The sequence below is a fragment of the Scyliorhinus canicula genome, chromosome 3 (genome assembly GCF_902713615.1).
Source record: "Scyliorhinus canicula chromosome 3, sScyCan1.1, whole genome shotgun sequence".
Taxonomy (NCBI): Eukaryota; Metazoa; Chordata; class Chondrichthyes; order Carcharhiniformes; family Scyliorhinidae; genus Scyliorhinus; species Scyliorhinus canicula.
Window position 1 is genome coordinate 44797370 of NC_052148.1, and position 144179 is coordinate 44941548.

Below are 144179 nucleotides of genomic sequence, written 5' to 3' on the forward strand. Positions count from 1 at the left end.
CAAATGAGTTATTTCTACATCTGAAGGGAAATGGTGCAGTTTAACTGAAAGGACTCGAGATGCAAACAACACCAGATCCAGAAAGAAGGCCCCGGTGAAAATGACCGAGGGTGCTCAGTGTGGTATTATCATAACTATCAGGCTTACGAGGGTTAATGTAGTGTTGAGAGTAGCCACTAGAGGGAGCTACAGATACAACAGTGATGCTAGACTTTTGCAGAGGTGTGTGTGCAGGAGGCAGTTCGTGAAGGTCATAAGAGCAGATGGTGAGAGTAAGGTTAGATTATAGTTTATACCAATCGTGAGATTAGCAGTAAATGAGTGTCATTCGATGTTATTGATCAGTTCTGTATTCTTAAGGACTAAGTGTCGAATCCCAGTTTTAGTATTGTAAATAAAATCATAGCTTTGTTTAAGTAAAAGCTATTCTGTGGTCTTGGTAAGCACTACGCCAACCATCCTGAAATAAGCAACACAAAAAACACCACACCCAACCGTACCAGCCTCCCCGAACAGGTGCCGGAATGTGGCGACTAGGGGCTTTTCACAGTAACTACATTGAAGCCTACTCGTGACAATAAGCGATTATTATTATGTATCTAATACTTAACTGACAACAAAAGACCTGCCAGATAAATTGGAGAAAGAGGAAGGTGGTGCCTTTATTTTAAGAAGGATTAAAATGACAGCCAGGTAATTCTGACCAGCTGAGTTTAGCCTTAGTCGCGGGGAAATTAAGAGTTTATCACCATGGTTGCTATTAATTAGAAAGCTGGGACTTTGAGAGTGGACATCCCAAACAAATCTGTTGGAGCTTTTTGAAGAAGGAACATCAGACCAGTGATCTCCAGTTGATATCATCATCTTGGATTTTGAAACAGCTTCCGATAAAGAGTCACATGACCGGCTGTGTTCTAAAATTAAGTACTGTAACGTCGAGGGGATATACGAGCTGAATTGCAAATTGGCTAAAGGACTGTAGGCAAAGGGTTATTTGTGTGATTGATACAATTTTACATCTGCTTGGCACTTTGAGAATGAGTATTATATTGTGATGTTTATTTATTAAAGATATTGATGCAGGAGAATCCAGTTAAGACTGAAAGCTTGCAACTCCCTTGATGACTCAGCAGATTTAACCATTAAGTAGCAGGGAATGTCCCATGTTAGATCTCCAATCTGTATGGAGTAGGCTGGTTTCCATAGTGATGGTGCTAGAACAGTAGGGTTGTTCTCTTGCACTCAGGGTTTGGGGGTGGGGTGGGATGGAATAAACCTTCCACTGCTCTCCTTCCTCACTGCTACCCAGCTCCCCCCACTGTCATGATATGCAAACATGCAGCTAATGAACATATAGAATAGGACACGACCAATGAGCAGTCAGGACACTCAGGAGCGTAGCTCATTATAAAAGGGATGAGGCACTCACACCCCACCTCTTCCCACAGACCAACATCTACAGAGTCAGACAGGGTGTACCCTCAGCATCAGACCCCAGCACGTGGCTTAGAGCAAGGCTGGTTCAGTTAGACTGAGATACTACATTTAGATTAGCAGAGAGTCGAACTCATTGAGAACTGTGTTAATAGTTCAATAAAACACATTGAACTCACTTCAAAGTCTGGAGCATCTTTTACTCAAAGCTGCATCAAGTGGCAGCTTGTGTTATTCCAAATTACATAACACAACACCCACTGAAATGGACACTGGGCATGAAGAGATGTTTGATCAATACTGTGATACCTTACTGACTGAATAACCTCACTTCCACGGAATGTGAAGGGTTAAAGAAAGTAATAGAAAGACTTGCATTTATATAGAAATGTTCACGTTCTCGGACTGCACAAGGTATTTTACGATCAATGAAACACCTTCATGTTAAGTGTTCCAATAAAGGAAACGGAACGAATGCCTGAAATGGGTGGGTTATCTTATGAGAAAAGACTGGACAGACTCCTTCCGATTCACCTCCAAATAATCAGACATCACAATGTTGTTGAAGAAGTCACATGCGCTGATGACTTGGTACAGAGTCGGGCCGGATCCAATGTCCAGGAGGGTATGGCCACGAATTTCACCTACAGTGAAGCAGAGGCAGAGCTTCAGTGTTCACACACAGTCCGGTTTAAACACTGCAAACCCCGACAAGCAAGCGAGGCAGAACTAAAACCAAGTTACAACTGTTCCCTACACTACACACCAACACGGTCCTCGTCTAATTTAGGACAATTTGTCTTCACTCCAAACGCAGACCCCACCATATTCTGAGGCAATGATCAATTAATATTTGGTCAACTATGAAGAAAAGGCAGTAAATGAAATTGAGGTACAGATCAACCCTGACCAAGTTGAATAGTACAGGCTTGTATTTGCTGGAGTTTAGAAAAATAAGAGGCAATCTGATTGAAACATATACTGAAGGATATTGACAAGGTGAATGTGGAGAGGATGTTTCCTCTTGTGGAAGAATCTAGAACGAGGGGTCACCTATTTAGGGCAGAAATGAGAGGAAACCTTTTTCTCTCAGAGGTTTGTGAATCTCTGGAACTCTCTGCCTCAAAGGTGTTTGAAGCAGAATTTGAATATTTTTAAGGTAGAGCAAGATAGATTCTTGATTAACAAGGGGGGTGAAAGGATATCGGGGATTGGCAGGAATGTAGGATTGAAGTTACAATCAAGTCAGCCATGATCTAACTGAATGGTGGAGCAGGTTTGAAGGGCCAAGTGGCCTAATCCTGCTACTATTTCATATGTTCGTATGTATGTTTGTACACACCAACCAATTTGCACTCCAGCAGAAATATTAGCAGTGGCAGGAATAGTAACCTAGTGTAATAATAATCTTTATTGTCACAAGTAGGCTTACATTAACACTGCAATGAAGTTACTGTGAAAGCCCCTAGTTGCCATATTCAGCACGGTAGCATTGTGGATAGCACAATCGCTTCACAGCTCCAGGGTCCCAGGTTCGATTCCAGCTTGGGTCACTGTCTGTGCGGAGTCTGCACATCCTCCCCATGTGTGCGTGGGTTTCCTCCGGGTACTCCGGTTTCCTCCCACAGTCCAAAGATGTGCAGGTTAGGTGGATTGGCCATGATAAATTGCCCTTAGTGTCCAAAATTGCCCTTAGTGTTGGGAGGGGTTACAGGGTTATGGGGATAGGGTGGAGGTGTTGACCTTGGGTAGGGTGCTCTTTCCAAGAGCCGGTGCAGACTCGATGGGCCAAATGGCCTCCTTCTGCACTGTAAATTCTATATAATCTATATATCTATATGTAAATTCTATATATTCCAGCTCCTGTTCGGGTACACAGAGGGAGAATTCGGAATGTCCAAATTACCTAACAAATGTTGTTCGGGACTGGTGGGAGGAAACCGAAGCACACAAAGGAAACCCACCCAGACACGGGGAGAACATGCAGACTCCGTACAGACAGCGACCCAAGCCGGGAATCAAGCCTGGGACCCTGGAGCTGTGAAGCAGCAGTGCTACCCACTGTGCTACTGTGCTGCCCAAAGTGGTAATGTTACTGGACTAGTGTGTCAACATGAGTTCACCATGGCAGCTTTGGGGGGTGGCGGTGTGGTTCTTATTAAATTTAATTAAATAAATAAGGAATAAAATGCTGATCTGTACCACCATGAAACTACAGGTAGCCACATGTCATAAAAACCCCATCCAGTTCACTAATTTTCTTCAGGGAAGAAAATCTGACAGACAAGGTTGATCCAGATATGTGGTTGACTCTAAATTGTTTTCCGAAATGGCCTAGCGGATCTATCAATCCACTAGGAAAGGTCAACAGGACAGGTCACCTGACATCAACCTTGGGATTGATAACAAGGCGCAATCTGCCCAATTGACTTTGCAAAGCCACCCTCCCTAACACCTGAGAGAAAAATGGAGGAGTTTGACAGACCCTCCTGTTGGCAAAGATCTTCTAGTCCCAACAAAGTTAATGGACTGTTGAATGGCTTGCTACATTTTCCAGCCCCACCCCCAACATGACAGGGCTGGAAAAGTCTGCCCATGGACTAGTCGAGCAATAGCCTTCCTGCCAATAGCCCAGGCTCTATCACCATTCCTTGGTATGTCCTGTCCCACTTTCCAAACAGACCAACTATGGCAACGCAGTTCTTTATTCTTTCATGCGATGTGGGCATCGCTGACCAGGTTAGCATTTATTGCCCATCCCTAATTGGCTTGCTGGGCCATTTCAAACGGGTAGTTAAGAGTTAATGCGCATGGGAGTACAGGCAGTGGCTTGAGATGGATAGAAAGCTGGTTAGCAGACAGGAAGCAAAAAGTTGGAATAAATTTTCCAATTGACAGGTATTGACTAGTGGGGTACCGCAGGAATCTGTGCCAGGACCCCAACTGTTCACATTATATATTATGGTTTGGATGAGGGAACTAAATGCATTATTTCTGTTATAACCCCAATGGAGATCCCGTGATGAGGACTATACAATTTCTGGTCACCTCTCCAGAATATGGACTTCCCTTTTAAGGCAGGCAGGCCTTCCCCTTTAAGGGGGCGGGGTTTCCTCTTTACAAGGCGAGCCCCAGTTGTATAAAAACCCCACCCTTGCTGCAGGCCGGGGAAGGATGCCCTTAGGGGAGTGGAGGAGTATTGTAACTGTATTGAAATAAACCTTGTTCTGTAATTTCAACTTTCGTCTTTGTGTTCTGCTTCCCGCGGATTTAACAACTTCCAAATGATACAAATTTGGATGGGAAGGTGAACTGTGAGGAGGATGAAGAGATGGTTCAGCGTGATTGGTACAGACTGGGTGAATTGGCACATTCTTGCCAGATGCAGCATAACATGGATAAATGTGAGGTTATCCACTTTGGTAGCAAAAATAGGAAGTCAGATTATTATTTGAATGGATGTAAATTGAGAGAGGTGGATAATCAGCGTGACCTTGGTGTCCTCCTGCATCAGTGCTAAAAGTAAGCGCGCAGGCACACTAGGCAGTAAAGAAGGCTAATGGTATGTTGGCCTTCATAATGAGAGGATTTGAGTATAGGAATAGGAATGTTTCACTACAATTGTATAGGGCTTTGGTGAGGCCACATGTGGAGTATTGTGTGCAGTTTTGGTGTCCTTCTCTGAGGAAGGATGTTTTTGCTATGGAGGGAGTGCAGGGATGGTTTATCTGGATTGGACAGGGTAGATAAGGAAAGGTTATTCCTGATGGTGGTGGAGTCCAGTACTAGGGGTCATAGTTTGAGGATGAGGTAAACATTTTGGGGATTGATGTGAGGAGAAGTTTCTTCACCAGAGAGTGGTGAATCTGTGGAATTCGCTACCACAGAAAGTAGTTGAAGAAGGAATTAGATATAGCTCTTGGGACCAAAGGGATCAAAGGGGAAGGCGGTATAGAACATAGAACATAGAACAGTACAGCACTGAACAGGCCCTTCGGCCCTCGATGTTGTGCCGAGCAATGATCACCCTACTTAAACCCATGTAACCCGTATACCCGTAACCCAACAATCCCCCCATTAACCTTACACTACGGGCAATTTAGCATGGCCAATCCACCTAACCCGCACATCTTTGGACTGTGGGAGGAAACCGGAGCACCCGGAGGAAACCCACGCACACACGGGGAGGACGTGCAGACTCCACACAGACAGTGACCCAGCCGGGAATCGAACCTGGGACCCTGGAGCTGTGAAGCATTGATGCTAACCACCATGCTACCGTGAGGTATCGGGGTATTAAACTCGATGATCAGCCATGATCTTAATCAATGGTCAAACAGGTGCGAAGGACTGAATGGTCTCCTCCTTCTAGTTTCTCTATATGTTTCAATGTATTATCCACATTGCTGGAGCAGATTTCCGTCTGAAAGATGGGTTGATGGTTTCATGGTCAGACTAATTTTCAATTCCAGATTTTTATTCATCAAATTTAAATTCCACCAGCTGCTGTGGTGGGATTTGAACCCATGTCTACAGAACATTTAGCCTGGGTCTCTACCAGCCCAGTGACATTACCATTATCCTACTATCTAGCCTTGGAGTCCTTGACCTTCACTCCAGACACCAAGAGGTGTCATGACATGAAGTCAAACATGGGAAGCAGCCCTTCTGCTGACCTCCTTCCCTCAGTTGATGAATGACTGCTCTGCCATATTGAACATCATGTGGAGATGCCGGCGTTGGACTGGGGTGGGCACAGTAAGAAGTCTTACAACGCTAGGTTAATGTCCAACAGTGTAATTTGGAATCATGAGCTTTCGGACCATGACTCCTTCGTCAGGTGAGTGAAGTTGAACATCACTTGAGGGTAGCAAGGGCAGAGAATGCCCATCGCTAATAGTGCTGTGATAACAGTGCTGCTGACTTACCTGCCAAATTGAGATTGTGGCAGATGATGAGAGAACTAACGCAAAGGAAAACCTGTCCATGACTGTATTGGCAGGAGTAATCATTACAAAGCACTTGCGAAAACAAAATCCCATCGTCACACTGAGGCCACTCTCCATCACGTTGCGTGGCTGTATCACTACTAAAATAGATAGATTAAAATCCAATATAAAGCACCTCAAAACTGGACATTATAAAATTCTGCAGCAGAATTGTAGTCCACCACAATCAGTAATATCATGGCCTGGCATATCTCGACTGTTACCATCAAGACAACGGACCAAGCCCCGTTCAGTGAGGAGCATGGGGCAGCATGCGAGGATCAGAACCATTTTGACCTCCCTTCTGAAGGGCAGCCGCCTTCACAGATGCCAATGTTCAGCTAATTTGATTCACTCACGGTGTGTATGGTGTACGTACTCCCACAGTGCTAGTAGACAGGGAGTTCTCCTATTCTGAAGTAACGACTATGAATGAATGGTGGTTTATGTTCAGGTGAGGAAGGTGTGTGACGAGGAGGGAATTTGGAGCTGATGGTGTTCTCATGCAGCTACTGGCCTTGCCTAGCTGTTGGAACTTAGAGGCTTGCGAGGTACTATCAATGATACCCTGCTGACTTGCTGCAAGGCAATCTGTAGATGGTCCACACTACAGCCGCAATGTGCTGGTGCTGCAGTGGGTGGATATTTCACCCAGGAATGAGGACGCCAACCAGTGAACTGCTTTGTCCTCGATGGTATAAAAACAGAAAAAGTCTGAAATATTCAGTAGTTCAGGCGATAAAGTGGCAGATGGAATGTAACACAGCGAAGTGCGTGATCATGCATTTAGGGAGGTCAAACAGTTGTATTGAGTACACAATAAATGGGAATATATTAAGAGGGTGAAGTGAGAGATCTTGGTGTACAGGTACATAGGTCCCTGAAGGCAGCAGTTCAAGTAGTCAAGGTTGTTAAGAAAGCATATGGAATGGTCTCCTTCATTGGCAGAGGTATAGAATATAAAAATAAAGATATAATGTTAGGATTGTATAAAATACTGTGGTGAGGCCACAACTGGAATAGTGTGCGCAGTTCTGGTCACCACATTACAGGAAGGACGTTATTGCTCTGGAGAGACTGCAGAGGAGGCTTACCAGAATGTTTGCAACAAAGAGAGATTGGATACGTTGGTGTTATTTTCCTTGGAACAAAGTGTGACTTAATTGAGATATACAAAATTATGAGGGGAAGAAATAGGGTGGACAGGATAATATTGTTTCCCTTCATGGAGAATTCTAGAACCAGGGAATATAGGTTCAAGATAAGTGGCTGAAGGTGTAGAGGGGACATGAGGCAAAACTTTTTTACGCAGAGGGTAGTGGGAGTCTGGAATTCGCTGCCTAAATTGGTGGTGGAGGCAGAGACCCTAAACACTTTTAAAGGTACCAGGATCTGCACCTTAAGTGCTCTAAGCTACAGGGCTATAAATTGGGTGTGGGAAGGCGGGATTAGAAAGGGCACCTAGCTGTCCTCGGGCTGGCATGGAGAAGATGGGCCGAATTGCCTCCTTCTGTGCTGTAACTTTTCTATGATTCTATGATTAGTGCGGACAGGAATCATTGAATATGTTGCTCAGTGATTGGGCAGCAGCAATTGTTCCTGTAATAAAACAGGATTATTCAGTGAGAATTTGTGGAGATTTTTAAAACTACTATTAACCCAGTTTCTGAGCAGATCATTATCCAATGCTGTTTGATGGACTTTCTGGAGGACAGAAGTTCAGTAAAATTGATCTTTCATAGGCACATCTGCAAGTGAATGTGGCTGGAGAATTACAGGAACTACTCACCATCATAATGCACAACAGTTAGTTTCATAGTAGAAGACTTCCTTTTGGACTAATATCTGTGCCAGCTTTTTTTCAAAGATCAAATTCTAAGTGGATTGAATGGAGTGTAATGTTATTTAGATGACATACTCATCACCGTTTCAGTGAACAGGAGCACTAGGTGAATTTAGAAGCTACCCTGAAGAGCCTCAACCTGAGAGTTAAGAAGGAAAAATGTGAGTTTTTCAAGTCATCCATAAATTAACTTGGTCAGATCATCGACAAAGATGATTGACACAAACAAATGTCAGCAATCTGAAAAGCTCCCGCATCCTCAAAATGTGACACAATTAAGGCCATTTTTAGGATTGATCAATTATTATGGAAAATTCTTGCTGAATTTAGCAACACGATTGAAGCCTTTACACATGTTGTTATGTGTCAAACAGGCAAGGCACTGGTCAGAGGAATGTAAAAATGAAGACCATGAAGTAAAAGAAGCTTTACTGAAGTCAGAGCTGTTGGTTCATTATAATCCAAAAATGAAGTTGCAATTAGCTTGGGACACGTCACCCTATGGAGCTCATGCAGTCATCTCGCACATTAGGCCTTCAGGATAGGAGTGACCAATAGTATTTGCTTCATGCACTCTTACTACGCTCAGCTAGAAAAAGAAGTTTTGAGCATCGTTACCTTTATGGGCGTCATTTTACCCTTTTGATGGATCATCGACCCTTGACTATAATCTTTGGGCCGTATAAAGGTGGACCTTCTTTGGCAGAAAGTAGATTGCAAAGATAGTCATTGATATTGTTGGCACGCACTTACGATATCCAGTATCACAAGTCAGAGCAGCATACAAACGCTGATGGTTTATCACGATTTGCCGTTACAAGTCAACCATGATCTTGAAGAAAATGTCATCAATATTTTGTATTTCTCACTCGTAGATAGTGTACCTGTGACTTCATCTCCAGTTCAAGATACACAAGAACAATCCAGCAATGGGGAAGGTGATGGACTTAATCCAAAAAGGAAAGCTGTCAGACATTCATAGGAAAAATCTAGACCTCCAAGCCCTAAATTACATGAAGATTTGAGTTGACAGTACAAAATGGAGTTCTGCTATAGAGAAGTGTGATTGTTCCTCTGTGCTTGCATGCCAATTGCATGGCGGACATCCTGGTGTGGTAAGGATGATGGAATTGACATGCAGGTATTTTTGGTGGCCAGGATTCGATGCTCAAATTGAAGAGAAAGTTGGATTATGCCATTCTCTTGCAAAACGAAAGAAAACTATTTCAACCGTTACATCCACGGGAATGGCCAACACAGCCACGAGAATAGAGCTCAATTATGCTGGTTCACTGGAGGGACACAAGCTCTTTGTGATTGTGGACATGCACTCGAAATGGCCGGAAGTCGTGATAATGAAGTCAACATTGACTGAGCAGACCATTAAGAAACTCGATGAAATATTTGCAAGATTCGGAACACCGGAGCGGGTTGTCAGTGATAATGATATGCAGTTTACTTTGAAGGAGTTAGGGGACTGCTTGATTGGATTGGCTGGATTCTACATTTGGGAGACATGGGGCAGGATTCTCCGATCGGCAAAATCGTGTTCGGCAATTGGCCGGAGAATCCCCATTTACGCCGGAATCAGTGGTAGTGCCATATTTGCGATGCTCCGCCCCTCAATAACGATGTACTCTTGGAGCACGCTGCCCGCCGTATGGATGGCCCTAAGAAGTCATCTGAGGCCCGAATGCTCCTCCTCCGATGGGCTGAGTTACCTGTAGAGCAGGTAATCTGTGCTGCTCAACTCAGTTACAGTAGAGGCTTTGGAAGAAGGCTCAAAGTCTTCCAGAAGTTTTACAGAAGGTTTATTGAGCAACACAACTTAAATAACTGTGTGAGCTCTTACTTAAAGAACTATACGAGTAGAAATGTTACAACTTTTCTGTGGTGAATGTGTATCCACTATAATTCACACTGTACATTACTGTGTCCCTGTGGGCTCCACCTGTGAGCCGTTGCGCAGCTCTGCCCACAGGGGGAGATGAGGAGCATGTACAGGGCTCCGCCCTTGGCTCCGCCCCCTACAGGAAGTATAAGTGCTGCGGTCCTGCGAGTCCGCCTCCAGTTCAGCACAGTCGCAGGCAGGCTCAGTTGTAAGCCGATTAAAGCCACAGTTTACTCCGACTCGTGTCCCTGGTTGAATTGATTGTCGCATCATTTTCTATGCTCAATAACTAGGCCTGACCACACTAGGAGCCCTGAGCTAAATTTCTGCCCCTGTTCTCCTCACAGTCAAATCAGCCAGAGAGGCAGAGGGCTGCTTGCGTCCCGCTTTTATACACGGCAGTGCTGCCCCCTAGTGGTCTTTCCATTACCCATCAGCCCGTTCTGTATATGCCCATGTAAAGATCACTACAGTGTGCTCACACTGTTTGGGAATCTCGCGTGGCAGCTACGGACTGTGCACAGCGCAGCCCACAGTTGGGGGGGGAGCCATTCCGCTGGCTGGAGGGGCTTCGGCGGGGGCACTGGTGGGGGTGGTCTGAGGTTGGCGAGGCTGGCTACAGGGGGCCAGGTTTTGGCAGGCAGGGTCTGTGTGCGGCTGACGGCATGTTGCACGCAATTCAGGACATGCAAATGGGCCAGCACTCTGCCCGCATGAATTGGAAGTAATTCCCAGCCCAGCAGGCGGTGTAACCGCGGGGGCCGGCTTCAATGCTAAAGAGCTTGACAGCTGGAGCTCCTTTTAAATGCTTCACTCCCCACACCCACTTTGCCTCCATAAAGGTGGCTCAGAATAGACATCCCCTCTGCTTTCGGGAGTCTGAATTGGACCCACTGCTCGATGTCATTGAAGAGAGGAGGGACAGCTTCTTCCTCAGGATGGGCCGCAGACCGAAGCCCGTCCTCCTGGACAGGGCCTGGGAGGTGGTGGAAGAGGCAGTCAGTGCTACCAGCCTCACCAGGAGGAGCAAACCTGTGATCCTGAGGGGTGGAGGGGTCACAGGTGAGGCCTCTATCCTCCGAGGGACAGAGAACAAGGGAGGGTTCTTGTCATGATATGCAGACATGCACATAATGAGATACAGGCAGGCAGCTAATGAGCACAGAGAACAGGACATAACCAATTAGCAGGCAGAACACTTGGGGGTGGTTTCCCACTATAAAAGGCACGAAGCACTCACACTCCGCCTCTTTCCAGTAGGGACATCTACAGAGTGAGTCCGGCGTGCTTAACATGACATGGTACCAGTAGTCTGCTATCCTTGGGTGGTTTACCTCAATCTGTTCCATGACGACCAGCAAATGCATTCCGGCACCATGGAGAAGATCCAGGCTCCTCAACAGCTGCAGACCTCCGGTAATCTCAGTGCCAACTAGCGGACTTTCAAGCAAAGGTTTCTGCTGTACAGCGAAGTCGCAAACCTCGAGGGTGCGTCTGATACAAGAAAGACCGTGCTTCTCCTCTCAACTGCGGGGGATCAAGCCATCCAAATCTTCAACTCGTTTAACTTCACCGAAGGCCAGGATAAGACAAAGTTTCAGACCATCCTGGAGAAGTTTGATAGTCATTGTGAAGTGGACACCAATGAAATCTTCGAGCGCTAAATATTTAAACAACCCCTCCAAGGTAAAGACGAATCTTTCAACTCCTTCTGAACTAGCCTCCACCTGTTAGCGCTGTCCTGCAACTTTGGTGATATGGCTGACTCCATGATCAGAGACCAAATCGTTTATGGAGTTCACTCTGATCCTCTGAAGGAGCAGCTTTAGAAAATCAAGCATATATGACCCTGTTAGTCGCGATTGAAACATGTACAGTGCATGAGCACGCCAAAAATCGATATTCAGAATACAAATCGGCTGAAAATGAGAAACGTTCCTCCCACAAGGCAGAGAGTGTGCAGGCCATCGCCTGGATGCAGCGCCTCAGCATTGATGAAAGGGGCCATTTTGCGCGCTCTTCCCGGAGCCCCGCGTATGCGTGATGTGAATGGGATAACGAAGCGGCCGATCACCACACTGCTCAGGTGCGAACGTCTGCCAACCGCACTGTGCATGTGCGACAACGCACGGAGCGTAACGGCGTTGTGACGCGCCCAAACTGTGGCACCGTCCCTGAAAGAAACACTGCCCTGCAAGAGGCAGGCGCTGTTTGAATTGCAGGAAGCCTGGACATTATGCAGCCGTGTGCAGGTCTGCACCACCAGTCAAGGGCCAGCGTTCCCAACTCCAACGCAGGTGCGTTCGGAGTGTCCAGCAAGGTTTACAGGATTCTGATCCTGGCAGCATCACTGATCCAGAGGACGATTGCCTGGAGTCCCCCTACCATGTGGACATCATCACCACACTTGAACACGCCTCGCCGACATCATTACGGAGCCTGCCCATCCTCACTGTGGATTCTGCGGATGAATGGCGTGGGTGATGCAAGTAAATCAGCTCTAACCAGTTCAATCTGGACACAGGTGCTTCTGCCAATCTCCTTTCACAGGCAGATTTCAACCGCATCAAGAAGCCACCCAAGCTTCTTCCAGCAGCCTGCCAGCTCCTGGATTATAATGGCATCATAGCACTGGGACCCTGCCATCTACTTGTCTCCAATAGGAGCATTCACGCAAGGCTAAGGTTTGAAATCATCAAGCCAGACAGGGCCTCCCTGCTCGGCGCACATGCATGCAAGCAGCTGAACCTTGTGCAGTGGGTCTACACAATGACCTTCTCCAACGTGGATCTTCAAGCCGGCATTGACGACATCTCGCTCAGTATCCGGATGTATTTGACAGGATGGGCACTCTGCCATATACGCCTGTGGTTCACGCACCACGCCGGGTCCCAGCTCCACTGAAGGAGCGCCTGAAGGCGCAGCTAAAGGATCTTCAGGCCCAGGGCATCATCTCCAAAATTACAGAATCGACTGACTGGGTCAGCTCGATGGTCTGTGTAAAAAAGCCTTCGGGGGAGCTGCGCATCTGTATTGATCCCAAGGATCTCAACCAGAATATAATGTGGGAACACTATCCCATCCTGAAGCGGGAGGAACTCACAAATGGCACACGCCCGGTTTTTCACAAAGTTAGATGTGTCACATGGATTCTGGCCAATCCAGCTGGATGAGTCCAGCAGAAGGCTCTGCACCTTCAACACACTGTTTGGTAGGTACTGCTATAATCGTATGCCATTCGGCATTGTCTCAGCCGTGGAGATCTTCCATAGAATCATAGAGCAGATGATGGAGGGCATTGAAGGGGTGCGTATGTACGTGGACGACGTTATCATTTGGTCCACGACCCCCAAAGAGCACATCTCTTGCCTCCAGCAGGTATTCCACCGTGTCCATGCCAATGGCCTCAAGCTGAACAGGTCAAAGTGTTGCTCTGGCATGCCGACACTTAAGTTCTTAAGTGATCAGCAGGGAAGTGCGCCCGGACACAGACAAGGTCAAGGCCATTGAAGACATAAAGACCCCTGAAGACAAGAAGGCGGTGCTGTACTTCCTAGGCATGGTAAACGTCTTGGGCAAGTTTATCCCAAACTTGGCCTCACACACCACGGCCCTCAGACACCTGGTGAAAAAGTCCACTGCCTTTGAGTGCCAGGCAGCTCATCAAGCAGAGTGGTTGGAGCTGAAAGCCAAGCTCACCACTGCACTTGTACTGGCATTTTTTGACCCTGACAGGGAAACGAAAATCTCGACGGATGTGAGCCAGGGCGGCATTGGCGCGGTGTTGCTCCAGCGCGATGACACCTCATCCTGACACCCACCGAGCAGCGGTACGCCCAAATTGAAAAGGAATGCCTGGGCCTTCTTACTGGAATTCTCAAGTTCCATGATTATGTCTACGGCCTGCCGACGTTCACCGTTGAGACCGACCACAGGCCTCTGGTCCACATTATCCACAAGGACCTGAACGACATGACGCCCCGGCTGCATCGCATCCTCCTCAAACTCAGACGATATGACTTTGAGCTTGTGTACACGCCTGGCAAGGAGCTCATTATTACGGATGCCTTGTCCCGCTCCATAATCTTGCCTGCCGACCCGCTGGCATTAATCCAACAGATCGAATCACAGGTACAGCTGTGGGCCAGCAACCTCCCGGCATCGGATGAAAAGGTGATCCACATTCGCGACGAGATGGCCAAAGACCCTCTTCTGCAGCGTGTCATGCCCACCTCACCAATGGCTGGCAAAAAGGGCCGTGCCCTCAATTCTTCAATGTGAAGGACAACCTGACGGTGGTTGATGGTATCCTCCTCAAGCTGGATCGCATTGTCATTCCACGCAGTCTCCAGAGCTTGGTGCTCCGGCAAATCCACGAGGGACATCTAGGTGTCGAGAAGTGCAGGCGCAGAGCCAGGCAGGCTGTCTACTGGCCTGATATTAGCCAGGACATCTCAAACATGGTCCTCAACTGTCTGACCTGTTAACGCTTCCAGCCAGCACAGAGCAAGGAGACGCTTCAGCAGCACAAAATCGTGACCACCCTGTGGTCCAAGGTGGGCATCGTCCTCTTTCATGCCAATGGTCATGACTTTGTGATAATCATTGATTATTTTTCCAACTATCGAGAAGTTGTGAAGCTTTTGGACGTCACATCCAAGACCGTCATCAAGGCCTGTAAGGAAACGTTCTCCAGGCATGGTATTCCACTCACTGTCATGAGTGACAACGGTCTTTGCTTCAGCAGCCAAGAGTGGTCAAGATTTTCCCAGCTATATCAGTTTCATCACATCACTTCCAGCCCACATTACCGCAGTCCAACGGGAAGGTTGAGAAAGGGGTGTACAAGCAGCTCATCTGCAAGGCTGCGGATTCTGCTTCTGACAACCTTGCGCTGCTTGTGTACAGGGCAACCCCTCTGTCTACCGGCATGTCACCGGCTCAACTCCTGATGAACAGGGACCTGCGGACAACTCTTCCAGCCGTACACTTGCCTGATCTGGATCACCTTCCGGTGCTGCAGAATGTGCAGAAACTCAGGGACCGGCAGAAGAAGGGCTATGATGCTCATGCCACCGATTTGCCTGTGCTATCCCCGGCGGGTGCTGTTCGGATCAAGCTACCTGATGGAGGCTGGTCAGCTCCAGCTGTTGTTGTGCAACAGGCTTCTCCTCGATCATACGTTGTGCATATGGCTGATGGCTCTGTTGTGCAGCGAAACAAACGGGCACGGCGCCTAGTTGCCGCCCGCAACCCCATTCTTCTCCGTTTCCTTCTGTTATTGTGCCACCTCCGGACACCTTGAACCACGAGGCCACCAGTCTGGCTGCAATCCCGCCCAACAAGGCGCCGTCGTCCCCACCACCACCTCTCCGGCGGTCGACTAGGATCAGACGCAAGCCCCAGAAACTGGACTTATAAACATTTGTTTTGTTTGCTATGTTCTGTTTTCGCTCATTAGACGCCTGTTTTCACATGTACATATGTTCCCATCTGCCATAGTATGTAAATAAGTTAGTTTTTCGGCCTACACATGTAAATACCTTCAAATATGCTACAGAAAAACATTTCAAAAGGGGAGATGTCATGATATGCAGACATGCACATGATGAGATACAGACAGGCAGCTAATGAAAACAGAGAACAGGACATAACCAATCAGCAGGCAGAACACTTGGGGGTGGTTTCCCACTGTAAAATACACAAGGCACTCGCACTCTGCCTCTTTCCACTGGGGACATCTACAGAGTGAGTCAGGGTGTATATATCACATAACACCTCCAGCACGTGGCTAAGAGCTAGTCTGGTTCAGTCAGACAGAATAATCACACTTTGGTTAGCAGAGAGTTGAACTCACAGAGAACTGTGCTAACTGTGTGACAGGTTCAATAAATCAGATAGAACTAACTTCAAGGTCTGGAGTATCTTTCAGTTAAAGCTGCATCCAGTTGCAGCCCGTGTTATCTGAATGTGCTCAACACGATAATTCCAAAGGCCACGGTGCAGGTCCCCTTTGGTTGGAGTGAGGTCTGCCCCTCCTTCCTGTGCTGTGGGACTGTGCTTCTCAGCAGTGCCAGCACTTGGTGGGCCAGGGATTGAGCATGCCACGCACAGCCCAAGTGATGATACTACTGGGGTATGAGGGGTTTCCAGTGGGACGACCTGGGTGGGCTCCTGCATCATCAGAGGCTCTTTGAGCATTTACAGGACAGTGAGCAGCCAGCAGTGTGAACAGCCAGGAGCCTATAAGTAGCATCAGAGGGGTGACTTACTGTAGCAATGGCTGTCTGAGCCAGGCCACCCTGATCCTGAGGGGGACACTCCGAACCCATGGACTTGCCACCAAGTTGTTCTCCACTAGCCCCCCTATCCGGCCGGGGCACCCACACCACAGCAAACCCGACAATCTTTGAGTGTTTTTCAGAGTTTTTTTAGCCTCTAGATCTGCACAACAGGCGTGGCACTCAGGTGCCACTTGTAAATACTTGTACCAATTCACTCCTGTGCGACCTCTACCTAAGAGGGACGGAGCATTGTGGAGTGGTGCAGCATGAAGTGCCCAACCCGCTAATGAGATATAAATCCATGCAAATGACAGTCTTACGTCTTTGTGAGTTATATATTTGTCTAATACATCTATTGAATAAATACAAGAATGGTGTGGAGTGTGGCACCTCCATACCATTTCTCTAGTGGCAACAAAGAAACATAACCCTTTACTTGACTAATATTTATTACTTGTTATAGATTTGCAGAGGGATTTTCCGTTGCTGAGACTACGTGTTGACGCCGACGGAGGACTCGTGGGCTTCCACGACAGCAAAACTGGCGCAGCTCCTGGACCGATTCAGCGATTGTTGAGGAGTTGGCACCGGCGCCATGTGGAACACGATCGATTCCAATGGGAAATGGCGCTGGATTCGCCAGTTTCACAACTGACACCCAAAGGCTGCAGGTTCATTTACACACTTCATTCCCCAACACCATCGCAGCCAACAAGGTGGCAGTGAGGAGACTGGCCCCGAGATTCACAGACGCCAAGCTGATAACCCTCCTGGATGCAGTGGACGAGAGGCAGGCCACCCTGTACCCTGGCCTGGGAAGGAGGCTGCCAGGCGCCACTGTTCACCGTGACTGGGCAGAGTGGCAGAGGCAGAGAGCGACATCAGCAACGCCGTCCGAATTTGCATGCACGACCTCCTCAGGGCGGGCAGGATGGGGAGGCAGTGCCCCTAGAACCAACCCCGTCTCACACACACCTATGAATCCCACCCCCTCCCCCCCCCTCCAGCCCCCAACCCAGAGTTCTAAAAGCGATAGCTCAGGAGATTGTGGAGGTATTGGTGATGATCTTTCAGGAATCACTGGAGGCAGGAAGGGTCCCAGAGGACTGGAAAGTGGCTAACGTAACAGTAATCGCTGTTTAAGAAGGGAGGGAGGCAGAAGACGGGAAATTATAGGTCGGTTAGCCTGGCTTTGGTCATTGGTAAGATTTTAGAGTCTGTTATTAAAGATGAGATTGCGGAATACTTGGAAGTGCATGGTAAAATAGGACTGAGTCAGCACGGCTGTGAGAGTTCTTTCAGGAAGTTAGACAAAGGAGAACCGGAGGACGTGATTTATTTAGATTTCCAGAAGGCCTTTGACAAGGTGCCGCATAGGAGACTGTTAATAGAATTTACAATGCAGAAGGAGGCCATTCGGCCCATCAGGTCTGCAGCGGCTCTTGGAAAGAGCACCCTATCCAAAACCACACTTCCACCCTATCCCCATAACCCAGTAACTGGGTCTGTGCTCGTTGGAGTTTAGAAGGATGAGGGGGGATCTTATTGAAACTTACAGAATACTGCAAGGTGTGGATAGAGTGGATGTGGAGAGGATGTTTCCACTTATAGGAAGCATTAGAACCAGAGGACACCATCTCAAACTAAAGGGACAATCCTTTAAAACAGAGATGAGGAGGAATTTCTTCAGCCAGAGGGGTGAATCTGTGGAACTGTTTGCCGCAGAAGGCTGTGGAGGCCAAATCATTAAGTGTCTTTAAGACATAGATAGATAGGTTCTTGATTAATAAGGGGATCAGGGGTTATGGGAAAAGGCATGAGAATGGGGATGAGAAAATCATCCATGATTGAATGGCGGAGCAGACTCGATATGCCAAGCGGCCTAATTCTGCTCCTGTGCTTTTGGTCTTATGGTCTTATAACCCAGAGGGCGTCCGAACCCCAACCCTGCATCACATGCCGGCACCCAACATGGCTACGTGAGTCGGGCTGCCTCGCACTGTCTTTTTCTGTTTCCCTCGCCCAGGAGAGGCTGCCCATAACTGCCGGGAACTTGAGAAAACTGGAGGGGGACCGTCAGACCTGAGGCCCCTCACCGTAGCTGAGCAGAGGGCACTGGACGTGGTTGGCGGCCCAGAGGAAAGTGAAGTCGCTGGGGTGTAAGTCAGCCGTGGGCGAAGTGAGACCCCGTTAAGTAAAGATTCCCCATGCCATGTGTGTCAACACCCCCCATACCACCCTCAACCCCACCACGCCCACTCTCTCCCGGTCTGCGGTCTAATCATGTGTCTGCTGGACCTGCTGGTGATGGGACTGGTCTATTTGGTATCCCCTGCCCCTGCCAGTTCCACAGCCGGAACCCCCCCTGTGAGCCAAGCAGTGATGAGGAGATCGGCACAGACGGCTGCCCTCAACGCGAGACCCAAGACATCCCGAGCTTTCCTGTCACAGCTCTCGCTGACACCCTCCGCCATCTCGGGACACTCGCCTCAGTTGAACACTTTAGTAAAGAGGCTCCTGGAACACCCTCTGATGCGCACCACACAGCTGCTCCAGGACATCAAGTGAATGTCGGAACTCCTGAGGTGGGGGAGGGGTTGGAGAAGTCCAACCACGTGCACAGCAGGTGGTGCCGACAATGCGTGCCACCCACTGCATGAATGGCGTCCGAGGGGGAGGCATTGGGGGAGAGGGTTTTGGGGAGCCAAGCCCTGGGGTATTATGTGCAGGTTCTGCCTGAAGCAACCATGTCACAGAGCTGCCTGGACTTCGCAGCGGCGCTTCTGAGCATCACAGCGGCGCTTCTGAACGTGGCCCACTCACAGCATGCCATGGCTGGTAGTGTCAGTGGCAGTGCCCAGGCGTCGCCCAGCAGAGGGAGGTGGCCCAGACCCAGAACGAGGTGGAACAGTCACTGGCTGATGTGATGCAGACCCAGAAGGTGTTGACATAGTCACAGTGTGATGTGGCGCAGTCCCAGATGGCGATGGTCCACTCCCTGTGCTCCATGGCTGTGAGCATGCGGTCCCTGGTCGAGACCAGAGGAAGCCTTAGGGGATGGCTCCGCTTGCAACTCCGTCCCATGGAGTAGCCTGGGGGCCATCGGGCACCCCGAGGGAGGAGGAGGTGATGGGACATCTGCCGGGGACTCCCGCAGGAGTGGTGCTGGAACACCGCAGCACCTCGGACTCCCGCCATCCTGTCCTGATGCATCTGGTGACAGCGGGCAAAACAGTTTGGCACCACGCCACCTGGGACATCCGAGCAGCAGCCTGGCCCGGTCACCCCAGAAGACCCCTGCTAACTGGTCCCACGTCACGGGGCGGCAATCACAGCTGGCCGCCTCCACTCCTGACATACCGACTGGGGGTCCACCTCAACATAGCATTAGGGCCCGTAAGGCCAGAAAGTTAAACACTAGTTACCTTGGCAAGGGTGTAGGGCACAGGTTAGATGTAGGGGCTTGGGCACTTTTTGATGGGTAGCATGGTAGCACAGTGGTTAGCACTGTTGCTTCACAGCGCCATGGTCCAAGGTTTGATTCCCTTGGGTCACTGTCTGTGCGGAGTCTGCACGTTCTCCCTGGTTCTGCGTGGGCTTCTTTCGGGTGCTCCGGTTTCCTCCCAGAAGTCCCAAAAGGCATGCTTGTTAGCTGAATTCAACATTCTGAATTCTTCCTCAGTGTAACCGAACAGACGCCAGAGTGTGGCAGTGAGGGGATTTTCACTGTCCCTTAGTACAGTGTTAATGTAAACCTACTTGTGACACTAATAAAGATTATTATTGTTACCTGTATATATTTGGGCACATTAAATACCTGTTAACTTAGGAGAGGTTACTGATTGAGTGTTAAGATTCAAAATAGAGGTATAAAAGTCAACATAAGTGTACTTTACCTGAGTGCTCGTAGTATTCGGAATAAGGTAAATGAGTTGATGGCACAAATGAATGACTATGATTTAGTGGCCATTACTGAACATGGCTAAAGGATGGTCAAGACTGGGAGTTAAATATCCGAGGGTAACAAACTATTTGGAAGGACAGAGTGGATGGTAAGGGAGTGTAGCTCTGTTATTTAAGGATGACATCTGGGCAAAAGTAAGGGATGACATTGGTGCTATGGAGGATAAGGTTGAATTCATTTGGGTGGAAATCAGGAATAGTAAGGTGAAAAAGTCACTGATAGGAGTAGTCTATAGGCCACCAAATAGTAACATTATGGCGGGGCAGGCAATAAACAAAGAAATAACTGATGCATGTAGAAATGGTACACTAGCTATCATGGGAGATTTTAATTTACATGTCGATTGGTTTAACCAGGTCAGTCAAGGCAGCCTTGAGGAGGTGCTTAGATAATGTATCCGCGATAGTTTCCTAGAACATTATGTAATGGAACTTACGAGGGAAAAAGTGGTCCTAGATCTGGTCCTGTGTAATTAGACTGGATTGATTAATGATCTCATAGTTAGGGATCCTCTCAGAAGAAGCGATCACAATATGGAATTTAAAATACAGATGGAGGGTGAGAAGGTAAAATCAAATACTAGTGTTTTGTGCTTAAACAAAGGAGATTACAATGGGATGAGAGAAGAGCTAGCTGAGGTAGACTGGGAGCAAAGACTTTATGGTGAAATAGTTGAGAAACAGTGGAGAACCTTCCAAGCGATTTTCACAGTGCTCAGCAAAGGTTTATACCAACAAAAAGAAGGACGTAAGAAAGAAGGAAAATTGACCGTGGATATCTAAGGAAATAAGGGAGAGTATCAAATTGAAGGAAAAAGCATACAAAGTGTCAAAGATTAGTGGGAGACTGTAGGACTGGGAAATCTTTAGGGGGCAAAGGAAGTAGTGATGGGCACGCTAATGGGGCTAAAGGTAGACAAGTCACCATGAGGATTTGACAGTGGGCTCTCGTTCTTCACATCGTCTGATAACGTTAACACTTCCCACCATTCACCTGGGTGATCCCTGCACATGAGCTGGCCATGCCATCACATGGTCGCATCAGATCCCTGGGTGGCTCTGGTGAGGTTGGCCGTGGGGCAGCGAAGGCGGGAGGGGGGGGAGTGTGGAGGGTGCCCAGTTCAGCCCAACTATCCCTCCCTCCCCCCATGTGCCCTCTTTCTGACCACCCTGACCACCCCACCCCTCACATCCATCTGACAGAGCATTGAGGCAGTTGTAACAGTGTTATAAGAACATAAGAACGAGGAGCAGGAGTAGGCCATCTGGCCCCTCGAGCCTGCTCCGCCATTCAATGAGATCATGGCTGATCTTTTGTGGACTCAGCTCCACTTTCCGGCCCGAACACCATAACCCTTAATCCCTTTATTCATCAAAAAATCTACCTTTATCTTAAAAATTCAATGAAGGAGCCTCAACTGCTTCACTGGGAAAGGAACTCCATAGATTCACAACCCTTTGGGTGAAGAAGTTTCTCTTAAATTCAGTCCTTAATCTACTTCCCCTTATTTTGAAGCTATGCCCCCTAGTTCTGCTTTCACCTGCCAGTGGAAACAACCTGCTCGCATCTATCCTATCTATTCCCTTCATAATTTTATATGTTTCTGTAAGATCCCCCCTCATCCTTCTAAATTCCAACGAGTACAGTCCCAGTCTACTCATCCTCTCCTCACAATCCAACTCCTTCAGCTCTGCGATTACCCGTACCAGCCTCCCCGAACAGGCGCCGGAATGTAGTAACTAGGGGCTTTTCACAGTAACTTCATTGGAGCCTACTTGTGACAATAAGCGATTATTATTATTATTATAATATTATTATTAACCTAGTGACTCTCCTCCAGCGCCAGTACGTCCTTTCTCAGGTAAGGAGACCAAAACCAAATACAATACTCCAGGTGTTGCCTCACTAACACCTTATACAATTGCAGCCCTTGTCTTAAAGTCCATCCCTCTAGCAATGAAGGACAAAATTCCATTCGCCGCCTTAATGATCTGTTGCATCTGTAAACCAACTTTTTGCGACTCATGCACTAGCACACCCAAGTCTGCACAGCAGCATGTTTTAATATTTTATCAATTAAATAATAATCCCTTTTGTTATTATTCCTACCGAAATGGATAACCTTACATTTGTCAACATTGTATTCCATCTGCCAGACCCTAGCCCATTCACTCAGTGTTTCTATTTGTTCCATTGCAAGATCCTCCCATTATTTCTCTTTGTTCTACTGTCAGGTCCTCACAGTGTTCCTCTTTATTCCACTGTCAGATCCTCACATTATATCTCTTTGTTCCACTTTTAGACCGTCACAGAGTTTCTCTTTGTTCCACTGTCAGATCCTCACAGTGTTTCTGTTTGTTCCAGGGTCTGATCCTCGCAGTGTTTCTCTTTGCTGCACTGTCAGATCCTCAGAATGTTTCTCTTTGCTCTACTGTCAGATCCACCCAGGATCTCCTTTTGCGCCACTGTCAGATCTTCAGAGTGTTTCTCTTTGCTCCACTGTCAGATCCTCAGAGTGTTTCTCTCTGTTCCAGTGTCTGATCCTCAGAGTGTTTCTCTTTGCTCCACTGTCAGATCCTCAGAGTGTTTCTCTCTGTTCCAGTGTCTGATCCTCACAGTGTTTCTCTTTGCACCACTGTCAGATCCTCACAGTGTTTCTGTTTGTCCCACTGTCAGATCCTCACAGTGTTTCTCTTTGGCCCACTGTCAGATCCTCACAGTGTTTCTCCTCTCTGTTCCAGTGTCTGATCCTCACAGTGTTTCTCTTTGCACCACAGTCACATCCTCACAGTGTTTCTGTTTGCTGCACTGTCAGATCCTCACAGTGTTTCTGTTTGTTCCAGTGTCTGATCATCACAGTGTTTCTCTTTGTTCGACTGTCAGATCCTCACAGTGTTTCTGTTTGTTCCAGTGTCTGATCATCACAGCGTTCCTCTTTGTTCTACTGTCAGACCCTCACAGTGTTTCTGTTTGTTCCACTGTCAGATCCTCACAGTGTTCTCTGTGTTCCACTGTCAGATCCTCACAGTGTTTCTCTGTGTCCCACTGTCAGATCCTCACAGTGTTTCTGTTTGTCCCACTGTCAGATCCTCACAGTGTTTCTCTTTGGCCCACTGTCAGATCCTCACAGTGTTTCTCTATGTCCCACTGTCAGATCCTCACAGTGTTTCTCTTTGTCCCACTGTCAGATCCTCACAGTGTTTCTCTTTGTCCCACTGTCAGATCCTCACAGTGTTTCTGTTTGTTCCACTGTCAGATCCTCACAGTGTTCCTCTCTATTCCGCTGTCAGACCCTCACTCTGTTCCTCTCTATTCCGCTGTCTGATCATATCACTGTTCCTCTCTATTCCGCTGTCTGATCCTCACACTGTTCCTCTCTATTCCGCTGTCTGATCCTCACACTGTTCCTCTCTATTCCGCTGTCTGATCCTCACACTGTTCCTCTCTATTCCGCTGTCTGATCCTCACACTGTTCCTCTCTATTCCGCTGTCAGACCCTCACACTGTTCCTCTCTATTCCGCTGTCAGACCCTCACACTGTTCCTCTCTATTCCGCTGCCTGTTCCTCACACTGTTCCTCTCTATTCCGCTGTCTGTTCCTCACACTGTTCCTCTCTACTATCCTGTCAGATCCTCACACTGTTCCTCTCTATTCCGCTGTCTGATCCTCACACTGTTCCTCTCTATTCCGCTGTCTGACCCTCACACTGTTCCTCTCTATTCCGCTGCCTGTTCCTCACACTGTTCCTCTCTATTCCGCTGCCTGTTCCTCACACTGTTCCTCTCTATTCCGCTGTCTCTTCCTCACACAGTTCCTCTCTATTCCGCTGTCTGATCCTCACACTGTTCCTCTCTATTCCCCTGTCAGATCCTCACACTGTTCCTCTCTATTCCCCTGTCTGTTCCTCACAGTGTTCCTCTCTATTCCGCTGTCTGATCCTCACACTGTTCCTCTCTATTCTGCTGTCTGATCCTCACAGTGTTCCTCTCTATTCCGCTATCTGATCCTCACACTGTTCCTCTCTATTCTGCTGTCTGATCCTCACACTGTTCCTCTCTATTCCGCTGTCTGATCCTCACACTGTTCCTCTCAATTCCGCTGTCTGATCCTCACACTGTTCCTCTCTATTCCGCTGTCTGATCCTCACACTGTTCCTCTCTATTCCGCTGCAGACCCTCACACTGTTCCTCTCTATTCCGCTGTCTGATCCTCACACTGTTCCTCTCTATTCCGCTGCCTGTTCCTCACACTGTTCCTCTCTATTCCGCTGTCTGATCCTCACACTGTTCCTCTCTATTCCGCTGTCTGATCCTCACACTGTTCCTCTCTATTCCGCTGTCTGATCATATCACTGTTCCTCTCTATTCCGCTGTCTGATCCTCACACTGTTCCTCTCTATTCCGCTGTCTGATCCTCACACTGTTCCTCTCTATTCCGCTGTCTGATCCTCACACTGTTCCTCTCTATTCCGCTGTCTGATCCTCACACTGTTCCTCTCTATTCCGCTGTCTGACCCTCACACTGTTCCTCTCTATTCCGCTGTCAGACCCTCACACTGTTCCTCTCTATTCCGCTGCCTGTTCCTCACACTGTTCCTCTCTATTCCGCTGTCTGTTCCTCACACTGTTCCTCTCTACTATCCTGTCAGATCCTCACACTGTTCCTCTCTATTCTGCTGTCTGATCCTCACACTGTTCCTCTCTATTCCGCTGTCAGACCCTCACACTGTTCCTCTCTATTCCGCTGCCTGTTCCTCACACTGTTCCTCTCTATTCCGCTGCCTGTTCCTCACACTGTTCCTCTCTATTCCGCTGTCTCCTCACACTGTTCCTCTCTATTCCGCTGTCTGATCCTCACACTGTTCCTCTCTATTCCGCTGTCAGATCCTCACACTGTTCCTCTCTATTCCCCTGTCTGATCCTCACACTGCTCCTCTCTATTCCGCTGTCTGATCCTCACACTGTTCCTCTATTCTGCTGTCTGATCCTCACACTGTTCCTCTCTATTCCGCTGTCTGATCCTCACACTGTTCCTCTCTATTCCGCTGTCTGATCCTCACACTGTTCCTCTCTATTCCGCTGTCTGATCCTCACACTGTTCCTCTCAATTCCGCTGTCTGATCCTCACACTGTTCCTCTCTATTCCGCTGTCTGATCCTCACACTGTTCCTCTCTATTCCGCTGCAGACCCTCACACTGTTCCTCTCTATTCCGCTATCTGATCCTCACACTGTTCCTCTCTATTCCGCTGTCTGTTCCTCACACTGTTCCTCCTATTCCGCTGCCTGTTCCTCCACTGTTCCTCTCTATTCCGCTGTCTGATCCTCACACTGTTCCTCTATTCCGCTGTCTGATCCTCACAGTGTTCCTCTCTATTCCGCTGTCTGTTCCTCACACTGTTTCTCTCTATTCCGCTGTCTGTTCCTCACAGTGTTCCTCTCTATTCAGCTGTCTGATCCTCACAGTGTTCCTCTCTATTCCGCTGTCTGTTCCTCACACTGTTCCTCTCTATTCCCCTGTCTGTTCCTAACACTGTTCCTCTCTATTCCGCTATCTGATCCTCACAGTGTTCCTCTCTATTCCCCTGTCAGATCCTCACACTGTTCCTCCTATTCCCCTGTCTGATCTCACACTGTTCCTCTCTATTCGCTGCCTGTTCCTCACACTGTTCCTCTCTATTCCCCAGTCTGTTCCTCACACTGTTCCTCTCTATTCTGCTGCAGACCCTCACACTGTCCTCTCTATTCCGCTGTCTGATCCTCACACTGTTCCTCTCTAATCCGCTGTCAGATCCTCACACTGTTCCTCTCTATTCTGCTGTCTGATCCTCACACTGTTCCTCTCTATCCGCTGCCTGTTCCTCACACTGTTCCTCTCTATTCCGCTGTCTGATCCTCACACTGTTCCTCTCTATTCCACTGTCTGATCCTCACACTGTTCCTCTCTATTCCGCTGTCTGATCCTCACACTGTTCCTCTCTATTCCGCTGCAGACCCTCACACTGTTCCTCTCTATTCCGCTGTCTGATCCTCACACTGTTCCTCTCTATTCCGCTGCCTGTTCCTCACACTGTTCCTCTCTATTCCGCTTTCTGATCCTCACACTGTTCCTCTCTATTCCGCTGTCTGATCCTCACACTGTTCCTCTCTATTCCGCTGCCTTTCCTCACACTGTTCCTCTCTATTCCGCTGTCTGATCCTCACACTGTCCTCTCTATCCACTGTCAGATCCTCACACTGTTCCTCTCTATTCCGCTGTCTGACCCTCACACTGTTCCTCTCTATTCCGCTGTCAGACCCTCACACTGTTCCTCTCTATTCCCCTGTCTGTTCCTCACACTGTTCCTCTCTATTCCGCTGTCTGATCCTCACAGTGTTCCTCTCTATTCCGCTGTCTGTTCCTCACACTGTTCCTCTCTATTCCGCTGTCTGATCCTCACACTGTTCCTCTCTATTCCGCTATCTGATCCTCTCACTGTTTCTCTCTATTCCATGTCTGATCCTCACAGTGTTCCTCTCTATTCCCCTGTCTGTTCCTCACACTGTTCCTCTCTATTCCGCTGCCTGTTCCTCACACTGTTCCTCTCTATTCCGCTGTCTGATCCTCACACTGTTCCTCTCTATTCCGCTGTCTGATCCTCACACTGTTCCTCTCTATTCCGCTGCCTGTTCCTCACACTGTTCCTCTCTATTCCGCTGTCTGATCCTCACACTGTTCCTCTCTATTCCGCTGTCATCCTCACACTGTTCCTCTCTATTCCCTGTCTGATCCTCACACTGTTCCTCTCTATTCCCCTGTCTGATCCTCACACTGTTCCTCTCTATTCCGCTGTCTGATCCTCACACTGTTCCTCTCTATTCCGCTGTCTGATCCTCACACTGTTCCTCTCTATTCCCCTGTCTGATCCTCACACTGTTCCTCTCTATTCCCCAGTCTGTTCCTCACACTGTTCCTCTCTATTCTGCTGCAGACCCTCACACTGTTCCTCTCTATTCCGCTGTCTGATCCTCACACTGTTCCTCTCTAATCCGCTGTCAGATCCTCACACTGTTCCTCTCTATTCTGCTGTCTGATCCTCACACTGTTCCTCTCTATTCCGCTGCCTGTTCCTCACACTGTTCCTCTCTATTCCGCTGTCTGATCCTCACACTGTTCTCTCTATTCCACTGTCTGATCCTCACACTGTTCCTCTCTATTCCGCTGTCTGATCCTCACACTGTTCCTCTCTATTCCGCTGCAGACCCTCACACTGTTCCTCTCTATTCCGCTGTCTGATCCTCACACTGTTCCTCTCTATTCCGCTGCCTGTTCCTCACACTGTTCCTCTCTATTCCGCTTTCGATCCTCACACTGTTCCTCTCTATTCCGCTGTCTGATCCTCACACTGTTCCTCTCTATTCCGCTGCCTGTTCCTCACACTGTTCCTCTCTATTCCGCTGTCTGATCCTCACACTGTTCCTCTCTATTCCACTGTCAGATCCTCACACTGTTCCTCTCTATTCCGCAGTCTGACCCTCACACTGTTCCTTACTCCCTGTCAGATCCTCACACTGTTCCTCTCTATTCCGCTATCTGATCCTCACAGTGTTCCTCTCTATTCCGCTGTCTGTTCCTCACACTGTTCCTCTCTATTCCGCTGTCTGATCCTCACACTGTTCCTCTCTATTCCGCTGTCTGATCCTCACACTGTTCCTCTCTATTCTGCTGTCTGATCCTCACAGTGTTCCTCCTATTCCGCTGCCTGTTCCTCACACTGTTCCTCTCTATTCCGCTGTCAGACCCTCACACTGTTCCTCTCTATTCCGCTGCCTGTTCCTCACTGTTCCTCTCTATTCCGCTCAGACCCTCACACTGTTCCTCTCTATTCCGCTGTCTGATCCTCACACTGTTCCTCTCTATTCCACTGTCTGATCCTCACACTGTTCCTCTCTATTCAGCTGTCTGATCCTCACAGTGTTCCTCTCTATTCCGCTGTCTGTTCCTCACACTGTTCCTCTCTATTCCCCTGTCTGTTCCTCACACTGTTCCTCTCTATTCCGCTATCTGATCCTCACAGTGTTCCTCTCTATTCCGCTGTCTGATCCTCACACTGTTCCTCTCTATTCCGCTGCCTGTTCCTCACACTGTTCCTCTCTATTCCGCTGTCTGATCCTCACACTGTTCCTCTCTATTCCACTGTCAGATCCTCACACTGTTCCTCTCTATTCCGCTGTCTGACCTCACACTGTTCCTCTCTACTCCCCTGTCAGATCCTCACACTGTTCCTCTCTATTCCGCTGTCTGATCCTCACACTGTTCCTCTCTATTCCGCTGTCTGATCCTCACACTGTTCCTCTCTATTCCGCTGTCTGATCCTCACACTGTTCCTCTCTATTCCGCTATCTGATCCTCACACTGTTCCTCTCTATTCCGCTGTCTGATCCTCACACTGTTCCTCTCTATTCCGCTATCTGATCCTCACACTGTTCCTCTCTATTCCGCTGCCTGTTCCTCACACTGTTCCTCTCTATTCCGCTGTCTGATCCTCACACTGTTCCTCTCTATTCCGCTGTCAGACCCTCACACTGTTCCTCTCTATTCCGCTGTCTGATCCTCACACTGTTCCTCTCTATTCCGCTGTCTGATCCTCACACTGTTCCTCTATTCCGCTGTCTGATCCTCACACTGTTCCTCTCTATTCCGCTGTCTGATCCTCACACTGTTCCTCTCTATTCCGCTGCCTGTTCCTCACACTGTTCCTCTCTATTCCGCTGTCAGACCCTCACACTGTTCCTCTCTATTCCGCCTGTTTCCTCACATGTTCCTCTCTATTCCGCTGTCAGACCCTCACACTGTTCCTCTCTATTCCGCTGTCTGATCCTCACACTGTTCCTCTCTATTCCACTGTCTGATCCTCACACTGTTCCTCTCTATTCCGCTGTCTGATCCTCCCACTGTTCCTCTCTATTCCACTATCTGACCCTCACACTGTTCCTCTCTATTCCCCTGTCTGATCCTCACACTGTTCCTCTCTATTCCGCTGCCTGTTCCTCACACTGTTCCTCTCTATTCCGCTGTCTGATCCTCACACTGTTCCTCTCTATTCCACTGTCAGATCCTCACACTGTTCCTCTCTATTCCGCTGTCAGACCCTCACACTGTTCCTCTCTATTCCGCTGTCTGATCCTCACACTGTTCCTCTCTATTCCACTGTCTGATCCTCACACTGTTCCTCTCTATCCGCTGTCTGATCCTCACACTGTTCCTCTCTATTCAGCTGTCTGATCCTCACACTGTTCCTCTCTATTCCGCTGCCTGTTCCTCACACTGTTTCTCTCTATTCCGCTGCCTGTTCCTCACATTGTTCCTCTCTATTCCGCTGTCAGACACTCACACTGTTCCTCTCTATTCCGCTGTCTGATCCTCACACTGTTCCTCTCTATTCCGCTGTCAGATCCTCACACTGTTCCTCTCTATTCCGCTGCCTGTTCCTCACACTGTTCCTCTCTATTCCCCTGTCAGATCCTCACACTGTTCCTCTCTATTCCGCTATCTGATCCTCACACTGTTCCTCTCTATTCCGCTATCTGATCCTCACACTGTTCCTCTCTATTCCGCTGCCAACCCTCACACTGTTCCTCTCTATTCCGCTGTCTGATCCTCACACTGTTCCTCTCTATTCCGCTGTCTGATCCTCTCACTGGTCCTCTCTATTCCGCTGTCTGATCCTCACACTGTTCCTCTCTATTCCCCGTCAGACCCTCACACTGTTCCTCTCTATTCCGCTATCTGATCCTCACACTGTTCCTCTCTATTCCGCTGCCTGTTCCTCACACTGTTCCTCTCTATTCCGCTATCTGATCCTCACACTGTTCCTCTCTATTCCGCTGTCAGACCCTCACACTGTTCCTCTCTATTCCGCTGCATGTTCCTAACACTGTTCTCTGTATTCCGCTATCTGATCCTCACAGGTTCCTCTCTATTCCGCTATCTGATCCTCTCACTGTTCCTCTCTATTCCGCTATCTGATCCTCACAGTGTTCCTCTCTATTCCGCTATCTGATCCTCTCACTGTTTCTCTCTATTCCATGTCTGATCCTCACAGTGTTCCTCTCTATTCAGCTGTCTGATCCTCACAGTGTTCCTCTCTATTCCGCTGTCTGTTCCTCACACTGTTCCTCTCTATTCCGCTGTCTGATCCTCACACTGTTCCTCTCTATTCCGCTGTCTGATCCTCACAGTGTTCCTCTCTATTCCGCTGTCTGTTCCTCACACTGTTCCTCTCTATTCCGCTGTCTGATCCTCACACTGTTCCTCTCTAATCCACTGTCTGATCCTCACACTGTTCCTCTCTATTCTGCTGTCTGATCCTCACACTGTTCCTCTCTATTCCGCTGTCTGTTCTTCACAGTGTTTCTCTTTGTCCCACTATCAGGTCATCACAGACTTGCTATTTTTTCCAGTCAGATACTCATACTGATTTTCATTGTTTCACAGTCAGATCCTCACAGTGCCTCATTTTTCACTGTCAGGTCCTCACAGTGTCTCATCGATTCACTGTCAGATGTTCACCGTGTTTCTCTTGTTCCACTGTCACATCTTCACAGTGTCTCTTCATTCGGCTGTCAGATGCTCGCTGTGTTACTTTTTGTTCCACTGTCAGATCCTCACAGTGTTCCCCTTTGTCCCACTGTCAGATCCTCACAGTGTTCCCCTTTGTCCCACTGTCAGATCCTCACAGTGTTCCCCTTTGTCCCACTGTCAGATCCTCACAGTGTTCCCCTTTGTCCCACTGTCAGATCCTCACACATGTTTCCCTTCGTTCCACAGTCAAATCCTCAGTATTTCTCTGGGTTCCACTCTCAGCTCCTCACAGCCTTTCTCTTTTTCACTGTCAGTTCCACAAAGTGTTTCTGTTGGTTCCACTTTCAGATCCTCCAGTGTTTCTCTGTTTGTCACGGTCAGAAACTCACAGTATTCCTCTGTATTCACAGTCAGATCCTTACAGTGTTTCTCTTTGGTCCACTGTCAGATCCTCACAGTGTTCCTCTTTGTTCCACTGTCAAGTCCTCCCAATACTTCTCTTTTCTTCACTGTCAGATCCTCACACTGTTCCTCGCTATTCCGCTGTCTGTTTGTTCCAGGATCAGATCCTCACAATGTTCTGTTTGTTCCACTGTCAGATCCTCACAGTGTTTCTCTTGTTCCACTGTCAGATCCTCACAGTGTTTCTCTCTGTTCCACTGTCTGATCCTCACAGTGTTTCTCTCTGTTCCACTGTCAGATCCTCACAGTGTTTCTCTCTGTTCCACTGTCAGATCCTCACAGTGTTTCTCTCTGTTCCCTGTCAGGTCCTCACAGTGTTTCTCTTTGGCCCACTGTCTGATCCTCACAGTGTTTCTCTTTGTTCACTGTCAGATCCTCACAGTGTTTCACTTTGTTCCACTGTCAGATCCTCACAGTGTTTCTCTTTGTTCCACTGTCAGATCCTCACAGTGTTTCTCTGTATTTCATGGTCAGATCCTTGCTGTGTTTCTCTTTGGTCCACTGTCTGATCCTCACAGTGTTACTCTTTGTTCACTGTCAGATTCTCACTGTGTTTCTCTCTGTTCCACTGTCCTCACCAGTGTTTCTCTTTGTTCCACTGTCAGATCCTCACAGTGTTTCTGTTTGTCCCACTGTCAATCCTCACAGTGTTTCTCTTTGGCCCACTGTCTGATCCTCACAGTGTTTCTGTTTGTTCCACTGTCAGATCCTCACAGTGTTTCTCTTTATTCCACTGTCAGATCCTCACAGTGTTTCTCTTTGTTCGACTGTCAGATCCTCACAGTGTTGGTCTTTGTTCCACTGTCAGACCCTCACAGTGTTGCTCTTTATTCCACAGTCACACCCTCACAGTGTTGCTCTTTATTCCACTGTCACACCCTCACAGTGTTGCTCTTTATTCCACTGTCAGATCCTCACAGTGTTTCTCTTTGGCCCACTGTCAGATCCTCACAGTGTTCCTCATTGTTCCACTGTCAGATCCTCACAGTGTACCTCTTAGCTCCACTGTCAGATCCTCACACATGTTTCCCTTCGTTCCACAGTCAAATCCTCAGTATTTCTCTGGGTTCCACTCTCAGCTCCTCACAGCCTTTCTCTTTTTCACTGTCAGTTCCACAAAGTGTTTCTGTTGGTTCCACTTTCAGATCCTCCAGTGTTTCTCTGTTTGTCACGGTCAGAAACTCACAGTATTTCTCTGTATTTCACAGTCAGATCGTCACAGTGTTTCTCTTTGGTCCACTGTCAGATCCTCACAGTGTTTCCCTTTGTTCCACTGTCAAGTCCTCCCAATACTTCTCTTTTCTTCACTGTCAGATCCTCTCACTGTTCCTCTCTATTCCGCTGTCTGTTTGTTCCAGGATCAGATCCTCACAGTGTTTCTATTTGTTCCACTGTCAGATCCTCACAGTGTTTCTCTTTGTTCCACTGTCAGATCCTCACAGTGTTCTCTCTGTTCCACTGTCTGATCCTCACAGTGTTTTCTCTCTGTTCCACTGTCAGATCCTCACAGTGTTTCTCTCTGTCCCACTGTCAGATCCTCACAGTGTTTCTCTCTGTCCCACTGTCAGATCCTCACAGTGTTTCTCTCTGTTCCACTGTCAGATCCTCACAGTGTTTCTCTTTGGCCCACTGTCTGATCCTCACAGAGTTTCTCTTTGTTCCACTGTCAGATCCTCACAGTGTTTCTCTCTGTTCCACTGTCTGATCCTCACAGTGTTTCTCTCTGTCCCACTGTCAGATCCTCACAGTGTTTCTCTCTGTTCCACTGTCAGATCCTCACAGTGTTTCTCTTTGTCCCACTGTCTGATCCTCACAGTGTTTCTCTCTGTTCCACTGTCAGATCCTCACAGTGTTTCTCTCTGTTCCACTGTCAGATCCTCACAGTGTTTCTCTTTGTCCCACTGTCTGATCCTCACAGTGTTTCTCTTTGTCCCACTGTCTGATCCTCACAGTGTTTCTCTTTGTCCCACTGTCAAGTCCTCCCAATACTTCTCTTTTCTTCACTGTCAGATCCTCTCACTGTTCCTCTCTGTTCCGCTGTCTGATCCTCTCACTGTTCCTCTCTGTTCCGCTGTCTGATCCTCTCACTGTACCTCTTTGTTCCACTGTCAGATCATCACAGACTTGCTATTTTTTCCACTCATGTCATCACACAGATTTTCTTTGTTCCATTGTCAGATCCTCACAGTGTTTCTCTCTTGTTCCACTGTCTGATCCTCACAGTGTTCTCTCTGTTCCACTGTCGATCCTCACAGTGTTTCTCTCTGTTCCACTGTCAGATCCTCACAGTGTTTCTCTCTGTTCCACTGTCTGATCCTCACAGTGTTTCTCTCTGTTCCACTGTCAGATCCTCACAGTGTTTCTCTCTGTTCCACTGTCAGATCCTCACAGTGTTTCTTTTTGGCCCACTGTCTGATTCTCACAGAGTTTCTGTTTGTTCCACTGTCAGATCCTCACAGTGTTTCTCTTGTCCCACTGTCTGATCCTCACAGTGTTCTCTCTGTTCCACTGTCAGATCCTCACAGTGTTTCTCTCTGTTCCACTGTCAGATCCTGACAGTGTTTCTCTTTGTCCCCTGTCTGATCCTCACAGTGTTTCTCTTTGTCCCACTGTCTGATCCTCACAGTGTTTCTCTTTGTCCCACTGTCAAGTCCTCCCAATACTTCTCTTTTCTCACTGTCAGATCCTCTCACTGTTCCTCTCTGTTCCGCTGTCTGATCCTCTCACTGTTCCTCTGTTCCGCTGTCTGATCCTCTCACTGTTCCTCTCTGTTCCGCTGTCTGTTCCTCACAGTGTTTCTCTTTGTCCCACTATCAGGTCATCACAGACTTGCTATTTTTTCCAGTCAGATACTCATACTGATTTTCTTTGTTCCACTGTCACATCTTCACAGTGTCTCTTCATTCCACTGTGGGATCCTCACAGTGTTTCTCTCTGTCCCACTGTCAGATCCTCACAGTGTTTCTCTCTGTTCCACTGTCAGATCCTCACAGTGTTTCTCTTTGTCCCACTGTCTGATCCTCACAGTGTTTCTCTTTGTTCCACTGTCAGATCCTCACAATGATTCTCTGTGTTTCAATGTCAGATCCTCAGCGTTTCTCTTTGATCCCCTGTCAGAGCCTCACAGTGTTTCTCTCTGTTCCGCTGTCAGATCTTCACAGTGTTTCTCTCTCTGTCCCACTGTCTGATTCTCACAGAGTTTCTGTTTGTCCCACTGTCAGATCCTCACAGTGTTTCTCTTTGGCCCACTGTCTGATTCTCACAGTGTTTCTGTTTGTTCCACTGTCAGATCCTCACAGTGTTTCTCTTTGTTCGACTGTCAGATCCTCACAGTGTTTCTCTTGTTCGACTGTCAGATCCTCTCACTGTTCCTCTCTGTTCCGCTGTCTGATCCTCTCACTGTTCCTCTCTGTTCCGCTGTCTGATCCTCTCACTGTACCTCTTTGTTCCACTGTCAGATCATCACAGACTTGCTATTTTTTCCACTCATGTCATCACACAGATTTTCTTTGTTCCATTGTCAGATCCTCACAGTGTTTCTCTTTGTCCCACTGTCAAGTCCTCCCAATACTTCTCTTTTCTTCACTGTCAGATCCTCTCACTGTTCCTCTGTTCCGCTGTCTGATCCTCTCACTGTTCCTCTCTGTTCCGCTGTCTGATCCTCTCACTGTACCTCTTTGTTCCACTGTCAGATCATCACAGACTTGCTATTTTTTCCACTCATGTCCTCACACAGATTTTCTTTGTTCCATTGTCAGATGCTCACAGTATTTCTCTTTATTCCACTATCAGATCCCAAAACTCTTTTTCTTTACTTCACTCTCAGTTACTCAGTGCATTTCTTTGTTCCACTGTCAAATCATCCACAATACTTCTCTTTTCTTCACTGCCAGATCCTCTCACTGTTCCTCTCTGTTCCACTGTCAGATCCTCACAGTGTTTCTCTGTGTTTCACGATCAGATCCTCACAGTGTTTCTCTGTGTTTCACGATCGACCCTCACAGTGTTTCTCTGTGTTTCACGATCAGATCCTCACAGTGTTTCTCTTTGTTCGACTGTCACATCCCCACAGTGTTTCTCTTGTTCCACTGTCAGACCCTCACAGTGTTTCTCTTGTTCCACTGTCAGATCCTCACCGTGTTTCACTTGTTTCACTGTCAGTTCCTCACAATGTTTCTCTTGTTCGACTGTCACATCCCCACAGTGTTTCTCTTTGTTCCAATATCAGTTCCACAAGGTGTTTCTGTTGATTCCACTGTCAGATCTTCCAGTGTTTCTCTGTGTTTCACGGTCAGATCCTTAAACGGTATTTTGGCTCTATTTCATTGTCAGACCCTCCGTGTTTCTCTATGTTTCACGATCACCCTCACAGTGTTTCTCTGTGTTTCACTGATCCAGATCCCTCAACAGTGTTTCTCTTTGTTCGACTGTCACATCCCCACAGTGTTTCTCTTGTTCCACTGTCAGACCCTCACAGTGTTTCTCTTGTTCCACTGTCAGATCCTCACAGTGTTTCTCTTTGTTCGACTGTCACATCCCCACAGTGTTTCTCTTGTTCCACTGTCAGATCCTCACCGTGTTTCTCTTGTTCCACTGTCAGACCCTCACAGTGTTTCTCTTGTTCCACTGTCAGACCCTCACAGTGTTTCTCTTGTTCCACTGTCAGATCCTCACAGTGTTTCTCTTGTTCCACTGTCAGACCCTCACAGTGTTTCTCTTGTTCCACTGTCAGACCCTCACAGTGTTTCTCTTGTTCCACTGTCAGACCCTCACAGTGTTTCTCTTGTTCCACTGTCAGATCCTCACAGTGTTTCTCTCTGTTCCAGTGTCAGATCCTCACCGTGTTTCTCTTGTTCCACTGTCAGACCCTCACCGTGTGTCACTTTTTTCACTGTCAAATCCTCACCGGGTTGCTTCACTGTCAGTTCCTCACAATGTTTCTCTTGTTTCGAAACTGTCACATCCCCACGTGTTCTCTTTGTTCCAATATCAGATTCCACAAGGTGTTTCTGTTGATTCCACTGTCAGAGCTTCCAGTGTTTCTCTGTGTTTCATGGGGGGTCCAGATCCTTAAACGGTATTCTGCTCTATTTCATTGTCAGACCCTCCGTGTTTCTCTGTTTCACAGTCGAGCCCGAGAGTGGTGTCTCTTTGGTTCCACTCTCAATCTCACATGTTCCTCTCTGTTCCACTCTCAGAATCCTACACATAGTGTTTTCTCTTTGTGCCACTGTCAGATCCTCACAACGTTTTCCCCTCTTTGTTCCATTGTCTGAGTCCCAACACTGTTGTTTTCTTCTCTTCTCTGGTCAGAGCCGTCCAGTGTTCCTCTCTTTTCACACTGTCACAATCCTCAGTGTTCCTCTGTGTTTCACGGTCAGATCCTCAGTGTTTCTCTTGTTCTTCCAAGACCACGTCTTTACATATTTGAATCCCGATGTTCCGACATTTGAAAGCCTGCTTTGCCACGGTCAAGAGTTTGAAGCTTTATTTCTTGGATTGCCCATTTGTTTCACGCGCATTTCTTGTGAGTGCTGTTGACTTTCCCTTACTGCTGTGATGCCCCTCTTCTTACTGTGGATTCTGAGCAGTCCAGCAGGAATTTCAGACTGATTGTATTGTTTCAGAAGTCACTCTATTGAAGTATTCCGTACAGCAGGTTTTACACAAACATAGGCAACAGTTGGGGAAGAATTACCTTCCAGCTTGTACCGCAACTTCTCAAATGCACTGTCTCTTATTTCCTCATGATTCATGTTGGTGTTTTTCGGAGGGCAGCTATCAGATGTCATATACCTGAGGCTCCTTCTTCACTGTCTTCTATAAATGTGCCATCGTATGTTTAGTACAAGTACAATGAGTTATGGCTGGCAGTGAGCTACGACAACTATCTCAAGGCAAATTCTGATCGTAACTCACTTGTGACCTTGTCGCCCATGATGTGCATAGTCAACTTCACCTGTGAAGATAGCCATTTCAGGCATGTCTCAGTGAGTGACAGCTCTTCTGCATTTTCCACGCATAATGCCATAATCTACTATTTCTAATGACTTGTTTGTGAATAGTCTCACTTTAAAAGCCACATTAATCTACTGTTTGGGGGGGGGGGGGGGGAGGGGTTGGGGGGGAGAGCCTTGTGGTGAGTTCTTCTCCTGGGGATGCTGTTGCTGTTTTAAGTGCACATTGTAACTACCAGCGCTAGGCTACAAACAGGTTTTAATGGGGCTATTAGTGTAAAGGAACAGGAAACATTCACAAACATCCCTTAAAATATTCATGAAAATGTTTAATCTGTTGCTTAATCACCATTCCTTGCACATACAAAGCAAGAGTGTACCTGACAGCATTTCTTTTCTATTACTGACTGATAAGACATTAATAAACTCTTTTTAGGTCCATGATTAATGACAGACTAGCTCTCTTAAAGTAAGTCTCTGTTTAAAGATTACATTACAGTTCCAAATATACCAATATATTTCTTTCAGGGCATTTTATCTTCATTCTTGCATCAAATCATCCAAGAAATTAGGATGTTAAAGATTCTACTCCATATATACAGGATTGTAGTGGATTTGTCGCAAACGGTGGGGTAAAAATTACTCTGCGCATTAATTTTAGACATCACTAAATAACCTTTTGGGAGTACAGAATTTTGATATTGCTAAAAAATGTAACACTTCTTGCACGCGTCAGGGCACTTCGTAAGAATACCAGTATAAGGGAGAAACAACATGTTATACCGCATGAGAAGAGAATTGGTTGACAAGTGGATTTTGATTGGTAGAAGCATTACCATGAAGAATGCACCAGTTGATGGTGACTGGCAGTTAACTGCCAAGCATTGATTGAAACTTAAGTCAGGCACCATGACCCTGATTGGTCAATATATTATTGATTGATTTCATGAATGGCAATTACTTATTTTGTTCAGCTGATACAGGTGCAATATATGTACATGTTCTTTCTGTTTGCAAAGAACAGAGCCCTGTGTATCATTACATGTAGCTTTGAGTACATGCAAATGTACCACACTGCAAGACTGACTGACAATTGTAAATTGGTTGTCAGTGTACTTTTTAACACACTCTGGATTATTTTGCAAATGTTGTCTAATTGTGGAATCACATTTAATGTTGGACAATGTGGTTTGAATTTTGTAAGCACAGGCTGGTGGGGCATGGTCTGTACCTTGCCCGTTGCGAACAGCAGAAGAGACATTTTGTTTGATACAATACAGTAGTCTTTGGTTGTACGGCCTACCTCACCTTAATATTCAAATGTATAGATTTTTAAATTCATTCATGAGATGTGGGCGTCGCTGGCTCAGCAAGTATTTATCATTCCTAATTCCCCTTGAGAAGGTGGTGGTGAGCTGCCTTTCTGAATCACTGCAGTCCCTGAGGTGTAGGTACACCCACTGTGCTGTTAGGGAGGGAGTTCCAGGATTTTGCCCCAGCGACAGTGAATGAACGGCGATACATTTCCAAGTCAGGGTGGTGAGTGAGTTGGAGGGGAACCTCCAGGTGCTGGTGTCCCCAGGTATCTGCTGCTCTTGTCGTCTAGATGAGAATGGTCATGGGTTTGGAAGGTTCTGTCCACGCACACTCATCCCAGCCAACAAGATGGCACTTGTTGCGCTGGAGCCCATACAACTAATGGGTCGGCTGGGGCCAGAGGGCACCCAGGTGTGGGGAACACCTGTATGACCGTGGCACTACGTTCAAAGTGGGCTGTTAGCAGCGTGCACAGCTGCATCGCTGCCTTGCCAGCTGAGGCAATTGTGTTCCGTACCCGTCCACCCCGACCCCACAGCCCACCTCCTGGCCAGCCCCCCCCCCCCCCCACTCCCCCCGGCGCTGGCAGAAGCCCCCTGGCCAGAGGCACAACTGTCAGCAAACGATGGCGATGTTGGACACTTTCCGTACCCCCTCTCTCTCCCTCAGCAGCCATGACACCGGTTTCAAGATTTTTAAAAGCACAAGTGAACCACGCGGTCGTGAAGTCATCGGAGGCAGAAAATCGTGGAGGCCCCGAAGAATACAGGGTCAGGTCCGTTAATGATATGCAAACTGTGTTTACTGTATGTGCCTCCCAGAACGCATTGATGCCGCTGTTGAGGTGCTGGAGAATTGCGATTTGGTGCCAAATCGGCGGCGGCCTTGATTTTGCCATTGGAACCGATTCTCCGCTCAATCACCTATCTCACGTCAGTTAACGGAGTATTCCTCCCAGGATACATGGATATCTACGTCAGCAAAACTGGTGCCGCACCTGGACCAACTCAACAACTGTTAAGGGACTGGCACCAGCGTCATGTGAAACACAATCGATTGCAATGAGAAACGGTGCTGGATTCGTCGGTTCTGAGATTGACACTCAGGAGGCTGACAAGCTGCAGCCACATAGACACACCGCACTCCGCACACACACCATCCCAGCCAATAAGATGGCAGCGAGGAGAGCAGCGCTGAGATTTGCCGACCTGGAACTGGAGACCCTGCTGGACGCCCCGGAGGAGAGGTGGGCCACCCTGTACCCTGGGGTGGGCAGGAGGCTACCAGCTGCCGGTGTTTGTCGTGCCCAGGAGGGTGGCAGAGGCGGACAGCGCCGTGAGCAACACTGTCCAGACCGGACAACAGTGCTGGAAGGATCTGCTCTACCGCCTCGGGGCGACCAGGGGCGACCCAGGGTGAGTAGGCAGCACTGTGCCCCTGGCACTAACCCCCACCCCCTTACCCGGAGGGCTGCCAAACCCCCACCCTGCACCACATTCCGGCACCCATACTGGCCGCCATGGCCGGGTGCCCTGCCCAGCTACCCACCGCCTGGGCTGTGTGCGTTGGACTGTCTAACACTGTGCGTTTTCTGTTTTCCCACCCCCACATCCCCAGGTGAAGGCCACACGCAACCGACGGGAGGAAGGAGACAGGAGGGAGGCCGCCAGACCCACGGCCCCTCACCGCAGCAGAGCCGAGGGCACTGAATGTGGTCAGAGGGCCCGAGGAAAGGGCTGCCACCGGGCTAGAGGTTGGCATCGGGCGAGGAAGTGAGGCCCCGCTTACTGGCCCTTCCCCTTGGCATGTCTGACAACCCCCCCTCGACTGTTAGCCCCGCTCCACCATGACCCCCACACCCACCATCACCACCCCCACACTATACACCACCCCCACACTACACACCGCCCCCACACACCCGCTCCAACCCCCCACACCCACCACTACCACCCCGACACTACACACCGCCCCCACACACCCGCTCCACCCCCCCACACCCACCACTACCACCCCCACACTACACACCGCCCCCACACTGCACACCACCCCCACACTGCACACCACCCCCACACTACACACCACCCCCACACTGCACACCACCCCCACACTGCACACCACCCCCACACTACACACCACCCCCACACTACACACCACCCCCACTCTACACACCACCCCCACACTGCACACCACCCCCACACTGCACACCGCCCCCACACTGCACACCACCCCCACACTACACACCACCCCCACACTACACACCACCCCCACACTGCACACCACCCCCACACTGCACACCACCCCCACACTGCACACCGCCCCCACACACCCGCTCCCACCCCCCCACACCCACCACTACCACCCCCACATTACACACCGCCCCCCCACACTGCACACCACCCCCACACTACACACCACCCCCACACTACACACCGCCCCCACACTACACACCACCCCCACACTGCACACCACCCCCACACTACACACCACCCCCACACTACACACACCACCCCCTACTCTACACACCACCCCCACTCTACACACCACCCCCACACTACACACCACCCCCACACTGCACACCATCCCCACACTACACACCACCTCCACTCTACACACCACCCCCACACACCCGCTCCACCCCCCACACCCACCACTACCACCCCCACACTACACACCACCCCCCACACTGCACACCACCCCCACACTACACACCACCCCCACACTGCACACCACCCCCCACACTACACACCACCCCCACACTACACACCACCCCCACTCTACACACCACCCCACACTACACACCACCCCCACACTACACACCGCCCCCACACACCCGCTCCACCCCCTCACACCCACCACTACCACCCCCACACTACACACCACCCCACTCTACACACCACCCCCACACTACACACCACCTCCACTCTACACACCACCCCACACACCCGCTCCACCCCCCACACCCACCACTACCACCCCCACACTACACACCACCCCCACACTACACACCACCCCCACTCTACACACCACCCCCACTCTACACACCACCCCCACTCTACACACCACCCCCCACACTACACACCACCCCCCACTCTACACACCACCCCCACACTACACACCGCCCCCACACTACACACCACCCCCAATCTACACATCACCCCCACACAACAGCCCACCCCCACACTGCACACCACCCCCACACTACACACCCACCACTACCACCCCCACACTGCACACCACCCTCACACTGCACACCACCCCCACTCTACACACCACCCCCACACTGCACACCACCACCACACTACACACCCCCCCCACACTGCACACCACCCCCACTCTACACACCACCCTCACACTGCACACCGCCCCCACACTACACACCACCCCCCACACACCCCGCTCCACCCCCCACACCCACCACTACCACCCCCACACTACACACCACCCCCACACTACACACCACCCCCACTCTACACACCGCCCCCACACACCCGCTCCACCCCCCACACCCACCACTACCACCCCCACACTACACACCACCCCACACTACACACCACCCTCACACTACACACCACCCTCACACTGCACACCACCCCCACACTGCACACCACCCCCACTCTACACACCCACCCCCACTCTACACACCACCCCCACACTACACACCACCCCCACACTGCACACCACCCTCACACTGCACACCACCCCCACACTACACACCACCCCCACACTACACACCACCCCCACACTACACACCGCCCCCACACTACACACCACCACCACACTACACACCACCACCACACACCCGCTCCACCCCCCCACTCCCACACTACACACCGCTCCCACACTACACACCACCCCCACACTACACACCGCCCCCACTCTACACACCACCCCCACTCTACACACCACCCCCACACTGCACACCGCCCCCACACTACACACCACCCCCACTCTACACACCACCCCCACACTACACACCACCCCCCACACTACACACCACCCCCACTCTACACACCACCCCCACACTACACACCACCCCCCACACTACACACCACCCCCACACTACACACCACCCCCACTCTACACACCACCCCCACACTGCACACCACCCCCACTCTACACACCACCCCCACACACCCGCTCCACCCCCCACACCCACCACTACCACCCCCACACTACACACCACCCCCACACTGCACACCACACCCACTCTACACACCACCCCCACACACCCCGCTCCACCCCCCACACCCACCACTACCACCCCCACACTACACACCACCCTCACACTGCACACCACCCCCACTCTACACACCACCCCCACACACCCGCTCCACCCCCCACACCCACCACTACTACCACCCCCACACTACACACCGCCCCCACACTACACACCACCCCCACACTACACACCACCCCCCACACTGCACACCACCCCCACACTACACACCACCTCCACTCTACACACCACCCCCACACACCCGCTCCACCCCCCACACCCACCACTACCACCCCCACACTACACACCACCCCCACACTGCACACCACCCCCACACTACACACCACCCCCACACTGCACACACACCCCCCACACTACACACCGCCCCCCACACACCCGCTCCACCCCCTCACACCCACCACTACCACCCCCACACTACACACCACCCCCACACTACACACCACCCCCACACTACACACCACCCCCACACTACACACCACCTCCACTCTACACACCACCCCCACACTACACACCACCCCCACACTACACACCACCCCCCACTCTACACACCACCCCCACTCTACACACCACCCCCACTCTACACACCACCCCCACACTACACACCACCCCCACTCTACACACCACCCCCACACTACACACCACCCCCACACTACACACCACCCCCACTCTACACACCACCCCCACACTACCACCACCCCCACTCTACACACCACCCCCACACTAACACACCGCCCCCCACCTACACACCACCCCCAATCACACCTCACCCCACACAACAGCCCACCCCCACACTGCACACCGCCCCCACACTAACACCCACCACTACCACCCCCACACTGCCACACACCCTCACACTGCACACCACCCCCACTCTACCACACCACCCCACACTGCACAACCACCACCACACTACACCACCGCCCCCACACTACCACACCACCCCCCACACTACACACCACCCCCACACCCCGCTCCACCCCCCACACCCCACCACTCCCACCCCACCTACACACCACCCCCACACTACACACCACCCCCACTCTACACACCGCCCCCACACACCCGCTCCACCCCCCACACCCACCACTACCACCCCCACACTACACACCACCCCACACACTACACACCACCCCCACTCTACACACCGCCCCCACACACCCGCTCCACCCCCCCACTCCCACACTACACACCACCCCACACTACACACCACCCCCACTCTACACACCACCCCACTCTACACACCACCCCACATACACACCACCCCCACACTGCACACCACCCCCACACTACACACCACCCCCCACACTACACACCGCCCCCACACTACACACCACCCCCACTCTACACACCACCCCCCACTCTACACACCACCCCCACTCTACACCACCACCCCACACTACACACCGCCCCCACACTACACACCACCCCCACACACCCGCTCCCACCCCCCCACACCCACCACTACCACCCCCACACTACACACCACCCCCACACTGCACACCACCCCCACACTACACACCGCCCCCACACCCCCGCTCCACCCCCCACACCCACCACTACCACCCCCACTCTACACACCACCCCCACACTGCACACCACCCCCACACTGCACACCGCCCCCACACTGCACACCGCCCCCACACTGCACACCACCCCCACACTGCACACCGCCCCCACACTGCACACCGCCCCCACACTACACACCACCCCACTCTACACACCACCCCACTCTACACACCACCCCCACTCTACACACCACCCCCACACTACACACCACACCCACACTACACACCACCCCCACACTACACACCACCCCCACACTACACACCACCCCCACACTGCACACCACCCCCACTCTACACACCACCCCACTCTACACACCACCCCACTCTACACACCACCCCCACACTGCACACCACCCCCACACTGCACACCTGCCCCCACACTGCACACCCCCCCCACTCTACACACCACCCCCACTCTACACACCACCCCCACTCTACACACCACCCCCACCTAACACCACCCCCACACTACACACCGCCCCCACTCTACACACCACCCCCACACTACACACCGCCCCCACTCTACACACCACCCCCACACTACACACCGCCCCCACTCTACACACCACCCCCACACTACACACCACCCCCACACTACACACCGCCCCCCACTACAACACCGCCCCCACTCTACACACACCCCCACACTACACACCGCCGTACCACTCTACCACCACCCCCACACTACACACCACCCCCACACTACACACCGCCCCCACACTACACACCCCCTCACACCACACACCCACACCTACCACACCACCCCCACAATACACAACGACCCCCACACTACACACACCCCACTCTAACACCACCCCACCTCTACACACCACCCCCACTCTACACACCACCCCCACACCCACCACTACCACCCCCACACGCCGTCCACCCCACACCCACCACTACCACCCCCACACTACACACCACCCCCACACTGCACACCACCCCCACACTACACACCACCCCCACACTACACACCGCCCCCACACACCCGCTCCACCCCCTCACACCCACCACTACCACCCCCACACTACACAACCCCCCCACACTGCACACCACCCCCACACTACACACTGCCCCCACACTGCACACCACCCCCACACTACACACCACCCCCACACCCACCATCACCACCCCACACTACACACCACCCCCACACCCACCATCACCACCCCCCACACTACACACCACCCCCACACTACACACCACCCCCACACTGCACACCGCCCCCACACACCCGCTCCACCCCCCCACACTGCACACCACCCCCACACTACACACCACCCCACACACCCGCTCCACACCCCCCACACCCACCACTACCACCCCCACACTACACACCACCCCCACACTACACACCACCCCCACACTGCACACCACCCTCACACTGCACACCACCCCCACACTACACACCACCCCCACACTACACACCACCCCCACACTACACACCGCCCCACACTACACACCCACCACCACACTACACACCACCACCACACACCCGCTCCACCCCCCCACTCCCACACTACACACCGCCCCCACACTGCACACCACCCCCACACTACACACCACCCCCACACTACACACCGCCCCCACACTGCACACCACCCCCACACTGCACACCACCCCCACACTACACACCACCCCACACTACACACCGCCCCCCACTCTACACACCACCCCCACACTACACACCACCCCCACACTACACACCGCCACCACACTGCACACCACCCCCACACTACACACCACCCCCACACTACACACCACCCCACACTACACACCCCGCCCCCACTCTACACACCACCCCCACTCTACACACCACCCCCACACTGCACACCGCCCCCCACACCCACCACTACCACCCCCACTCTACACACCACCCCCACACTACACAACCACCCCCCCCACACTACACACCACCCCCACACTACACACCACCCCCCACTCTACACACCACCCCCACACTGCACACCACCCCCACTCTACACACCACCCCCACACACCCGCTCCACCCCCCACACCCACCACTACCACCCCCACACTACACACCGCCCCCCACACTACACACCACCCCCACACTACACACCACCCCCACACTACACACCGCCCCCACTCTACACACCGCCCCCACACTACACACCACCCCCACACTGCACACCATCCCCACACTACACACCACCCCCCACACTGCACACCACCCCCACACTACACACCACCCCCCACACTGCACACCACCCCCACACTACACACCGCCCCCACACACCCCGCTCCACCCCCTCACACCCACCACTACCACCCCCACACTACACACCACCCCCCACACTACACACCACCTCCACTCTACACACCACCCCCACACACCCGCTCCACCCCCCACACCCACCACTACCACCCCACACTACACACCACCCCACACTACACACCACCCCCACACTACACACCGCCCCCACTCTACACACCGCCCCCACACTACACACCACCCCCACACTACACACCACCCCCCACTCTACACACCACCCCCACACTACACACCACCCCCACACTACACACCACCCCCACTCTACACACCACCCCCACACTACACACCACCCCCACTCTACACACCACCCCCACTCTACACACCGCCCCCCCACACTACACACCACCCCCAATCTACACATCACCCCACACAACAGCCCACCCCCACACTGCACACCACCCCCACACTACACACCCACCACTACCACCCCCACACTGCACACCACCCTCACACTGCACACCACCCCCACTCTACACACCACCCCCACACTGCACACCACCACCACACTACACACCGCCCCCACACTACACACCACCCCCACACTACACACCACCCCCACACACCCGCTCCACCCCCCACACCCACCACTACCACCCCCACACTACACACCACCCCACACTACACACCACCCCCACTCTACACACCGCCCCCACACACCCGCTCCACCCCCCACACCCACCACTTCCACCCCCACACTACACACCACCCCCACACTACACACCACCCCCACTCTACACACCACCCCCACTCTACACACCACCCCCACACTACACACCACCCCCACACTGCACACCACCCCCCCACTACACACCACCCCCACACTACACACCGCCCCCACACTACACACCACCCCCACTCTACACACCACCCCCACTCTACACACCACCCCCACTCTACACACCACCCCCACACTACACACCGCCCCCACACTACACACCACCCCCCACACTACACACCACCCCCACACTGCACACCACCCCCACACTGCACACCACCCCCACACTGCACACCACCCCCACACTGCACACCACCCCCACACTGCACACCACCCCCACACTACACACCACCCCCACACACCCGCTCCACCCCCCCCACACCCACCACTACCACCCCACACTACACACCACCCCCACACTGCACACCACCCCCACTCTACACACCACCCTCACACTGCACACCGCCCCCACACTACACACCACCCCCACACACCCGCTCCACCCCCCACACCCACCACTACCACCCCCACTCTACACACCACCCCCACACTGCACACCACCCCCACACTGCACACCGCCCCCACACTGCACACCGCCCCCACACTGCACACCACCCCCACACTGCACACCACCCCCACACTGCACACCGCCCCCCACACTACACACCACCCCCACACTGCACACCACCCCCACTCTACACACACCCCCACTCTACACACCACCCCCACTCTACACACCACCCCCACTCTACACACCACCCCCACACTACACACCACCCCCACTCTACACACCACCCCCACACTACACACCGCCCCCACACTACACACCACCCCCCACACACCCGCTCCACCCCCCACACCCACCACTACCACCCCCCACACTACACACCACCCCCACACTACACACCACCCCCACACTACACACCACCCCCACACTGCACACCACCCCCACACTGCACACCACCCCCACACTACACACCGCCCCCACACTACACACCGCCCCCCACTCTACACACCCACCCCCACTCTACACACCACCCCCACTCTACACACCACCCCCACACTACACACCGCCCCCACACTACACACCACCCCCACACACCCGCTCCACCCCCCACACCCACCACTACCACCCCCACACTACACACCACCCCCACACTGCACACCACCCCCACACTACAAACCGCCCCCACACACCCGCTCCACCCCCCACACCCACCACTACCACCCCCACACTACACACCCCCCCCCACACTACACACCCCCCCCCACACTACACACCACCCCCACACTACACACCACCCCCACACCCACCATCACCACCCCCACACTACACACCACCCCCACACACCCGCTCCACCCCCCCACACCCACCACTACCACCCCCACACTACACACCCACCCCCACACTGCACACCACCCCCACACTACACACTGCCCCCACACTGCACACCACCCCCACACTACACACCACCCCCACACCCACCATCACCACCCCCACACTACACACCACCCCCACACCCACCATCACCACCCCCAGACTGCTCACCACCCCCACACTACGCACCACCCCCACACTACACACCACCCCCACACTGCACACCACCCCCACACACCCGCTCCATCCCCACACACCCGCTCCACCCCCCCAACCACCACTACCACCCCCACACTGCACACCACCCCCACACTACACACCACCCCACACTACACACCACCCGCACACACCCGCTCCACCCCCCCACACCCACCACTACCACCCCCACACTACACACCACCCCCACACTACACACCACCCCCACACTGTACACCACCCCCACACACCCGCTCCACCCCCCCACATCCACCACTACCACCCCCACACTGCACACCACCCCACACACCCGCTCCACCACCCCCACACCCACCACCACCACCCCCACACTGCACACCACCCCACACAACAGCCCACCCCACACACCCGCTCCACCCCCCCCACACCCACCACTACCACCCCCACACTGCACACCGCCCCCACATTACACACCACCCCACACTACCCACACTACACACCACCCCCACACACACGCTCCACCACCCCCACACCCACCACCACCACCCCCGCACTACACACCACCCCCACACTACACACCACCCCCACACTAGACACCGCCCCCACACTACACACCACCGCCACACTGCACACCACCCCCACACTACACACCACCCCCACACTACACACCACCCCCACACTACACACCACCCCCACACCCACCATCACCACCCCCACACTACACACCACCCCCCACACTACACACCACCCCCACACCCACCATCACCACCCCCACACTACACACCACCCCCACACGCCCACTCCACCCCCCCACACCCACCACTACCACCCCCACACTACACACCGCCCTCACACTGCACACCACCCCCCCACACCCGCTCCACCCCCCCACACCCACCACTACCACCCCCACACTACACACCACCCCCACACACCCGCTCCACCCCCCCACACCCACCACTACCACCCCCACACTGCACACCACCCCCACTCTACACACCACCCCCACTCTACACACCACCCCCACACTGCACACCACCCCCACTCTACACACCACCCCCACTCTACACACCCCCCCCACACTACACACCCCCCCCACACTACACACCACCCTCACACTGCACACCATCCCCACACTACACACCACCCCCACACTGCACACCACCCCCACTCTACACACCACCCCCCACTCTACACACCACCCCCACACTACACACCGCCCCCCACACTACACACCACCCCGCACTGCACACCACCCCCCACACTGCACACCACCCCCACACTGCACACCATCCCCACACTACACACCACCCCCACACTGCACACCACCCCCACTCTACACACCACCCCCAAATTACACACCACCCCCACACTACACACCACCCCCACACTGCACACCACCCCCACACTACACACCACCCCACACGACACACCACCCCCACACTACACACCACCCCCACATTACACACCGCCCCCACACTACACACCGCCCCCACACTACACACCACCCCCACATACCCGCTCCTCCCCCCCACACCCACCACCACCACCCCCACACTACACACCACCCCCACATACCCGCTCCTCCCCCCCACACCCACCACCACCCCCACACTACACACCACCCCCACACTACACACCACCCCCACACTATACACCACCCCCACTCTACACACACCCCCACACTGCACACCACCCCCACTCTACACACCACCCCCACATTACACACCACCCCCACACTACACAACGCCCCCACACAGCTCTCCATCCCCACCACCCCCACACTACACACCAGCCACACACATCCGCTCCACCCCCCCACACCCACCACGACTTCCACATTACACACCACCCCCACACTCTTTCTCCAACCACCCCCCCCCCCCCCCCCCCCCCCCCCGCCCCCCCCACTCCCCAACCCCGGCCCACGATGCAGTCATGGGAATTGCCTTGTGTAATGCTGGAGTTGATGGTGATGGCTCGGCCCTCCTGGTGTCCGGCGCCCCCAACCCCAGCCAGACCCCGTGTGTCAACCAGCAACGAGGACGAGACCGACACTGAAGGGAAACCTCAACCCGCAGCCCGGGCCACCCCGGAGCTCGAGTCCATGACACTGAATTCCCATCACAGCTTTCTCCAACACCCTCCACCACCCCAGAGACACTCACCTCCGTAGGGCACTTCAGTGAAGAGGCTCCTGGGACACCCCTGTGCGCCCCACACACATGCTTCAGTACAGCAGGTGGAGGTAGGAACTCCCGAGGGGCGGACAGTCGGAGGGAGGGCCGAGATTAGGGAGTTTTCGGGCTTCTGGAATGGACAGTTCTATCACGTGCGGAGATAGAGTCGCAGAGCCAGGGGCTACATGACGGATTGTCGGCGAGCATCCAGTAACTGCAGGTGCGGTTGGAGGAGTCCAACTGCAAACAGGGGCAGGAGGTGGTGCCGACCACACATGCCACCCAGGCCAACACCGCATGAGTGGCGCCCGTGGTGGAGGCCTTGGAGGGGCGGGTGTGGGGTGGGGTTGAAGGTTTCGGTCATGGGTCAAGATATCCAAAGCCTGGGACACACTGTGCAGGTGGTGGCCTAGGCCCAGGACTAGCAAGGAGATCCTGGTTGAGATGACAGCAAGCCTCCAGGAGTGGTGGTGAGAGTTGGGTGGGCCTCAGGGGTTAGCTTGGCTCGCATCCCCATCCTATGGAGTAGCCCGGAGGCCATCGGGCACCTCGAGGGAAGAGGAGGTGAGTGGGCCCGTGCTGATGACTGCAGAAGGGAAGGTGCCGGAACATCGCAGTGTCTCAGACTCCCTCCCTCCCTACTGTCCCTGGTGCTTCCGGTTGGCAGCGGGTGGAACAGGGTGGCACCATGCCATCTGGGACACTTGAGCAACAGTGGGACCCATCCAGGCCCGGTGGTCCCAGACAACACCCGTCAAAGGGGACCCAGGTCACAGAGCAGATTTACAGCAGGCCACCTCTACTCCTGATGTGCTGTCTGGGGCTCTACCTAGACATAGTGTTTGGGCCCGTAAGGCCAGAGAGGTCGACACCAGTTAAGTTGGCATGGGTGGAGGCCCAGTATAGCAATAGGGACTAGGGCACAATGATTTATATATGTCAAACACCTGTGCATAGCGTTACCACCTGCCTTGGTGCTCTGTCAGAAGGGTGTGAGGTCTGGGCTGGCCAAAGAGGGGGCGGTGTGGGCTGTTGGGGGGGGGGGGTGGGGAATGGACAGACGTTGTGGGGGGGAATGGCACGGGGACCGCGGTTCTGCCAGTGCTCACTGCTCCGGTGCCCCACCGTATGGTGGTGGGATACGGTGTCCATTCCCAGGGCCAACCTCCCCAGTTGGTGAACCTGGAGGCAATTAGAGCATCCCGTGCACGTTGGCCCTGGCACACACATTGTGCGGCCTCCCGGGCCCCATGTCCTGTCCATCCTCGCCCTCCCCCACATCCTCCTCGTTGGATGAGGACTGATGTTCGTCCTGCTCATTCAGCACGTCGTTCCTCTGCTGCGCGATGTTGTGAGGACACTGCAGGCCACCATGATGTGGAAGAACCTCCTCACACTATAATGGAGGGCCCCACCAGATTGGTCCAGGCACCTGAACTGTATCTTCAGGAGGCCGAAGCACCGCTCGATCAAGCCCCTGGTCACAGTATTGCCGACATTGTAGTGGGTCACCCCGTCGGTGTATGGCCTCCGGACAGGCGTCATCAACTACAACTGCAGTGAGTAGTCCCTGTCCTCCAGGAGCCTAACCCCCCCCCCCCCCCCCCCCCCCCCCCCCCCCAGCTTGGAGTGTGCCTCAGAGAGGCCAGGAACAGTCAAATGCGGCAGGATGATGATGTCATGCGCACTGCCCGGCTATCGGGCGCAGACGTGTATGATGCCATCTACAGATGGTCCATGGTGACATGCATCCCGTCGATCACCCCTTGGATCCAGGGCATCATGGCGATGACAGTGAACCTCGCTGCCTGGGCATCTTGGTGAGCTTGGTCCACAATGAAGTGTTTGTATTGTGCCGACTGGGCATTTGGGCCTCCGTGGTGGCGTAAATGCAGCTGGGCACCGAGGTCCCAGAGTTCCCGGACACGTCCCCACTTGGCACCTGTAAGGACCAATTTGCATAGAAATTCAGGGCGACAGTCACATTGCGGCCACTAGGGGCTGGTGTCCTCCCCCATTCTGCCGCAGTTCCAGGTGCGCCATAATCTGGCAGATATGTCTCACATGTCGCCCTGCTCAGCCGGAGCCTTTGACAGCATGCCCAGTCCGGCAGGTCCTCAAATGCCAGGTGCTGCTGGTACACACGAGGCCTCATGTGGCGCTCCCTTTGCATCACCTCCTCCACTTCGGCCTGTTGGGCGGCTGGCTCTCCCTCCTCAGTGGCTGCCTCCTGTTCCTCAAGGGCACAGTCCGCTGCTGCAGGCACCTCCTCCTCGAGCAGCTCCAGGTCATACAGCCGCAGTGCCTCCTCCAGCGTTGCGGTAACGAGGAGGAAGACCACCATTGCTGGTTGCATTCCAATATCCATTGTCTGCAGGGGGTTAAAGGCTGACAAGTTAGCATACCCTGTGCCCAACCATCTCCAGCGGCTACATGGTGGACCCGGCTGGCACTGGGGTCCCCACATGTCCCCCCTCTCCCTCCTCCCCCATCCCCGCACTCCTGGCTCCATCATTGCCCAGCACTTTGGGGGCCTTTGACCCTGATACCCCCCGCTGCTGCCAGGGATACCATCAGCTGGCACTGCCCTTGCCAGGGGTACGCTCCACGGCCCCTGTCCGGCAGCCTCCTGTAGGGGAGCCCATCACGCTTTTGGCTTCAAGACCGATTCTCCGTCCAGTCACCTTCCCCGATTTTAGCGTCGGCCGATGGAAAATCCCGCCCTGTATGTTTCGAAGAAGGAGTTAGATACAGCACTTGGGCTGAAGGGATCACCGATATGGGTGTGAGCGGGAACTGGCTACTGAGTTGGATGAAGAGAATGAATGCAGCACAGGCTCGAAGGGCCGAATGGCCTACTCCTCCCATTTTCTATGTTTTTATGTTTCATGAGATGTGGGCATCACTGGCTAGGTCAGCATTTATTGCCCTTGAGAAGGTGGTGGTGAGCTGCCGCCTTAAACTGCTGCAGTCCATGTGAGGTAGGTACATCCACTGTGCTGTTAGAGAGGGAGTTCTAGGATTTGGACCCAGTGACAGTGAAGGAATGGCGATATATTTCCAAGTCAGGGTTCCCTTGTTGGGGAATTTCCAGGTGGCGAGGTTCCCAGGTACCTGCTTCCCTCGTCCTTCTAGATGTGAAAGGCCTCAGGTGTGGAAGCTGCTATCAATGGAACGTTGGCAAACTGCTACAATACATCTTGTAGAGGTACATACTGCTGCCACTGTGCTGGTGGTTGAGGGAATAAATATTGAAGGAAGTGGTTGGGTGCTGATGAAGTAGAATGGATGGTGTGTTGCTTGGGTGTTGAAGTTAATTCATCTGGCAAAGTGGAGTGTATTCTGGAGGGCTCCTCCAGTGCGGTCCAGGCACCTGAAGTGCATCTTCAGCACCTCGCGACCACACCCCTGGTTGCTGTATGGGTGTCATTGTAGCAGGATTCCATGTCGGTCTGTGGCCTCCAAATAGGCGCCATCAGCCACAGATAGGCGTCATCATCCACGGATAGGCGTCATCATTCACGGATAGGCGTCATCATCCACGACCGCAACGGGTAACCCCTGTCGCTCAGCAGCCAGCCCCGCAGCCTGAGGGGGAGGTGGGTTGTCCCTCGAGCATGTCGGGGATCACCGAGTGTGTCAAGATGAAGGAGTCATGTACACAATCCGGGTATCGGGTGCAGATGTGCATAATGCACACCTGTATCTTCATCGAATGGTACCTCTTCCTGTTGGTGAGCCGCGGCCTGTTATCCGCAGGTGGCCGTAGGGCGACATGCACCCCATCGATCACCCCCTGGACCCGGGGCATCCCGGTGACGGCTGTGAATCCCGTTGCCCGGGCATCCTGGTGGCCGTAGTCCATAGGGTAGATGATGTACCGCTCTGCCTGGGCATACAGGGTATCAGAGACGGCAGAAATGCACCTGTGCACAGGACCCCACTCGGCGACTGGAACGACCCTGTTGCGTAAATGTTCAGCACGACCGTCACCTTGACGGCCACCGGGGAGCGGGTGTCCTCCCCTATTCCCATGTGGTGCCAGGTGTGCCATCTTCTGGCAGATGTGCTGCATTGTCTCCCGGCTCATCCACAGTCTTCGTCTGCATGCCTGGTCCGGAAGGTCCTCAAATGACATGCGGCGCCGGTACACGCGTGGCACCTCCTCCTCCTCCTCGGCCTGTTGGGCGGCCGGCCCTCCAGCCTGTGTGGCTCCCACCTGCCCCTCTGCAGCCCGCTTCTCTGCTGCAGCTTCCCCCTCCTCTCTGAGTGCCCCCTGCTCACAGTGCCATAGGGCTGCATGCTGTCGCCATGGCGGCCAACATCGCTGGTTGATGTCCGAAAGCCATAACTTCCTACAGGGGGTAAAAGGCATACACCCGTGCCCAACCAGGTACCATGGGCTAAAAAGTGGCCCCGGTTGGCTGCGGGGCCCAACCACGCATGTCCCCCATCCCCGCACCCCGGCCCCGTCGGTGCCCCCGGTCCCGGCGCCCGTCCCTGCTGCCAAGGGCACTGTTGACTGGCACTGCCCTTACTGGGGGCTGCCGTCGGTGTAGCCCTGGGTGGGTGGCTGCCGGCTGGGTGGGGTGGGCAGGGGGGGAATGCCCATCCATGCGGCCATCGTCACTTCGAGCACCCAGGGGCCGGGGTGGGTGGCCAGCAAGGTGGGCACCGAAATGGCAGTCTGTGCCTGGGCACCACCCTGCCATGTTGGGGTGCTCCCCGGCTGATCGGCCTGTCACCCCTACCTTTCCCCTCCCCTCCCCGGCAGGCCCCCCCACCCCGCCGCAGCCAGCATAGCCGGTGTCCGAGCCAGAAGCCCGCAGTCACCACCCCGTGCCATTTCCTACCTCCTCTGTCAGCCGCAGCAGCCAGCACGGCAGGTTCAGGATCTTGCATAACTCATTAGAAACACGCCGTTGGGAAATCGGCCCAACCAAGACGCTGAATTGTGGAGGCTGCTCAGGATCGGTCGTCAGGCCTGATACTGAGATGCATTCTGTACTTTCAGGCTGCGCAGCAAGCGCCACGATTTCTTCATTTTTGGGGGGCCGATTTGGCATGAAACTGACGTCTGGCTCGATTTCGGCGTCGGAAGCTATTCTCCGCCCGATCGCTTTTCCCGAATTCGGCGTCGGCTGACGGAGAATCCAGCCCAGTGCCGGTCTGATCACATATCTGGCAGCCAATGTGTGTTCTGCTGTATCTGGGACCCCAAGGCGGTCACCGCCCATTCCATGGAGACAAGCTAAATGCTTGACCGTTTTCTCCAGCCTGCACACAGCCTCTGGCATCTCTACCTGATGTTGCCCTGCCTGTTTCTGCATCTCCATCAGATCTTTAATGGCTGAGTTCAGGGGCTGGAGCTGAGCAGAGAGGGCTTGTCCCTAGCAGCTCTCCGAGTGCCAAAGGCCTCACCCGTCACTGCCTCTGCCAGCTGAGGACCCGTGTCTGTGATGTGCTCGCCAGATTGAGACTGTGAGTCTATTGGAGAATGTATACCCACCGAGGTGAACGGCCCTACGTTGATGAAGGGTGCCGACGAACACCGTGACGGTGCATCCTCTGAGAATTCTGAGGCATTTTTCTCAGAGGTGGGGGTTGAAGATGTGTGGGTGATGTCTGCTGTGGACATCACCCTGTCCTTGGGGCCTCACGGTAGCATGGTGGTTAGCATCAATGCTTCACAGCTCCAGGGTCCCAGGTTCGATTCCCAGCTGGGTCACTGTCTGTGTGGAGTCTGCACATCCTCCCTGTGTGTGCGTGGGTTTCCTCCGGGTGCTCCGGTTTCCTCCCACAGTCCAAAGATGTGCGGGTTAGGTGGATTGGCCATGCTAAATTGCCCGTAGTGTAAGGTTAATGGGGGGATTGTTGGGTTACGGGTATACGGGTTACGTGGGTTTAAAGTAGGGTGGTCATTGTTCGGCACAACATCGAGGGCCGAGGGGCCTGTTCTGTGCTGTACTGTTCTATGTTCTATGTCCTTGCTGATACCTGGGATGGAGAAATTAACGATTTTGTTGGTGCCTAAGCAGGTTTCCTTTTTACAACAATGGCCCGTAACCTCCTCACCGGACAGCGACTGAAGTTGCTGGTGTGCTGATGCACGATCAATAACTCCAGAAGCGAGATTGGATGACAATTGAAGGCTTTAATGGACTAGATGTTTCCCCAGCAGCGCAGGTATAGAAGGCAGCTGCTGGGGAGGCACGGGCTCTTATACTCCGCCTTACTGGGCGGAACCATGAGGCAGGCTTCACCAATGATATTGCTGTCTCAGCTACCTCCCACACCAATGGTCTTACAGCATATTCAGAGGTACCAGAATACCTCTAATACTGACTACCACATGTGCTGCACATGCATGGAGTGACGACTCGTAAGTGCGGGGGTACTGGTTTGCACGCTAGAAGCGTGTGGCGTTCAAACTCCCGGTCGGTTTGTTTTTGACAGGTTGAAGCTCAGCGCTGCGCTAGAGCTGCTGAAGGAAAAATTCAGCAAGCAGCGCTAACCTGGGCCACATTTTAGGTGAGTCTTTACAACTTTTTTATTTACATTGAAAAAATTTGTCCTAGCAGAGGCAGGGGACATCAGGAGAAATTTATTTGGTGGGTTAATGTTTTATATTAGTAGTGTTTATAAATATATTTAAAATGCAAATAAAATGGAAGGAAGATATACATTTCTTTTTTTTAACTTTGGTTTGTCATGAGGCTGTTAGTTCCATTAAAAGAGTACTTTACTGTATCAAGTGAGTTTGGAGTCACAGAAAGCGAAATAAAAGATATTTTTTCAACTTTGGTGTGTCATGGGTATGTTAATTTCTTTAAAGGAACTATAATAGATTGAAGATGGTGATTATTCGCGAATGGGTATGATTGATTGTCCACCTAAGATACTCCATGTTACTGGCCACGGGCCCTGTGGGTCCTTGCGTTGCTGATGAACCCAATCTTCGAGCTGCATCTTCAATCACTCACCCGGCAGGAGTTTCCATGTGGTGGGATCGGTCCTTGAACTCTAGGTCGTGGGTATTCCTGTCTCAGGCTTGTTGTCCAGGCCTCCTCTTGTCATCAGGTGTTTTGTGACCCTTCAATCAGGAGGTTCCTCTAAGTAGGTGTCTTCTGAGCAAAGATCTCCCATATATTCACATCTACATTCCATTTCGTGAGGTATGTCTTCAAGGTGTCTTTGAAGAGCTTCCTCGATCCTCCTCTTTTTTGGGATCCTTCCTCAAGCTGGGTGAAAAAGCTTTGCTTTGACAGTCGAGACTGACATCCTAAGCATGTGGGCGGCCCAGCTGAGTTGGTTTCGGAGGGTCCTGGCCTTGATACTGGTGCTATTGCCTCCTTCGAGGACATTGGAACACCTGTCCTCCCAGATGATTCCGAGCTAAAGTACATTGATTTTGCAATGTCTTTTAAGCTGTGTTGTTTAAGAGTCTCTCTGGTATAATGTTCATCCTCACAAGCCTCAATGATTACTTCAAATGCTTTAACCAAGTTTAATGCCTCAGTCGATATATGCAAGCCTCGTGTAAGCTGATGCGAACTATCTCTCTGACAGGTATTGCAGAATCCAGTGCAGATTCAAAATCTGTAGTCAGGCAACATCTCCGCCTGGCGAGGAAGCAAATCAATTACCCACCCCATGTGTGCCAGGATAACTGCTCTTCAGCACCTGCTACTTTCAAAACCCTCCCCTTCCTTCCTCCCACCCTTCTTCTCTCCCTCCCCTACCCCTCTTCTCTCCCTTCCCCTTCCTCTCTCCTTTCCCCTCCCTCCCCTTTCTCGCCCCTCCTGCCCTCCCCTTTTTATAGATAGATAGAACTGTTGTGTGTTTAAGTGAGGAAATATATTTTATTGTGGTAGTTTTACATCATTGTTCAGCTGATAGTTAAATATTAAGCTAAATGTTAACTGGTTTCAAAATTTTGCATTTATAAAATTATTTTTGTTAATAAATGTTTACTTTACAAGCTTCTACAAATGTCTTAAAACATCAAAATACAACATTTAACTGAGATAATTATAAATGAATAAGATAATTGAAGTAAACAAGGCAGAAACATATTTAACATGGGTAACATGGTGGCACACTGGTTAGCACTGCTGTGTTCAACTCAGACCTTGGGAGATGTTTGAACATTCTCCCCATGTCTGCATGGGTTTCCTAGAACCATAGCATAGAAATATAGAATTCCTACAGTGCTGAAGGAGGTCATTCAGCCCATCCGGTCTGCAGGTATCCTCTGAAAGAGTATGTCTACCTGGGTCCACTCCCAACTCTATCCCCAGAACCTAACCTGTACATCCCCGGACACTAAAGGGCAACTTAATATGGCCAATCTGCCTAACCTACACATCTTTGGACAGTGGGAGGATATCAGAGTACCCGGAGGGAACCCACATGGACACATGGATAATTTATAAAGTCCACACAGACAGTCACCATAGGCCGGAATTGAACCCGGATTCCTGGCACTGTGAAGCAGCAGTGCTAACCACTGTGTCATTGTGCCGCTGCTGTTTCCTCTGAGTGCTCCAGTTTTCTCCCACTGTCCAAAGATGTGCCGGTTAAGTGGATTAGCCATGCTAAATTACACCTTAGTGTCCAAAGGTTAGGTGGGGTTATGGGGCTAGGGCGGGAGCCTGGGTAGGGTACTCTTTCGGAATGTCAGTGCAGACTTGATGGGCCAAATGGCTTCTTTCTGCACTGCAGTGACTCTATAATAACTAATTATTTAAAAATCGGATGGTACAAGGACAGTGACAGGAAAAAGCCCTGGGGCGCTTTAAAAATCTTATGACCATAACCTAAATTAAAACATACAAACATTTTTAAACACGCCACATGTAAAGTTATTTAATAATATAGTGCATATTTCAATAGTTTCACAGATTTAAAACAAATAACCAAACCTATGTCCACTTATAACTAATCACTTTTGATCATAAAAAAATTAACAATTACTTTAAAAGAATCAACAACAATAATAATATCTGTTTATTATTCCCAAACTGGCCTCGTCAGAAGGGGGCAGGGTTGCTCTCATCCTGCGCCGCGCGGGAGCCTGCGCAGACTGCGGTGCTGGAGACTCGAGACTGCCGAAGAGAAAGGAAGATTTGTCACATCATCGGAGCGCAGTTAAGTGCGCACATTTCTCTGTTAAAATCGGCGGCCCGTCACTTCCCACCATTAGTCGGAGGTTATGGGCTAATGTCTCATTCAGTCTGCGCATCTGATCACTGCAGATGGAGGCATCGTCACTGGCTTCTGGGAAAGTGCTACCTTGCCTTCAGTGCAGACACAGTCCTGCTCATCCCCGGCTAGTTCGACGTCCTCCTCAAAAGGAGGTGAGAATTCTGATGTTGGGCAGGCAATCTCCCGTCTTTTCTGCGGATTCTCTGTGGGACAACGGCAAAATGGTGAAACGCGATCAGCCGGAGAATCGGCTCTGATGCTGAAATCGGGTCTGAGGCCGGTTTCGCACCGATTAGGCATTCTCCGGACCCTCGATGATGACCGGGGCTACTGTGCAGCCCAGGGTACCTGATGGTTGGGCACGGGTGTATGCGCCATGGTAACATGTTTTCCTCTCACCCCCTGCAGATAACTATGGCATTCGGTCATCAACCAGCAATGTTGGCCGCCGTGGCTATGGCCGCTACCCTGCATGCAGCCCTGTGGCAGCGTAAGCGGGGGGGGGGAGGGCTGTTCAGAGAGCAGGCAGACGCTGCAGCAGAGGAGCAGGCTGCCGAGGGACAGGTGGCAGCCACTCAGGCTGGAGGGTCGGCCGCCCAACAGGATGGGGAGGAGGAGGAGGAGGAGGTGGTGCCAAGGAGGCGCCAGATGAGGCCACGCGTCTACCGCGACCGCATGTTCTTTAAGGACCTTCCAACCAGTCATGCAGGAGGAGACTACAGATGAGCAGGGAGACAGTGAGACACATAACAATAATAATAGCTTATTGTCACAAGTAGGCTTCAATGAGGTTACTGTGAAAAGCCCCTAGTCGCCATATTCCTGCGCCTGTTCGGGGAGGCCGGTATGGGAATTGAACCTGCGCTGCTGGCCTTGTTCTGCATTACAAGCCAGCTGTTTAGCCCACTGTGCTAAACCAACATCTGTCACGTGATGGCACACCTGGCACCGCATGGGAATGGAGGAGGACCCCCACTCCCTGGTGGCCGACAAGGTTACGGTAGCGTTGAACGTCTACGCGACAGGGTTGTTCCTGTCGTCGAGTGGGGATCTGTCCGGCATCTCACAGGCATCGGCACACAGGTACATCCGTGTCTTACTGACGCCCTGTATACTTTGGCGGACTGGTACATCCAATACCCTGTTGACCGCACCCACCAGGATGTTGGGGCAGCGGGGTTTCCTGCCGTGGCCGGGATGCCCCGTGTCCAGGGGGTAATCGATGGGATGCATTTCGCCCTACAGCCACCTGTGGATAACAGGCCACTGTTCACGAACAGGAAGGGATACCACTTCATGAACGTTCAGGTAGTCTGTGACCACCAGGGGATGTGGACCCTGCATGTCTGGCAGTGTCCATGACTCATTCATATTGGCACAATCAGTGATCCTGACATGTTTGAAGGAGGCCCCCCTCGGCTGTGGGGCTGGTTGCTGGGCGACAGGGGTTACCCGTTGCGATCGTGGCTGATGATGCCTATACGGAGGCCACAGACTGACGCGGAGCACCACTACAATGATGCCCATTGTGCGACCAGGGGTGTGGTGGAGAGGTGCTTTGGGCTGCTGAAGATGCGCTTCAGGTGCCTGGACCGCTCTGGAGGCAGGGAGGGTTGGCCGCATCATGGTCATTTGTTGCTTCCTCCACAATATAGCTCAGCAGAGGGGCAATGTGCTGGAGGAGGATGAGGTGGAAGGGCAGGCCTTGACAGATGAGGAGGATGAGGGGGAGGGGGACAATGAGCGGGACGTTGGCCCGGCACGGGAGGCCGCACGCACAGGACACACTTATCGAATCACGTTTCACAGACTAGAGGGGAGGGGGATCGCTGGCCAGGGGCACGGACACCACAACACCACACCCCCTCACCTCCCACACCACCCAACACCCTCACCCCCCACACCATCGAAGCCCCTCAGCCCCCAAACCACCAACTACCCTCACCCCCCACACCATCGAACACCCTCATTTCCCACACCACTGAACACCCTCACCCCCCCCACACAACCAACAACCCTCACCCCACACCACCAACAACCCTCAACCCCATGCCACTGACCACCCTCACCACCCCACACCCCCTCGCCCCCTCACCCCCCAGACCACCGATCACCCTCACCCCCACACCACCAAGCACCCTCACCCCCCACACTATCGACCACCCTCACCTCCCCCACCACTGAGCACCCTCACCTCCCCCACCACCGACCACCCTCACCTCCCCCACCACCGACCACCCTCACCCCCCCCACACAACCAACAACCCTCACCCCCACACCACCAACAACCCTCAACCCCATGCCACCGACCACCCTCACCCCCCCACACCCCCTTGCCCCCTCACCCCCCAGACCACCGACCACCGTCACCCCCCAGACCACCGACCACCCTCACCTCCCCCACCACCGACCACCCTCCCCTCCCCCACCACCGACCACCCTCCCCTCCCCCACCACCGACCACCCTCACCCCCCACCACCGACCACCCTCACCCCCACCACTGACCACCCTCACCCCCCACCACCGACCACCCTCACCCCCCCCCACCACCGACCACCCTCACCTCCCCCACACCACCGACCACCCTCACCTCCCCCACACCACCGACCACCCTCCCCTCCCCCACCACCGACCACCCTCACCTCCCCCACACCACCGACCACCCTCACCGCCCCCACACCACCGACCACGCTCACCTACCCCACCACCGACCACCCTCACCCCCCCACCACCGACCACCCTCACCTCCCCCACACCACCGACCAACCTCACCTCCCCCACACCACCGACCACCCTCCCCTCCCCCACACCACCGACCACGCTCACCTACCCCACCACCGACCACCCTCCCCTCCCCCACCACCGACCTCTGCACTTTCTCCAGGGCTTTAACATCCTTCCTTAAATAAAGTGCCCAGAACTGAACACAAACTCCAAATGTGGTCTGACCAATGATTTGTAGAGGTGTCAATGTCCCTCTGAAGTCGCTGAGCTTCATCCTCACAATTCATTATTCTCCCTAGCTTAGTATCATCTGTAAAATTAAAGATTTTGCCCTCACCATCCACTTCTAGATCATTTATATAAATCAGGACCCATCAATCCCAAACATTTTTAATTTGCTAACCAACCTGCCATGTGGCACCGTATCAAATGCTTTCTGAAAGTGTACAACATCCTCTGGTGTGGGAGGTGAGGATGTACAACATCCACTGCTTGTGTCATCTCATTAAAGAACTTAATTAAATTTGTCAGACATGACCTGCCCTTAACAAAGCCATGTTGATTGTCCAGTATTAATTTATTTTTCTCGAAGTGTTATATGCAAGTATTATTGACTCTATAAGCTATTTTCAAATATGCAGTAAGGGGTACAAGCTGGGAGTTATCCCCATGCTTGCCGGTACACATGGCTCTGTCCAAAACTCAATTGATCCTGGGTGTGGATCTTGTGCTCTCTTATATCTGTGTTTGGGCGGGAGTGCATTCAGTGGAGGCAGGACCAAGGCTGACCCGGCTAGAATTTCCCACAGATGTCTCCGGTGCCACTGGGAACAACATCTGATACTCTTCGCGAGGCACACACGCTGGGCCAAATACTCAATGCCAGTGTCAACCCCAGGCCACCAGACGTAGCTGCGGACTAGCATTTCCATCTCAACACCCCCGGGTGTCCATTCTGGAGATCCTGCAGAAATGGGCCACGCCTGCATTCCGGAACCACCACACGTGATCCCCACAGAATAATGCCATCCTTGACGCTTATTTCTTGGATTTTGGAAGTAGAAGCCTTCACGTCGTCAGGCAAAGCCACCCAGTGCTGGGCTACATACTGAATGACGTGGCAGATGCATGACAATTGAGGGTCCTTCTGGGTGCAGGGCGGCACGGTGGCACAGTGGTTAGTTCTGCTGCCTCACAGCTCCAGGGACCAGAGTTCGATTCCAGACTCGGGTGACTATCGACGTGGGCTGACATTTTCTCCCCGTGTGTGCGTGGGTTTCCTCCGCGTGCTCCGGCTCTTCCCAGTCCAAAGATGTGCAGGTTAGGTGGATTAGCCATGATAAATTGCCCTTAGTGTCCAAAAACGTTAGGTGGGTTTACTGGGTTACGGGGAAAGGTGGAGGCATTGACTTAAGTAAAGTGCTCTTTCTAAGAGCTGGTGCAGACTCGATGGACTGAATGGCCTCCTTCTGCACTGTAGGGATTCTATGGATTCTATGGTCCTGTGGTGTTGTGACCAGCAAGGCGTCCGTGGGTGATGTTGGCATCGGTGGCCTGGTGGGGAGGGTGGGGCGGCTCAACATATCCACGTGAGGAATCCTCGCCCCAAATGGTGTTTCAGCTTGTACCCGTATGCAGCCAGGAAAAGGGCCCAACTCTGGTTCCGAGCGGACGCTATGGGGTGAAATCGCCCGATCCTCCTTGAACTGGCCTAATTAGGACTTATGGTCCATGAATGCCTGAAATGTATACCTGTAGACATACTGGTGAAATCTGTTTACTCCGCAGACAGCGACCAACCCCTCTTTATCATAGTTCCTCTCCATGTCAGCGAGTGTCCTGGATGCGAACGCAATGAGGCTCTCCGGGAACCATCGGTCATGGGGTGGGTGAGAACGGCCTCAACCCCGCAAGGAGATGCGTCACACGTCCGAATGAGGGGTTTGGATGGGTAAAAATGGGTCAACAACTTGGAGGACAAAAGTTGCTGCTTTACTTCAGAGAAAGCCGCCCGCTGTAGCTATGACCATTCCTAAGGTTGGCCCTTTTTCAACAATCGGCGGAGTGGGGCTAACAGGGTAGCCAGATTCGGGATGAACATCCTGTAATAGTTCACGAGGCCCAGGAAGGAACTGAATTCCTTTGGTCCTTCTGGCATGGCGCCTTTCGAATGGCCTGCACCTTGTCCTGAGCTGGAGGATGAATATTGACAAGGATGCAGGGATCCTACAGCACGATCTGGACAGATTGGGTGAGTGGGCAAATCAATGGCAGATGCAGTATAGTTTGGATAAGTGTGAGATTATTCTACATCGCTGAGGATCCAGGTTCGAATCCCGGCCCTGGGTTACTGTCCGTGTGGCGTTTGCAAATTCTCCTGTGCCTGAGTGGGTTTTACCCCCCCACAACCTCAAAGATGTGCAGGTTAGGTGGATTGGCCAAGCTAAATTGCCCCTTAATTAGAACAAAAAGCAAATAATTGTGTACTCTAAATTTATTTAAAACAAAGTGAGGTTATTCACTTTGGAAGCAAAAACAGGAAGGCAGATTACTACCTGAATAGTTGTAGATTGGGAGAGGGGAGTGTGCAGCGGGTCCTGGGTGTCCTTGTGCACCCATTCGCTGAAGGTAAGCATGCAGGTGCAGCAGGCGGTAAAGAAGGCTAATGGTATGTTGGCCTTCATTGCAAGAGGTTTCGAGTATAGAAGCAGGGATGTGTTGCTGCAATTGTACAGTGCCTTGGTGAGGCCACACTTGGAGTATTGAGTGCAGTTTTGGTCTCCTTCTCTGAGGAAGGATGTTCTTGCTCTCGAGGGAGTGCAGCGAAGGTTTACCAGACTGATTCCAGGGATGGCGGGAATGTCATATGAGGAGAGATTGACTAGGTTGGGATTGCTCTTGTTGGAGTTCAGAAGAATGAGGGGGGATCTTACAGAGACATAAAATTCTAACAGGACTAGACAGGGTAGATGCAGGGAAGATGTTCCCAATGGTGGGAGTGTCCAGAACCAGGGGTCACAATCTGTGGATTCAGGGTAAACCATTTTGGACAGAGATAAGGACACATTTCTTCACACAAAGAATGGTGAGCCTGTGGAATTCATTACCACAGGAAGTAGTTGATGCTAAACTTTGAATATATTCAAGAGGCGGCAGGATATAGCATTTGGGCAGAATGGGATCAAAGGCTATGGGGAGAAAGCAGGATTAGGCTATTCAGTTGGATGATCAGCCATGATTGTGATGAATGATGGAACAGGCTCGAAAGGCCAAAAGGCCTCCTTCTGCTCCCATCTTCTATGTATCTATGTATCTATGTATACCACCACTCGGGTCAAGCCACACAGGACATTCTCTATTACTCTCTGGAAGATTGTAAATGCTGAGGAGACCTCGAAAGGCAACCGAATGTATTCATATAATGCTCCATGTGTATTTATCATCACGGAACATCGCGAGAGCAGCTGGGTGAATGCGTGGCTCATGTCCAGCTTCATAAAGGTGTGATCACCATTGAGTTCTGCATCTAAATCCTCAATGTGAGGAACCGGGTAATTTGTCCTATCAAGAGACACGGTTCACTGTCACCTTATAATCGCAGCACAGACATATGGAACTATCAGGTTTCATCACGGGTACAATCGGGCTGTCCAGTCAGATAGCTAAACGTTCCAATCGATCCAATTCGGCATCCACCTGAGAGTGTATGGAACCGGTTGGGCGTGGCAATAGCGCAGCTGTGCCAATGGGTCAATACTAATCCAGGCCAGTGCCTCCTATATGGTTACCAGGCCCACCTGGAAAACTTCGGGGAATCTCGCTGAGACTCCTTCCGGTCCATGCGGGAGACCTGCTGCCAATCCAGATGGAGATGCTGCAGCCAGTCTCGGCCCAGCAAATCCGGCCACTTCCATGCACCACTACCAGTGGTAGACTTGCTGATTGCTGCCCATACGTAACCAGGACACTGATGTCCCCCAGCACTCGCCAATGGCTCCCCGGTATATATAAGCTGGCGCCGGTGTCCCAAAGAGCCAACCACTGGAGGCGCGACCGGATTTTATCGAACTTGCGGCTGCTGACCACGGAGACCGCTGCTCCAGTATTGAGTTCCATCGGGATGAAGTGCCCATTCACTAACAGGGCAACTTGGATCAGAGCAACCCGGGGTAGCTGCTGGTAGGGTGTACCTTCATTGTCTACATGGTAAGCCCATCACGAAGGGGGCGGTGGGCCCAGCTGAATGACAGGGGGGTGGGCCCTCATGGGGCCATCTCTCACTTTAGTCTCGGCGGCCTACTGCTGCCGGGGCAATACCCGACATCTGGATCCACTTGGTTGAGGAAGGTGGCTTGGCAGTTCTCCAGGCCTCTGCGACAGCTGCCTGCATCCTTGCGTTAATCATCGTCCCATCATAAGGGGCCTGTTTCTGTGGGTCACGGAAAAGCAGGATGGCGGTCGGGTGGGCGGCCTAGATTCAGAACTGCCATGCCTTGCAGTTCCTGAATGTCCTGCTCAGCGCTCTCATGGGAGATGGCTATCTCGACCGCATGCTGCAGATCCAGTTGGGATTCTGCTAAAAGTTTTCATTGTACAGTATTGCCATGTCGCGGATTACACAGACCAACCAATCTCTTAGTGTTTCATTCAAAGTGGCGCCAAACTCACAGGTTTCAGCCAGTTTGCGCGAACTGACCAAGAAACCATTAGTCAAATCGTTCTGGGCCTGCGTTGCTGTATGATACTGGAATCAGCGAACGATTATCAGGGGGTTGGGGTTAAAGTGGGGTTAACCTGCAGCGGTCTGCAGGTTAGACTGAAGGAACGCGGTTTCAAGACCCCTCTCCCCAGCATACTCCTAGCAAACGTCCAAGCGATTGAAAACAAGCTGGATGAACTTAACGCCAGACTTACCTCTCAGAGGGAAGTAAGAGACTGCTGTGTGCTCTGTTTCACAGAGACATGGCTCACCCCCGCCTCACCGGACTGTGCCATACAACCTGAAGGCTTCTCTATTCACCGGGCAGACCGCACGGCATCTTCGGGCAAAGCGAAGGGTGGAGGGGTTTGCCTCCTCATCAACTCCTCCTGGTGCTTGGATGTGGTGACCCTGGCGACCTACTGCTCCCCAGACCTGGAATACCTGACCGTAAAGTGCCGCCCATACTATCTTCCACGTGAGTTCACTTCAGCCATTATCACAGCGGTCTACATCCCACCCCAGGCAGAAGTGAGGAAGGCGCTGGATGAACTGTACACAGTCATAAACAACCATGAAACAGAACACCCGGAGGCCCTGTTCATTGTGGCCGGAGACTTCAACAAAGCCAACCTCAAGAGTGTACTGCCAAAATTCCACCAGCACATCTCCTGTACCACCCGGGGCGACAACACTCTTGACCACTGCTACTCAAAAATCAAGGGTGCCTACCGTTCCATCCCCCGACCGCACTTTGGGAAATCAGACCATAAGACTGTGCTCCTTCTCCCGGCTTACAAGCAGAAACTCAAGCGGGAGAATCCAGCTAAGAAGGTTGTGCAGTGCTGGTCTGAGGAGACAGAAGAGCTCTTACGTGACTGCTTGGAGACAGTGGACTGGTCCATATTTAAGAACTCAGCGACTAACTTAAATGAGTATGTCACCACCGTCACAGACTTCATCAGCAAATGTGTGGACGACTGCGTGCCAAAGAAAGCAGTACGTACGTTCCCCAACCGGAAACCATGGCTCAACCGCGAGATTGACTCCCTACTGAAGGACAGATCTGAGGCGTTCAAGGCAGACGACCCTGTCCTATACAAGAAATCCAGGTACGACCTCCGCAAAGCCATCCGAGATGCCAAGAGAGAATATCAAACTAAGCTAGAGTCACAGACAGACTCTCGGCGGTTGTGGCAAGGACTAAGCAACATAACGGGCTACAAAGCGAAGCCGAGCAGTATCTCTGGCAGCAGTGCACCCCTCCCCGATGAACTTAACGCATTCTATGCTCGGTTTGAGCAGGTAACCAACAACCCGCTATCGAGTGCCCCAGCAACCCATAATTGACCCATACCCACCATCACAGTTCCGAAGTCAGATCGGCCTTCCTGAAAGTGAACCCACGGAAGGCGATGGGCCCGGACGGGATCCCCGGTCGTGCACTCAGAACCTGCGTGGACCAGCTGGCAGAGGTTTTCACAGACATCTTTAACCTATCCCTACTCCACTCCGAGGTCCCCACCTGCTTCAAGAAGACCACCATCATACCGGTACCAAAGAAGAACCAGGCAACGTGCCTCAATGACTACCGCCCGGTGGCCCTGACGTCAGTTGTAATGAAGTGCTTTGAGAGGCTGATCATGAAGCGCATCACCTCCATACTCCCGGAACGCCTTGACCCACTTCAATTCGCATACCGTCGCAACCGGTCCACATCAGACGCCATTTCCCTGGCCCTACACTCATCCCTAGAGCATCTCGAAAACAAAGACTCCTACATCAGACTCTTATTTATTGACTACAGCTCCGCCTTCAACACCATAATCCCAGCCAAGCTCATACCAAAGCTCCAAAACCTAGGACTTGGCTCTCCACTCTGCAACTGGATCCTTGACTTTCTGACCAACAGACCACAGTCAGTAAGAATGAACACCAACACCTCCTCCCCAATAGTCCTAAACACCGGTGCCCCGCAAGGCTGCGTACTTAGCCCCCTACTCTACTCCCTGTACACACACGACTGCATGGCAAAACTTGGTTCCAACTCCATCTACAAGTTTGCTGACGATACGACCATAGTGGGCCGGATCTCGAACAACGACGAGTCTGAATACAGGAGGGAGATAGAGAACTTAGTGGAGTGGTGCAACGACAACAATCTCTCCCTTAATGCCAGCAAAACTAAAGAGCTGGTCATCGACTTCAGGAAGCATAGTACTGTACACACCCCTGTCAGCATCAACGGAGCCGAGGTAGAGATGGTGAGCAGTTTCAAATTCCTAGGGGTGCACATCACCAAAAATCTATCCTGGTCCACTCATGTCGACGCTATCACCAAGAAAGCACAACAGCGCCTATACTTCCTCAGGAAACTAAGGAAATTTGGCATGTCCACATTAACCCTTACCAACTTTTACAGATGCACTATAGAGAGCATCCTCTCGGGCTGCATCACAGCCTGGTATGGCAACTGCTCGGCCCAGGACCGCAAGGAACTTCAGAGAGTCGTGAATACCGCCCAGTCCATCACACGAACCTGCCTCCCATTTGATTCCATCTACACCTCCCGCTGCCAGGGGAAAGCAGGCAGCATAATCAAGGATCCCTCCCACCCGGCTTACTCACTTTTCCAACTTCTTCCATCGGGCAGGAGATTCAGAAGTCTGAGAACACGGACGAACAGACTCAAAAACAGCTTCTTCCCCACTGTCACCAGACTCCTAAATGACCCTTTTATGGACTGTCCTCATTAACACTACACCCTGTCTGCTTCATCCGATGCCAATGCTTATGTAGTTACATTGTATATCTTGTGTTGCCCTATTATGTATTCTCATGTATTTTCTTGAATTCTGTTCAATTCCCTTTTCTTCCCATGTACTGAATGATCTGTTGAGCTGCTTGCAGAAAAATACTTTTCACTGTACCTCGGTACACGTGACAATAAACAAATCCAATCCAATCCAATCCAAGTGGTCCCCTACAAGGGCTACTATGGCGGCAAAAGACTGTGTATCCAACGCATCTGGGTGGGTCAAATTTCTTTTATGATGCTCTCGGTTGGTCCACCTCAAGCCATGAGAAGTCTTATCATTTGCGGTTCATTCGCAATGATTGCATATTGCATGCGTTCAATGTATGCCCCCAATCAGCAGTACTTGCATCATACGGCTCCAATTTTCCAATGTGAGGCATCTCTCCCGGTGGACTAGAGGCCTCCTGAGGCCTATCGGAAGTGGTCCAGTTACGCAGCATTCGGCGCCGATGGCAGCTCCACTTAACCCTCATCGCCAGTGCAGAATCCACGCAGAGTGAATACACATGGAACAGTAGGCTGGATGTAACAATACTGGTTTATTCTCTGTACACAATAAGTCTCCAACCCCTGAAGGGTCTTCCTCCTTGACCTGCACCCAGATCGGTGTTTTTATACTATGAGGGGGTCCCCTCGTTAAAGTGGAAGCCGTGCCCCATTACCGGGAGGTCATGGGGAACCGGATGGGCCCTCACTGTGACCTCCATTATGGTTGTAACAGTGTGCAATCCACTTCCTTGCATATACCCATCCATTTAGCCCTGCTATCTGTGTAGCACATTCTTCTGGCTTTTGTAAATCCAAATGAATGGTTCCCAACTACAAGCTACTGGGTCAGATGCCAAATTTAATAACTATTCTATCCAAACCAAGAAGATGAACTGCTGGATTTATTGAAGAACACTAGATTAGTCATTGGCACTTGCCCAGAGAAATCTTTTCAACCATGACTGACAACACATTTTAACTGGTGGAAAAGTAAGCAAAGATCAATGATGTTTAATTGTGAGCACTTCCAGACGAAGGTCACTCATTAACCACTTTATCTTCTTCCTGGCCTCACAACGCATTTGTATCACAATTTTCTTTTCCTGCTGCTCATCACTGCTTCAAACTGGCTTCAAGTATCAATTGAGATGTCGGAATAATGAGTGAGCCAACTCGACAGCAGGTATGTTGAGAAAACAAAGGAGTGCTTAATGCTTTTTTAAAAATTAGATTGTAAAGCCCCTGACGGTGTAACGGCACGATGTTTTTAATTTTTACCTTCTATATTGAAAAAATAAGATGTAAGGTATATTGATTTTGGCACAGAATAGTGAAATTCTGTAACAGGCACAAACACTGTTGGACACTGAGAATAGAAGGCCCAATGTAGTGACAATAATAAAGATCATTATTATAACTAAAAACTCCTACCTTTCCAGGGACCATATCCCTCTATTCCCATCCTATTCAAATATTTGTCAAGACGCCCTTAAAAGTCACTATTGTATCTGCTTCCACTACCTCCCCCGGCAGCGAGTTCCAGGCTCCCACCACCCTCTGTAAAAAAAAAATTTGCCTCGTTCATCTCCTTTAAACCTTGCCCCTCGCACCTTAAACCTATGTCCCCTAGTAATTAAATCTTCCACCCTAGGAAAAAGCTTCTGACTATCCACTCTGTCCATGCCCCTCATAATCTGTACTGGACCTGGTATTGGGGAATGAGCCCGGCCAGGTGGTAGAAGTTTCAGTAGGGGAGCACTTCGGGAACAGTGACCATAATTCAGTAAGTTTTAAAGTGCTGGTGGACAAGGATAAGAGTGGTCCAAGGGTGAATGTGCTGAATTAGATATAGAATTTACAGTGCAGAAGGAGGCCATTCGGCCCATCGAGTCTGCACCGGCTCTTGGAAAGAGCACCCTACCCAAGGTCAACACCTCCACCCTATCCCGATAACCCAGTAACCCCACCCAACACTAAGGGCAATTTTGGACACTAAGGGCAATTTATCATGGCCAATCCACCTAACCAGCACATCTTTGGACTGTGGGAGGAAACCGGAGTACCCGGAGGAAACCCACGCACACACGGGGAGGATGTGCAGACTCCGCACAGACAAATTGGGGGAAGACTAATTCTAACAATATTAGGCGGGAACTGAAGAACCTAGATTGGGGGCGGATGCTTGAGGTAAATCAACACCTGACATGTGGGAGGCTTTCAAGTGTCAGTTGAACGGAATTCAGGACCAGCATGTTCCTGTGAGGAAGAAGGATGAATACGGCAAATTTCTGGAACCTTGGATAATGAGAGATATTGTAGGCCTCGTCAAAAAAGAAAAAGGAGGCATTTGTCAGGGTTAGAAGGCTGGGAACAGACGAAGCCTGTGTGGAATATAAGGAAAGTAGGAAGGAACTTAAGCAAGGAGTCAGGAGGGCTAGAAGGGGTCACGAAAAGTCATTGGCCAATAGGGTTAACGAAAATCCCAAGACTTTTTACCCGTACATAAAAAGCAAGAGGGTAGCCAGGGAAAGGGTTGGCTCAGAAGGATAGGCAAGGGAATTTATGTGTGGAGCCAGACGAAATGGGTGAGGTACTAAATGAATACTTTGCATCAGTATTTGCCAAAGAGAAGGAATTGGTGGATGTTGAGTCTGGAGAAGGGTGTGTAGATAGCCTGGGTCTCATTGCGATCCAAAAAGACGAGGTGTTGGGCGTCTTGAAAAATATTAAGGTAGATAAGTCCCCAGGGCCTGATGGGATCTATCCCAGAATACTGAAGGAGGCTAGAGAGGAAATTGCTGAGGCCTTGACATAAATCCTTGGATCCTCACTGTCTTCAGGTGATGTCCCGGAGGACTGGAGAATATCCAATGTTGTTCCTTTGTTTAAGAAGGGTAGCAAGGATAATCCAGGGAACTACAGGCCGGTGAGCCTTACATCAGTGATAAGGAAATTACTGGAGAGAATTCTTCGAGACAGGACCTACTCCCATTTGGAAGCAAATGGAGGTATTAGTGAGAGGCAGCATGGTTTTGTGAAGGGGAGGTCGTGTCTCACTAAGTTGGTAGAGTTTTTCCGAAGAGGTCACAAAGATGATTGATGCAGGTAGGGCAGTGGATGTTGTCTATATGGACTTCAGTAAGGCATTTGACAAGGTCCCTCATGGTAGACTGGTACAAAAGGTGAAGTCACACGGAATCAGGGGTGAGCTGGCAAGGTGGATACAGAACTGTCTAGGTCATAGAAGGCAGAGAGTAGCAATGGAAGGGTGCTTTTCTGATTGGAGGGCTGTGACTGGTGGTGTTCCGCAGGGATCAGTGCTGGGACCTTTGCTGTTCGTAGTATGTATAAATGATTTGGAGGAAAATGTAACTGGTCTGATTAGTAAGTTTGCAGACGACACAAAGGTTGGTGGAATTGCGGATAGTGATGAGGACTGTCAGAGGATACAGCAGGATTTAGATCGTTTGGAGACTTGGGTGGAGAGATGGCAGTTGGAGTTTAATCCGGACAAATGTGAGGTAATGCATTTTGGAAGGTCTAATGCAGGTAGGGAATATACAGTGAATGGCAGAACCCTCAATAGTATTGACAGTCAGAGAGATCTAGGTGTACAGGTCCACAGGTCACTGAAAGGGGCAACACAGGTGGAGAAGGTAGTCAAGAAGACATATGGCATGCTTGCCTTCATTGGCCGGGGCATTGAGTATAAGAATTGGCAAGTCATGTTGCAGCTGTATAGAATCTTAGTTAGGCCACACTTGGAGTATAGTGTTCAATTCTGGTCACCACACTACCAGAAGGATGTGGAGGCTTTAGAGAGGGTGCAGAAGAGATTTACCAGGATGTTGTCTGGTATGGAGGGCATTAGCTATAAGGAACGGTTGAATAAAATCGGTTTGTTCTCACTGGAACGAAGGAGGTTGAGGGGCAACCTGATAGAGGTCTACAAAATTATGAGGGGCATAGACAGAGTGGATAGTCAGAGGCTTTTCCCCAGGGTAGAGGGGTCAATTACTAGGGGCGATAGGTTTAAGGTGCGAGGGGCAAGGTTTAGAGTAGATGTACGAGGCAAGTCTTTTACACAGAGGGTAGTGGGTGCCTGGAACTCGCTGCCAGAGGAGGTGGTGGAAGCAGGAACGGCAGTGACATTTAAGGGGCATCTTGACACATACATGAATAGGATGGGAATAGAGGGATATGGATCCAGGAAGTGTAGAAGATTGTAGTTTAGTAGGGCAGCATGGTTGGCATGGGCTTGGAGGGCCGAAGGGCCTGTTCCTGTGCTGTACTTTGCTTTGTTCTTTGTTTTAATCTATCAGGTCACCCCTCAACCTCCGTCATTCCAGTGAGAACAACCCACGTTTCTCCAACCTGTCCCCATAGCTAATGCTCTCCATACCAGACAAAATCTTGGTAAATCTTTTCTGTACCCTCTCCAAAGCCTCCACATCCTTCTGGTAGTGTGGCGACAAGAATTGAACACTATCTTCCAAGTGTGGCCTCAGGTTCTATATAGCCGCAACATGACTTGTCAATTTTTAAACTCAATGCCCCGGCTGTTGAAGGCAAACATGCCTTATGCCTTCTTGACTACCTTCCGTACCTGCGTTGCCACCTTCAGTGACCTGTGGATCTGTACACTCAAATCCCTTTGTCTATCAATACTCTTATGGGTTCTGCCATTTACTCTATATTTCCTATCTGTATTAAATCTTCCAAAATGCATTACCTCACATTTGTTCGGATTAAACTTCATCTGCCATCTCTCTGCCCAAGTCTCCAAATTATCTAAATCTTGCTGTATTCTCTGACAGTCCTCATTGCGATCCGCAGTTCCACCAACTTTGTGTCATCCGCAAACTTACTGATGAACCCAGTAACATTTTCCTCCAAATTATTTATTTATATGAAAAACAGCCAAGGTCCCAGCACTGATCCCTGAGGAACGCCACTAGTCACAGCCCTCTGTTCAGAAACGCACCCTTCCACTGCTACCCTCTGCTTCTATGACCTAGCCAGTTCCGTATCCATCTTGCCATCTCTTCTCTGATCCCGTGTGACTTCACCATCTGTACCAGTCTGCCATGAGGGACCTTCTCAAAGGCCTTACTGAAGTCTATGTAGACGACATGCACTGCCCTACCCTCATCAATCACCTTCATCACTCCAGTACATCTTTGCCAGTCCATGATCTGAAACTGAGGGAACCATCTGGTAGGATGTAGGCATTGGCTCTGTTGTTCTATTTTAGGATATTTCAGTCACGTCTGTAGTTTGGGACCCCGTGAAAGGAGGAACCAGTAAATCTGAACACAAAGCCTCGTACTCTGCATTTTTCAACGGTATTTAAAGAAATGGGCAGCATGGTAGCATGGTGGTTAGCATAAATGCTTCACAGCTCCAGGGTCCCAGGTTCGATTCCTGGCTGGGTCACTGTCTGTGCGGAGTCGGCACGTCCTCCCCGTGTGTGCGTGGGTTTCCTCCGGGTGCTCCGGTTTCCTCCCACAGTCCAAAGATGTGCGGGTTAGGTGGATTGGCCATGATAAATTGCCCTTAGTGTCCAAAATTGCCCTTAGTGTTGGGTGGGGTTACTGGGTTATCGGGATAGGGTGGAGGTGTTGACCTTGGTGTCCTAAAAAGTAAGGTTAAAGGGGGGGTTGTTGGGTTACGGGTATAGGGTGGATACGTGGGTTTGAGTAGGGTGATCATTGCTCGGCACAACATCGAGGGCCGAAGGGCCTGTTCTGTGCTGTACTGTTCTATCTTCTATCTATCTAAAAACAGAACTTTTTTTTTAAATTTAGAGGACCCAATTATTTTTTTTTTCCAATTAAAGGACAATTTAGTGTGGCCAATCCACCTAGCCTGCGCATCTTTTGGGTTGTGGGGGTGGAACCCATGCAGAGAATGTGTAAACTCCCCACGGACAGTGACCCAGGGCCGGGATCTGAACCTAGGTCCTCAGCGCCGTAGGCAGCAATGCTAACCACTGTGCCACGTGCCACCCTTAGAAAAACAGAACTTTTAGGCCATCATTTGATTCAATCAAAAGTCTAGCATCGCAGTAACAGTTCTCAGAAAAATAATGGAAAGCAATGCAATGCATCTAGTGAGAGTCTTGTTCTGATGTAACTGTAAGTACTTTGTGTTAATGAAAGTGATGAGAAACAATGTCCTGGTCCCAGTTATTTTCTGGCATGATGTGGAGATGCCGGCGTTGGACTGGGGTGAGCACAGTAAGAAGTCTTACAACACCAGGTTAAAGTCCAACAGGTTTGTTTCAAACATGAGCTTTCGGAGCGCAGCTCCTTCCTCAGGTGAATGGCAAGGTATGTTTCTGGAACATACCTCGCCATTCACCTGAGGAAGGAGCTGCACTCCGAAAGCTCGTGTTTGAATCAAACCTGTTGGACTTTAACCTGGTGTTGTAAGACTTCTTACGATTTTCTGGCATGGCAGCAAAAAGCAGAAGCCTTTTTCTTGGTTTTGATTGTTGTGCTGTGTTTTTAGCCGTGACTGAGTGACCATTACTGCCTCAGTAGAAGAGCTGACCCAATGGGCTCAGTGTTCTTGGCAGGAATAGCCGGTGTCAGTGCTCTTGCTTTGGTTTGAAGTTCAGTTGCTGAGCCCCTTCTCGCTCGCATTGCTCTTCTCCTGAGCATGTGCACTGACTTTTTTTCAAATTTAGAGTACCCAATTCATTTTTTCCAATTAAGGGACAATTTATCGAGGCCAATCCACCTACCCTGCACATCTTTTGGGTTGTGGGGGCGAAACCCACGCAAACACTGGGAGAATGTGCAAAATTCCACACGGACAGTGACCCAGAGCCGGGATCGAACCTGGGACCTCAGCGCCGTGAGGCTGCAGGGTGTGCGCGCTAACTTTGCCCTGGAAATAAATGGGACAGTTGCGGAATAGATACAAAGGTGGCTGAGTGACGAGAGCAGGGAGCGACAGTGGATGGTTATCTTTTGGACTGGGGGAAGGTTTACAAACGGGTTTCATAAGGGTCGGGTCTCGAACCACAGATTTTCTCAATTAGATATTAATGGCTTAGACTCAGGAGTGCGGGTACAATTTCAACATTTTCAGAGGAGCCAGACCTTGTGAACAATGAGGAGGGTAATGATGGGTTTTAAGAGGCCACTGACAGGCTGATGGAATGGATAGATATTTAGCAGAGGTTAATACAGAGAAAGTGAATTGACACACTTTGGTAGGAAGAATGAGGAGAGGCAATAGAAACTAAAGGGCGCAGTTCTAATAGGGGTAGGAAAGGGTGGGATGGGGGGGTGGGGTGGGGTTGGTGTGCAGGAGTAGAGACCTGAGGGTACTTGTGCACAAATTGTTGATGGTGGCAGGGCAGGTTAAGAAAATGTTTAAAAAGACATATCCTGGCGTTTATTAATAGAAGCATAGAGTACAAAAACAAGTAGCTTCCGGACCACGATTTTTGGAATGGCAGGAGTTCTCTTCCCACCATCTGAGGAGTAGGCGGAAAACACATTCCTGCCAATTCTGCCTGCCCTGCAGCCATTCTTCAGGGATGGTGTGGCTAGTGTTGGCCAGTTGAACCTGCAGGGTGATGCGACCATCAATTCAACCAGAGACACGAGTTGGGTAAACTGTGGCTTTAATTGGCTTACAACTGAGCCTGCCTGCGACTATGCTGAACTGAAGGCGGACTCACAGGACCGCAGCACTTATACTTCCTGAAGGGGGCGGAGCCGAGGGCGGAGCCGAGGGCGGAGCCCTGTACATGCTCCTCATCTCCCCCTGTGGGCTGAGCCGCGCAACAGCTCACAGACAGAGCCCACAGGGACACAGTAATGTACAGTGTGAATTATAGTGGTTACACATTCACCACAGAGGGTTAAAGTTCGACTTTGACAGGGATACAAAATGGGAGCAGTGGATTTAATGCCCATTATACACTCTGGAAGGAAGATTGGTAGCTGTTTATAACAGACAGCTGATCCATTCCTGTTGTGCACCTTTGCTGAAGGAGAGGTTTTCCCCATATGTATCATCACTCTCTAACATTATTTGCCAGATCCTCCCCAATACATTGCTGAAGTTTTCAGAACAATTTAAATAACCCATGATCTGTGGGCTCAAACCACTGATCGCTGCTCTGATCTGCGTCAACCCAAATGGCTTTCGGACTGGGCTTTTCCAGGAACTAGGCCAAATCAACAAATGCACAATTGCCTGAAACAAATTGCCTTGAAAATGGGTTTCCATGTGGATCAATAGTACTGATTATGGGACCTGAGAACCATTTGTAACCTGGTTCACCTTCACTCATACCCTGGGCAGACTTGCTGCTCCATGTTTGCAAGCTGTGGAATATTGAAGGAGCTGGATGCTCTCCCGTTTCCTCACTCTCCCAGCAAAATCAAGGCACAGAAAACATAATCAGGAAACAAGATTTTCCCAGCTCTCATACAGCAATTTATAGGGTCCTGTTTCGTTGAGGTGTGGAGTGTTGAAAACCTCAGCAATCCTCTGCCAGTATAAGTGTGGCAGAGTAGGTGCCAGTGCCCTCCGATCTTTGACCCTGCTGGCGTGTCTGGGGTCAGCGTTGGGCCATGTTACTTGCATGATTTTGTCAAGTGCTGGCACCACTGTGGGTTTAGCCTGAGTGTCTGCCAGAAGCATTAAATTCAGCACCAAATGATTGCTTAATAGGGGACCCTACCCTCCAAATGACAGATAGATAGTTCACATCCTTGACTTGGAACGAAAACCCTCTCTTCGGAATCCCTCTCCTGAACCTAATTTCCTGTGACAACAAAGGCCATGTTTCTGGTGAATAGATATTTAGCCTTCCGTAGGCCCTGCTGTGAATGGTAGGATTGTTGGAATTGTGACAGAGATGCACTGTTTCTGGACCCTGATCGACTTTCTGCTCCCCTATTGGGCCTCTTGTGCCCAATCTTCAATCGGGCGGCTTTGTTGGAGCCCAGGATTTTCAGTGTGAGAGGCAGTATTGACTCTAAAGCTCTTCTCTTGCCGTGGTGACATGCCTGGCCTCCCATGTGACAATTACCCACAGTCAGTTGACTGAAGTCAGGACATGTTTCTGTGTGGACCCTCTCCCATTAATCCGTGTTGTTTCCGTTGCCACATTCCCTAAAATTGGTAGGGAGGCTCTTGACAAAAAGTTAGCAACTGTGCCTTTCACAATGCTAATAACACAGGGGTTGGTGGCTGTCTCACACTTACACAGGCTAATGTTATTCTCCAATGCGACCATGGGATGCTAAGTTTCCAGCAGCACGATGAAGTTAAAGGGGAGATACCTGGGGTATTTGCAGGATGAAAGAGAAATGGGACATCCCATGTTGGGAAACGGATTGCAGGAGGATTGGGATGGGTTTTTCTGATGAGGAACATAGGGACAGAAGTAGGTCACACGGCCCCTTGAACCTGCTCTACTATTCAATAAGATCATGGCTGATCTGGTTGTGGTCTCAACTCCACCTTTTCCTGTCTGCCGGCCATAACCCTTGGTTCCCTTGCCTATCAAAAAGCTGTCTAACTCAGTTTTGAACAGATTCAATGACCCAGACATATCTGCTTCCTGGCAAAGAGAGTCCCAAATGGTAATGGCTCTCGGGGGAAAAGAATTCTCCTCATCTCTGTCTTAAAACAAATTGTTTTTAGGGAGACAGGTTGAGGGGCTTTGGAATGAGGTTCCCCCGTGAGAGGAAGTAAATGGAGTTTTCCTGATGGCAGCAATAGGTTTAGGTTTTCCAATGGGGATTTGAGGAATAGAATGGGTTGAATCCAATGGCAATTAAAGGAATTGAATGGGGGTTTTATCCAATGGGGATTTAAGGAATGGAAAGAATTTGATCCAATGGATATCTGAGGAATGAAATGGGGTTTATCCAATGGGGAGTCGGGGAATGGAATGGGGTTTATCCAATGGGGAGTCGGGGAATGGAATGTGGTTTATCCAATGGGGAGGGAGGAATGGAATGGGGTTTAACCAATGGGGATTGAGGAATGGAATGGGGTTTATCCAATGGGGAGTCGGGGAATGGAACGTGGTTTATCCAATGGGGAGGGAGGAATGGAATGGGGTTCAACCAATGGGGATTGAGGAATGGAATGGGGTTTAACCAATGGGGAGTCGGGGAATGGAATGGGGTTTAACCAATGGGGAGTCGGGGAATGGAATGGGGTTTATCCAATGGGGAGTCGGGGAATGGAATGGGGTTTATCCAATGGGGAGGGAGGAATGGAATGGGGTTTAACCAATGGGGATTGAGGAATGGAATGGGGTTTAACCAATGGGCTTTGGGAATGGAATGGGATTTATCCAACTGGAATCAAGGGAATGGAATGAGGTTAACCAATGGGAATTTAGGGAATGGAATGGGATTTAACCAATGCGGATGGAATGGAGTTTAACTAACGGGAATTTGAGGACTACAATCGGGTTTGACCAATGGGAATTTAGGGAATGGAATGGGGATTAACCAATGGAAATATGGGATTTGGAATGGGGTCTAACCAATGGGGATTTAGGCAATGAATGCAATGGAGCTTATCCAATAGGGATTCAGGGAATGGAATGAGATTTGACCAATTGGAATTTTTGGAATTGAATGGGGTTTATTGAATGGGGATTTGGGGAATGGAATGGAATGGTATTTATCCAGTGAGAAGGGGGGAATAGAATGGTGATTAACCAATGGAGACTTGGGGGACCAATGGGAGTTTGGGGAATGGAATGTGCTTTATCCAATTGGGATTCGGGTACTGGAATGGGTTTGTCCAGTGGGAATTTGGGGAATGGAATGGGGTTTAAACAAAGGGAAATTGGAGAGTAGAATGGGATTTAACAAATGGAGATTCAGGGACTGGAATGGGGTTTAACTAATGGAGAGGGGGAAATGGAATGGGGTTTAACCAATGGAAATGTGGGGAATGGACTGGGGCTCAATCAATGGGCTTCCAGGGAATGGAACGGGATTTAACAAATGAGGATTTTGGAAATGGAGTGGGGTTTATCCAATGGGGATTTGGGGAATAGAATGGAGTTTAAGTAATGTAATTTGGGGAATGGAATGTGGTTTATCCAAGGGGAATTTGGGGAATGGAATGAGGTTTATCCAATGAGGATCAATTAATGGAATGGGTATAACCAATGGGGATTCATGGTTTGGATAGTATTTAACCATGGGGATGGGGGAATGGAATGGGGTCCATCCAATGGGAATTTGGGGAATGGAACCTGGCCTATCCAATGGGAATTTGCGGAATGGAACTTGGTCTATCCAATGGGAATTTGGGGAATGGAACCTGGTCTATCCAATGGGAATTTGGGGAATGGAACCTGGTCTATCCAATGGGAATTTGGGGAATAGAATGGGGTCTATCCAATGGGAATTTGGGGAACAGAATGGGGTTTATCCAATGCAGATTCCAGAAATGGGATGGTGTTTATCTAATTGGAAGTGGGGTAATTGAATGGGATTTCCTGTTTATAGGAATAGGATGAGATTTCCCAGACAGAGGAGGGTAAAAGGAATTCTCTGCGAGGCGGAAGTGGTAAGTACATGTGGCTGTCAAACCTGCTTTGAAAGATCAACTCTGTATACAAGGCAGGTGGATGTCTGTTCCTTGTTCTGTTGCACAAAGAAGCTCAAATAGAGGGCGCGATTCTCCGCTCCCCAGGCCGGGTGGGAGAATTGCGGGAGGGCCGCTCTGGCACCCCCCTCGATTCTCCCACTCCCCCAAAAATTTTTACGGTGACCGGCTATTCTCCGGCCCAGATGGGCCGAGCGGCCTGACGATCCCGACCTGTTCATGCCGGTGGCAACCACACTTGGTCGCTGCCGGAGTGAACAGCGCGCGACAGGTAAGTGTGGGGCCTGTGGGGGGTGGAGAGAAGAACGAGCACCACGACCGTGCTCGTGAGGGGACTGGCCCGCGATCAGTGCCCACTGATTGTCGGGCCGGCGTCTCAAAGCGACGCACTCTTTCCCGGGCAGCGGAGGGGAAGACGCCAACCTGCGCATGCGCGGTTGACGTCACTTAGGTGCCGCCGGCCGCGTCATACTCGCAAGCGTCAGACGTCCGAGTTTCTCCCAACTCCGCTCCTAGCCCTCCGGGGGGAGAATAGAGGGTGAGGAGCTGCCTCCGACACCGGTGTGAAACACTCCGGGTTTCACGCCGCCGTCGGCCGTTGCGGAGAATTTCGCCCAGAGTGAGGGAGCTTGCGGGCTGGAAATCAAGAATCAAAGCCGGCAGAGAACACAAGGTTAATGAGAGGATTTGACTGCAGAAACAAAGTATTGAATACCAGGAGCTTCTATAAATTATCATCCGCTCAATGACTGAGCTGTTTGTTTAAGGAACTCTGTATAACTGGAAAAGTGGCTAAAACTGCCATCAACGCCATAGTCCTCTGCACTTCCTCAACTGTCGTCTTTCCTACGCTGTTACTTTCCTTTCCGTGCCTAGTCAGGAATTCTCTGGAGAAAGATCAACTTATTGGGTGTGATTCTCCGGCCTTGTTGCGCTCCCGCTCAAGCGAAACGCCGCCAGTGAATAGCGGGAGAGGCAGAAACCGAGAACCGAGCCAGGCGCCAAACAGTTTGCGATGCAACCGACCCGGAGGCGAAATAGGGATTTCACTGTAGCATAGTGAGAAACCAATTATTACCACTTAAGCCCCATTTCCATACATTTAACGGGAGCCACCCATTATCCTATAGCTTCCTGTCATTCAGTGACCTTCCCAGCAAGTCGTCACGCCGGCGCCGATCAGTTCGCCTTTTGAAAAATGTGAACCTGGTGGAAGGGCTTCCGTGGTGAGCCGAGGAGGTGAGTAGCCATCTTTGCTCACAGGCAAAGAGCCCGGGGCTGCTGGGCTTTCTACCCCTGTGCCAGGTGTGGGGTGGGGGACCCTAGTCTAGGGAGGGGGACCCTTGGCAGGAGTAGGCTGCCGAGGGCAGGCGCTGGAGAGTGCAACCGGAGGGGGGGGGGGGGGGGGGACCATTTGTGGCGCTAGCATGCCAACCACTGGATCATGTGTACCCAGTCTGGGGACAACCTTTGTTCCCGCCCGCCGACCACCCATAACCCCCATCGACTCCCGAGGCCTTTGACCATGCAGCTCAAGGCTATTGCTAATAGGAAATTGGCAATCGTGCTTAAGTGGATTCCTGTGGATGGATGGGCCATGTAGCATGTGGGAGTCTTTGCCTAGCATCCTGAAAAACCGTGATGGGCACTGTGCTGGGAACACTGCGGAGGCAACACAACACACGCAGCAGCAAACATCCAAACACCCAGGGGAGGGGACACAGTTCCGGGCACATGCCCATGGCTGGAGGGTGGGTGAGTGCCATGGGGAGGGGACCAGTCCAGGTGATGTTATGAGCGGGAGTCCGGGGTACAGGGTCTGGGGTCTGGTGACTGGGGCCAGCTGTGGCTGGGTGTGCATGGGCAGGGCATTCCGGGTGGAGGGAGAAGGGAATCAATGAGAAAATGGAGTGCGAGCCACCACTGTTTATCAGTCGAACACCCTCTCCAAATTCCTTACAGACATTGAACGCTATGGCAGGGACATTGTCCCTGTACAGGCATCCTGGGTATTTGAATAAATGACAGACAGCACGTGCTCCCGACTACAATGGCAATGCCATAGCTGCTAGTGGCTCGTGTCAACTAAGAGTATCCAATAAGGCGATCAAGGCAACATTGCGGTTTGAAATTGTCGGGCCTGACAGACCATCCCTGCTCAGGGCTCGAGCCTGCAAGCTCCTGAACCTGGTTCAGTGAGTCCACACCATGTCATCATCACCGGCGACGGCCTCGCCTAATGGAAACTTGCAAGCCGACATAGGTGACATTATCACGCAGTACCACAGCATATTCGATGGAATGGGCACGCTCCCGTATCGATATAAAATCCTGCTCAAGCCGAATGCCACCCCTGTAATTCATGCACCACGCAGGGTGCCGGCACCCCTCAAGGATCGTCTGAAGAAGCAATTACAGGACCTCCAAGACCAGGGCATCATATCGAAGGTCACAGAGCCAACAGACTGGGTCAGCTCCCTGGTCTGCATAAAGAAGCCATCAGGGGAGCTTCGCATTTGCATTGACCCTAAGGATCTAAACCGCAACATCATGCGGGAGGATTACTCGATACCAAAACGTGAAGAGTTGACCAGTGAGGTGGCTCATGCCAAATTCTTCACTAAGCTGGACGCCGCCAAGGGTTTTTGGCAAATACAGCTGGACGCGTCCAGTCGCGAGCTGTGCACGTTCAACACCCCGTTCGGTCGCTGCAACCGGATGCATTTTGGTATATCTGCCTCCAAAGTGTTTCACCGCATCATGGAGCAGATGATGGAGGGCATCGAGGGGCTGCGAGTATACGTTGATGATGTAATTATCTGGTCCGTAATGCCCCAGGAACACATCGCTCGCATCAAGAAGGTATTCCAGAGAATTCATGAACATGGTCTCCAGCTCAACAGGGCCAAGTGCCCATTTGGTCAATCGGATATTAAGTTCCTAGGTGACCACATCTCGCAGCAGGGCGTGCGGCCAGATCCCGACAAGGTCTCGGCGATCAACGCCATGAAGACCCCGGAGGACAAGAAGACAGTCCTCCGCTTCCTCAGGATGGTCAACGTCCTCGGGAAATTCATTCCCAATATGGCATCCCACACCACGGCCCTCCGCCATCTCGTCAAGAAGTCGACGGAATTCCAGTGGCTGCCCACGCATGAAGAGGAATGGCGTGAGCTGAAAGCAAAGCTCACCACAGCCCCAGTTCTGGCGTTCTTCGACCCAACCAAGGAAACCAAGGTATCAACTAATGCAAGCCAGGACAGCATTGGGCCGGTGCTCCTTCAGCGAGATGACTTCTCGTCCTGGGCTCCAGTGGCGTATGCCTCCAGGGCCATGACGCCCATTGAGCAACGGTACGCTCAGATTGAGAAGGAGTTTCTGGGCCTCCTGACAGGAATAGTCAAGTTTCATTACTACGTTTATGGCCTGCCAAAATTCATGGTAGAAACGGACGACAGGCCTCTAGTCCACATAATCCAGAAGGATTAAAATGACATGACACCTCGGTTACAGTGAATTCTTCTTAAGCTACGCCGCTACGACTTCAAACTTGTCTACACGCCAGGCAAAGAGCTGGTAGTTGCAGGTGCCCTATCCAGGTCCATTACCACACCGTGTGAACAAAGTGACTTCATCTGCCACATAGAAGCGCAAGTGCAGTTGTGTGCCACCAACCTTCCGGCCTCCGACGAGCGGGTGGTCCAAATTCGTGAGGAAACGGCCAAGGATCCTCTGCTGTAGCGTGTGATGCAGCACCTTACCAATGGCTATCAGAAAGGACAATGTCCCCAGTTCTATAACGTAAAAGACGACCTGACAGTGGTGGAGGGAATCCTTCTGAAACTCGACAGGATCGTAATTCCTCAGAGCATGCAGGCTATGGTGCTGGGTCAACTCCATGAGGGTCACCCTGGGGTCGAGAAATGCCGACGCAGAGCTTTGGAGGTGGTCTATTGGCCGGGCATCAGCCAGGACATTGCTGACACAGTCCTCAACTGCCCCACCTGTCAGAAGTTTCAACCAGCTCAACCCAAGGAAACACTGCAACAGCACGAGATCGTGACCTCTCCGTGGTCCAAAGTAGGTGTAGACCTTTTCCACACCAAGGGGCATGACTGCATACTCCTGGTTGACTACTTCTCCAGTTACCCAGAAGTGGTGAAACTGTCCGATCTCATGTCGAAGGCCGTAATCAAAGCTTGCAAAGAAACGTTCACCAGGCATGGGATACCGCTCAGGTTAATGAGCGACAACGGTCCATGCTTTTACAGCCAGAAATGGTCTGATTTTGCACAGTCCTGCAACTTCCGTCATGTAACCTCCAGTCCCCACTACCCGCAGTCAAACAGGAAGGCCGAGAAAGGGGTCCATATTGTAAAGCGGTTGCTGTGCAAAGCTGCAGACTCAGGCTCCGACTTCAACCTGGCGATGCTGGCTCCGCAGCTACTCATGAATTGCACTCTGAGGACCACAGTTCCAGCCATCCATATTCCAGACCTTGACCACCTCACGGTCTTACAGAAAATGCAGCAGTCACGGGCCCAACAGGAGGCCACATACGATGCTCAGGCCACGGATCTACCCGAGCTGGCTCCAGCCGATCATGTTCGTGTCCAGTTGCCTGAGGGCGGCTGGTCAGCCACAGCTGTGGTGATCAAACAAGTGGCCCCAAGATCGTTCCTTGTTCGCATGGCTGATGGCTCCCTGCTACGGCACAACAGACGGGCCCTGCGAAGAGTTCCACGCCCGCTACCTGACTGAAGTGCCCCGCTGCCTACGATACTTCTTCCGGATGTACCCTACCACGAGGCCACCGATCTACCAGCAATCCTGCCGACCCCCGCGACTACCGCAATGGCAGCGATTCCGCCTATCCACGTGCAGGCGGTTCCTTATCCACCTCTGCAGCGATCGACAAGAATTCATTGCCCACCACAAAGACTGAATCTGTAGGCTGAACTTTTGTACAGTTTGTGACTTAATCGAATTAACCTCTGTAAATATTGTTTCATAAGAACATAAGAACTAGGAACAGGAGTAGGCAATATGGCCCCTCGAGCCTGCTCCGCCATTCAATGAGAACATGGCTGATCTTTGGTGGACTCAGTTCCACTTTCCGGCCTGAACACCATAACCCTTAATCCCTTTATTCTTCAAAAAGCTATTTATCTTTATCTTAAAAACATTTAATGAAGGAGCCTCTACTGCTTCACTGGGCAAGGAATTCCATAGACTCACAACCCTTTGGGTGCAGAAGTTCCTCCTAAACTCGGTCCTAAATCTACTTCCCCTTATTTTGAGGCTATGCCCCTAGTTCTGCTTTCACCTGCCAGTGGAAACAACCTGCCCGCATCTATCCTATCTATTCCCTTCATAATTTTATATGTTTCTATAAGATCCCCCCTCATCTGTCTAAATTCTAACGAGTACAGTCCCAGTCTACTCATCCTCCCTCGTAATCCAACCCCTTCAGCTCTGGGATTAACCTAGTGAATTTCCTCTGCACACCTTCCAGTGCCAGTACGTCCTTTCTCAAGTAAGGAGACCAAAACTGAACACAATACTCCAGGTGTTGCCTCACTAACACCTTATACAATTGCAACATAACCTCCCTAGTCTTAAACTCCATCCCTCTAGCAATGAAGGACAAAATTCCATTCGCCTTCTTAATTACCTGTTGCACCTGTAAACCAACTTTTTGCAACTCATGCACTAGCACACCCAGATCTCGCTGCACAGCAGCATGCTTTAATATTTTATCATTTAAATAATAATCCCGTTTGCTGTCATTCCTACCAAAATGGATAACCTCACATTTGTCAACATTGTATTCCATCTGCCAGACCCTAGCCCATTCACTTAACCTATCCAAATCCCTGTGCAGACTTCCAGTATCCTCTGCACTTTTCACTTTACCACTCATCTTAGTGTCATCTGCAAACTTGGACACATTGCCCTTGGTCCCCAACTCCAAATCATCTATGTAAATTGTGAACAATTGTGGGCCCAACACTGATCCCTGAGGGACACCACGAGCTACTGATTGCCAACCAGAGAAACACCCATTAATCCCCACTCTTTGCTTTCTATTAATTAACCAATCCTCTAACCATGCTACTACTTTACCCTTAATGCCATGCATTTTTATCTTATGCTGCAACCTTTTGTGTGGCACCTTGTCAAAGGCTTTCTGGAAATCCAGATATACCACATCCATTGGCTCCCCGTTATCTACTGCACTGGTAATGTCCTCAAAAAATTCCACTAAATTAGCTAGGCACGACCTGCCCTTTATGAACCCATGCTGCGTCTGCCCAATGGGACAATTTCTATCCAGATTCCTCGCTATTTCTTCCTTGATGATAGATTCCAGCATCTTCCCTACTACCGAAGTTAAGCTCACTGGCCTATAATTACCTGCTCTTTGCCTACCTCCTTTTTTAAACAGTGGTGTCACGTTTGCTAATTTCCAATCCATCGGGACCACCCCAGAGTCTAGTGAATTTTATCACTAAATCATCACTAGTGCATCTGCAATTTCCCTAGCCATCTGTTTTAGCACTCTGGGATGCATTCCATCAGGGCCAGGAGACTTGTCTACCGTTAGCCCCATTAGCTTGCCCATCACTACCTCCTTAGTGATAACAATCCTCTCAAGGTCCTCACCTGTCATAGCCTCATTTCTATCAGTCGCTGGCATGTTATTTGTGTCTTCCACTGTGAAGACCGACCCAAAAAACCTGTTCAGTTCCTCAGCCATTTCCTCATCTCTCATTATTAAAACTCCCTTCTCATCCTCTAAAGGACCAATATTTACATTAGCCACTTTTTTTTGTTTTATATATTTGTAGAAACTTTTACTATCTGTTTTTATATTCTGAGCAAGTTTACTCTCATAATCTATCTTACTCTTCTTTCTAGCTTTTTTAGTAGCTTTCTGTTGCCCCCTAAAGATTTCCCAGTCCTCTAGTCTCCCACTAATTTTTGCCACTTTGTGTGTTTTTTCCTTCAATTTGATACTCTCCCTTATTTCCTTAGATATCAAAGGTCGATTTTCCCTCTTTCTACCGTCCTTCCTTTTTGTGAAAAATTGCTAGGAAGGTTCTCCACTGTTCCTCAACTGTTCCACCATAAAGTCTTTGCTCCCAGTCTACCTTAGCTAGTTCTTCTCTCATCCCATTGTAATCTCCTTTGTTTAAGCACAAAACACTAGTATTTGATTTTACCTTCTCACCCTCCATCTGTATTTTAAATTCCACCATATTGTGATCGCTCCTTCCGAGAGGATCCCTAACTATGCGATCATGAATCAATCCTGTCTCATTACACAGGACAAGATCTAGGACCGCTTGTTCCCTCATAGGTTCTATTACATACTGTTCCAGGAAACTATCGCAGATACATTTAATAAACTCCTCCTCAAGGCTGCCTTGACCGACCTGGTTAAACCAATCGAAATGTAGATTAAAATCCCCCATAATAACTGCTGTACCATTTCTACATGCATCAGTTATTTCTTTGTTTATTGCCTGCCCCACCATAATGTTACTATTTGGTGGCCTATAGACTACTCCTATCAGTGATTTTTTCGCCTTACTATTCCTGATTTCCACCCAAATGGATTCAACCTTATCCTCCATAGCACCAATGTCATCCCTTACTATTGCCCGGATGTCATCCTTAAATAACCGAGCTACACAACCTCCCTTACCATCCACTCTGTCCTTCTGAATAGTTTGATAACTTTGGATATTTAACTCCCAGTCGTGACCATCCTTTAACCATGTTTCAGTAATGGCCACTAAATCATAGTCATTCATGATGATTTGCGCCATCAACTCATTTACTTTATTCCGAATACTACGAGCATTCAGGTAAAGTACACTTATGTTGGCTTTTTTACCTCTGTTTTGAATCTTAACATCTCGATCAGTAACCTTTCCTAAGTTATATTTCCCCTTAACTTTTCTCCTAATTTTCCTTGTCGGTGAACCCATATCTTCATGTAACAACCTGCCGCATCGCTTACCATTAATGTTTTTACTTCCAGTTTTATTCCTTTTAGTATTACTGGGCCTATTCACTGAGCTCCCCTCAGTCACTGTAATTTGTACTGTCACCCTTTTTGATTTTTGACTGTGGCTTCTCTGCCTTACACTTTCCCCCTCATTTCCGTTTGCTTCTGTCCCTGTTTTACTACCTTCCAACTTCCTGCATCGGTTCCCATCCCCCTGCCACATTAGTTTAAACCCACCCCAACAGCTCTAGCAAACACCCCCCCTAGGACATCGGTTTCAGTCCTGCCCAGGTGCAGACCATCCGGTTTGTACTGGTCCCACCTCCTCCAGAACCGGTTCCAATGCCGTTTGCCATGTGTCTGCACTATTTGCGGATATTTGCGGATAGTGAAGAGGATTGTCAGAGGATGCAGTAGGATATAAACTGGTTGGAGTCTTGGGCAGATAAATGGCAGATGGGGTTTAATCCGGACAAGAGTGAGGTAGTGCACTTTGGATGTGGATAAGGTGGTTAAGAAGGCATATGGCATGCTGGCCTTCATCGGTCGGGGCATTGAATATAAAAATTGGCAAGTCATGTTGCAGCTTTACAGGACCTTAGTTACGTCTCATTTGGAATATTGTGTACAATTCTGGTCGCCACACTACCCAAAGGATGTGGATGCTATGGAGAGGGTACAGAAGCGGTTTACTAGGATGTTGCCTGGCATGGAAGGCATTAGCTATGAGGAGAGGTTAGATAAACTCGGTCTGTTCTCACTGGAACGACGGAGGTTGAGAGGCGACCTGATAGAGATCTACAAGATTATGAGTTGCATGGACAGAGTGGATAGTCAGATGCTCTTTCCTAGGGTAGGAGAGTCAAGTTCTGGGGAACATAGGTTTAAAGTGCGTGGGGAAAAGTTTAGAACAGATGTACGAGGCATGTTTTTTACACAGAAGGTGGTAAATATATGGAACGCGCTGCCTGGGGAGGTGGTGGGAGCAGGTACGATAGCGGCATTTAGGGGACATCTAGACAAATATATGAATAGGGTGGGAATGGAAGGGTACAGACTCCATAAGCGCATATGGTTTAGTTTCAGAAGGTACCATGGTCGGCACAGGCTTGGAGGGCCGAAGGGCCTGTTCTTGTGCTTATTGTTCTTTGTTCTTCCTGCACTGATGGCCAGTCCTCCTGGTCACACTCCCGCCGCTCACAGCTGTTGCCACCTCATCCGAGGCAGCACTGGCTGCCCTATGGCTCACCCTCCGGGACCCCCGGGGGAAAGGACATCTCTCCTGGCCTCCACGCCATCTACCAGCCTCCCACGGTCAGATTCCCCGAGTCTTGGGACTGGTCTCCTGAGTGCCATTGTTGTGAGCTGGCTGGGGTTGGCTGAGCAAGTGCTGTTTAAGTGCTGCTCGACCTTGGTAGCGGAGGGGCTGGCGAATTGGCTGCGAGCCTTCATTTGCGGCGAGGCCTCATTAAGTGGACTAATTAAGGTTTAATAGCGTTGCAGGCCTTGCGTGCCGAGCACCGGTAAGCTCGTGGCAATTCCTGCTTGCTACCACTTAGAAATCTTTCTGGAGAGTCACACACTTTAACCATATTTTCGCATATAGGGTTCAATTGTTTTCTTTATTCTTTCATGAGATGTGGGCGCCGTTGGATTTGGATGGGCATTTATTGCCCATTCCTAATTGCCCTGAATTGAATGGCTTGCTCAGCATTTCAGAGGGCAGTTAAGAGTCAACCACATCGCTGTGGGCCTGTAGTCACATGTACGATAGGACCATATAATTTCTACAGTGCATTCGGCCCATCAAGTCTGCACCAACCAGTTGAATGAGCACCTGCCTAGGCCCACTCCCCCACCCAACCTGCACATGGTGAGCACTATTGCTTCACAGCTCCAGGGACTCGGGTACGATTCCCGGCTTGGGTCACTGTCTGTGCGGAGTCTGCACATTCTCCCCGTGTGTGTGTGGGTTTCCTCCGGGTGCTCCGGTTTCCTCCCACCAGTCCAAAGATGTGCAGGTTAGGTGGATTGGCCATGCTAAATTGCCCTTAGTGTCCAAAATTGCCCTTAGTGTTGGGTGGGGTTACTGGGATCCGGGGAGAGGGTGGAGATGTGGGCTTAAGAAGGGTGCTCTTTTAGGGGCCGGTGTAGACTCGATGGGCTGAATGGCCTCCTTCTGCACTGTAAGTTCTATAATTCTATGCACATCTTTGGATACACATTAAGGGGCAATTTATCATGGCAACCCATTTAACCTGCACATCTTTGGACTGTTGGAGGAAACGGAGCACCCGGAGGAAACCCACGCAGACACGAGGCAAAGGTAAAAACTCCACATAGACAGTCACCCGAGGCCGGAATTGAACCCGGGTCCCTGTTGCTGTGAGGCTGCAGTGCTAGCCACTATACTGCCCTAATGGCCAGACGAGGAAAGCACGGTAGATTTCCTTCCCGAAAAGGAGCATTAGTGAACCAGACAGGTTTTTACAGCAATCGACAATGATTTAATTGTCACCATTACTGAGACGAGCTTTTCAATACCCGACAATTAATTCTACCAGCTGCCATGCTGGGATTTGAACCCTTGTCCCAAGAGCATTAGCCTGGGCCTCTGCATTACTGATCCAGTGATATTATTCCTCGGCCACCCTGCCCCTACTAATGTCAGTGTCCATCCTCACGATGCCTCTCGTTAGTGCTTGTATCATATGATACCTCAGACTCCTGAACTGTGGCTTCTCTCTGATTTCCCCAGTGGATGTGATCAGGGTGCCAGCTGGTTACTGGGTTTCAGTGGCATCCAAGTAAAATTGAACTGGCCCTGCGGAGATGGCAATACAAATGATTTTAGTCGTATCCACTTTCTCTGTGACAATCGGATCCTGTCTGATTCCTGAAACAACTACTGTCACTTGTTCAGGCTGCTTGGTGTGGCAGGTATGATATTGTATTGAGAAGCAGCAGCTTTATCACACTCTCAACATGTTGAGGAATACCCCTGGAATAAACCTTGGGTAATGGTTATGCCCATCACAACCCCCAGCATGTTGAATGACAAAAGGACCTCTTGTGTAATGGCCCCCGTTGCCAATGCAAATCGGAGGATTGCCAAGGCTAGACAGAGCTATTCCTGATGTCTGACCACATAGAATCATAGAATCCCTACAGGGTAGAAGGAGGCCATTCGACCCATCGAGTATGAACCGACCATCCGAAAGAGCACCTTACCCACCGTCCACGGGCAATTTTAACATGGCCAATCCACCTAACCTGCACATCTTTGGACTGTGGGAGGAAACCGGAGCACCCGGAGGAAACCCACGTAGACACGGGGGACGATCGTACAAACTCCACACAGACACGTCACCCCAGACCGGAATTGAACCCAGGCCCCTGGCAGTGTAAAGCTGCAGTGCTTACCACTGTGCCACCGTGCCGCCAACACATGAGGAAAGAAGTGAGGGAAGGGATGGAAGAAATCGAGAAGGGAGGGAAGGGCGGAATGAAAGAAGAACAGAAGTGTTCCTGGTACTTTGGTTGTTAAATGTAGCATCATCCAGCCTGTGAAACTGGGCATGTTGGAGGGTGCGTTGAGCTGGTTGATCAAAGCTGGGGCAAAGCGTGGATTGTATAATTGATACATTTGGCCTCCCCTAGGGATGGTGAATAATGAGTCAGAATTCCCAATGCTGTTCACTAATCTAACCCCTATACTGGTAAGGACAGAATTGGCCTCAGTTACAAAGTACTGTCCCTATCCCCAAATTCAGTCTTTCAAGAGAGAAGAAAAATGGATTTAAAAGAACGAAAGGAGAGATAGATCATTTTATATTACTGCCTTGTGTGTATCACAAAGAGAAACTGAGTTAATGGGACACCCCAGGATTGATCTCACTATGGTCTGAACCCAGTTGACTCTATCATGTAAAGCCTATAGTGAGTATTTAGTCCTCCTTTAACATTAACGAGCTGCTGGTGATTCCTGACAAACAGGAGCAATAAATTCTGTCAATGTGTGCAAGCAGTCAGCAGAGGGAGTCTGCATTCAGGGAGACCGTGTCTACAACTCATTAGAATTCTGCTCGAAAAGGCAAACAGATCAGAGAGAGTATGTTAGGGTGGATTAAATGTACAAAATACCGTCATGCATATTCCTTGAAAATGTTAATGAAATGCTGCTTTCGCTGAAATTGCATGCCCATTTAGACTAAAAGGATAGCGATGCTGTTTAAGGAGCCGTTGAATTTTTTGCCCATTATATAAGGTGGTAAGGAATTCTTCCAAAGTTCTCCTCCAACTGTTGGTATTTCTTCCAACCCTTAATTGTTAATATGATGTTTTTTGGAGAGACAGTTTTATTTGCTCACCCTCTGCTAGAATTTGTCCCAATTTCCCTCTCCGCTCCTGCCTTCAATCCATGTTATCTCTTTACTGGCACAATTTCATGATTACTTGACGCCTTCTTGACACCTTAGTTAAATGACTATTCCTTTTGTCTACCCCCTAGGCAGCGAGCGTCAGTCAGTCGGTTCTTTGACCTTATCGGATCAAGCTGGAATCGACTGTTCCAATGCCCATAAACATGTACTTCCATCACTGCTCCTTGACGAGGGGTCAGGAGTGGAATCATTTACCCCTCCCTAGCTCGAGGCTGCTCAAGCTTGTTGTCGCGAGATCAGCTAATGGAGCAGAGAGCAACAGTTAAACCTGAATCTGCCTGGTCCTTTTTAGTTAATTTTCTTACAGCTTTCCTCTGACTGGACCACTTGCTCTTTGCCAGCAAAAAGCTAGTCCCATTTCTGTGTTAAAGCTGCCCTTGAAACCAGCTATTCCATGAGACTGACACTAACCTGAGGGTAGAGAAACGACTTCTTCTCTGATTTCAAAGTCTTCTTTCAAGTTTGAAGTTTGTGACTATCTATCTCAACCTGCATCGTGCAGCTGAAACCCGAACACTATCTGAACAATCACAACCATCCTCTGCTGGTTTGTCACCACCTTATGCCATTTCTCATTTCTAACTGTGCCAACGATGAATGTTCCAGTGAGGGTTTTCTATCATTTTGTTTTCCTCCTCTCCTGTCCTAAAGGTGTTACTTTGTGCCGGGGGTAAAAGCAGGCACCAAGACCAACTCCGTTCTCTTACCCAAGTGGACGGGTTCATGGATAAAATTGGGCAAGGAACATTTAGTCTATTCAATTGTAGGACAGAGGTGTGGGGGTAGGAGGGGGCCAATGATTATGTAACTTTGATATGGATCAGTGGATGGGAGGCAAGGATGGGCAACATGGTAGCATTGTGGATAGCACAATTGTTTCACAGCTCCAGGGTCCCTGGTTCGATTCCAGCTTGGGTCACTGTCTGTGCGGAGTCTGCAGATCCTCCCCGTGTGTGCGTGGGTTTCCTCCGGGTGCTCCGGTTTCCCCCTACAGTCCAAAGATGTGCAGGTTAGGTGGATTGGCCATGATAAATTGCCCTTAGTGTCCAAAATTGTCCTTAGTGTTGGGGTTACTGGGTTATGGGGATAGGGTGGAGGTGTTGACCTTGGGTAGGGTGCTCTTTCCAGGAGCCGGTGCAGACTCAATGGGCCAAATGGCCTCCTTCTGCCCTGTAAATTCTATGATTCTATGATGATAGGAAACACAGTCTGAAAACATTATATCTAATTAAAGGGTCTAACTACTGCCCCTGTCGAGATGAATTAACTCAATACAAGCCAGGAATTAAACCTGAGAACACAACGCCCAGCCCACTCTGGCACCCCTTTCCCACCATCCTCCTCCCCCCCCCTCCCCCCCACTCCCCCCCACCCCCCGCCCCAGCCCACTCTGGCAACCCCCATTCAGCCTGCCAATCCTACTTTGGACTCAGAATGCAGTAGATTGTAGCGTGTATCCTCCGCTCAGTATACTCGTTTTTGAACACTTCTGGGAATGCTTGGTATAACCATTAATTATTAATGGGTAACGCTTAAAAAAGGTTGATCTGATCATGCACCTGAAAGTTGTTTGTGGGATCACATGTATGTTTGCTAGCACAAGTTACCGCAGTACAAAAACGAGTCATTAATTGTGTGGAGTACGTGGAGACATTTTGACAGGTGTTACAGAGCTATATATATGCAAATATTTATTTCTATTTAATGCGCATTGAATATTAATCTGTCCCCTATGCTCACACCTTTGCTCTCATAAAGAAAGTGCGATATTTCTATCAGGTGCTTTGGCAGTAGTATTTTCTTTTGAAGCAGTCCCTTTTCAAATTATTTCCTTGTCTTTATCCGATTAGTAATAATAATAGTAATCTTTATTAGTGTCACAAGTAGGCTTTTATTAACACTGCAATGAAGTTACTGTGAAAAGCCCCTAGTCTCCACACTCCGGCGCCTGTTCGGGTACACTGAGGGTGAATTCAGAATGTCCTATTCACCTAATTCTTTCGGGACTTGATTGAATCTGCCTGCACCTCGTACCACCCCCGTTCGGAAGAATGAGTGTGACCACCTTGTCCAGAAGTCTCTCCTTAATGCTGCTGTTAACCTGCCTCCTGGTGTTGCATTGCAGGCAACCCGAGGAAGGATGGGATTTGTTGCCTTTTGCTTTCCCTTCCTTCCCTGTAAGAAGTGATTTGGGTGAAATTCTAGGGGCTGTTTAGCACAGGGCTAAATCGCTGGCTTTGAAAGCAGACCAAGGCAGGCCAGCAGCACGATTCAATTCCCGTACCAGCCTCCCCGAACAGGTGCCGGAATGTGGCGACTAGGGGCTTTTCACAGTAACTTCATTTGAAGCCTACTTGTGACAATAAGCGATTTTCATTTTCATTTGTGACCAAGAACTAGACTGCATGAGGGATCAGAGGAATATGCTGCCAACTTGTCCCATGCAGAACAGTGATGCCAGTCTCTGCATCAATACCCCTATTATATGGAGCTATTATGCCTGCTCCAGTTTCCAAATGTTCTGAACGTCTGCTAACTTTACCCAGCTCAAGATCACCTCAACTCCAACATACATGGAGCATCATTAAAATCCAGTTAGCAGTCTGAATGCTTGTTAATTTTGGTGTCATTTCACGGGAGCTGGAAGCTCAAGGGCATGTGCAAAATTCCAGCACTCGGCTATTATTCAGCTGTCGTACGTTAGGCCAATTTACAAATTATACTCTTCCTGTCACTTAGATTGTTATTTTTCTAAATAAAAGCCTGTCACTCTGCCGTGTGTGAGTTCATTTCTTTTTACTCTGCAATGATTCAGTGGAAAGATAACTCTTGAGATATGCTAAATATTAACTTTAGTCGCCTGCCCCAACGCACAAAGATTAATAACTGTCAGTTTTAATGCTTGAATGCTTTAGTAAGTCAGACATATACAGAAATGGAAGAGATGTTGCATTTACTGGCACAGAACTTTAAAAATCTGATCAATGGGAAGGCCGCCCTCCAGCATGAACTTTAAATATTTAGAATAATGGACCACCAGTTTTTCGTTCTGTCTCTCTCACCTTGCGGAAATATCTAAAATCCATCCCGTCAGATGTCTCGGCTTCATCAAGGAGTCTATGGTTGAGCTATGATACCTGCTGCATCCATAATGGAAGATTGCTGGGTGTTGCCTCTTTGGCAGGTTTCCCCAGGTGCCCGGTGTCACACACATTGCCTTGTTGCTTCCTATCACCAGCCTGGAGTCTTTACCACTTGAATGAGATTCCACTCCTTCAATACACTTGTGATTGCTTGTGACCGCAGCCAATGATTCATGCAGTACTTGTGCTCCTTATCTGGGTCGTAGTCATTGCACCTGTGCATCCTTTATTCCAACTGGGTTGCCATGTTAATGACTGGCTGTTGGACAACAAGGACCATTCCCTCTGGGCAGACCTCAGGACCCCTGTTGGCTGCCTGTGCACGGCTGCACAGCAGGCCACCAACAAAGGCCTCGCTTCCTCAAGCAACAATATCAAGCAGCAATCATCATGCTCAATTAAGACTTCTGCTGCTTGATCTGTTTTGAAGGAATTTTGCAGCACACAACTGAGCTCATATCCAGATTTGTTAGCATCTGCTGCAAGCTGCACACACCTGTCATCATAAGGGAGCAGGCCTTTACCATTAGAGTTCTTTTGAGATGGAACTAGTAGAGTTGACAAGGGAGAACGAGTACATGTGGTATATTTAGACTTTCAGCAAGGTGTCGTATTGCAGGTTACTATGTAAAGTTAAAGCACCTGGGATTCTGGGTCATGTCTTGAGTTGGATAGAAAGCTGGTTAAGCAGACAGGAAGCAAAACCTTGCAACAAATGGATCTTTTTCCAATTGGTAGGCAGTGACTAGTGTGGTACCGCAGGGATCTGTGCTAGAACCCCAACTGTTCACATTGTATATTAATGATTTTGACGAGGGAACTAAATGTAATATTTCAAAATTTGAACATGATACAAGGTTGGGTGGGACGGTGTGCTGTGAGGAGAATGCTTCAGCTAGGTTTGGACAGGCTGAGTGAGTGGGCACATGCATGGCAGATGCAGTATAACATGGATAAATATGAGGTCATCCACTTCGGTACCAAAATAGGAAGGCAGATTATTATTTGAATGGGTGTAAATTGAAAGAGGCGAATACATAACGAGACCTTGGTGCATCAGTGCAGAAAGTACGCGTGCAGATACAGCAGGAGTAAAGAAGGGGAATGGTATGTTGCTCTTCACAGCAAGAGGATTGGAGTTTTGGAATAGAGGTGTTTTACTGCAATTGTACAGGGCATTGGTTAGGCCACACCTGGAGTATTGTGTGCATGTTTTGGCATCCTTATCTGAGGAAGGATGTTCTTGTTATGGAGGGAGTGTAGCGAAGGTTTACCAGGCTGATTCCTGGGATGGTGGGACTGTCATATGAGGAGAGACTAAGTCGGTTAGGATTATATTCATTGGGGTTTAGAAGAGTGAGAGGGGATCTCGTAGAAATTTACATAATTCTAACAGGATTAGTTGGGTTAGATTCGGAATGAATGTTCACGATGGTGGAGAAGTCCAGACTAGGGGGCATAGTCTGAAGATAAAGGATAAACCTTTTAGGATTGAGATGAGGGGAATTTTTTTTCCCCCAGAGAGTGGTGAATCTGTGGAATTCACTGCCACAGAAAGTAGTTGAGGTCAAAATGTTGTGTAATTTCAAGAAGGAATTAGATTTTGCTCTTGGGGCAAAGGGATCAAGGGAAAGAGAGAGAAGGCAGGATCAATGTTTTGAACTTGATGATCAGCCATGATCATAATGAATGACATAGTAGGCTCGAAGGGCTGAAAGGCCTCCTCCCGCTTCTATTTTCTATGTATGCATTACCTGAGCAGAACAAGTGAAGTAGTAGATGCAGGAAATGGAAGAGGAAATGGGGAAGAGAAATAACAACCACCAGAGGTCTACCTGCCCGGGCTCTCTGGCCCCAGCTCTGCAATTGGAAGAACTTCAAAGTGTTTCTGAATGAATGAATTAAGATGGGCCGAACGGCCTTCATCATTCATAGTCATCTTGCAATATTATTTGTTACTAATATTGGAGAGCATGTTTCCACCATTCTCCTGTCAGACATGGGCAGCGAACAAAAAGCTTTCAGAGCAATAAGCAAGAAAAGGTTTAAGTGGTGAACAGTAATGTAATTTCTATCTGTGGAGGTTGCATTTAATACTGAAGTGCATATTCTCTCTGATGGGGTTAGGTATTATAGCATGTTATTGTAGGACCGTGCATTAACTACTCTGACTGATGTATTAAGCATTATGTCTCATCTTTAAAGGGGGATTAATGGAGATTTGAGGCTCCATTTAAGAGTTTAAATATCTGACCCAGATTATTTTTCCCTTTGCAATGACTGTGGAAACAATAGACAATGCGAGACCACATCTTCAGCTAGCTGGGTAGGTAAGGTGATTAACTCCTTTCCCTTCTAATTTCAGTTCGGAGGGCCTGAATCACGTACTGACTGAAAGGCGAATCCAGAAGAGGTAATGTAACATGAGGACGCTATTACTGGGATGAGAAGATAGAAGAGATGGCTTCAGTTTCTGTTATAGTTTACTTCTCCATTCCTATCTTTCCTCTTTCTCCAGATGTAAAGACGATGTTTTCTAGAAATTAAGTGATTATTTTCACCATCCATTTTTGTACTCTCAAGGCTTTTCTTTACTGAAATTGCAAATGGATGGAGAGGGGCAAATAAAATGAGCAAGAGTGGCCCTCTATTGAAATCTTCCCTCAGGAAATGGCTGCGACACATCACCTTGTAATATACCCTTTGTCTTAATATGTACCTTCATACAATCACAGAATCCCTACAGTGCAGAAGGAGGCCATTTGGCCCATCGAGTCTGCACCAATCCTCTGAAAAAGCACCCTACCTGGACCCACTCCCCCACTCAATCCCCGTAACCTCACCTAACCTGCACATCTTTGGACCAATGGAATGGGGAAATCAGGACCGACAATTGGTATTGTTCGCTGCCAGGCTGATAATCAAATGTTTCTCTCTCAATATTTAGCAGTTACATGGTGTACAAAGAGTGGTAAGTGTAACTCTGCAATAATAGAAGGCCTTTTGAGCTATCGCAATGTCTGAACACAGATAATACTCAGAGCATTGTAAGTGATCCTGCACATTGCCAACCTGATTCTGACAGACACTTCTCTGTCAGCCACTGCCTCCCTAATTAGTCTGCTGGTCGAGATCTAACCTCATAGTTGCTGCTGTGCCACCAGGAGCACTTTCTTGTGCCTTGGTGTATGTGGTACTCCTTTCCAAAGAGTATAAAGGTGTAGACAGTCTACTGACTAATTGGTACTTTCATGTCCCCATGGACTGGCAGTGAGGAGGGGCAGAATGTGAACATAGTCTGGGGGTCGGGAGGTTTCATACAGGGCAAAAGGAGGCCTTTTGGCCCATTGAGTCTGGATAGACTCTCCGAAAGAGCACCCTACCTAGGCCCATTCCCTTGTTCTATCCACGTAGCCCGACACATTGATCATGGGCAATCCACACAGCCAGGGGCTGTTTAGCACACTGGGCTAAATCGCTGGCTTTTAAAGCAGACCAAGGCAGGCCAGCAGCACGGTTCGATTCCCGTAACAGCCTCCCCGAACAGGCGCCGGAATGTGGCGACTAGGGGATTTTCACAGTAACTTCATTGAAGCCTACTCGTGACAATAAGTGATTTTCATTTCATTTCACCTATATCCTTGTTATATCCTTGAGGTGCAGAGAAGAGAATGTGAAATTAGACTATAGGTGCGAAATCACAATTAAAGCATGGTTGGGGTGGAAGCAACAAGACAGTTGTTATGACCTGCTATCAATAGCACTGCTTTGAAGCACTTCCTTGTGACTTAACATTCAATATTCATGCCACACAATTGAATTGAATTTGATTTATTGTCACGTGTACCGACAAAGCTGAAAGGTGCAGACCTGGTAACGTTGGCTAGCGAGAAGCCAGAGATCTGAAATAGTCCTAAATTGGTGACCTTTGTATAACCTGTAAAGCTGTGGTGTTCTGTTGGCTTGGCCGGGTACCTGAGAGATTGTGGGAAAGCTTGAATGCGTGTGCAATCCAAGGCAGAGGAACACTGAAAGGAGAGATTGATATCTTGCAAGTGAATTTGTGGTGAAGTATCGGGGAGAAAGTGCTGTTGTTTTTTTTAATAAATTTAGAATACCCAATTATTTTCTTTTCCAATTAAGGGGCAATTTAGCGTGGCCAATCCACCTAACCTGCACATCCTTGGGTTGTGGGGGTGAAACCCATGCAGACAAGGGGAGAATGTGCAAACTCAGGGCCGGGATTCGAACCCGGGTCCGCAGTGCCACGGTCCCAGTGCTAACCACTGTGCCACATGCCGCCCCAAGAAAGTGTTGTTTGGGAGAAGAATCTTAGTCGTGTTTTGACAAGAGTGGAGTTTGCAAACACTTGTGTGAAAATTGGCGTTCCAGTCCGACCATTTGGTACACAGTGTGATAAGCATCTGGGGGGATTGGATAAGAAATCCACAGAAGGTGTATTGGGTGGCGTCTGCCACTTGGTTTCAGATTGGGGTGTATCTGACCATAGTTGGCCTATTGGTTTACAGGGACTGTGTACTTACTGAGAATAATATTCAGTATAAGATATATTCAGCAAAGACTTCCGGTGGAGGCTGTGAAGGAGTAAGTAGCACATTTGGTAGCTCCTGCTCTGGTCGGGCTTTTGGACCTTTTCCCCCGATTTTTTAATGGATTTGAATTGTAGAACGGATGTCAGTGGCAATTCTCTACTGAGTTCCCACTTCGGTGCATGGAGAAAAGGACTAGAAGTGTTCGTAAGGGCAGAAAGAAAAAGATAAGAGAAGACTTGGGCTTTAGTTGCAACAGTTGACAGCATGGCGGAGGGGCGAACCTCTGGCTTGTCGACCCAGCAGTCTATGGAGCAGCTAATGCAAGTCATCCAGGAGGGCTTTGCTACGCAGAAACGGGACTGCTTGAACCTGATAAAAGCGTCAATTGAGCGGCTGGAGCTCAGGTTGGACGTCCAGGATCGGGCGATCCAGTGGGTGGAGAAGGCGCTGGCTGAGCAGGAAGAGCATCAGACTGCGTTGGAGCTGGAGGTGGGGATGCTGAGGGACCAGCAAAAGAAGCTTCTGGAGAAGGTCGAGGACCTGGAGAATAGGTCCCGCCGGCAGAACCTAAGCATTGTCGGGCTCCCAGGGGAGTCCGAAGGAACGGACGCTGGGGCATAGGTCGCAGGAATGTTTGACAAGCTGCTGGGGGAAGGGGAATTCTCCCGGCCCTTGGAGATGGATGGGGCTCACAGAGCACCTGCGAAGAAGCCGCGAATGGGAGACGCCTCAGGGGCTATGGTGGTGAGATTCCACAGGTTCTGGGATAAGGAGTGAATTCTGCAGTGGGCCAAGCTGACACGGAGCTGTCAGTGGGACAATAGCATCCTGCGGGTTTACCAAGGACTGAGTGTGGAGGTGGCCAGGAGGAGAGCAGGCTTCAATCAGATCAGGGCGATCCTTTTCAAGAAAAAGGTGAAGTTTGGACTGTTATACCCAGCCCATCTCTGGGTCACGCATGTGGATCAGCGCTTTTACTTTGAGTCGCCTGAGGACACTTTGGACTTTGCAAGAAAGAAAGGTCTGACGAAGGACTGAGAACTTTTGAACTTGGCTGCAACGTTCGTGTTTCTGTTTTCTCTGTTTTGTTTCTCTGCTTTTGTAAAAGGTTTCTCATTTTGCTTGGAACCAGCAGTAGAGCTGAGTGAGTTTAGGTTTTCATTTGCACTGTTGGGGGACGGAGGTGTGTTAGTTTTGATCTTGGTGTTTTTCGGTTGGGCAATTGTGTGGAGATTGTTTAATGTTGGAGTTTGTTTGCATGAGCAGGGGGGAGGGTGGGGAGGGAACAATAGGTGGGAGACTATCTGGTGCCGGGGATGGGGGCCACCAAGCTAGCTGGGCGGGCTAGCTCTTGGAAGCACAGTGAGGGGTGTGCATATGTTTGGTTTAGGAAAGGGATTGGGTTACAGGGTGTTGTTGCTGGGGGGGGGGGGGGAGGGGGGGGTGAATGTTCTGCTTGGCGAGGGAGGGACTTGGGCAGAAGGACAGAGAGGAGGTCGGGGCGGGGGGCTGCCTGGGGTTGGACCGGTGGAGGCGCGGATCATGGGCTGGTGGCGGGCCTAAAAAAAGGGGATGACTGATCGGCGTTGGGGGGGTGGGCAATGAACCCCCCAACTAGGCTGATTACCTGGAATGTTCGAGGGTTAAATGGGCTGGTCAACAGGGTACGTATGTTCGCGCATCTTAGGGGATTGAAGGCGGACGTGGTGATGTTGCAGGAGACGCACCTTAAGGTAAGACTGAGGAAAGGCTGGGTCAGTCAGGTGTTTCATTCGGGACTAGATTCAAAGACTAGAGGGGTTGCGCTCCTGATCAATAAGCGGGTGGTGTTTGAGGCGGGTAGAATAGTCTCGGACGTGGGAGGTTGGTACATTATGGCCAGTGGGAAGCTAGAGGGGGGTGCAGGTGGTTTTAGTGAATGTATATGCGACAAATTGGGATGATGTAGAGTTTATAAAGAGGATGCTAGGGAAGATACCGGACCTGGACTCGCACAGGTTGGTCATGGGAGGGGACATCAATACAGTTATGGACCCTGGCTTAGACCGGTCAAGCTTGAAAACGGGCAGGGTGCCAGCAATGGCAAAGGAACTAAGAGGGTTCATGGAGTTAATGGAGGGGGTAGGGGGGGGGGGGGGGTTGGATCCATGGAGGTTCAGGCAGCCAAGGGTGAAGGAGTTCTCCTTCTACTCACACGTGCATGAAGTGTATTCCCGGATTGATTGATTTATTTTGAGCCGGGCCTTGCTGTCTGGGGTCGTGGACACGGGGTAATCGGCGATCACAATCTCACCATGCTCCACACTGGGTTGACCTGCAGGTTAGTAAAGACAGTAATCAGCGCCTGCACTGGAGATTGGATGTGGGACTTTTGGCTGATGAAGGGGTGTGCGAGCGGCTGAGGAAATGTATTCAGAGCTACCTGCAGGTCAATGACACAGGGGAAACTTCGGCAGCGGTGGTTTGGGAAGCACTGAAGGCGGTGATAAGGGGGGGAGCTGATCTTGATCCGGGCTCATAGGGGGAAGGTTGAAAGGGCAGAGACGAACCGACTGATAAAGGAGATACTACAGATTGATCGGAGGTATGCAGAGACCCCAGACGCAGGTCTCTTAAGGGAACGGCGGAGGCTGCAGGCGGAGTTTATTCTGACCACAGGGAGGGCGGTGGAGCAGCTGAGAAAGGCGTGGGGAGCGATTTATGAGCATGGGGAGAAGGCCAGCAGAATGCTTGCACAGCAACTTAGGAAGAGGGAGGCAGCTAGGGAGACAGGGAAAGTAAAGGGCGGCAAGGGGAACCTGGTTGGTGATTCGGTAGGGGTGAATAAGGCGTGTAGAGATTTTTACAGCAGGCTGTACGGGGCCAGAGGGGATGAGGCACTTCTTGGAGGGGCTGAATTTCCCAACGGTGAATGGAGAACGGGTAGAAGGGCTTGGGCCTCAATCGGGCTGGAGGAGATAGTGGAGGGCTTGAAGGCCATGCAGGCGGGTAAGGCCCCAAGTCTGGACGGGTACCCAGTGGAGATTTATAAGAAGTTCTCGGGGATACTGGGGCCAGTGTTGTTGAGGATGTTCAATGAGGCAAGGGAAAGAGGGGTACTGCCCCGACGATGTAACAGGCAATGATTTCGCTGATTCTTAAGCGGGACAAGAACCCGGAGCTGTGTGGGTCCTGCAGGCCGATCTCCCTGCTGAATGTGGATGCCAAGTTGCTGGCCAAAATCTTGTCCTCCAGGATTGAGGACTGTGTTCCGGATGTTATTGGGGAGGACCAGACGGGGTTTGTTAAGGGTAGGCAGTTGGTGGCCAATGTAAGAAGGCTGTTAAATGTGATAATGATGCCTCCGGAAGGTAGGGAGGTTGAGGTAGTGGTCGCTGTTTTGTTATGCTCTTGACGTAGCATAAACTGATTCCTTGATGTGCACTCTTTCAAAGGAAGGTTCAGACTTGGAGATACCTTTAACACATTTATTAAACTGTTAACGATTCTCCTACTTGGATTCGATTCTCTTGTTAATCCTGCTGTAGCTACTCAGACTATCTAACCAGTCTGCTACAATCCACGTGATGGGTGTGATGTGTTCAATCAACCCTGTGTACTCACTAAGTGTCTCCACTGGAAAGAGGAAGATCATGAGTGCTGTGTCCTTTATATATGGGTTGGTGTAATGCCCCCCTGTGGTAGTGTCACCTCTGTGTGTGTCTTGAATGCCCATTGGTCGTGTCCTATCTTACTGACCTATTGGTTGACTGTGGGTCATGTTTTTGGTGCTCCCTCTAGTGTCTAGCTAGGTGTAGTGTGTTCACATTAAACCCTTGTGTATTGACAGTGTCCCAGTGTATCTACATTAACCCCTTGTGTATTTACAGTGTCCCAGTGTATATACATTTACCCCTTGTGTATTGACAGTGTCCCAGTGTATCTACATTAACCCCTTGTGTATTTACAGTGTCCCAGTGTATATACATTTACCCCTTGTGTATTGACAGTGTCCCAGTGTATATACATTTACCCCTTGTGTATTTACAGTGATGCATATCACCACAGTTGCAATGGATGCAGAAAAAGCTTTGGATCGGGTAGAATGGGATTATCTGTGGGAGGTACTGGAACGGTTCAGATTCGGGCGGGGCTTTATTGACTGGGTCAGCTTACTGTATTAGGCTCCTGTGGCAAGCGTACGGACTTTCAGGACAACTTCGGACTTTTTTAGACTGCACAGGGGGACGAGACAGGGATGCCCCCTCTCCCCACAGTTATTTGTGCTGGTTATAGAGACGTTGGCAATTGCTCTGAGAGCTTCAAGGAGCTGGAAGGGACTGGTCTTGGTGGGGGGGGTTTGGAGCACAGGGTTTTGCTCTATGCAGATGATCTGTTTCTGTATGTATCGGACCCATTAGAGGCGATGGAGGGAATCATGAAGATTCTAGGGGAATTCGGCCGGTTTTCGGGGTATAGGCTAAACATGGATAAGAGTGAGATGTTTGTGGTTCAGGCAAGGGGACAGAAGGGGCGACTGGGGAGCTGCTGTTTAGGTCAGCAGGGGGTAGTTTTAGGTACCTGGGCATCCAAGTGGCGCGGGAATGTGACCGGCTGAATAAATTGAATCTGGCCCGGCTAGTGGACAAAATGAAGAGCGATTTCTGGAGATGGGACGCGCTGCCGTTGTCGCTGGCTGGGAGGGTGCAGACGGTGAAGATGACGGTCCTCCCGAGGTTCCTATTTGTATTTCAATGTCTCCCCATTTTTATTCCACAGTCCTTTTTTAAGCGGGTCAACAGGGTGATCACGGGCTTCGTGTGGGTGGGCAAGATCCCACTGGTAAGGAAGGTAATGCTCGAGCGGAGCCAGGGAGAGGGTGGGCTGGTGCTGCCAAATTTGAGCAACTATTACTGGGCGGCTAATATAGCCATGATCAGGAAGTGGGTGGGGGGGGGAGGGGTCGGCATTTGTGCATATGGAGGCAAATTCATGCAAGGGCATCAGTCTGGGGGCGCTGGTAACTGTGCCTCTGCCGCTCCCGCCGGCGCAGTACTCCACCAGCCCCGTGGTGGTGGTAATGCTGAGAGTTTGGGGCCAGTGGAGGCGGCATGTGGGAGCATTGGGAGCATCGGTCTGGGCTCCAATTTGTGATAACCACCGGGAGTATGGATGGGGGGTTCCGGATATAGCGGTGGGCGGGGATTGAGAGGATGGGGGATGTGTTCATAGAGGGAGCTTACCGAGTATGGGGCCACTGGAGGAAAAGCTTGGGTTGGCGAGGGGAAACAAATTCAGGAATATGCAGGTGCAGGACTTCCTTCGTAAACAGGTGGCAACCTTCCTGCTCCTACCACCTAGGGGGATTCAGGACAGGGTAGTTTCCAGAAGGTGGCTAGGGGAGGGGAGCGCCTCGGACATTTATAAGGAGCTTATGGGGTCAGAGGAGATGCAGACCGAGGAGCTGAAGCACAAGTGGGAGGAGGAGCTGGGAGGTGAGATAGAAGATGGTCTATGGCAGACGCGTTGACTCTACTCAACGCGTCCGCAACATGTGCCAGGCTCAGCCTGATACAATTTAAGGTTGTGCACCGGGCTCAAGTGACAGTGGCCCAGATGAACAGATTTTTTGGGGTGGAAGACAGGTGCACAAAATGTGCAGGAGGACCAGCGAACCATGTCCATATGTTTTGGACATGTCCAAAGCTTCGGGGACATGTCCAAAGCAAGGGTGGCGCTGAGTCCAGAGGTGGCGATTTTCGAGGTGTCGGAAGACCCGGGAATTCAGAAGGAGAAAGAGGCAGACGTTTTGGCCTTTGCCTCCCTGGTAGCCAGGAGACGGATACTGCTAGCTTGGAGGGACTCAAAGCCCCTAAAGTCGGAGACCTGACTAACTGACATGGCTAGCTTTCTCGGTATGGAGAAAATTAAGTTCGCCTTTGAGAGGGTCACTGTTAGGATTTACCCGGAGGTGGCAACCATTCATCGACTTCCTTGCGGAAAATTAACCGTCAGCAGACCGGGGGGGGGTGGGGGGGAATAGTTTAGGTGAGTGTGGGGGGGCAATAAGGGTGGGACCTGTCCGTAAGGTAAATGGTTTTTGCACTATGTTTATGGTTTCATGGATATTGAGTTATCCTTAAAAATCTGCTTAACATTTGTTAAGATATAATAATAATCACATTGTCACAAGTAGGCTTCAGTGAAGTTACTGTGAAAAGCCCCTAGTCGCCACATTCTGGCGCCTGTTCGGAGAGGCTGGAACGGGAATTGAACCCACCCTGCTGGTCCTGTTCTGCATTACAAGCCAGCTGTTTAGCCTACTGTGCAAAACCAGCCCCAAACCATCCTTGACTTGGAAATATATTGCTGTTCCTTCACTGTCGCTGTGTCAAAACCCTGGCACTCCCTGCCTAACAGCACTGTGGGTGTACCTACACCACATGGACTGCTGCGGTTCAAGAAGGCGGCTCACCACCACCTTTTCGAGGGGAATTAGGGATGGGCAGTAAATGCTTGCCTACCCAGTGGTGCCCACATCCGGTGAATGAATAAATAACAAGTATGTATGCAAACTCTGCTAACGTGATGAAAAGTGAAATTTCCGATAAATGAGGCCAGTTTCTACATATAAGCTAACAGCACCCAGCAGCACCTTGTCACTCTCTCAATCCCTTCACTGTCTCTAAATTATCAGACTGCTTGCTCAACATCGGTCCTGGATGAATAAATCATTTCTCCAACTAAATATTAGGAAGGCTGAAGCCATTTTTCCCTGTCTCCACCATAAACTCTTTTCCCCAGCCACCGATTCTATCCTTCTCCCTGGCAAGATTTGATCTTTATTCTTGTTTGCAAAAAGAAGGTCCCTGTGTATGAATGTGTGCCACTTCTATCAAGCGGTAAATAAGCCACTTTTTGAGAGGGACTGATTATCTTCGACCTTGCACCTTTTTGAATTACCCAGAAGATTTGGGAGCCTAATTTTTCTGTTGCTTTCTCCATGCAATGCTTGGGCCAATCAGAGTCGATTTGCCAACCTATCAACACCCTTTTTTTCCTGTAGAATAAATTGTTGTAACCATTTAAAATTTGGCATTCATGCATCTGTCCTGATGAGTGCAATATGAAAAGCTTCGATAACATGTGTCTTTTCAGCAGTATTCAAGTCCTGTACTGCCAAGTGATTGCAATTTCCTCGGACTTGGGAACACGGTGTCAGGAAATTCTCTTGGCACTGCTCCTATTCCATCACTTTAACTCTGTCGGATGTGTGGTCAGAACTGTGCTTGCTGTAGTCTGTAGCAAATCCCATTCATGTCCAAAGGAATGGTTCTGTTTCAATACTTCCTACTGCTCCAAAGATCGATTGAGCAAAACTACCCAAAACCGACCTCATCTTACATCTTAAATGATACATTCCTGATCAGGTATACTCCCTGACATGACGGGGTAGAAATTCATTGGAAGATTGATTGGAGAATAGAGGAGGTGACTGATTCACTATCGCCTGTTCTACGTTGCCACCCAGGGTGAATTTCTATCTCAACATTTTCATGGTGTCAGCAGCTTGGGAAACATTCTTCATTTTCGCACTGTTCGCTATTCCACTTCCCACACCCATCACCGCTGCCTCAACCGTCAGAACATCAGCATGGTTGAAAGAAAAAGTACTGATAACACCTTCCCGGAGAGCCTGATCACACTATGACTACTGTCTTGTGGGAAACAGCAGGCACAAAGATTATGTAAATTGTTGCCAAATGCTTATTACTTATGGGACAATTGGTGCCGCATTCAGCATTGGAATGGTTGTTATTTCCTCTCTAAGTGGCTGCAATGTTCCTCATTGGCCCCTTAAGGGTCATCTGCATCCAATTACTACATCAGCCAATGAATTCTGAATTCCTACAACTGGCAGTGGACAGCTTAACAGCCTTTTTAGCACTTTACATAATGCAATTTCATTACACTACATGAAATAATGCAATTAGCTGTGTTTCTATTAGATTTAATTTAGCCACGGGTGGCTGACTTTACTGTGACCCTGAGTGTCACAACACAAGCATGGAGATTGTTCCTTTAAAAGAGATAACAGGCATTACAGAAAGCCACACAATGTGGTTAAAATTGTTCAAAATGTACAGTTCAAACTATTCTCAACCTTTTCAAAAGACTGGCAACTGGGTAGCCCATCAACAATAATGACAACAGTGGTGGGTTTTAATTCAATGGGAGACGATTGGATTGAGAAGCAGTACCACAGCGGTACTGTCAGAGGAGCCTTGGTGAGTTGCTGCAGTGCATCTTGGAGCTGGTGCCTGCTGCAGTTGCAATGAACTAGTGATTGAGGGAGTGAATGCTTCAGGTGGTGGATGGGGTGTTGATCAAGCAGGCGACTTTGTCTCAGAGGCTGTTGGAGCTCTTCGTTGTTGGACTCATCCAGGCAAATGGAGCTTATTCCATCACACTCCTGACTTGCACCTTGTAGGTGGTAGACAGGCTTTGGGGAGCCTGCAGATGAGCAACCCTCTGCAGAATTCCCAACCTCCGACCTGCTCTTGTAGACACAGTGGGAGGGATTCTCCCTCGGCCGACGGCGGAATTGGGAAACGCGATTAGGCGGAGAATTGTGAGACAGCCGAAAATCGAGGCCAGCGCCCGACGGAACGCCATGCTCCGCTACCTCGACAGTGGCATAAATGGTGCATCATTGATGGGCCTGACCCATTATTCTCCGGAGATCCCGCAATTCTCTAACTCCGCCAGGAAGAATTACCGATGGCGAGGTCCACTTGGGTTTTAAAATTCGGGAAATAAGTGCAGTGGCTGCTGAGAGAGAGGGCGGAGGTAGGACATGTTCCCAGGTACACGGCCCTGAGAGTCCAGGCACGGACTGCCATTGCTGTGGCCTGCAAGGCAGCCACCTTGTTACGCACCCCACTGACTGCCCACCGTGGTGGCATAGAGCGACACTGGCAGTTTGGGTGCACCCACCCAATGCCCCCACCCCCAACCTCTCCCTCCACCCCAGCATCCCTCTCTCTGACCCACACCCAAGGGCAATGCCCATGGTAGACCCTACAGGTGGGCGTTGGACATGGGCTGCAGAGCGTACCTTTGACATGGGTTTCGCCAGCCACCGGTACTCCTTTCAGCAGGAATGGGTGCCTGCGATGCCAGCCATTGACAGGGCCAGGGGTGGGGTGCGGAGCACAGAGTGTCAGGGAATGGCCAGTGGTGGCTGTGGTGATGGGAGGGGGGAGGGGAGGGAGGGGGAGGGGGTAGAGGAGGGAGGGGAAGGGAGAGGGAGGGGGACATACGGGGACAGGAGCTGCAGTGCAAGACCGGGACCACCATGCAGCCTATTGGACCGGGCTGGGCACGGGGGCACCACATGTCTGCCTTTCACCCCCCTGTGGACAATGGATTTTGAAATCCGACCAGGAACGGTTGGGTGATCCTAGCTGCCGCAGCTCTTAGAGATGCACAGATGCTTTACGATCAGAAGCTGCTCAGGGAGAACCCTGCAGCTGTCGAACCTGTCCCAGAGGAACAGGAGCCAGCCAGTGAGGATGAGGAACTGCCCGTCCAACAGGCCGAGGAGGTCGGGAGGTGGACCCACATAAGGCCTCGTGTGTACCGGCAGCACATGTTATTCGAGGACCTGCTGGACAGGGCATGCCGTTGAAGATTCCGGCTGAGCAGGAGGACTGTAAGGCATATCTACTGGATCATGGACACATTCAGCCTCTGATCTTCGGGTAAGTGTTCTCCAAGGCAGCCTTCAGGATGCGTGACAACGTAGAATCGCCGAGCAGAAATAGCCAAGTTCCGCACGCACGTGTACGGCCTCAACCGGGACCTGGGATTCATGCCGTTTTACATTCATCCCCCGCCATCTGGCCTGGGCTTGTGAAATCCTACCAACTGTCCTGGCTTGAGACAATTCACACCTCTTTAACCTGTGATTATCCTCTCCAGTTGCTCTGTCTGGACCTGTAAAGACTTAATTACCTGCAAAGACTTGCATTCAATGTATCGTATTGCACCTTTGACTTTCATAGAATCATAGAATTTACAGTGCAGAAGGAGGCCATTCAGCCCATCAAGTCTGCACCAGCCCTTGGAAAGAGCACCACATTTAAGCCCACACTTCCAACCTATCCCCATAACCCAGTAGCTCCACCTAACCTTTTTGGAAACTAAGGGTAATTTAGAATGGCCAATCCACCTAACCCGCACATCTTTGGACTGTGGGAGGAAACTGGGGCACCCAGAGGAAGCCCACGCACACACGGGGAGAACATGCAGACTCCACAAAGACAGAGAATTGAACCTGGGACCCTGGAGCTGTGAAGCAACTGTGCGAACCACTGTGCTACCGTGCTGCCCATTGTCTATATATTGACTTTGTCTATATATATGTTTCTGGAACCTACCTCTTCATTCACCTGAGGAAGGAGCAGTGCTCGGAAAGCTAGTGATTCAAAACAAACCTGCATTGGAGGCAGCCCAGAAAAGGTTCATGTGGTTGATCCCGGATATGGAGGAATTTTCTCATAAGGGGGGGGGGTAATTAGGTTGGGAGTGTACTCATTGGAGTTTAGAATAATGAGAAGCAACCTTATTAAGACCTATAGGATTCTCAGAGGGCTTGGCAGGGTAAATCATCATGTCCGGCTGCCTCTAACCCATCTTGATGAACATCGAGGACAAGCTAACGTAAGAGCAGTTGTTGGAGTCTTCAGCCAAGCCCAGGCCTCGGAGACCAGATACAATGTGCTGCATCAAACTCTAAATGGCTAGCCTTCAAATTGAGATTGTGAAAGCATGGCAACCAGTTCTCAAATTCGGCCAGGAATTCATCCTCAGCTCCTCTCGGGGTACCAGGTACGTGGATACTCCTTCTCCGACCCCACCTCCCAGAATCAACCAGGATGTTCGATATACTGTGCAGCAGGATTTCCAAGGACTGAAGGTGAGCCCCACCAAGGAGCCTGTCTGAGCGACCCTGCTTCATCCATTCTCTTTAGGGTATCTCGCAGTTCATTAACGTGAGCACCAATAATCTGTTCCAGGGAGCCGAGATCATCGACCATAGCTTTATTCACAATGGCAGCCATCAACTTGACGCCAATAGAATCACCAATGCATAGGCCTGCTGAGCAGAGAAACCGCCACCACGACCTGGGCCCCAACCCGGCCATCTCCGACTGCCTCAATCAAACAAGGACTTTCTCGACTTAACTCAGCTCCCAATCACGAACGTTTAACTAAGATCTTCCAGGAACATACCACAGATCATACACACCAGGGTCAAATTATGGGTTGTGCATCAGGACAAAAATAAGGATTAAAAGGTGAGCAGTTCCAGAGCTCACCAATGTACAACCTCGCCCGCACTTACATCATGTGACCTCCTCCCATTGACAGATTTTGCAACAGTAAAGGAATCGAGGGTTATGGGAATAAAGCAGGAAAATGGAGTTGAGGAATTGAAGAATAAAGGGATTAAGGGTTATGGTGTTCGGGCCAGAAAGTAGAGCTGAGTCCACAAAAGATCAGCCATGATCTCATTGAATGGCGGAGCAGGCTCGAGGGGCCAGATGGCCTACTCCTGCTCTTAGTTCTTATGTTCTTATGTTCTTATATCAGATCAGTCACCATCTCATTGACTGACGGAGCATATTCGATAGGCCAAATGGCCTACTTCTGCTCCTACGTCTTATTGTTTTATGGTTTCCAATAAGATCATTTTTAATTCTTTCATGGGATGTGGGTGTTGTTGACAAGGCCAGCATTTGTTGCCCAGCCTTAATAGATTTTGAACTGAGTGACTTGCCAGATCATTTCAGAGTGCAAAATGAAATGAAAGTTGCCTTAGTCCACAAGGATCTAAGGTTGCTCTCCCCTTTTTGAGAGAGAGCCGACTGTTAGTGATTTACCCTGAGGATCATTGCACCTCGGGCGAGGGACAAGGTTGACAAGGCAAGGCTTTCATGGATAACCTCAGAGAGGAATTAAAAGTCAACTAGATTATTGCGGATTTGGAGTCACAGGTAGGCCAGACCAGGTAAGAATGGCAAGACAGAATGTTAGTGTTAGGGGATTCATAGAATCATAGAAACCCGAGAGAAGGTGGCTATATGGCCCATTGAGTCTGTGCAAACTCCACACAGTCACACAAGGTCACAATCAAACCCGGGCCCCTGGCGCTGTGAGGCAGCTGTGCTAACCACTCTGCCATAGTGCCACCAATGTCATTGACTGTCAAGAGGAAGTGGCTAGACTTTCTCATATTGGGGTTAATCATTGCCTGGCAATTGAGTGGCATGAATAGCAGTTGCCACTTATTAGCCCAAGCCTAAATGTTGTCCAGGTCTTCCTGCACGCGAGGATGGACTGTTTCAGCATCTGAGGAATTGTGAATGGTGCTGAACATCGTGAGATCATCAGTGAACATCCCCACATTATGTGAGGTGCTGAAGATTTTTGCGCTGAGGATACAACCCTCAGGAAACCCTGCAGCAACGTTCTGGGGCTGAGGTAATTGGTCTCAAAGAACAAAGAAAAGTACAGCACAGGAACAGGCCCTTCAGCCCTCCAAGCCCGTGCCGACCATGCTGCCCGTCTAAACTAAAATCTTCTACACTTCCTGGGTCAGTATCCCTCTATTCCCGTCCTATTTCTGTATTTGTCAAGATGCCCCTTAAATGTCACTATAGTCCCTGCTTCCGCCACCTCCTCCGACAGCGAGTTCCAGGCACCCACTACCCTCTGTGTAAAAAACTTGCCTCGTACATCTCTTCTAAACCTTGCCCCTCGCACCTTAAACCTATGCCCCCTAGGAATTTACCTCTCTACCCTGGGGAAAAGCCTCTGACTATCCATTCTGTCTATGCCCCTCATAATTTTGTAGACCTCTATCAGGTCGCCGCTCAACCTCCGTTGTTCCAGTGAGAACAAACCAAGTTTATTCAACCGCTCCTCATAGCTAATGCCCTCCATACCAGGCAACATCCTGGTAAATCTCTTCTGCACCCTCTCTAAAGCCTCCACATCCTTCTGGTAGTGTGACGTCCAGAATTGAACACTATACTCCAAGTGTGGCCTAACTAAGGTTCTATACAGCTGCAACATGACTTGCCAATTCTTATACTCAATGCCCCGGCCAATGAAGGCAAGCATGCCGTATGCCTTCTTGACTACCTTCTCCACCTGCGTTACCCCTTTCAGTGACCTGTGGACTGTCAAAGGCAGTCACTTCCTCCTCACCTTTGGAATTCAAGTTGTGTGTTCATGTTGTGGTAAAGCTTTAATGATGTCAGGAGCTGAGTGGTCTTAGCAGAACTCGTGCTAAGCTTCGCTGAGCATGTTATTGGTGATTAAATGGCTTTGTTGCATTGTTGATGAGACCTTCCCTTCGCTGATGATTGAGAGTAACCTGATAAGGTGATAATTGTTAGCACTGTTGCTTCATAGCGCCAGGGTCCCAGGTTCAATCCCCGACTTGGGTCACTGACTCTGCGGAGTCTGCACGTTCTCCCCGTGTCTGCGTGGGTTTCCTCCGGGCGCTACGGTTTCCTCCCACAAGTCCCGAAAGACGTGCTGTTAGGTGAATTGGACATTCTGAATAAAAGCAAATTACTGCGGATGCTGGAATCTAAAACGAAAGAGGAAATGCTGGAAAATCTCAGCAGGTCTGGCAGCATCTGCAGAGAAAAAAGAGCTAACGTTTCGAGTCCGATGACTCTTTGTCACAGCTTGCTGAGATTTTCCAGCATTTTCTCTTTGGACATTCTGAATTCTCCGTCCGTGTACCCGAACAGGTGCCATACTGTGGTGACTAGGGGATTTCACAGTAACTTCATTGCAGTGTTAATGTAAGCCTACTTGTGACAATAAAGATGATGATTATTATTATTAATTGGCCAGATTAGATGGGATGTGTCCTTATTGATAGATTTGTGATGCTCCTTGGGTTATTTTCCACATTGGTGGGGAGGGTGTAGCTGTACATGAGCAACCTCTTGGTTGGAGGCTAGCCCTGAAATGCAGTACAACTGGAATATTGTCAGCATTTGTTGTATCTTGTGTTTTTAATCGTTCCTTGCTATCATGTTGAGCAAACTAGGCCTTCACACATTGTTTTTAATGCCAGAGGAACTCTTGCCCTCTGAGTGTCAATATCTAGAACCATATGGAAATATTGGTGTGAATACCTTCCAGATTGGAGCCTTGCTTAGTTTGCCTGATGTTCCTTGTGCCTAGAAGTTCAAAATAGAGTTCATCATTATTTGATGGACCAAAGCACCCAATAGGCTGAAGAAAATTGGTGACTCTTGAAAAACCAACTCAAAACCTCTAGGTCTATTGTCACGATTATTTCGAGATATCTGTGCTCATTGCAGTCTCTGTCACTGCTTCTTGTTGTACCAACTGATAAAAGATCCTGCAATCGGCGGGGCGGGCCGTACTGGCGCCAAAGAGTGGCGTCAACCACTCCTGCGTCGGAGCGCCCGGAAGGTGCGGAATCCTCCGCACTTCTGGGGGCTGGGCCGGCGCTGGAGTGGTTGGCGCCACGCCAACTGGTGCCGAAAGGCCTCCGCAGGCCGGCACAAGTTAGCGCATGCTAGAACCGCTGGCGTGATTCCTGCACATGCGCAGGGGGTTTCTTCTCCACGCCGGCCATCGCGGAGCCTTACAGAGGCTGACGCGGAGGGAAAGAGTGCCACCACGGCACAGGCCCGCCCGCAGATCAGTGGGCCCCGATCACGGGCCAGGCTACCATGGGGGCCCCCCCGGGGGCCGGAACCCCCCCGAAGACTCTGCAAGCCGCCCTTAAAGCCAGGTCCCGCCGGTATGTACCTTGTCTAATCCACGCCGATGGGACTGGCCGAAAACGGCCGGCCACTCGGCCCATCGGGGCCCGGAGAACCGCTGGGGGGGCCACTGCCAACAGCCCCCGACCGGCGTGGCGTGATCCCCGCCCCTGCCCAAAAACCGGTGCCGGAGAATTCGGCAGCCGGCATCGGAGCGGTGGGGTGAGATTCACGCCGCCCCCCCGCACCACCCCCCCCCCCTCCCCCACCCCAGCGATTCTCCGACCCGGTGGGGTGTCGGAGAATCCCGCCCCAGATTACATTTGGGGTTTATTGGCTCCCCTTAACCCTTCCTTTCTTGAAAGTGATGCTTACATTGGAGTTTGATTCCATAGACACCATCAACCTCAGTCCCTGCCCAAATGGCTTTGCTAAGTCTCATGATAGGCACTGTGTATGTGTGTACCTATGTAAGTAAATCCGTGCATCAGTAGCCTTTTTCCCATGGAGTACATCACAATTGATCCTGATCTTGGTCTTCACCCCAACAATCCATACTCATTCATTGCGACATGGCCCACTGGACCGCAATCAAGAGCGAACACATCTTTTTACTCGGATGACACTCAGGTCAAATGTAGAGCTGGAATTTCTTTTGTGTTTCGTCACAGCTCATTCCTTTTGCACTTAGGGTCAGCCTTCCCCATGCTCTGATGATCATGAGTGGAAGTAAATGTAAATGTGAGAGTGAGAGGCAGGCATCGTGAGTCCCCTGCCCACCCAATGCCATCAACCTGAAGCCTGGCCAATTTTCATGGTCGGGAAACACTAGAATAATTTTGATAAGTTGCTGGGCTGAGATCAAGGCCAAGGAATCTGGTGACACTTGATGTTCAATCCCACTGGACGGAGATGGCAGGCCATATGCTGCACCCAGTGGAATAGTAAAACTGCATTGGTGTCCTGAGTTACCTCGCTCAACTGGCGTTTTGCATGTAGGTGCCTGTTTTGGGCAGGAACACTCCCTGTTTATTGACCTGCTCCAGGATGGGGATGGGTAGGATTGTGGGCAGGAATGAAGCAGCAATCATTGCAGTCTGACCTGTGGCCTGTTATTGTCCTGTTCCCACTCAAAAACAGGAACAAATATTGCCCCCATGACTCTTTTACCACTCAAATGACTTAATAGTTGGACTTTTCTAGCTTTCAGGGTGAGATTTGTGACATTGACAGGCAGTGCAGCATAATTAACACAAAAACAATTGTGTTTGATAATATTTAAATGAATCTTTTAAGAAGAAAAGGAAAATTATTTAATATTTAACAGAATATTTAATCCCAGATCTTTATGAAATACTTTCTGGGAAAGGGAATATAAGCATCTATTCTCCAATTTATCCCAACTGTTTACAAATGTAAAGAGAAAGAAGGAGTTCTTACAGATTGTCACACGTATTGTATACCAGAATGAGCTATATGTAGTTCACAAGGGTCAACACATTACAAAATGATTCTGTTGAATTATTAACCAGACTCTGTCTACATCATGCCAATCTGTGTTTAGCAGCTGTCAAGCACTGAGCTTCTGCCTTGTCCCAGAGATTTTGTTTCAATGGTTTGTGGGATCCACATGTTGCTGGCAATGGCAGCGTTTATGCCGATTCCTAATTTCCCTCGAGACGGTTGTGGTGAGCTACCTTCAGCTGCTGTAGCCCATGTGGTGCAGGTTCACCCATAGTTCCATTAGGTAGTCAGCTCTAGGATTTTAACCCAGTGGCTTTGAAGGAACAGCAATATATTTTCAAGGATGGTATGTGACTTGGAGGGGAATCTGCAAGGGGTGTTGTTCCATGCACCTGCTGCCATTGCCCTTCTGGAGATCAGAGGCCGTGGATTTGGAAGGTGCTGTCAAAGGAGACTTGGCGAGTCGCTGCAGTGCATCTTGTAAATGGTGCACACTGCTGCCACTGTGCATTGGTGGTTGAGATGTAATGCACTTGATGGACTAGCGCTCAAGTGGGCTGCTTTGTCCTGTATGGTATCGAGCCCCTTGAGTGTTGTTGGAGCTGCACTCATCAAGGCAAGTGGAGAGTATTCCATTACACTCCTGACTTGTACCTTGTAGATGATGGGCAGGCTTTGCTGCAAAATACTAACCTCTGACCTGTACTTGTAGCCACAATATTTATGTGGCTGGTCCGGGTAGGTTTCTGACCAATGGTGACACCCAGATTGTTGACAGTGGGGGATTCAGTGACAGTAATACTGATTCATGTGGAGTGGAGGAATTAAAATCTCTCTTGCTGGAGATGGTCATTGTCTTGTCCTTGTTTGGCACACATTTCAATAAGCTGGGTTCTCCTCCTTAAAGAAGAGAAGATTAAGATCTAGGAGACTTATAATAATAATCTTTATTATTATCAAAAGTAGACTTACATTAACATAGCAATGAAGTTACTGTGAAAAGCCCCTAGTTGCCATATTCCGGTGCCTGTTTGGGTACACAGAGGGAGAATTCACAATGTCCAAATTACCTAACAGCACGTCCTTTGGGACTTGTGGGAGGAAACTGGAGCACCCGGAGGAAACTCACGCAGACACAGGGAGAACGTGCAGACTCCGCACAGTGACCCAAGTCGAGAATTGAACTTGGGACCCTGGAGCTGTGAAGCAACAATGCTAACCACTGTGATACCGTGCTACACTTTGATAGAGGTTTTCAAAATCATGAGAGATCGAGACAGAATAGATTGGGAGAAACTATTCCCGTTAACAGAAGGGGCGTGAACCAGAGGACACTGATTTAAGGTGATTGACAAAAGATACAATAGCGACACAAAGGCAAACCTTTTTACACAGAGTGTGGTTAGGATTTGGATTGCTCTGCTTGATACTGTAGTGGAGGCAGAATCAATCGAGGCATTCAAAAAAGAATTGGATAATTATCTGAGAAAAAAAAATTTGCAGTACGCTGGGCAAAAGGCAGGAGATTGGGATGAAGTGAACTCCTGGAAGGGTCTCACTATTCAGTGGGTGCATGAACGTTACTTGCAACTTATCAATTGAATTTTGAATTTTGTCCAGATCCCACTCCACGTGGGCATGGATTGTTTGATTATTGGAGAAGTTGTGACTGGTACTGGACACTGTGCAATGGTCAGCAAACATATTCTGACCTGATGATAAAAGGAAGGCCATCGATGAAGCAGATGCAGATGGTTAGGCCATGGACACTGATGTGAGGAACTACATCAGCCACGATCCAGGGCTGCCATGATTGGCGTCCACAACCACACCCCTTTGTGTTAGTTTTGACTCCAACGATGGAATCATAGAATGGTTGTGGCACAACAGGAGGCCATTTGGCCCATTGTGTCTGTGCCAGCTCTCTGCAAGAGCAATGCACCTAGTGCCACCCTCCTGCCCTTTCGTCACTGTTGTGCAAATTATTCCTCTTCAGACAATGATCTAATTCTCTTGTGAAAGCTATGACTGAATCTACCTCCACCACACTCCCAGGCAGAGCAATTTTGATCTAACAACTTGCTGCATAAAGAAGTTTTCCTCATGTCGCCATATTGCTTCATTTGTAAATCACCTTAAATCTGAATCCTCTGCTTCTCGATCTTTCTACAACTGGGAACAGTTTCTCCCTCTCCACTCTGCAGGACTGGGAAAATTTAATGCCAAGACCCATCTCGATTTTGCTCCCCCTGAAACCTATTGTTCCTCAAGAACCGAAAACTGTTGCATCACTAATCTCCCCCAACCTTTCCTCTTTCCTACAATTTGTGAACTTTTAAATTCAACTTTGATGTTTATTTTGTTGGCCTTGTGGACTATCTTATCTTGAGTAATAAGTCTGGTCAGACTCACTAGGTTTCTTCAAAACTACTTTATTTACACTTTATACACTCTTTAAATTATGAGTTAGCAGGTAGGCACATCTTTATTGGGTACAGTCTATTCCATCTGCCCTACAGCATCTCGAGCATATTACATTTTTAAAAATTAATTTACGGGATGTGGACTTCACCGGCTGACCAACATTCAATGCCCATCCCTGGTAGGCCTTCAAAAGGTGATGGTTAGCTGCCTCCTTGACTCGATGCAGTCCCTGAGGTGTAGGTACACCCACTACGCTGTTCGGGAGGGAATTCCAAGACTTTGACCCAGCAACAGTGAAGGAACAGTGATATATTTCCAAGTCAGGATGGTGCATGATTTGAAGAAAACCTCCAGGGCATGGCGTTCCCAGGTATCGGCTGCTCTTGTTCTTCTAGATGGTAGTGGTCGCGGGTTTGGAAGGTGCTGTCTCACCTATGCCTGGTATCTTTAAGACCAAGCTACTGAATGTTATTCCTATCCTTTATTAATAAATATTCTTTTATTAGTGGATCCAGTAAGTGTGGGGTTATCCGCAATTCCAGTTGCGTAGAGTGGGACTCTGAACCTCAAAACACAAACTTCATAGTAAAAGAAAATGACTGCGGATGCTGGAACTTGAAACAAAAACAAAAATTGCTGGAAAATCTCAGCAGGTCTGGCAAAATCTGTGGAGAGAAAACAGAGCTAAATTCGAGTCTGGATGACTCTTTGTCAGAGCTTAGAGAACCCGTGAAGGATTAAGTGTGTGCCACTGAAGGAAAGAGGTTGCCTTGTCTGGTGGTCAAAGAAATGATCTTCTCCTTAAGATGCAAAGATGGGCAGGATGAAACAGCGTGAAGCTAATTCCTTTCTTGTACAGCATGGATTTGAAGTTGATGAATGCTACACGCCTCCTTGCCAGGTCTGCACTCATGTCTCTGATTGAGTGGCCCTAGTAAGTAACATCTCGGTCCTCCTTTGCCCACTGAAAAAGAAGCTCCTGACCTTTGTAGCGATGGAAGTGGACTACAATGGCTGTGGGGCGTTGCCAGGGCAAGGTTTCAGCCAAAGCGTACGCTGGGCTCAGTGTATCTCCGGGGGTTTTGGGAATGTATCTTTTCATAGAATCACAGAATTTACAGTGCAGAAGGAGGCCATTCAGTCCATCGAGTCTACACCGGCCCTCAGAAAGAGCACCCTACCTAAACCCATGTTTCCACCCAATCCCCATAACCCAGTTATGCCACCTAACCTTTTTGGACACTAAGGGCAATTTAGCATGGCCAATCCACCTAACCTGCACATCTTTGGACTGTGGGAGGAAACTGGAGCACCTGGAGGAAATCCACGCAGACACGGGGAGAAATTCCAAATTCCACCCAGGCAGTCACCCGAGGCTGGAATTGAACCTGGGACCCTGGAGCTGTGAGGCGGCAGTGCTAACCACCTTTCTGAATAATTCTGACATAAACTGTGTTGGGGCCCGGCCTTCAGTCCCTCCTGGTATACTGACAATGGTTTTCCAGGTCATCGACTTTGTCCCACAATAACACACTTTCCTTAATCGCCTCAGTCAGCCTAATCTCCAGTGCACTGATCCTGCCACTGTGGTCTGAAAAGGTCATCTCGATGTCGGAAAGAGTGCTGGGGTGAGAGTTGACAGTTCAATGAATGGTGTCAAGGGCGGACCGAATCGGACCCGGCTATTCTTCCGATTGATTTTTCAGCTCCACAGCCAAACTTAATCAGGATTTGTTGAACTCAGTGACAAGAATTCCGCTCAGAGATTTGGTTGTTAGAAGCGTGGGGGAGCCGTTAGTTGTAGCCCTTTAGCCACATGTATCTTTATCATTTAATATTTTCTGGCCTGTATGTTTTAAATTCTTGGGAATATGTTTAAAAATTGTTCCTTGAGTTTTCCCGTACCAGCCTCCCCGAACAGGTGCCGGAATGTGGCGACTAGGGACTTTTCACAGTAGCTTCATTTGAAGCCTACTTGTGACAATAATCGATTTTCATTTCATTTCATTTCAATTAAATTAATTGTCAAACCAACAAATAACAGTTTACTAGGGCATCAAGAAAGAACTTGTAAAAAGGATCATTGGGAGAAACGTTACGTGCACTTCCCCTGCATTCCGCAACCGGAAGTCGTCTTTCCTTTATTTGCTGAAATGCATGGTTTGCTCAATGCCCCTAAACCACTGTTGGACCTATTGTAAGAGATCTGAAAGGTTTGGCATCTGTATGTACATTTAGAATAAATTTGTCAACCTGATTGACCATTCCCATTAACCTCTGGACTTCAGTAAAACACTTTGGTTGTAGAAAGTCACCGATGACTTTGTTTTTTGGGAGTCTACCCTTGTACCCTGTCTCTGAATGATGTGCTCCACGAATTGGATAGTAGTTTTGGCAAATTCACATTTCTCATTCCTGAGGCACTTTGAGAAATTCCTGAACTCTATGATCAGTCTTGTGGCTCCTTGGAGAAGTACATCATCCCTGTGACAATTTTCTCCTTATTTACCTTGCAGAATATTTGAATATTTGGTTCACTGGAATACCTCGGAACTGATGATATCCCGAAGGGAACAAAGAACAATACAGCACAGGAACAGGCCCTTCGGCCCTGCAAGCCTGCGCTGATCACGTGTCCTATCTAGACCGGCTGCCTATCCCCTTCTATAACCCCTCTGTTCATGTGTCTATCTAGATAAGTCTTAAAGGTCGCTAACGTATCTGCCTCAACCACCTCACTTGGCTGTGCATTCCAGGCCACCACCACCTTCTCTGTAAAAACCTCCCCCACACATCCCCACTGAACCTTTCTCCCCCTCACCTTGAACTTGTGCCCCCTTGTAATTATCATTTCTGCCCTGGGAAAAAGCCTCCAACTGTTCACCCAATCTATACCCCTCTTAATTTTATAAACTTCTATCAGGTCGTCCCTCAGCCTCCTCTCTTGGGAGAACAATCCAAGTTTATTCAATCTCTCCTCATAGTTAATACCCTCCGTACCAGGTAACATCCTGGTAAACCTTTTCTGTACTCTCTTCAAAGCCTCCACATCCTTCTGGTAGTGCGGTGACCAGAATTGGACGCAGTATTCCAAATGTGACCTCACCAACGTTCTATATAACTTAACATAATTTGCTTGCTTTTATTCTCGATACCCCGTCCTATGAAGGCAAGTGTGCCATATGCTTTCTTTACCACCATTTCCACCTGTGCTGCCACATTTAAGGAACTTTGGACCTGCACGCCAAGATCTCTCTGTGTGTCTATGCTCCTGATGGTTCTGACAATTATTTTATAGCTCTCACCTGAATTGGATCTACCAAATGCATCACCTCGCATTTGTCCGGGTTAAATTCCATCTGACATTTCTCTGCCCAATTTTGCAGCCTATCTATATCCTGTTGTATTCTCTGACAATCTTCATCACAATCCGCAAATCCTGCAATCTTAGTATCATCCGCAAACTTGCTAATCAAACCCACTACGATTTCTTCCAAGTCATTTATATATATTACAAAGAGCAGAGGTCGCAGTACTGATCCCTGCGGAACACCACTAGTTACAGACCTCCATTCGGAAAACACCCTTCCACTGCTACTCTCTGTCTTCTATGGCCAAGCCAGTTATGAATCCATCCAGCTAGTTCCCCCCTGACCCCATGTGATTTAATCTTTTGCACCAGCCTGCCATGAGGGACCTTATCAAATGCTTTACTAAAGTCCATGTACACAACATCCACCAGCCCTTCGCTCGTCAATCATTTTTGTCACCTCTTCAAAAAACTCAATTAAATTAGTAAGACATGACCTCCCTCATACAAAACCATGCTGTCTGTCGCTTTCACTTCCAAATGTGCATAGATCCTGGGCTGGATTCTCCATCCCGCCGTGCCAGATTTTTGGTTCAGCACACTGGCGGGATGCTCTGTTTCACTGGCTGGTCAGTGGGGCTTCCCATTGTTGGGCAGCCCCCACCTCGGGATGCTGGCAAAACAGAGCATCCCACCAGCAGAGAATCCAGCCCCCTATCTCTGAGAAACTTTTCCAACAATTTCCCTATCACTGACGTCAAGCTCTCTGGCCAATAATTACCCAGGTTATCCTTGCTATCCTTCTTAAATAATGGTACAACATTGCCGATCCTCTAATCCTCTGCAATCACACCTGTGGCCAACGAGGACACAAAGATTTCTGCTGGAGGCACAGCGATTTGATCTGTTGCCTCCTTCAGAAATCTGGGATAGATGCCATCTGGCCCTGGGGATTTGTCTACCTTAATGTTTTTTAACACACTTACCACTTCCTCCCTCGTAATAACGACCTGTTCTAAAGTATTTACATATCTGAGACACCACCAAACAACGTGTCCCTCTCTATTCTGAATACCGATGCAAAATACTCATGAAGAACCTCACCTACGTCCTTTGGGTCTATGCATAATTTCCCTACTTTGTCCTTGAGTGGACCATGTCATGCTCCTCCCTGGCTCCTTCACGTGCAAGAAGAGTGTCCAGTTGCAGCTCCTGTTAGACCGCTTGACGGCTCTGGAGCTGCGGATGGACTCACTGTGGAGCATCCGCGATGCTGAGGAGGTTGTGGATAGCACATATAGCGAGTTGGTCACACCGCAGGTGAAAGTTGCTGAGGGAGATAGAAAATGGGTGACCAAAAGACAGAGCAAGAGTAGGAAGGCAGTGCAGGTGTCCCCTGCGATCATCTCCCTGCAAAACAGATATACCACTTTGGATACTGTTGAGGGAGATGGTTCACCAGGGGAAGGCAGCAGCAGCCAGGTTCATGGCACCGTGGCTGGCTCTGCTGCGCAGCAGGGTAGGAAGAAGAATGGCAGGGCGATAGTGATAGGGGACTCAATCGTAAGGGGGATAGACAGGCAGTTCTGTGGACGCAATCGAGACTCCAGGAAGGTATGTTGCCTCCCTGGTGCAAGGATCAAGGATGTCTCGGAGTGGCTGCAGGAGGGGAGGAGGGTGAACAGCCAGCTGTCGTGCTGCACATAGGCACCAACGATATAGGTAAAAAACGGGACGAGGTCCTACAAGCTGAATTCAGGGAGTTCGGAGTTAAACTAAAAAATAGGACCTCAAAGGTAATAATCTCAGGATTGCTACCTGCGCCACGAGCTAGTCAGAGTAGGAATGTCAGGATAGATAGAATGAATGTGTGGCTTGAGAGATGGTGCAAGAGGGAGGGATTCAAATTCCTGGGGCATTAGAACCGGTTCTGGGGAAGGTGGGACCAGTACAAACCGGACGGTCTACACCTGGGCAGGGCTGGAACCGATTTCCTAGGGGGGGGGGGGTGTTTGCTAGAGCTGTTGGGGAGGGTTTAAACTAATGTGGCAGGGGGATGGGAACCAATGCAGGAAGTCGGAACGTAGTAAAACAGGGACAGAAACAGAAGGCAGTAAGGGGAATGTGTAAGGCAGAGGAGCCATCGTCAAAAATCAAAAAGGGCGACAGTACAAGGTACAGTGACTGAGGGGAGCTCAGTGAATAGGTACAGTAATACTAAAAGGAATAAAACTGGAAGTAAAGACATTAATGGTAAGCGACGCGCAGGTTGTTACATGAAGATATGGGTTCAACGACAAGGAAAGTTAGGAGAAACGTTAAGAGGAAATATAACTTAGGAGTGGTTACTGATCGAGGTGTTAAGATTCAAAACAGAGGTATAAAAGCCAACATAAGTGTACTTTACCTAAATGCTCGTAGTATTCGGAATAAGTTGAATGAGTTGATGGCGCAAATCATCGTGAATGACTATGATTTAGTGGCCATTACTGAAACATGGTTAAAAGATGGTCACGACTGAGAGTTAAATATCCGAGGGTATCAAACTATTCGGAAGGACAGAGTGGATGGTAAGGGAGGTTGTGTAGCTCTTTTATTTAAGGATGACATCCGGGCAATAGTAAGGGATGACATCGATGCTATCGAGGTTAAGGTTGAATCCATTTGGGTGGAAATCAGGAATAGTAAGGCGAAAAAGTCACTGATAGGAGTAGTCTATCGGCCACCAAATAGTAACGATATGGTGGGGCAGGCAATAAACAAAGAAATAACTGATGCATGTAGAAATGGTACAGCAGTTATTATGGGGGATTTTAATCTACATGTCGATTGGTTTAACCAAGTCGGTCAAGGCAACCTTGAGGAGGAGTTTATAGAATGTATCCGCGATAGTTTCCTAGAACAGTATGTAATGGAACCTACGAGGGAACAAGTGGTCCTAGATTTGGTCCTGTGTAATGAGACAGGATTGATTAATGATCTCATAGTTAGGGATCCTCTCGGAAGGAGCGATCACAATATGGTGGAATTTAAAATACAGATGGAGGGTGAGAAGGTAAAATCAAACACTAGTGTTTTGTGCTTAAACAAAGGAGATTACAATGGGATGAGAGAAGAGCTAGCTAAGGTAGACTGGGAGCAAATACTTTATGGTGAAACAGTTGAGGAACAGTGGAGAACCTTCCAAGCGATTTTTCACAGTGCTCAGCAAAGGTTTATACAAACAAAAAGGAAGGACGGTAGAAAGGGAAAATCGACTGTGGATATCTAAGGAAATAAGGGAGAGTATCAAATTGAAGGAAAAAGCATACAAAGTGGCAAAGATTAGTGGGAGACTAGAGGACTGGGAAATCTTTAGGGGGCAACAGAAAGCTACTTAAAAAGCTATAAAGAAGAGTAAGATAGATTATGAGAGTAAACTTGCTCAGAATATAAAAACAGATAATAAAAGTTTCTACAAATATATAAAACAAAAAAGAGTAGCTAAGGTAAATTTTGGTCCTTCAGAGGATGAGAAGGGAGATTTAATAATGGGAGATGAGGAAATGGCTGAGGAACTGAACAGATTTTTTGGGTCCGTCTTCACAGTGGAAGACACAAATAACATGCCAGTGACTGATAGAAATGAGGCTATGACAGGTGAGGACCTTGAGAGGATTGTTATCACTAAGGAGGTAGTGATGGGCAAGCTAATGGGGCTAAAGGTAGACAAGTCTCCTGGCCCTGATGGAATGCATCCCAGAGTGCTAAAAGAGATGGCGAGTGAAATTGCAAATGCACTAGTGATAATTTATCAAAATTCACTAGACTCTGGGGTGGTCCCGGCGGATTGTCCCAACGTGACACCATTGTTTAAAAAAGGAGGTCGGCAGAAAGCGGGTAATTATAGGCCAGTGAGCTCAACTTCGGTAGTAGGGATGATTCTGGAATCTATCATCAAAGAAGAAATAGCGAGGCATCTGGATGGAAATTGTCCCATTGGACAGACGCAGCATGGGTTCATAAAGGACAAGTCGTGCCTAACTATCTTAGTGGAATTTTTTGAGGACATTACCAGAGCGGTTAATAATGGGGAGCCAATGGATGTGGTATATCTGGATTTCCAGAAAGCCTATGACAAGGTGCCATGCAAAAGGTTGCTGCATAAGATAAAGATGCATGGCACTAATGGTAAAGTAGTAGCATGGATAGAGGATTGGTTAATTAATAGAAAGCAAAGAGTGGGGATTAATGGGTGTTTCTCTGGTTGACAATCAGTAGCTCATGGTGTCACTTGGGGATCAGTGTTGGGCCCACAATTGTTCACAATTTACATAAATGATTTGGAGTTGGGGACCAAGGGCAATGTGTCCAAGTTTGCAGACAACACTAAGATGAGTGGTAAAGCAAAAAGTGCAGAGGATACCGGAAGTCTGCAGAGGGATTTGGATAGGTTAAGTGAATGGGCTAGGGTCTGGCAGATGGAATACAATGTTGACAAATGTGAGGTTATCCATTTTGGTAGGAATAACATCAAAAGGGATTATTATTTAACTGATAAATTATTAAAACATGCTGCTGTGCAGAGAGACCTGGGTGTGCTCGTGCATGAGTCGCAAAAAGTTGGTTTACAGGTGCAACAGGTGATTCAGAAAGCGAATGGAATTTTGTCCTTCATTGCTAGAGGGATGAAGTTTAAGACTAGGGAGATTATGCTGCAATTGTATCAGGTGTTAGTGAGGCCACGCCTGGAGTATTGCGTTCAGTTTTGGTCTCCTTACCTGAGAAAGGACATACAGGTGCTGGACGGTGTGCGGAGGAGATTCACTAGGTTAATCCCAGAGCTGAAGGGGTTGGATTATGAGGAGAGGTTGAGTAGACTGGGATTATACTCGTTGGAATTTAGAAAGATCAGGGGTATCTTAGAGAAACATATAAAATTATGAAGGGAATAGATAGGATAGATGCGGGCAGGTTGTTTCCTCTGGCTGGTGAAAGCAGAACTAGGGGGCATAGCCTCAAAATAAGGGGAAGTAGATTTAGGACTGAGTTTAGGAGGAAGTTCTTCACCCAAAGGGTTGTGAATCTATGGAATTCCTTGCCCAGTGAAACAGTTGAGGCTCCTTCATTAAATGTTTTTAAGATAAGGATAGATAGTTTTTTGAAGAATAAAGGGATTAAGGGTTATGGTGTTCGGGCCGGAAAGTGGAACTGAGTCCACAAAAGATCAGCCATGATCTCATTGAATGGCGGAGCAGGCTCGAGGGGCCAGATGGCCTACTCCTGCTCTTAGTTCTTATGTTCTTACGTAACTCTTTCTCTAGCTATCCTCTTGTTCCTAATATATGTATAAAATGCCTTGGGATTCTCCTTAATCCTGTCTGCCAAAGACATTTTGTGATCCTTTTTGCCCTCCTAACACCCTGCTTGAGCTATTTTCTACTTTTCTTGGAAGGCAGTGAAAACAGAAGCGTCCAATCGGCGTAACACATGTCTGGATTCTGTTGAGAAGTATTTTTGCTGAAACCCGCTGAGGGTCAAGTTTAGTTAAGAGGGCGCCGTTGGCAAGTTTTGCCAAGCTATCATCCACTGACATCATAGGATGCATTTCTGTCTGGGCTGCTTTGTTTAATTGTGTGAGGTCAACACAAAGTCTATTCTGACCATTCGGTTTGAGGATTGTTATAAACCCCAAATACGACCAAGTTGGCTCCATGACAGGTGAGATATCAACTCGATGTAACATTCTGTTGAATTCCTCTGTAACCTTTGGCAGGAGTGGACGTGGCACCCTCCTGTGAATGTATAGATACACAGACATAGCATCATGAAGCAATGTAATATGACATTTATATCTGAGCTTAATGAGCCCCGAAAGAACTATGAGAATTCTTGACAGAATTCAGCCCAATTGTTTTGTTGTAGGATGTTGTCCACTTTTGTGCAGAATGCCCAGTTGCATACATGCATTGCTGCAGACAAATTGATGCTTTGATTGTACAAAATACAGATGATCTGTCGCCCATTGTGGTGAAAGGTGGCAGCTATTTGACTTTTTTCCCCCTTCAGGGGGTTGTAGAGGGGATGGAGGGATCCAGGTTGGGGTCACCGCAGGGCCGGGGGGGGGGGGGGAGTGGTTGGGTGAGGGGCTTTGCGTCTGTAAGGCCTTCAAGCCATCTTTAAATATTGTGGATACCCAAACCAGAGGCAACCACAGCTGCAGTCGGTCGGTCCTACCAAACCCTCCCAGGCCAGAGCCCTGCTGCAGCTTCTATTCTGAAAGTCAATTTCACTCCCTTTGAGTGTGAGCAGCCTCCAGCTTCACAGCTAAAGGTTTTTCAAATGACGAATTAGCCTTGTTAGTTGTGATAGCACTTCACACTCCTGAACTCTCAAGTGCCTCTTTGAAGAAACAGTTGCCATGTCTCAGGATGAATAGTGCACTGCATAGCCAGCAACCTTTGATACCTGAACAGTGTGCCTGAGCTCTTGGAGCATCAGCACCATAGAGGCAGCTGCCAACAATCAAAAACTAAAGAGCAAGGCTTCACCATTGAGGGCCCTCCCTCGGCTAAAGGGTAAGTGTCTGGATGAGCGCAGTGCAGCTGTGCATGGCCTCCCTAATGTTTCCGGCAGAGTTCTAAGGTCTAGAGGCTCCTGATATGTTCAGGGATGAGTGTGCAGAGCAAGATTTGCCGGCACAACTGGCTCTCTGGAAGGCACTCTGAGAGAAGGCGGGACAGTCACGGTAAGGGTGGGGGAGGCTTAGGGGATTTGAGGATCCCGGGATAGAAGCCCAAACTAATTGTCGGTCTATCTCCTTCTCCAATTCCTTCCAGACAAAACAATGTTTGCTGGTATAGATCCCGCGGAGTCGGCCCTCGCTATGCTTGTGCGTGCAGCCGAGGCGAGTAGATGCTGTCAAAGGCAGCAGCAGCAACACAGGCTGGCAGCAGCACCACATGTGTAGGGGGACGGTGCACACCCATCAGGCTGAGGAGGGGGCCAGAAAGGAAAGCCAGCGACGGCCAAGGTGTACAGGCATCGTTGGTCCTTCCATGAGCTGACGGGCAGACTATGCCGCAGAGGACTGCGTCTCAGCAGGGATACAGTGCGGCACCTGTGCCACGTCCTCGCGGATATGGTACCCCATGGAGGAGGACACATGTTCCCCGTGGCCATGAAGGTCACTGCAGCCCTAAACTTCTATGCCACCGGAAAATTCCAGGGCTCAAGCGGGAACCTGTGTGACATTGCGCAGTCATCTGCTCACAGATGCATCCAGGAGTGATGGATGCTCTGTCTGTCACCTTTGATCTAGACCAGGCCCACAACAATGCCCGGGCTGCAGGATTTGCCAAAATCACAGGGATGCCCCAGGTCCAGGGGGGCGATCGATGGCACGCATGACTCCCTGCGAGCACCGGGGCTTCAGGGAGCTCCCTATATTACAGGAAAGGGTTCCACTCCATGATCATTCAGATCGTGTGCAGCCACCGCCTCAGAATCATGCATGTGTTTTTGCTACCCTGGGAGTGTGCATGACAGCTGCATCCTGGGACACTCTGAGATCCCGGTTGTTTTCGAGGATCACGCAGGCTAACAGGTTGGCTCATGGGGACAAGGGATACCTGCTGAGGTCATGGCTGATGATGCAGGTGCGGAGGCCTGAGACTGAAGCGCAGACCAGTTATAATGAGGCCCACGTTGCTACCCGTGCTGTCATTTGAGTGGTGCATTGGGCTGCTCACAATGTGGTACCGATACCTGGACCTCTCTGGCGGTGCCCTGCAGTACACCCTCCCAGAGGGCCTCCCACTTTGGGGTGGCCTGCTGTGCCCTCCACAATCTGACACAGCAACGGGGCGACATGCTGGTGGAGGAGGAGGAGACGGAGGAACATATGACCTCGGCTGAGGAGGCGAGGAGGGGCTGGAGCGTGACCTCGAGGTGGATCCGACATGCCAGGAGGACCAGGGAGGCCCGAATCGTCTCAAGATTCTCCAAGGATGAGGCTGTGTCCGCCAGCTTCAGCTCCCCCCCCCCCCCCACCCTTCCCCCCTACAAGGGTCTGTGTAACATCACTCCCGGGTGATGGGCCTGTGTCGGCACTGTCAGCGGGTCAGGTGAGAGTGATGATCACTTGCTTTGAGGAAAACTCTAATTCTCCTCAGGACTTGATTAAGTCTGACTCCTGTCTTTCTGTTGACAACGTGCCCAGACCCATCCTCATGACGGTGTCTGCTTTGGGGGCATTTGATCTTAGACCACTCTGCATGGGGTGTTTTGGGGGCAGGGGTGGCGGTGCATGCAGGCCGCTGAGAAGATTAACATGACAGAGGCTTCACATGTATGAGGTGTGACACATTTTAATAGTGAACATTTTAATGCTGCAGAGTTCCATACTCCCTCGTGTCACGTGACAGTACCTTTAAGAAATGGGTGTTTTTTTTATAGAATAACTGTAGTGGGTGTTCATTTAAGAAATAGGTGTTTAATATTGCAGTGATGTTGGAGATTGGATGGAGCTGGGCTGTCTGTCTGCTTTACTTTCGTTTTCGAGCAGGCTGATATAGAGTCACCCTCTTTTAGTTCTGTTTTCAGAGAGAAGAGCTGCAGTGAAAGCCAACAGATGTGCATGGATCTCTCCACAAGCTAAAGAGTGTTCATTTGGATGATTTCAAAGGGACAACTGCTCTCATTAGAGAATTTAAACCTGATCTCAGTGTTAAAAGGGTTTTTTGCCTTCTGGATGTTGTTTGGGAATTTATTAAGGAGTACTTAGTGTTGTATTCTTTGGGGGTTGTATTTGCATTGATGTCGTGGGTCAGGTGAACTCCATGATACAATTTGGGGTTCTCTAAACCCTGGCCTATAACAAATTGGGGGCTTGTCCGGGATAAAAGTCTATCTATTTTGATGGGCCGAATGGCCTCCTTCTGCACTGTAAATTCTATGATTCTACTAGATTGGCTTGGTCAACTTAAAGACAGTGAGGGGTGAGCATATTGTGGTTGCTTTTAAGGTGTGGTATTCCAGTTTAAGTGGGGAGTGTGTTGTGGACAATGGCTCTTTCAGAGGCTCTGAAGTTTTTGGGGGCAGAGATGGTCACATGCAGTACCTTATGGACAGAGACTAAAAGCAGACTGTTAGATTTGGCAAAAACATTGCAGTTAACATTACCTAACAAAATGCGAAAAGATGAGGTAATTATGGCGGTGGCTAAGCATTTAAAGTTGCCTGAGATACAGTTTGACTCATTGGAAATGGCAAAAATTCAGTTACAAATTAAATAAATGGAACATGAGAAAGAATTAAAGCAACTTGAATATGAAAAAGAGAGAGAGGAAAAAGAAAGAGAGAACGATAGAGAGGACAAAGAAAAGGAGAGAGAAGAAAGGAGAAAAGAAAGAATAGCCGCAGCAGAACAAAAAGAAAGAGAAAGTGAGATACAGATCAGGGAAAAAGATAAAGATGGCCATGAAACATGACAGTCAGTTAAAATTGGCAGATGTAAAGGGAAACGTACAGTTGGGTGATAGTGATGAGGATAGTGAGAAAGAGCGTCATAGTGGAAGGCTTGGCGGGAATCTATTTAAATATGTCCAAGCATTGCCAAGATTTGATGAGAAGGAGGTACAAGCCTTTTTCATTTCATTTGAGAAGGTAGCTAAACAAATGAAATGGCCACAGGACATGTGAGTATTACTGATTCAAACAAAGCTGGTAGGTAGGCCAGTGAAGTATTTGCATCACTACTGGAGGACGTATCTGGGATGTAAGAGGAGGTGAAAAAAATCCATCTTCGGTGCATATGAACTAGTGCCTGAAGTCTACAGACAAAGGTTTAGAAATTGAAGGAAAGAATTTGGTCTAAGATACATGGAGTTTGAAAGGCTCAAACAGAGTAATTTTGATAGATGGATAAGCGCTTTGAAAATAGACCAAACGTATGAAGCTCTCAGAGAAATATCACTTTTGAAGGAGTTTAAAAATTCAATTCCTGATGTAGTGAGAACTCATGTGGAAGAGCAGAGGATTAAAACTGTGACAATAGTGGCAGAAATGGCAGATGATTAGAAATTAGTTCATAAATCAAAGCTTGGTTTCCGACATCAATTTCAGCCTGAGGGATAGAAACTGGGGACATGAGAAATACTCAAGTGGTAAAGGTAAAGGGGATCTGATGGGAGATAATAAGGTGAGTGTAACTCAGATTTAAAAAGAAATCCAGGAGGGTGGAAAATAAATGAAAAGTTTTAAATGTTTTCAGTGTAATAAACTAGGCCATGTAAACTCAATGTTGGTGGTTGAAGAAAAGCACTGGGAAGGCTGATGTGGTAAAACAGGATAAGACAGTGGTGTTTGTTAAATTGGTAAAGGAAAGCCCAAGTGAAACGAAGGAGGTGCAAAATATTATACAGCCTGATCAAGAGGTGATTGATAAGAAGGTGCCAGATCTCTTTAAAGAATTTACTTGTGTGGGTAAAGTTTACTCATGTGTATCAGGAGGAGGAGGTAAAGAAGTCACAATTTTAAGAGATACAGGAGCTAGTCAATCTTTATGGTAAGAGATGAGGAGTTATGTACTTTGGGAAGAATATTGCCATAAAAGGTGGTAATATGTGGAATTCAGGGTGAGAGGAGTAGTGTTCCATTATACAAGGTAAGGTTGGAAAGTCCAGTGAAGAGTGGTGAAGTGGTAGTAGGAGTAATAGAGAAACTATCTTGTCCAGGAATACAGTTTATCTTGGGTAATGATATAGTTGGATTGCAAGTGGGAGTGATGGCTACTGTGGTTGAGAAGCCAGTTATTGTGGAGTACCCTCAAGACGATGGGAAATAATGCGATTTCTTGGCATGAGTGGATTTGATCGAACATTTATGCAAACTTTTTGTAGTGTGGTTGCTCCACTGATGGACTTGCTGAAGAAACGTCAAAAATTTCAGTGGACAGCGGAATTTCAACAGGCACTTGACTGCCTGAAAGCTGTGATAACCAATGTTCCTGTGTTGGAGAATTACAAGGGACTGTGTGATCAGATTTAACTAAAGTATCTGACTTTTAAGAGAAATGCCAAGGCGTAGAGAAATGGATCGATCGTGCAAAGACCTTCTTGTCCAAAGAGACTGTCAATCGAGATGGATTTCAGTTGGAGGAAGAAGAACAAAAATGGACTATATTATTATATCTGTTTGCGTGTGTTGTGTTGGATGGTTGAAAGTTGAAAAATGAAACCATCTTGAAGTTGATGGGTTTTTTTTCTTGGGGGGAGGTGTCATGTGAGAGTACCTTTAAGAAATGGGTGTTTTTTATAGAATACCTGTAGTGGGTGTACCTTTAAGAAATGTGTGTTTATTACTGCAGTGATGTCAGAGAGTGGTTGGAGCTGGGCTGTCTGTCTGCTTTACTTTCGTTTTCGAGTAGGCTGCTATAGAATGAGTTTTTAGTTTCGTCTTCAGAGAGAAGAGCTGCAGTGAAAGCCAACAGATGTGCATGGATCTCTCTACAAGCTAAAGAGTGTTCATTCGGATGATTTCAAAGGGACAGCTGCTCTCATTAGAGAATTTAAACCTGATCTCTGTGTTAAAAGGGTCTTTTGTCTTCTGGATGTTGTTTGGGAAGTTAGTTAGGATTACTTAGTGTTGTATTCTTTCGGGGTTGTATTTGAATTGATGGTTGCTAAGATGTTCACTGTATATTTTAAAAAGGTTAACTTGAGTTCATAGAATCAACATTATTTTGCTTTAAAAAATACTTTTTGATTTCTGCTGTACCACACCTGTAGAGTGGGCTGTGTGCTCCCCATACCACAATCTAGTAAATGTCGTAGGTCAGGTGAACTCCGTGATACACTTTGGGGTTTTCTAAACCTTGGCCCATAACACTAGCTACAAATATTGACCTCACCAGTGCCCACTCAGTGCTCCTCACTCTTCTTGATCTTCTGTGGTCTACTGCTACATCGGGATGTGTCCCGAGGATGCACATCAGGGGTGGAGGCAGCCTGCTGCTTTCCGCACCCTGCGATCTTTGATGCCCCTGGCGGCCGTCCTCTGGAGGGCTTGGAGCCGGAGGGCTCCGGCTGAAGTGCCGGTGTCATACGTACTGACGTGACACCCTGTTCTGCCTGCTGCCCTTGAGATGCACCAGTGTCAGGACAGGGGGGGGGGGGATTCAGAAGAACTGTAGACCGCTGTAGTCTCCTTGGTGGCAGGCATCGGGTTGGCCTCCAGCGCCCCTCCTCCCTGAGGGTGACTGTAGGGCACTGGGTGACTCCATGGGAGAGAGGAGCAGATGGTGTGAGCTCCAGAAGCCGCATCTGGCTCTACCACTCCTGGAGATTCCCCAATATCTGCACAATGGTGTCGACGCCCTCAGCGATGGTTCTCAGTGACTGGGCCATGCCTTGGGATGCCTCAGCAATGTCCACCTGTGAACTGGGACATGTTCCTCATCGACTGGGACATATGTTAAAGCTCTCAGCCATGCTTGTCACAGACTGAGCCATGCCTTGGACACCACCACTGAAGGTACAGACATCATGCTCCAGGTTTTCCATTGTAGTTGCCAACCTAGAAGTGTTGGCCTGAGTGCCAAGCATTGCCAGCATCATCTCCTGCGCCTGAAGGCTTTGGGATTCCCCCAATTGACCTTGCAGTTACTGGAATATTGCTGACACTCCCTCCTGAATCTCACTGCTCTGGCCTGTTATCTGCATTAATTCAGGGAAAATCATGTCCAGAGGCTTGGCATCTAGCTGGGACCCAGCTGTGACCTGGGATGCAGTACACCTCTAACTGCTGTCTCCTTGGATGCTCCGGCCTCCACCTGATGTGCATCAGGAACTGTGTGGTACTCACCAGATTGTGCCCCGAAGCCTGTCCATTACTGTCGCTCACTGAGGAGTGTGTCTCTGCGCTGGTGGAGGGTGGGGATGAGAGCGGTGACACCTCACCGGTGGTCTCCTCAGAGCTCTCCTCTGAGGTGTTCTTTAGTGTGGTCCGGCCTCATGACATGGAGACCCTAATAGACATGTGATCAGTGAAAGGGAAAGTTTAATTTTGTGGGGCATCAACAACTCACTTGAGACAGGTCATCTAGGTGAAGGGGCAATGGATCCTCACCTCTGTGGCGCAGGCCAACCGCGCTGTCGGTCACTGCTCTCTATTCGGGCAACCCCGTGATCTCCAGGGCCCATTCCCCATAGGATTGAGGACTCATATCTCTGGGACTCCTAACCCCGTCTTAACCCTTTACCTCTTGTCCTGGCTTATCTTCTCCTGTAGAGGAAATGGTGAGCCCAATGCTTTATGGGTAAAGGAACAAGCTTGAAGATCAGATGTGTCGGGGGGGGGGGGGGGGGGGGGGGGGGGGGTGCGAGGTGTCAGCCTGTCGAATGGGGGGGTGGGGGTGTTTGGTGAATTTGAGGGGTGGCAGGCGGGACTGATGACAGGGGAGGGGCGGAAACCTGTCATTGCAGCTCATTGGAGGTCATTACGTCTTCTTCCAACAATGGACGGCTGTCCTCCTGGTGATGCTACCTGCACTGACAGCTGACCCTGCTGCTGATTCTCTGAATCCCCTGGGGGAACAGGGTGCCCCACGGCCCATCCACGGCACCCAGAAGCAGGTCGGCATCCCCAAACAAGGAGAAAGTCTGCGCGTCTTCGTTTGTTGACTGGGAGTGAGTGCTGAGGGGCTGTTTAAAAGCAGCTCCCCCTTGTTGGCTGTGAGGAGCTGAGGTGCGAGTCAGGCAAATCAGATGGCAAGGCAGCGAGGAATGGCAGGATTCACGTGGGGTCCCACTTTTGGGACTAAGTGCTGTTGAGTACGGGCCGCGATCTCTCCAACTCAGCCGCCAATAAACGCCCCACCAAATCTGCCCGAAAGCAAACTTTTAATTATTTCCATTGAATCACCCCTCTTAAATTTCATCAGCCTAATGTACTGAAGCACATGAGTTAATGTGAGGTCGTCTTCTGTCTATAAAATATCTGTCAGCTTTTCGGTGCGTACTCCAACAGCAATGCAGGTGCGAATAAGTTCACCTTTCAACATCCCATTCTCACAACTGGCTGACCTATAAAAACTAATTTGACAGATTCCCATGAACTTTGGGATCTCCGATTAAATTGTGCTGATGCGACACTGCGGTTCCATTTCCGATTTTAAAAAATGCATCAACTGCTTTTTGGACCGTTTCAAAGTCTGTGGATGTTTTTCCTTCCACCCCTCACCCACCCTCTCCCAAGAGGACATTGATATTGTGAGCGATAAGCCCTGCGTCCAGAGGAGTGAACTAACGTAGCCTCTTCGTGTCCAAAAGGTTAGGTAGGGTTACTGAGTTACAGGGATAGGATGGGGGCGTGGGCCTAGTAGGCTGCTCTTTCGTAGGATCGGTGCAGACTCAATGGGCCAAATGGCCTCCTTCTACACTGTAGGGATTCTATGATTCTATGGGTCTGGTGCTTCTACTCTTTGGCATGCAAACCCAATGCTGCTTGATACCTCAGGAAGTTTGTTCTCTACAACTCCCGATGTTGGCCATTCCATGGACCTTTGAGGTTTTTGAATGGTTGGGAAGGAACAGTGACCACTGGGCTGGTGCAGACATCGCCAATGATACTCGATGTGCCTCCCTCATAGCTGAGGTTACATTTTCTTGCTGCTATCAGTTCTGCTTCCAGTTTCTTGCCGTGGGTATTCTGTTGACGGCACCAAGCTGTTGTTCGATTGGTGTCACCATTGCTGCTACCATGTTGAGTGGGTGCAATTCACCCCCGAAATGACTGTGTCATTTTGGGCGGGTTTGGCAGGGTGTTTCCTGTCGGCTTTTTGGGTGAGATTTAAACGTAGATTCACCCACACGTCATTATTTTGGGCCTTGGGGAGCTTCTCACTGATCAAGCCCGCACTTAGAAATGTTTTCAGTGATGGGGAACTAAACTCGTCGGCCAAACCAGCCCCTCAGTGATCAGTCAGCCTTTCAAAGAGTGCCACGATATGGGCAACACCCCCAAATCTTGATCCCCGAGGGATGTTACATGTTAGCTTTTTGCTTAAAAAAATACTTGTTGTAGAAAAATACATTTTTCATCATCTCTTTTCCCCCCAGCCCCTGATCAGAAGTCATCGTTTAAGGTAAGTATTTAAAATTGTGGATGCCCTAAAGCAAGGTGGTTCTAAATGTTCTCTTTCTTGCAAATGTTTCAGCTCTTTGTTCTCTTGACCCTCAACCTTTTACATGTTGAAGGGTGAACCATTCACCTTTCTCTAATTTGTTACTGTCCCTTTAAATGTATTATTGCTGTGGTTGGATCATTTCCAGCACTCCCTCTCCCTGCGGCGGGTTTTCCCGTGGTAGGTGTGGTGAGCTATTGGCCGCCTGTGGGATCTCCCGGTCCTGCCAAAGTCTGTGGCTTTTGCTTGGTTCGCCTGCCACGTCGCTAGGGGAGCCACTGCCAGAGGTTGACTTCAGCGGGAGCATAAGATCCTGACGTCGGGATGGGTCATAGCATGGAATTTACAGTGCAGAAGGCCATTTACAGAGGCCATTCAGCCCATCGAGTCTGCATCGGCCCTTGGAAAGAGCACCCCACTCAGGCCCACACCTCCACCCAGTCCCTGTAACCCAGTAACCCAACCCAATCTTTTGTTTCGACACTAAGGAGCAATTTATCATGGCCAATCCACCTAATCTGCACATCTTTGGACTCTGGGAGGAAACCGGAGCACCCGGAGGAAACCCACGCAGACACGGGGAGAAAGTGCAAATTTCACACAGACAGTGACCCAAGCCGGGAATCGAATCTGGGACCCTGGAGCAGTGAAGCAACTGTGCTAATCACTGTGCTACCGTGCTGCCCAATATTTTTTATTGTTAATGAATTGTTAATGTCCATAGTTCTACTGATGTTCAGTATCCTTTTGGACTGGTCACTCACTATGCATGACTATAGCCACGAGCCATTTTGTTGGCCGCACAGTAGACCATCTGTACCATAGTCCAGGCACTGGTGGATAACCTGTCTTTCATATATTGGAAGGTTTTTATGTTGAAATGCTTTAAATAGTTAAAAAAAAAACTACTGACTGACCATCAATAAGGAGGATCTGTCAGCTGTTCCGAGCCTGATACACGACTGCAGCTTCTGTTGTCTAGCTGAGGTAGTGCTTGACTGGGTCCAGCTGACAATCCATTCTCTGTGAAGTTAGTGTGTTGCAGAACATGCACAGGAGCTTTGTGACAGGACATTTTTCTTATGAGGGTGTGGGATCATAAACTTTGGATCAAATTTACCTCAGGTATAAATAATAAGCACCTGGGATGTAATTCAACATTTTTACTGGGTTTAATTTTTCCATATTCTGTCCCTCAGCTATTGATTCAATTTGTCATTTTTCATTCGGTGCTTATTTTCCACATCTGTGATTGATGCAAAATGCATCTGACAAGCCAAACAATTTTTGATAACCAAACTTTTGAGAGAATAGCACTGATATTTTTTTTAAGATGCGTGCCTGCTCTCAGGAATTTGTAGAGGCGAACATTAGGAGGAATTTTGTTTTGAGTTGTGTTTGTCGCGTGAGGTGCTGCTTGCATGGCTTCTGCTGGCCAACATTTTGGAGATTTCCAGGCCAACAACCGGAAACAAATGTGGATGGAGCACTTTTACCTGTAGTCTTTCTGTATAAGGAGACATTGGTTTGTACCAGTATCACCAAAAATGCCCATTTTCAACGGGCACAACTATCAAAGAACTTAACCAGAAAACAAAGGAGACTTATCTAACTTTAACAATAATATTACCTCATGTCCACCGTACATCTCAGTCCCCACCATGTCCACTGGTCATGAAAGGTCTGAAGTGTACCAGGGGAACACTGTAAACACAGGGCCATCTCGGAACAGGCACCTGTGTGGAAGAGAGACAGGTAGTGAACATCCTCTGTTGGCCGTGTCCAACATGAACTTGTAGATGGACACCTTGTCAGCGTGTGATTGAAATGTAATGGCAGCAGTTTAAAAGTACTGTTCAAACCTTTCTGTGAAAAGTCCTGTAAAATCGATACCCCATGCGGTACTACCTTGGGAGCTGCACAATGCAGAATGTGATATAAACATGACAGATCCCCAGCTCCCTCCATAATCTACCCCACTAAGCTATTATTGGCTTTACCTTGAAGCTAAACGACGCCGGCTGGGGTATTCAGCACTCACTCAAGTCAGTTCCCTACAGGGTTTCTGTTCCACACCTCCTAGATCATGGAACAATTCCACTCTCTGTGGTCTGCTCATTGTGAGATTTCAAAACAGCACAGCTCAGTTTGTCCTTTCTATCTGTTGTCCAGCCTCTTCCCTGCTGAAGGAATCACTGCTGTGGCTCAGCACGATAGTTTTGAAATGGTAACATGAGCAAAGCTATTATTTCTGAATTTATTATTAATGTGAAAACATGAGAAGTTGAACCTGCTTCACCTGTTAGATATAGTTCGATGTTCAATGACATGCTATTAAACCTCCTCCATTTAGACTCCTGAAGGTTTAATTTCCCTGGTATCATATTGATTGTCAAAAGTTCCCTTCTGTGCTCATGTAACACAGTTATTAACCCATTCCTACATTACCACAGTGACCACACATAAAAAATGATTCACTGGCTATAATGAGCCTTGGGACATCATGTGGGTGATGAAAGGCATTATATAGGGATGGGCTTGGAGGCATGGAAAACAGTGGAGAGATGTGCCATTATGATTCCCCTTCACGTTCCCGTGTGCAAAGGACCTTTTCCAGGTGTGGGCCAGGATGCAGGTCAGTTGCCAGCACAACTGTGAGATGTGGGAGATCCGTGATGCTTCCAGCATTCCGGACAATTACATCTGCAGGAGGTGTACCCAATTGCAGCTCCTCACAGACCGCATGGATCAGTTGGAGCAGCAGTTGGATGCCCTTAGGAGCATGGGGGCAGCGGTACGTGTCATAGACAGGAGTTTTAGAGGCATGGTTACGCACAAGGTTCAGGAAGATAGATGGATAACCCCTAGGATCCACTGTGGCTGTCCCCCTTTCCAACAAGTACACCGTTTTGGATACTGTTAGGGTTGATGCCCTATCAGGGGAAAACAACAGCAGCAGTCAGAGTAGTGGCATCACAGCTGACTCTGTTGTTCAGCAGGGAGGGTCACAGCCAGAAGAGCAATAGTTATAGTGGACTCTATAGTGAGGGGAACAGATAGTTGCTCCTGTGGGCATGAAAGAGACTCCAGGATGGTGCTAGGGTCAAAGATGTCTCTGAACGGGCAGGGTGTGGGGCCGGGGGGGGGGGGGGGGGGGGGGGGTGCATTCTGAAGGGGAAGGGTGATAAGGCAGAGGTCATGGTACAATTTGGTACCAATGACATAGGTAGAAAGAGGAATGGGTTCTTGGATCAAGAATTCATGGAGTTAGGTAATAGAAAAAATAGCATGACCTCTTGGGTTGTAATGTCTGGGTTACTCCCAATGCCATGTGCGAGTGAGTACAGAAATAGGTGAATAGCGCCGATGAATGCGTGGCTTCAGATTTGGGGTAGGAAGGAGGTGTATTGATTCCTGGACCACTGGACCCGTGTCTGGGGATGGTGGGGCCTGTACAAGCGGGGCGGCCTATATCTGAACCAGAATGGAACTAACATCGGTGCTGGCAGGTTTGCTAGTGCTGTTGGCAGGAGTTTAAGCTAATTTGGCAGAGGGAGGGGACGCAGACTGTGAGTAGAATAGGGACACAACATAACACAGAAAAGCAAGTCAGAGGGAAAACAACGGTAGTAAGTTTCAAGGGAGTAAGACAAGGCCCGATGGCCTTTACTTTCATACCAAGAGTATTACAGGTAAGACAGATGAGTTAAGGGCGAGGATTGACGCATGGAATTATGATCTAGTAGCCATCGTGGAGACGTGGTTGAGGGAGGGGCAGCTCAACATCCCAAGATATAAAATCTTCAGACGAGACAGAGGAGGGGGTAAAAGAGGACGAGGCATTGCATTATTAGTTAAAGAGTCAGTTCCTGCAATATGGAGAGATGAAATCTTGGAGGGGACATTTGATTTGATTTGATTTATTGTCACCGAAGTACAGTGAAAAGTATTTTTCTGCGGCTGAGAGAACGTACACAGTACGTACATAGTAGACAAAAGATTAATCAACAGAGAACATTGACAAATGGTACATCGACAAACAGTGATTGGTTACAGTGCGGAACAAAGGGCCAAACGAAGCAAATAAATGAGCAAGAGCAGCATAGGGTGTCGTGAATAGTGTTCTTACAGGGAACAGATCAGTCTGAGGGGGAGTCATTGAGGAGTCTTGTAGCTGTGCGGAAGAAGCTGTTCCTATGTCTGGATGTGTGGGTCTTCAGACTTCTGTATCTTCTGCCTGATGGAAGGGTCTGGAAGAAGGCAATGCCGGGGTGAGAGGTGTCTCTGATAATGCTGTCTGCCTTTCTGAGGCAGCGGGAGGTAGATAAGGAAATAATGGGAGGGTGGCAAGCTTGTGTGATGCATTGGGCTGAGTTCACCATACTCTGCAGTGTCTTGCGATCTTGGACCAAGCAGTTGCCATACGAAGCTGTGATGCAGCTGGATAGGATGCTCTCTATCGCACATCTGTAGAAGTTTGTGAGAGTCGATGCAGACATGCCAAATTTCTTTAGTTTCCGTAGGAAGTAGAGACGTTGTTGGGCTTTATTGACTGTTGCAT